The sequence below is a fragment of the Calonectris borealis genome, chromosome 4 (assembly GCF_964195595.1).
Source record: "Calonectris borealis chromosome 4, bCalBor7.hap1.2, whole genome shotgun sequence".
Lineage (NCBI taxonomy): Eukaryota > Metazoa > Chordata > Aves > Procellariiformes > Procellariidae > Calonectris > Calonectris borealis.
The window spans coordinates 2,186,255-2,328,742 of NC_134315.1; the positions used below are offsets into that span (position 1 = coordinate 2,186,255).

Genomic DNA, 142,488 nt, shown 5'->3' on the forward strand with positions numbered 1-142,488 from the left:
AACAATGTTCTGTCTGTGAAACACGGATCGTGAAGCTGCAGTCAATGACCCTGGAGACTCCTCTCACTCCTCCGTACCTCTCGAGCCGTGGGGGAAGGACTGTCAGTACCGTGCCAGATCAATGATCTGCATCTTCTGCTGCTCCGGCTTCAACTGTCACCTGCTCTTGGTGTTTTAGAGGAAGGGTAAGTAAATAAAATACAGCTGGACAATTGTGCTTTTAAAGGGAAATTCCTTCCTTGCCCTTGCTGACAAGCAGCTGAAACATAAAATGTCATTATAGTCAGTACTTGTCCTGAATGCCTCAGAGAGAGCTTTATGACTATGCTTCTCTTTCCTTTGTGGCACCCAAAAGGAAGGAATGAACAATGGGGGGGAGCCTGCTGACACCCAGGCCTAAAGGGGCCCTTGCACGGGGGCCTTCCCCAAACTCGATGCCTGTTGTTTCTTCAACCTGACCGGGAAGATGGTCCCTGACAGACCGCCACAGACCACCTCTCCTCGTGGAGAGCTTTGAGTAAGCTGAATGGACTTCCCACCCAGGAAATCGCATCTCATTCCCTGGTAACACCTACACCATCTCAAAATGTCCGCCACCGGGTTTTAATGTACACTTATCACCAAGTCCCAAAGCTCACAGTGATCATGTATTGTCTCCGTACAAGTGGACTGGCACAGAAGACCAGGGGAAACGGTTCCCTGTCACAGGAAAAGCGTGCAGCCACCACGCTCATTCGAAAAACCTCTCACTCACAGAAACTGCCCCTCAGTGTGCTCCTACTTCCAGCTCACTCTGACCCAGCTGGCGGCTCTCACAGCCGGCAGGCAGCGCTGGGGCCGGAGGTTTCTGTGCGGAGACCCGCCCCGCAGCGCTCCCATCCGGGCACTCAACGCCGCTCTGCGCGCCAAACCGCCGGCGCGCGCTCCCTCAGCCGCCGCTCGGCGGCGCCCGCCCCGCCCTCTAACGGTCACTCGCGGCGCGCGAAGGAGGCGGTGCCCGCGCATGCGCGGGGGGAGGAGGGGCGAACGAGTCCCTAACAACGGGGCGGGTTGGCAGGGCGGCGGCGCGTGCGCAGCAGGGTGGGGCGGGCTCGCGCCGGCCCGCGGCCCCGGGGCGGCCGCTGCGAGGAGAAGGGGGCCGCCCGCTCTCCCGCCCGTCCGCTGCCATGGAGCCGGGAGAGGAGGAGGAGGAGGACGAGCGGGTTCCTGTGAGTACGGGCTCTGCGGAGGGGTTCGGGCAGGCGGCCTTTGGGGGCAACGCGGAAGGGAGGTGGTAGCTTCTCTGAGCAGCCCCTCTCCGGCCTTGGGGACGGAGGGGGGGTGTGCGTGGTGGGTTCACTCGTGTTTCTCCTTCCTTGTGGGTGGAAACTGGCCTGATGTCGCCTTCTGCCCCGGGAAGGGGCTATCACTGGCTGATTCTTCTGCCCCAGAAAAAGGGGGATGCAACTGATCTCAGAGGCCCCCCTTTTTCCTGCCCTGGAGAAAAGGGGGGCTGTGACCGGCCTGATCCCTCTCCATCCCCTTTATTCTCCCCTGGGAGAAGGGTGGCTGTAACTGCCCTGATTCCCCCTCCCCTCCTGAGAGGACGGTGTGTGTGTAATTGTCCTGTTTCCGTTGTGCCTTATTCTGCCCTGCAAAGGGGTGGCTGCTTGGTCACTAACCCTCCTGTGAAGTCAGAGCCAGTCGGGCTGGAGTGACCCCGTGGAGCCATTCACGCCCTAGAAGGGCTCATACATGGCTCTGTGCACTTTGCTGTGTTCATATCAATGCTGGAGATGGGGAAGAGGAGATTTCTGGAGATCATGGTGTCCCATCATGCCCTGCCATCCCCATGTTGAACATCTGCTTGAACTTGCACCTTGTAAAAGCATTGGGAAACTTCTTTCCTGTGGTGTTGCACTGTTCTGGCACCTGGTCTTAACTGTCCCACTGTTCTCATGGTGGTTTCCAGAAGTGTAAAGGGCTTGTAGAACCTGCACAAGTTTTGACTCTTGCAAACTGTTGGGAGGCATCTTTGTGCAGGGTACTTGAACAGCTGATGTCAGACACTTGAGTCTGGAGGTGTTTATGGATGTCATGTCCACAGTTTTGTTTTAGGAAAGGTACAAGAGGACAACCCAAAATGAAAAGTTGCGAGGATCAGACAGTGATTGCTCCAGAGCTTCACCCCAGAGCTCTGAAGGAACTCGGAGGTGCAACAGCCAAATGGCAACCAGTGGTAGATGGCATATCCATTTTCACAAACGTTTCCTGGGAAGAACCACGGATTGGCATGGGTTTTAATCTTATCAGGAAAAATAATAGAAACTAAAACAAAGAATGGAAACAGCCATGTGAATAAATATGACATATTAAAGGCAAGTCCAGCCTCAACAAACGTGAATATGGGGACTCGGATAGCCTAGTCTTAATTCGGTTTCCAAAAGCCTTCTGCTGAAGGACCTTCACCATATATTTTCAGGAAGGCCAATTTGCCACAGAATAGAAGGGATGGTTCTTGGAATACTATGTATTCTTGTATATATTTAAGTAGAAATGAAGTTCATTTAAATGCTGATTTACAGACAAATTCACAGTTAACTTTACGATTCTAAGTTGTATGTGATGTTATGGACCAGTGAACTTGCCTCCTGCTTCTTGTTTTACCTTCAAAGTATTCATTATAGGTCAGTTTATTTTGATCCTTTCCAGGTGTCAAGTTTTATTGTTTTACGGTGGCCACTGCTTCCTTCTCTGCGTTTGTTTTGCACTGTGGTTTAATTGCTGCTCTGACAACCGGAGCTCAGCTCTGGGAATACCAGATGGAGCTGAGCCAAGCTTGTTGCTAGTGTGCTGCTGCTCTTCTGGGTCAAGGGGATGCAGGTGCAGATAGACAGTAGGCCAGGCGGATCTTCTGTCTGTCGTAGTATGGCTGCTCTTACACCTTTATTGTATATTTCTGTTGCAAGATACTATTTTAGCTATAATTTCAATTGACAAAGAGAGAATAACACTGAAAACTTATGTTTGTAACTTGCAACATGCAAGGCTGTAGTTTCATGAGTGCCATATAAATCAGCAAGCCCCAGCTCGCCTATCAGACGAAGTCACCTGTGCTGCTGTGCCCTGGTTACTTGCTGTTGCCTCTGTGTTGTTTTGTCACGTATTCCAACAGGCAACAAACCAGCGCAGCTAGGCAGTGGACTGTTAACTGTGGTTTAGGTTGGCTTAAGAAACATCTACATCTTACCTCAAGTTTTTGCTTACTGAAGAGAGACTGGGACTGTATCCCAAAAGTGCCAGTTTATCGTCATTTCAAGACATTATGGAATTTCTGGCATCAGGCTGTAAGAGTGAAAAGAAATTCTATAACCAACATAGTGATACTTTTTACTGTTTATGCTATTTTTTGTTTTATCAGTGAAAAGACTTTGTCTGTTTCCTCCTTTAGTTTATTTTTGATTATGAGGATGATTTAAGCACTGTCCTGCAAAGTTTTTGATTCTACATTTAGCTAAGCAGAGATGTTACAAATAAGATCCGTTAGGATCAAGTTTTTAGTTCTCATTCTTAAATGCTGCAAATTGATGGCTACATTCCAGAAAGTGCATCATTAATAGAAAGTTTTCTTTCTCCTTTTTTTTTTTTTTTTTTTAAGCTAAGTAGAAACTTCAAACTAAGGTACTTCTGACACAGGTACCTTTTATTTCAATGGTAATTTAGTGTGGAAAATATAAAGGAATGAGCATTTCCTTAAAACTCAGAGGATAGTACAATACAAATTACAGCTCTTGTAAGTATGATCTAAACGAAAAAGAAATTAAAAATCAGGGGATACTCATTACTTTTTCAGTGGTCCAAAGCTCAGAACGTAAAGAAGTAGTTGACCTTCTCATTACATAAAAGCATTCAGGAACGTGGTAAAATGCTCATGTTGGATTTGGACAGCAAGCAGTTAAAGGATTTTTGCACAGGAATGAAAATAAGATGGCTAAGCTACCTTGTGTGAAACTAAATTTTGTCTTTATTTGCAATAAGTAGAGAAGGGGTTGATGCTTGGAGGAAAGTTAATAGTTTTGATTATTAGCTGTTAGATTGCTGAGGTGGCTGTAGCAGTGTTAACATATTAGGAATTTAGTATGTTCTTATAACTGGAAATTAGGCTCTCATCTAGGCTCCCTTTCTCATGAGAGGCTGGACCAGGTGATCTTTTGAGATTCCTTCCAACTGAGCTATTCTATGATTCTATGAAACCCAAAATAATTAGTTCCAAATTAATAGAAAGAGGAATCCAGCTTCAGTTCCAAAGAAATGGGATAAACCATGGTTTCATTTAAATCTTCCTTCCTTAGTCTGTGTGCCTAGTAGAAGAACTTATGGGTGAGAGGTAGGGCCTGGGGTGGTAGAGGCTCAAGAAAGTGACTGCTTAGGTAAACTGGACATACACAAGTCCATAGGGCTGGATAGGGTGTATCTGAGGGTGGTGGTGGAGCTGGCTGGTGTCATGAAAGACCCCTCTCTATCTTTGAAAGGTTGTGATGACTGGGGGATATTTGTATAACTGCAAACAGGTTGACGTTATGTTCTTTTTCAAGAAGGGCAGGCAAGAGGACCTGAAGAACTACTACCCAGTTAGCCTAGTCAGCTGTTCAAAATCTAACTGGTGGCGTTCCCCCGGAGTCAGTCCTTGGGCTAATGCTGTGTAATGTCACCACTGGTGACCCAGATGGATGGATGCACTCACATTGAGTTTGTGGATAACAGCAAGTTGGAGGTAGTGGATGATGTGCTGGAGGACAGGGCTGCCATTTAGAGGGACCTTGGCAAGCTGGATTAATGGCCCAAGAGGAATTTCATGAGCTGCAGCTATGAAAAATGCAGAGTCTTTCTCACTGAGAAAGAAAATCCCTGTACATCTGTACCAACAGGTGGCCCTTCAGAGAAGAGCCTGAGGACCTGCTGGACAGCAAGTTGAATATGAGTTTACAGCTTACTCTTTGCAGCAATGAAGACCTGCCATGCATTGGGCTGCATTAATAAGAGCAAAACTGGCAACTGGAAGGAACTGAATATTCCCTCTTCCTGGCCGCAGCTGGATCCTCTCTCTTGTTCTCGCCTGCCGGGACAAGAAAGAGGTCAACAAAGAGGCTTGAGTATGGAGGAGGCCACCAAGACAGTCCGGAGGCTGGAGTACATTGTGCATGAGGAGAAGCTGCGGAGGTTGGGTTTGTTTGGCCTGGGGAGGAGGAGGCTGAAGGTGAGGATCTGGCAGTGGTGCTTCCCTGCCAGAAGAGGGATTTGGAGAAGGCAGAGGAAGACTTTTCTTGGAGGTGCTCGGTGACAGGACAAGCAGCAGTGGTGATGTGTTACAGTAAGGAGAAATTCTAGCTGGAGACAAGGAAGTCAGTTTTTCACGAGAGGGTGGTGAAGTGCTGGGCCAGGGCCCACAGAGGTGGTAGAATCTGCATCCTTGGAAGTAGTCCCAAGTTGACAGGATGAGGCCTGAGCAACCCGATCTAGCCCTGAAGTTAGCCCTGCTTGGAGCAGGAGGTTGGACTAGGTGACCTCCAGAGGTCCCTTCCAACCTAAGTTACACTGCGATTACATGAATAGAACTTCTACTTCAGGCATTAAGGTGTATTACAGTAATCGGCTTTCAGATTGCCCTACGGTGTCCACGGCTGAGGTGTGACTTGAACAGAGTGCTGTCAGCCTTGGAAGCCTTACTGGCCTAGGAAACTGAGCAAAAAAAAAAATAAACAGACTTGTTGCAGATGAGAAATGACTAATTTTCCACTTGTCCTTTTAGGACATCCCGTAAAGCTATTGATGTTATAAACTTGGCAGTGGAAACGACTATTTTTAAAAGGTTCAAAATGATGCACTAGCGATTTTTGCAGTGTCAGCATATGTTGTGTACACATATACAGGTTACCCTTCTGGAATGCTTTCAGCACACCCCCGACAGTTTACTGTCTCCTGAATCTTCCCTTGTTGTATTTGAGATCTGCTGCGCTGGTTCTGATCTCTCGTGGCTGTTCGAGAGCCCAGTGTTTGTTGCATGAAAGTGGTAAAGCAGTTCAGAATTTACATGGCCCCTGACATACTGGTTGGTCGTGCCAGACGGGAATGGAGTGGGTCTGCAAAGTACTGCTAGCATGCCAGTCCTTATTGAAAAAACAAGGTACAGCTTAAATAATTTGTTTCTCATACCTGACAGCACCAAATCATTGTTACATTTTTTTGAATAATTTTTTTGACATCTATGTTATTTACTGGTATGTTCATAGGCGAACTTCTAATGCTGAATGGTTTGCAGACAATGGGAATTTTGTTTCTGATTTCAGTAGCTGGACTTAAATGCTAACAGTTTTCATACAACTTGTGGTAGTGGGCTTCTGGCCAAAAAATCCTCTGATGTAAAGACTTATTCTGCATTTGAATGAGACTTTTTTTACTTTGTGTTCTGACACACAAAGTAGGGTTGATACGGACTATAAAGCCACGATAAATTAAATTGTTGGGTTATTGTGAAATGCATTTGCATTTATGTAGCATTAAGGAAATTGTGAGTTTGCATGTAGCCTTTGAAATGCTTTTGTCAACAGTTGCTTTGCTTTTCCTTGACCCTTTGTTACAAGCTGATAGTTGCTCCGTGAAAGGAGCAGGTAGGTATAAGACAGTGAGACCTACACTCGTTGTGTTCTGGCAAAATTGTTTCTTTAATCTCCTGGGACACAATGGTCAATTCCGTGTTTTAACAGGTAAATGTGTGCCTGTTTCTCCATGTTCGTTTGTTCCTTCCCCACAGCCGGGGAGGTCCTTGCCCTGCAGCAGTGGGGTGCTGACTCCACGTAGCATGAGGCTTGCACTGCACTGTCCTTACAGGTGACGGGAGGGAGCTCACACCTCAGCTTTCTTCTGCTTCCTAAGGCTTCCCAGACCGGGGAGAAAGCCATGCTACAGGCTGGAAAGCTTGATTTAGGTATATTTTGTGACAACTTCTTACAGCTTTTTAAAAGTTATTATATTCAAATTGTATGTGGTAAACTAATGGACAAATAAGAACAAGAACCTTTTAGTATGTCGTACAAGTTGTGCAGCTGTGAAGAAACCTCCAGGGAAAGGGTTGCCGTCATATGTGCTTTGTTATTCAGTTATTCAGCAGATGTGCTTGGGGTTTGTAGGATGGGGACTTTTCTGCATCTGTATTCAAAACTAATTGTGTATACAGTCAGTCAAATTCATGCTTGTCTGAAATATAAAATGTTGTTTATTTAATTATTCATTAATTGTGGGTTTTATATTGTATGCTTGTTTATCCACTAGGAGTAGGCGATAAAAGCACAGAAAAGCAAGAATTTAGAACAAACTATTTGAAATGATTTGAAATAAATTGTTAAGACAATACCCAGTGTGACTGTTAAGGACAATTGATTTCAAACCCGTTTAATTATCATCTTTGAGAGTGTAAGTGATCTAGTAGCTATAAGGGGTGGCGGAGTATGATTGTATCATGACCTCAGAAGAGTTTTTGATCTTGAGATGCACTGAGAAAATATGCAGCAAATTTGGAAGGCATTTCAGGTACAGTTTTTGATGTTTTTTCCTGGCTCATTCTTGTTAAGTATTTTCATTGATGAATCGCGTGATTAGTAGATGGTGAGACCTAGATAGCCTAGTAGATAAGGCTGTGCTGGGAAAAGCGATAGATGCTTTGGAAAATGGTATCAGAATTGGGAATGTTCTTGACAAAACGGGGAAAAATAAGTCCTGAAGTTAGCAAGATGAAATCCAGCAAAGGCAAGTTCAGAGTGGGATCTACCTCTAGCACAGTTACATGATTACCTTAATTTGGTGTAAATGCTTGCTGATGTTGAAAGAGTTGGTCCTGAACTCCACTGCCTGTTTTTGCAGGGTTGATGATTTTGCAGCTGCATGTTCAGATGGCTAAGGAAACTGAAACACAGATTTATACTGAATTAACCTGGCCATGTACCTCTGATTTTTAGGGGGGAGAAATGAGATGAGATGAAGTGAAGTGCTTGGGAGAAATTATAGTGTGTTTCTGATGTTTTGGGAAGATAGATTGTTAGAATTACTTGTCTAGATAGTTCTGTTTCCCATATCTCTCTAGATCTTTTTCTTTGTTGTGCTGTGTTCTACTGTATGATATTTTTAATGGGATATTTTCAGTGGTCTATGGGTCAGAATAAAGTAAGGAGAGCTAAGCCTGGATATTCAAACTTTCAGTGGTTCAAAACTGAGAAACGTTCGTTTTTCTTTCTATGAAATGTAGCATCAGTTAAGAATGCCAAACAGGATCTGCTGTTCCTACCATTTAAGTTAATGGCACTGTGTTGTCTGGGGGTGGTTGTAGTTGTTCAGCCTTATTTTTGTCTTTTCCTCTCATTATGTATTTAGCAGAAAAAGCTAACTTTTGTTGTATTGGATTTCAGGAAGAAAAACCTTGTTAAATTTTCTTCATTTGAGTTTAATTATATGGAAGCCCTCAGAGATGATTATACTCATTTACTAAATCCTAATTTATTTCTTGCTTGCACCTGCTTTGTTATGAACCCTGTGACTTGGTATGCACAGTGCTAATATGTGGCAGATCTCTTCCATTGTGCTGTTTCTTTAATATTGCTCTTCGGTATGAGGATTAAAAATGAAATAATGAAACAGAATGTGCTGTTGCCCATTTCCTTTGCTTCCTTCCAGCTGCTAACCCATGAGGTCCCAGTGACTTGGCTTTCTTTGAAAAGGAAAGATTATTTCCTTTATGGTGTTTTGTTAATGCTGTGTCAGGTTCCTTTAAAGAGCAATGCTAAATGCATAGCACAGCCTGATGAGTGCAAGCACGAGAAACTACAGCTGATGAGTGTGTGGGCCTTAAGCCCTGCCACTTTAAGCTGGGCTATTTGTTATGTGAAAACACAAATCAAGCTCAGGTGCTAGCAGGAGAATCCTACTTGTGTGGGAAGTATTTGACTTCAGGAAGTGATCATCTTTCCTTAAGGTCCTCCTATTACTTCAGTATCTGAAGCATGATTGGCTTTTGATTCTCTTTGATTTCAGAGCATAGAACTTGGATATATGCAGTTGTGGATCTATGCAGTTGTATAAAACTTGCATTTTTTTGTTTTCTTTAAAGGAAATTTTGAAAGAGCAAAGTCCAAAGAAATCTTTGGTTTTTCTGGGAAGATTTTATGAAATGTCTTGGTATAACTAATACAGTTTGTGAGAACCATGGACGTGGTTCTTGTGATGATGTGCAAGAGTTGAATGATTTAAATAGCGGTATTGGCATGGGTAAATGTATTGGTTTCACTGAGCATTTGCTAGGTGGGCTGCTCAGAAGCTGGCACGGTAGGATTGCTTCTTGATTTGTAGAGCTTTTGGCTTATTGGTGGCTGGTTTTTCAGGATGGTTGCCTTCCTGTGAGAATCAGTCATTGACAGTAATTTTTTCTTTCACATGAGATTTCTTGGGTTGAATGTTACTGATGTTTTCTGAGGAGCATGTTTCAGTGGAGAATTCCTGACTAATTATATTTCTTTCTCGGGGCTCCTGCTTCATCTCCCTCCCACCACCCCCAATTCAAATCCTCTTCCCCTCCCACCTCCCAATAGATTTGCAGACAGATCAATAGTTTATGGGCATTTTGATAAGAAACACTGACAGTGAAGTCAGAACTGGTAAACCTGGATGGAGCTGGGAGACTAACAAGGAGTGTTTCTTGCTTTTCTGTCATGATATTTTTTTCTGCTTGCTTAAACAAAAAAGAAGTGTGTTTCTTGTTTAGATCAGGGAGGTGCATGCTACAAAATCATTTGAATTATGTTTTAACAGGAATTGACTCTGTAAATATCTTTTCTCTACAGTTCTGCCACTTCTACAGCCTGCCACTGTGCAGACCACTTTTCACGTTCATGATGCTATAGCATCACTGTGACAATGACAACAGCTACTCACATGAAATATTAAAATAGGTAAAGGGTATCACATTATCTAATTGTGACACAAACATTTATTTCATATCTTATTTCACGTTCTCAGTCATGCTTTAATCTCCTTGGCTTGTGATGCTGTAGGTGTTCCTCTTTTTGACTTTCTCTCATAACCTACAGGCAAAGACAGATGAAATTTTAGAGCATCACATAAGAGATGTTTGCAGCATTATGGTCAGATCAGACTGCTCAGGGAATCAGCTCTGCCACTGATTTGCCATATTGTTGTACACTAAGTTCTCTGTGCCTAGTAAAGGGAGGATAAATATTTATCATGTACATCCTAAAGTAGTGCTGTGAGTCAGTGTTTATGAAACATTTTTGGGTCTTTGCATGGAAGGCACTATGTAAGTACTCTTAGCAACAGTAATACTACTTTGATTCCTTCCTGCTCTTCTGGGTGACTGAATATTTGAGCCTTTGGTAGCTCTGGATATAATTGTACTCTGAATCTTCTAGAATATTGCTATTTGTAGTAATCGCATCATAACTCATTAGCATTTCTCTACCAATTTCTTCTTGAGAAATCTGCATATGATACATCTCTGGCTCTGTTTTCCCAGAATAAGACTGGTCGAACCTATTCCAAATTCTAATGTGACATGAATGGGTTTTGAAAACTGTAAGTGCTAAGGGAGCATTTGGGAGGAGGAAGTACTTCTGTGAAAGAAATGTCCACAAAGTGGAAGCTCAGTTATACTTTATCCTTCTATACTGTCATTTTATCCCCATTTGCCCAAGACTTGTTCAAGTTAAATTCTTTCTCCAAGGAAGATTCTTGCTGACTTCAGTTGATAGTGAATTGTGCTTTTCTTCATTCTGTAATACAATATTTTGGTAAAAGATTAAGATATGAAGCTACAGGTAGAAGAAACTGTTCAGATGATGTTTTTCATGTTATTTTTCTTGAGTGTTGTGACAAAGAATATGTCACTTGAAACTGTACAGGAAAAGGCTCAAATTCAAAGTTCGGCTGTAAGGTTTAATGAAATTATCTTGGTCATATTTTCTTTAGGTTGCCAGTCAACTTTTTTTTTTTTTCCTGAAAGCAAGTTAATCAGTAGGCTTTGGGAACTGGAGAATTCTCTTCATGCGAAGTGGTTCCTCTGGCATGCTTGTGGGTTGAATGAGGGAAGTCGGCAATGCAACTACTGCAGCATGGAAAAAGGATTTTAATTTAAGTGCCTGACAGGTATACGAGTAATTAAATGATTTTGAGAGGAATTGCTCACCATAGGCTAAGGAAGGTCATTTTAAAGGGGAGAATGAAGAATAACATGCACAGTTTGGTTGTTAAGTCTTTTGTTCATTGTGTGCATCTTGAATGCTGTCATTACTCATCTGTTCTAATATCCTCTAGAACACCCACTTAATTAGCCATGCTCAGCATATCTAAATAAAATCAGTACCTTTTTTTTTTTTTTGGAATTAGTTTTCTAGTCACAGTATGGGTCCCTTACCTAATGCTATTAATTTCCAGTTGGATTAATAAAATTGCCCTTTTCTGAAGATGCACGTTGTAAAACCAGATTTTCAATAATAGGCCTTAATTGAATTACCGCATAGCTACTGGAATGCTTTGCCTTCAGAGCTATTGTCACGTACACTTCAGTGCTGCTTCTTTTAATGACTTGATTAGTATGAACAATAGGAACTAGGAGAATGCAACAGAGATTGAAAATATGCATACAGGCTACAATTATTGTCTTTAGTCCTGACACAAAGCCCAGACAAACTTATTTTGTGCTGGGAATTAATTTGGAAGAGTACTTTCTGCGTGGTTGAGTCCTAGTTTCATAGGTGTGATTTACACATGGTCAGTAATAAACATCTTCTTTTTGAGTGCTATAGCTTTTTTAAACTTGGACAAAACTATTCTTGCCATTCCAAGTAATTTACTTTACAGTACTGACCTGTATAGAAAGCTACATCATGTTTTTATTTCAGTAATGCTATTTTTTGGAAGGATTTAAGATGGCATATGGTACTGAAATTCTGGAAATTTTTGTCCTTCCAAAAGCTAAAATTTGTGTGATTGCTATGTAGAGTTGAGGTTTTTGTAACTGTGCCTGAAAAATGCAGGTGTTGCCCCAATGATGTTCTTTAGTTTGCAATTGGGCGATTGAGCAAGTGGTTTATTTTAAAGGAAAAGCCGGGCGTTTAAGGGGTAAAAGGAAAAATCTTGAATTGGAACCCGATCTTACAAGTGAAGTGGGCTGCAGTTTCCGGGGAGGAAGAGTTTAAGGGTTACCTGTTGTTCACGGGCAGATTTGGGGCTGAAGCTAGCGGGAGTCCGTGCGGTGCTTTGCCAGTGGGTCTTGGCAGTCCCCTGACCAAATGCTCTTTAAATGCAAGAGAAGTTCAACCTGGCTTCAGCTCTGCGTGTTCTCAGGCTTAGTAAGGGTGAAAATAAGCTATTCACTGGAAGCTTGGGTGCCTGGTAATTGGGAGTTGGAGGGAAGGTCCAAACTCTCTCTCTGTAGTGACAACCCAGCTCCTGGATAGTCATTATTTCAGGTGTCTCTTCAACAGGTGAGTCAGACTTGAAGGGGTTTTCCTCAGCTTATCTCTGAAATTTGTAAATCTACTCTCTCCGTGGCGGCAGAATTAATGGCTTCTTAGGAACATAAGAGATGGATAAGGATTCATTTGTGATGGCTGTAATTTTTTTTTTGTAGATGGATTGAAGATGTTGTTATGCTTTGTGTAAGAATCACATTCAGCTGAGTTGCCATAAACAGTCAAGAGTGAACTCACCTTAAGTTCCAAGATGGACTAGCAGTCTTGTAATAAAATAAAAAAAAAAATCGTAAGCTTTTATTTGCATCCTTTCCAGCTTTTTAGTGCATAAGAAGAATGAAACAGAATTCAGGTGTCAACTTAGCTAATCTAGTAGGTAATATTCACATTTAAAGAAAACAATCTCAAATGCTGAATTTAACATGTTTCTTTTACATTGAAACAAGTCTGTGTTCTGGACTTTTCTCTAGGTTTGTGTCTGATCTCTTCTCTTAAAATGTAATTAATGTCTTCATGAAAACTCTCTTGGCTTGCTTTTTTTGTGATAAAGGTATGCTCAGTCCATCAAGGTAGATCTGTGCTACTGAATGGAAATTTCCAAATGAATATTAGACCAATTTATCAGAAAATCTATTTAAAAAAAAAAAAAGACAATTGTCACTGGAGGACTTCATAACTGAAGGCACATGTCCAACAGTATTATAATTATTCATGTAGAAGGCAGGCTTCTGGGAAATCATTTGCTTCTTTCTCACTGACCCTCTCCTTTTCCCAGTCTGTGACCTTTTACTCCTGCCTTCACACGTCGCTTGCCCACATTATGGCTCGTCGTAATTCTCACAGCAGCCAGATACCACCAGACAGCAGATACATAATTCACGGTACAGGACTAGGCGGTGGGGAGCTTCCTTCTGCCCCTGCTTGCGCTCACTGCAGTGTTCCTCAGATCCTGCCACTTGCTGCCACTTGCTGGCTTGGTCACTAAAAAATACCTCCAAGGGAGCTTCGCTTCTTAAAAAAATATTATTAGTGAGTTAAATTGGAACTAGAGTTGACATGAGGAAAAGGATGAGGGCAGGGAGGGGTGTTAAAGAGGTGGGGGAGCTACAAGTCCTTCTTCTGGTTGAGGCTTCATATTAAATTGCTGCATTAATGATATTACACGATATTCTCCAATGCTAGTCTCCAGGTCTTTTTTTTTTTAAGCCGATAACTACTTTCCTGGAACATTTTTGTTTGGGAGGAATCTTGGTGTCCCAGAAATGTCTGTTTTCACAATTACATACCATTGTGTTTGAACCTGGCTGTCTGTCTCGTCTGGGGAAAGCTGTTACAGTTGCTGTGACCTCAGGCCTGGGATATCATAGAAGAGAAATTTCATTCTGACTGCAGAACAGCTTTCTCTGTTACCTCGTGGGAAAAAAATGTTACAGCTGCTTTTCTAGGCAGAAGTCCAATTTAACTTCAATTCATGCCCTCAAAGTATGTCAGGTATTGCTAAATTATAATATAGAAATCAACCTAGACTTGCTTTAAGATATTTACATAACATGGCTTTTAAAATTTAGTTTACAACATTGATATAAGTCAAAACCTTCTGTTTTTTATAAAATAACAAATAAATATTAAAAAAAAAAAAATTATAAAACCCAACAACCACTATTAATAAACCAGACAGGACAAATGCCAGAACCTGACTTTGATCAAGGTGATGAGTCTTTTTGGTATTTTGTGATTTACTCAGAGCTGCATGTACATGGGTTGGAAATGAGAAATAAATTTCTGGCCCTCAGAAATGATTGGCTAATGTGCAGAAAATCACGCTCACTGTTTTTGGGGATCTAAAGTGGCAAATGAACCTGCCCCTTTTAGATAAGTTTTGGGACTCTGGATGGAATTTAGGTCACTGCCTAAGTACGTTGAGGTAGTCGTCTAACTTCTGGCGTGGGGAAGGCTTGAGTATTTTATATATTTCATTGTCCATTACTTAAATATATACCTATATTGAAATACCAAGAAATTATTTTCTGTTTTAAAAACACATATTGTTTCTTTTAGCCTATTGCAACAACTCCACCACGTCGTGGCTGGAAGGAGGAGTCCTTAAGCCGCAGCAGTAGCGAAACCCAGGCATCAGTTACCAGTGGGATCTCCCTAGGAGAAGCAATACGTCAGCAAACTGCCGTTAATTGGGTATTTGTATTGTGCTTTGTTTAGGTTGTGGTTGAAGGTTCGTTATGTGATTGAAAATAATATGAAGTGCTTTATCTGTATAATTTAGACCTCCACTGTCCTCGCCCTGTAAAGGTCTGTGTTTCTGTATCTTGGAACTGCAGAAAAATAGGACTATTGTGAACTTTGACAAGTCATCTAGTCTAGTCTTGATCCAAGTGCTACAAACCTTTTTGACATATAATTCAAACAGAATCCCCAGTAGTTTGGGGATATTTTTGGGTTTTTTAATTTTTTTTTTTTCCCCCTTCCCTCTTTCCCCCTTCTGTTTTCTGGTTATAAACCTAGTATATTTTCCAATATAATGTTTTTGTCTTTGCAACAGTATCTTTGATCTCTATTCAGTTTGTAATTTGCTATAATCCTGGTCCTGCTACTGCCTCTTAAATTGTCAGATCTGTCTACCTCAAAATAGCTGATTAAAAAATACATGTTAGTACAGAGCCGTGCTTCAGTTCATGTGGAATCTGATTGCTTTTAGACCTTAGTTTTAATGACTTAGTTCCATATGTGATTAAAGAAAACTTTACTCACATTGTGATACAGTCATAGTAGTTCTATCTGATGGATATGCTGCCAAATATTTAATTACTCTGAGAATTGCATAAGATCACAGGTGTTTTGAAAAAAACTGAGTTGATCAGAAATTTTATTTCCAAATTATTGTAAGAATCTTGTGCATAGTCATGTAGCAAATTCTGATGTGAAAAGTAGCTTTTAGTACCTTAGTAGTGTTTCAGAAGGTAGAAGAGCTTGCAGCTATTAAGTAGGGATAGTACTGTACTTCTACCAATTCACTGGGACACTTTCTTGCTTATATTAACATATATGTAATTATTAGTTATATACGCTGATGATAATGATTTGACTTATAAATGATTGATATTCTTAATTCTCTGCGCTCAAGACTGGTCTGTGCCTTTTCTATAATTAAAATTTATCTGTTTAATTACTTCCCCAGTAATCCCAATGCAAATTCTTTAATGAATTACTTGAAGTAAAGATACTCCTTTCCATTTGAACATGAACTGAAAGTCTTTTTCTTAGAATATACCAAAGAGTTGGCTAGGATATGCAGGCATTATCTATATGATCTCAGAATTTCTGTAACTAGAAACTTTCTTTAAAGACAAATCAGAAACTGTTCTGCTTGTTACTCCGCAGTTGTACAATGCAAACCATCTTTACTACGCAGTGTCAGGAACTGCATTGGCCCTGCATGCTACTGAAGCATTTGTCCTTATTGAGATTTTTCTTTCTAAGTGAGAGATTTCATTCTGGTTTAGAAAAAGTCCTCTGCAGTGGCAGGATTTGGAGATAGAGCTCAGTTTCAGACGAGTGATGGAAAGCTGGTGATCAGATAGTGAGCGATGACAACTTAGGCAGTAGTGAGAACTGACTGTGGACTTCAGCAGTTCATAGTGCATCATAATTCTTTTACGTTAAAAACTGAGTATTTGTATAGGAAATACAATTTAGAAGCAACAATTCCATTGTTTCACAACTTAGTCTTTATTTCCTTTGGAAATATGTCTTTCCTGATGCTTGGGCACTTTTTTCTCCCCACCTGTTCTTAGGGAATTGAGTCATGGTATCAGCTTCCAGCAGAAGTGGATGCCAGCCATTTAACTGCTGCCTCAGAGACAAAGCTTGGCCTGACTTGTGATAGAAATGACCTGTCGGAGTTCCCTACGCTGGAGGAGGGAGCGTTGCCTTCAGCAGAAGCATCTAGAAGGCAGTCTCCTGGAGATACAGCACATGGCTTACTGCTGGGTATGTTCAAAGTTGCCTTTTGTTTAACTGCTGAACAATTAGGATTTTACTTTTCATTTTTAAATCAATCCCTAACCTGGATTTGACTTCTTTTAGTGAGAACTGGTGTTTACAAAATACATTCTGTGTAACTTTATTGTCAAAGCCCATCTTCAAAATGAGGTAGAGGGCTTGTGTACCTTCCCTGGATCTTTTAACAGGTGAATGGGTTATCTTTGATCTCAGGTAAAACTGTAGTCTGTTTTCCTTTAGAATTAATAGAATTGCTTACCTGAGTAAAGTTAGAAATTATTGGGGTTCTCGCTAGGTGAGGTGATAGTTCTCCGTGTCCTTAAAATCTGTATTAATTTGTTAGTCAAAAATCTTTGTTAATTTCAAAATAGTAGATATAATAGTAAAGTAGATATAATTGTATTGATAACATGAAAAACTGTTTGATAAGAGTGTGTGCATACTTGCACCCCTTTCTCATACATTCAAACTACCGTGTACTGCTTCTCTGTTTCACTGCTTCTTACAGGATTTCTTTATAGACAAAGTAATCTCCAAATACAGTTTTAAAAGGTTTTCAATAGCCCTTTAAAAAGGTATCTTATAAGTGTTACTGCTCTTTAATTAATCAGTATATGTATTCCTTTTCAGATAAGAGGAAAAACTGAGGAATTATAGCTAGAAGTACTGTACTACTGCAAGATTTAACCCAAACTTATGTAGGAAGTTAGCATAACAAAGACTACATGGAAGGGGAAGGTGGTAATTATTTACAAAATGTCTAAGTAAGTTGATGTTTACCCGCTTTCACTGTTGCACTCACAAGCACCAACTCTTTTTTGTTTTTTTTTTCTCCCAAGTGGTCTAGCTTGCCTGTAACATGGCGGCCTATGTATACTAGCTATCGCGTCCTGGGATGGTGCTTTGCTGTAGTCTGCTGTCCTGTTGGGCTAACAGAAAAAGGAGCTGTGTATATGAAATGCAGCAACCTTGTTGTCACCCTCCTGTTGTCAGAACACAGGACCTTCTGCTAATGAGTCCTCTGTTCTGGCGCTTAAACGCAAGTTTATACACGCATTCTTCATTCATATCAACATTCATATCTTTGTTACAAATCCTTACATTTCTCTCTGGGTTTGGACAATACCCATATTGGAATGTACCACATTAATGTCGATGTTGATTCTTTCCAATATATTGGTCATCTGGACTTCAGAATGCTTTTTCAATTGGTGTGCTATCGTCAGTACTGTTAATCGTAGTGCTAAGATGTGAAAACCTGTGTGCAGTGTATTGGTGTATTACAGGTGTTATTAACAATGCAATTTGAAATACAAAAAAACCTGTGGGGAGTTAAAAACCCAATTGTAATACAGCTGTGAGCGTCCTTTAAGAATAATACACCAGTGGTGAATAGTTAGGGTTTCTGCATCACTTAATCATAACAGCTGTTGGTTTTCTGACATAATACAGAGTTTTCTGACTTCTTGTTCCTCCTTCTTTAGGTTCTTGTTCTATTTATTGTGGTTCACCAGTAAGTTTGTTCCAGCCATACTAATCCCAGTGCAGCACTCTTCCACATTATGTAATTCTGATTAGCTAATGCATGATATGGGTGGACACCGTATATGTTTCATCCTTGATATATACAGGAAGGACGTTACTGTTTTTTCCACATGGGGTTCAGTTTTCTGATGTGATCCCACCAGGCTGGATACAGGGAAAGAACATGCATGCAACTGTTTCCAGTGTCATAGGTGAGAGAAACATTAACTGCTAATTGGTACTTGCATGCAAGTAGTTGTTGCTGCATTCAAGTACAGCATTCTTCAGGCTGTGTTCATGGAGGACAGATGAATTTGTTATAACTCCATTTTTCATAACACATTTTTAGCTCTATTAATACACCATTAGTGATGCATCAAGCTCTCACTTTAGGTATCCAAAGTGACTGATGGATTATTTTCGGTAATGCTAATGTGGTTTGTGTATCTATTATTTGGCGGTTATCTTTATTTTTGACATAAAATTTCCTGGGTTTTATTTCTCCCAATGACATGGTTGTATTCTGTTCCATGCCTGGAATTTACACCTATCTAGACACTGGGTTTTTTGTTTTTCTCTCTCCCCTGCCCGCCCCGACTGTTCAGATTATTTATATTTTTGTGGCAATAAACCACTACTTACAGTTTTTAATATTCTATTACTAGTCCTTATTGCTACCACTTGCATTTGGGTGCAATTTATATTACTGCCAATAATATTTTCCCATTCTAACACCTCTACTTTAGAAAAGCTAAGTGTTTCTGTTGCTTCCTTTCACATCTAATCATCACAGTTTAGTTAAAGATTGGTTTGAGAAGTTCCAAGATTTAATATTTCACCTTTATCCGTTCTTGGTTACATTAATTTTTATCCATGTGGAGTCAAGAGTGTTCTGGTCAATTCTGGTGGTATAATTTTCAGTCCACTGGTAGTAGTACATCTTTGAAAAAGAAAACTTCTCTTTATAACATATAATTATTCTCTGCGTCTTAAGACACAAACCATTGCTGATTCTTTGTAATAGTTTCTATACTATTTCTATACTACAAAGTAGTTTCTAATAATCCTCAAAATGGTGGAAACAGAGACACTCACTTTTTTTACTCATTGCTATTAATCATAGCAAACACATTTTGTTTATATACAAAAAAGATACAAGTTGGCTTTATTTCCAAGAGAAACAAGTTTATCAGATCCATTTTTCTTTCTTACCTTTATCTGCTCATATTTCCTGTTGCTTCAGCTGTGGCAATTAATCTGTAAGGAATTATAACTTTCCCTTTTTGTATGTGCGCATTTAATAAAACCAAAACCAGCAAAAGCAGACCTAAGCAATGTATAGTTAACAATACTCATATGGCTGAAGTCGTTTAGTTTTTCTTCTCTGCTTTCTATGGAAGACAAAATTAGCTGAGACTGTTATCGATAGCTCTTATAGTTACCCAAGCTAGAACATTTTCCTTGCTTGCCTTACTTTAGTTGCATTATTTCCATTTATTGCATTTCTGCTTCCTTACGCGTCCAAGTTACTATGCTAAACAACTGTTCACCAGACCCCCAGACATGATCGTTATCCATTGGTTCCACTCTTAAATTAGCAGTTGTTGCATTTAGGCATAGATTTCTATTTTTTTTTCCAACTTTTAAGTGCTAGTTCTAACATCACATTCAATCATGCACTGTATGTTAACTTTTGACTTTCAAAGTTAGCTCTGTCTCAATCCCAACTGAATTGTTAATTTTTCCTGCGCAAACCTTTGTGTATGTGTGGTGTAACTTACTGTTATGTCATCTGTTAACTATTTCTTACCTGCTGATAATGCTTTTTTTCTTTCTTCTTTACTTTTATGATACCCCACCTAGACTCCTTTTATGCATATACTTGCATACACTTCCTTGGAAACGCATAACTTAGCAATGCTGTTACTAAGCCCAAAGTGTTTCTTTTTGTATTGATATCCCTTAGAGGATCTCTCTGCAAAATCAAGTGTTACTCCGCCCATTGGGTTATTATATTTGTGACTCACTTTTCCAAGATGTAACTGAAATTGCTGAATAAAGGTGCTTCTAAAGCTGCTTTCACTAAACCATTGGGCTACGTTTTTTCACAAACAAACAAAATTATTATAGGCAAATAACATGATTGCGTGTGATATTTTAAAATAAACCTGTGCTGCTTCCAGTTAACTGCAAGTTCAACTTGCAATTTGCCATTCCTGTACTGCTTGTGTAATATTACTTGTATGTAGGTTGCTTTTTTGGTTTTTGTTTGTTCTGAATTTAAAAAATCGCTTAAGGGGATGGAGTTGAAATTGCCTTGGGAATAGCCTGGTAAGATGTTCATGGCATGTTCGTGTTCCTGAAGGTTTTATGAGTTCGGCTGTTACTACAATGTGCAGCTCTTGCTCTTTTTCATCAGTTTTTGTGGTTATTTTGATAATGCTTTGATCCATCCTTTGTGAAGGAGCCTGTAAGGGGGGAGAGAACATCTGTCTGGTGGATCTGGATCCAGAGGTTCTGGTTCATACCGAACACCTCTGAGGCCCAAGGCTCAATGTCTTCCACTGTAGGTCTCGCACTGATGGCTGCAACTATCCCATGTGTCTCCTGTTATGCTTTTTTCAAAGATTGAATTCAGTTTTGGTAACTTGGATTATCTGGTTCAAAAAATTGCTGTTTCTCTGCCTGAACCTCTTGTTTTACTTGTTCAGGGATTCTCTTGTATATGATTCTCTGTTAACTTTATGGTGGTGAATATACATGGATTTCCATGAAGAAAAACACGACAGAAGATGACTTCTATCTGTAAAGGCAGAATCTGGGATGAGGTTAGCTTTGGTAGAAGTAATACATCTGCTGAAGGAACTTTTAAAATCCTGTGTATGATACAAAAGCATTAAAGGAAAGACCAGCACTTTTTTTGGTTTCTTAGCAACTTCAGGTGATTTACTGGAAATCCCAAACATTTGCCAATACAGAGTTAATATGTTGCTTTCAGTCTACACTGAACAGTAAGCCCTGTCCCTTGCTGCCCTAAGCCTTTTTTTATTAAGACAACATGTTAAGAAGATGAAGTGAGGTTCTATTTTAGCATAACAATACAGGAAGACAAGCCTGGTGTGGCTGAATTAATTGCTGGCTGCTGTGCATTTGGAACTACTTCTGAGATGTTTTTGAAGAGGTTTTCTCCTTTATGGAATAAAAAGCACTCTTGGCTATCTCATGTTTGGGCCTACAGACAGCTTTGTAATTAAAAGCCATGTGGGCATCACAGTGAGTTGCTGTCTGGCTAGAGTTGGTTAGTATTGACTAAAACCCCATTTTTTTTTGTTTTGCCATGTAGGAAATTCAGGTTTAAGACAAATATTAAAAAGTGGAAGGACATGGTGGGTTAAGCATGCTTTGTCTTTGCCTACATCCTCTGTATAGGATTGTTGCGTTTGGTATATTTTATAGCATTTTGTCCACATTATTGTGATTTGCAGAACTGGAATCCATTTCATCAGGAAAAATTTCTTGATACTTGTCAAAGTTTGCTTTTTAAATGCAACTGGAATTAAAGAGAAAGCATGAGCCTTTTTAACATGATACAAAGATGTAAGCATTCTGTATAGTGCTAGTATTTTATTTGTTGCCCTCTAGTGAGTGTGCCAGTAGCTACAGCCTTTTTGTATATGCACTTAAATTTCCAGATATGGAAGGAAAGGTGAGAAGGAAAGGAGAAACACATAATACTAATTTATTCCTTCTTCTCTTCAAAAAGTGTTTTGAACTTCATTTGTTGGGGGGGAGACTCTCACAGTGACAGTTGTATTGAAAATGCTCCTGCTACATTGTGGAACAGATTGACAAAGCCAGGAAGGTTTTGTTTTTGTTTTGCCTTCCTTTTTTATCTTCCACAAATGGCAATTTGACTCTGGCATTCAGAATTGTCAGCAGGCTGTAAGATAAAGTACCATGCCCAGCTTTGCTTGTTCAGTGAATTCAACTGTGAGGAAGCTTTTGACCTTCAGAGCGACAGCGGGAAGAATTACTGTTTTGACACAAGATGCTCAAAGAGTGTTGTACTGACGTCACTTGCTGCTTTAAGCATCGAGCACCTGCTTCTCCGCCTGCAAAACCTAGGTTATGTCTGAACGTAATGAGCCCCTAAATCATCGTAAGCATCCGAAATATGATAGCGATGATCTTTCTACTTCCCGAAGAAAATAAGTTACTGAAAGCATTAGAGTTCATGTGCTGTAAGATTTGAAAACGTTCAAAAAAGCCAGAGGAGGTAGAACATGCGAGATGGCTGGAGTTATATTTTATGTATACAAAAAAATTAGTTTTGTAGCCCCAGTTAAATGTCATCTATTGAACTCCATAAGGATGCTTTTACAGGTCACCTCTGCAGGTTGCTGCAGGGGGCAAGCTGGAAGAGAGGGTTTCCACCGAGGAGGTGAATGCAGTGAATCTTGAATCTCGACTATGCGCTTTTCTCCTTTTTTTTTTTATCTTTTTTTTTTTTTTTTCTTCCTTTCCTTCCCCTGTTCCCTTTTTTCCTCAGTCTTCTTTCCTGGCCTTGTCAGTCATCTGCTGCTTCAAGTCAGTGTTCACCACCACAGTTCCTCTGACTGGAAACCTCTGGGGAAGGTGGGGTACTGTCAGCCTAGGGCAGATTTCTGCTACACGGCAAAACCAGAATGCTCTCTGGAGAAGTCAGGGGAGCAAGACTGCCTGAAAAGGAGGCTAGCCTGAGGGTACGGTTTTGCAGTATATTTAGTCAGCTAAAGTCTGCTACTGAAAAGGAAGAGTCTGGCTTTTCCTTGTCCTGCATACTTGTTCCTGCGGCATCCCTTCTGCTAAACCCACCATGTGGATTGGTGCAATCAGATCAGCTTGTGTTCAGGCTGAAATGTAATGGTCGGGTTGGAAATGGAGATGGTTACGTTTCAGCTGGATCAGGGTTCTCTTGCCTGGGCAAAAAAAAGGAGGGAGAAACACAGCTCTGGGCTGGGATGGAGAGATTGGGTCTGTCCCTTCTTGCTGAGGTGTAGTCTTACTGCTTCAAGTGGAGATGGAGAACTCGGGGGCTCTTGTTCAGGACTACATGTAAGAGGCTAAGGGGGAAGGAAGAGAGAGAATTGAAGCAAAACTTACTCGTGCTGTTCAAATAACTGTTGAAGCCATTAACAATCTAGCTAAATAGCCTTGCACATTTTGTAGAAAGCCAGCTGTGTTGTTGTATCATGTCGATGCACTCAGAAGTGTCTTATTTGTCACCTAGGTTTGCATAGCTTCAGTGTTTTACGTTGGATTCTTGTTAGATATTATCTGAACTGAAATGCTCTTAATGACCAAATTTCTGTTCTTGCATATGTACATACAAATGTAATCAAGTCACCTTTAATCTTCTCTTTGATTATACCATACAGGTTTAGTTCCAGGAGGCTCTTGTGATGAGGCATGTTTCTTCAATCTTTTAGCTGTTTTCTCTGATCCTCCTGTGATATTTACAGATACGGAGTTATGATCATCAGAACCTGCAAATACCATTTCAATAGTAGGTTCAGTATAAGGTTGGAAAGAATAGTCCTTGTTACTACTTATTCACTATTCTTCCTTTTATATACATGAAAAATTTGCCTGCCATTTTGGATACAGTATTGCACTGGCCTCCTGTCGGTGGTTTGTTCATCATGACCCCAAGTCCTCATCCGAGTTGTTGCTTTCTAATGTAGCCCTTGACTCTGTTAGATGTGCTGGGGTGCTTTGTTCCTACCAACGTATGGCTGGACTTCAGTTATACCAAAACTTGGATCCTTTGCCATGCTATGATGCCAGGTGACCCAGACTGCCCTGTATCGATGGACTGTGCAGTGAGATATTTATTGCTTGGCAAATATCTGCCTCATCTGTGTGCCTTCTCTGTAAGAACTTAGGGATTTCTGAAGTTTCAAATAGAGGAGGGACAAGAACGGCTCTTGAGGGGCCTGACTAGATACATACCCATGCAGTGAGGATTTCCTGTTTATAATTCTGGTTGGAGAATTTTTCATCTGTTTGAGTGCTGGGTTGACTTTCTTAATACAAATGTTGAGTGGTACTTAAATTTTTGTAGATATAATATAACTTTAAAGCATTGATTTATCAGCCAAATGTTGTGACTTATATTGTGTGTGTGTATATGTGTATATGCACATTTATTTTATCAATACATGTATAGATGCATTAAAATTGCTTGGCAAGATCTATTTTTGACAGCATTTGGCAGCTTTTTTTTTTCAATCATTTTTGATTCCCTCCCTCAGTCTTTTTTGTTTCTTCATTTACAAAGGCAGCACACCCAGTCTTTATTGTGTGGAAAAGCTTTTTCTTTAATCACTCCTGATTTTCAGTTTAGCTTGAAAACGCATTTTCATTCGAAGTGAAGAAGTTAAACTGTAAATCAGGAAAGCTTATTTTCCTCTTCTATTGTGTGAATAAAAATGAGATGCCAGTTCTGAAAACATGAAGTGTATCATGATGTGAGATGACAAGTCTAATTCAATAACTGCAATTACTATTGCCTTTGTTCACTAATATAATTTTAAATGTAAAACACGATTTGGGAGGAAAAAAAGTACATCTAACACAGCTAAGAGAGTTTAGATTCCAACTTGCTTAATATTTCTTAAAGTATGTGGTTTTGCATCTTTAATGCAATTCCAAGCTAGCTATGGTTAATCTGCTCAGTATTTTCAAGTATAACGACAAAAAATTGAGTAAATGTACACTAAACAGAATCAATGTTTGAGTAAATGCATTGTAAATACTGTCTACTCCCAGTTAGTGGTTGGGAATAAGGAATCTAATGTGCAAGCTGTATTTGATTCTAAGTCAGTATCAGCCACTGAAAACAAACCTCTTTGTTTTCTGTAAAGTACACTTTAAATAAATGCTAAGGAGATTACAGTAAATTAGATCAGTCTCCTGTTCCATGATTTTAAATCATGATTCAAATCGTGATTAAAAACACATAAGTACCAATCAGTCTGGTACATTAGACCACAATCTTGGTTGTGCCCTATAATATAACAGAGCCCTGAGGTGCTGTTATATTATAAATGAGACATCCCTGACCTTGTTCCTTATTTTCTTGGCTCCTGCTCCCTCTGTGCTGATGCTGCCATTTTCTCCTCTACTTTTTTTACACTTCCATATGTGTTATAATTATTTTTTCATCCAGCTTTGCACAGGTGCTTACTAGTCTACATTTGAGTCTCTTCTGAATGCCTCCTCTTGTCAAGTTGCTCAAGAGTAGCTATTCATACCTATTTTTTGAAGATACATATTATTTCCTTTCCTATAGACTTCCAAAAAAGCAGGTGTCTTTTTTTACTTTTCATTCACGTTTGGTGTTGCAAATAGTTAAGATGAAAGTGAAATGGAGTGGTGACTAGTGCAATGCATTTATCTAATAAAGTAACGGGGAGAGTTTAGCTTTAAAGAGGTACTGGGTGCTAGAAAAACAAAGACTCCCCACTTAAGTTGCTGTAGCATGTTTGTGCCATCTGTACTACAGATGCTAAAGTATAAATTTGGCTTCCTTAAGGAGACATTAGGCTGGCCATGTGGTGGAGGCAGCTGCTGAGATAGAAAGGAATCTTTGAAACTGTACAGCAATCATATTATTATTTTTCTAGCTGCTGATGGGGTGGGACTAGGGGGCATCCAAATTTTGAGCCAGCTTTGCTGTGTGATGTAGAATTATTTCTATCCATATAATTATCCTCTCACTACATAGAGTTCTAAAGTAATTAAAAAAATGTTAATTGGAAGTATTAAATTAAAAATGAATCAGAAAGGTCGTCTTGTGGTTGGATAGCACTCATCGGGTGATGTAATACAGGCTGTAGAAAGCCTCAGGATAAAGCTGACGTAATGTAAACTTGATTCTTTGTATGTAATGGTCATCTTATCTGATGTGATTATGCTTCTGTAAGTGATACAGAATATAGCTTGTCTGAGATGACTGAAAACTAATGAACCTAAATTAAATGAATGTGAATTCTGGTTCTGAAAGTCATACTCTTGACGACAAATAGCTTTTTTGCTTTAAAAAAAGCGTACTTATCAAAATATTTGAAGTAATTTTTTTTGCATCCATCAAAATGTGTATGTAGTCATTTACACTTATTAGATATCAGCTTACAGTTTTTTTTGTATTCTGGTGGTATAAAACATCTCTGTTTTTATAAGCAGTCAACTGAAAAAAGAAGGGCCAACTACCTCGAAGAACAAAGAAATATATGACAGAAACTAAAATTTATTGCTACAGTAGTGACACTAGTAGTAAACTAGTGGTACTAGTATAATTGTGATGACTAAGTTTTATTATTACTTGCATCCTGAAACCCTAAAGAAAAAAAACCTGTGCAGCCTTTGCTATAATCAAAATTTATGGAAAAATGGGGACTGGGAAAGGCATCAGTGGGGATTCTTGGTTTTTAAAGAAGTAAATGGTGATCTGGGTAGAAGCCTTGTGGACGTTCTTCGACGTGTACAGACTGCATGGAGATCACGAGGGGAGGTGCTGACAAGTGAGTGGAAAAGGATAGGGATGTGCGCAAAAAGAAGTTTAAGGATAAGAGGGTAAGTTAGAGATGTCAGTGTCATGTAGCATTTCGAGATTGACGAGAAGAAACCTGAATTTGATATGTGATAAGAAAGCTGAATTTAATACATGAGGGAACATGCTTCAGCAGAGGATTTAAATGATGGGATTACATCATTTTCACTGCAGTTGGCATGTTTTTGAATTTTGAAGGCTGTATTAGTTGGCAGAGCAGTTTAAAGAGGGATTGCCTGGCAAGCTTTTATTACTGTGTTATTGTTATTTTTAACAGATATTCAGGACAGTCAATTCTCTCCCTGTCTTCCACTGCTGATGTATTCAACACAAGGCCAAAGATTTTCAGATGAGACACTTCTCCAGCAATCAGAAATGAATTTTATTCCCTTAAGGTAGGACAAAGTTACCTGGTGTCGTGACGGAATGCAAACCTTTTTTCCTGAGTGGCCATGAATTGTCCTACATTTGATATTAAATAATTACAGTTTTATGGTCACAGAAATAAGACAAAGGTGTGGTTTACTCTTTGTTTTGTATAGAGGGAAGGCATTGTCAGAGTTCTAGTCATCTTTTTATTTTGTCTTCAAAAGAGTTTGAACAAGGGAAATCCAGAACATGCCTCTTCTGAACTTGTCATCCTTAATGTACCTGAAGAAAGTGGGAAAATAAGGAACTCTACCCTCTGAGACATCTTTTTAGCTTTCTTAGACTCTGAAATAAACTTCATGAAATTTTGGGGACAAAAATCAGATACAACTTGTATGCATGTATTTACTACTATAAATACATGCATACATATACATGTAATAATATTGTGGTTTGTATATACTGGAGTAATATATGTTACGTGTAATTTAAAATACATATTTTTATATGAAGTTTACATACATAAAGAAATAGCTATTTCATTAAAAGTCTTTGTCCGAGCCTTCATTTCAAGGTGTGACAAATGATTCCTTTTGTGCAAAGAAAGCAAGAAATCCTCTGCCCTTTATTAAGAAGAGGAAAAAACCCAAAGTGTGCGTATAAACACACATATTTACAGTGTAATTGATGTTTAGGCTTCCTTGCACTTTTTTTGGTGTGTGAGGAGACAGATGTGTTTCCTAATGTGATACACTGTGACTTCGCTTTGTGGATCAGAACTTAGTTCCACCAAAGCCGGTGATCTACTTGCATGGAGTAATATTAATTGGGGTTTGATGATCATTTTAATATAAAATGACTATTAATTCAAAATCCACAATAAAAATATTAGAAGTTTATAGGAATCTGTTGCTTCTGTTCATCTGAGAGCTGGCTTATTTTATATCCTTTAAAGAAATAATTGATATAATTAAATTGAAGTGGGTGATTTATATTAAAAAAAAAACAAAACCACATGCAATTTATATATGTGTGTAAGCAACTCCTATATTTTATTTATCTAATAAACATCCTAAAAATACTTCAGTCCTAAACTGATTGAAAAATATTGACATACTAAGTAGACTAATATTATTTTCAAACCTTTATAGGGTAGTAAGGCTTTTTTTGATATTGTTTGGACTTTCTTTACATTTCTTCACATTTTGGCCTGTTTAGGGGATGTATTTATGTGTACGTTGCTAAACCCCAGTTATTTGTTTGAAAGAAGTTCTACTTTTGCCTCGTATATTAAAGCAGAGAATATGGATGTTGAAATAAAAAATATGATCAGAAATTCACTTACTTTTCTTGCCTCTTATAGGGGAGTCCCTGATGTTTCTGGTGTGTCTCAGGAGCATTCAAAGCCTTCGCACATCCATGAAGCTGTGTCACTGACAGATGCAGAATATCCCTCTGAGGCACCCAGTGACTGCTTTACTTTGTCCCAGCATCCTCTTCCGTTCAGCCGTGTGGAACCTTGTGATGCCAGTTGTAGTGGTTGTTTGTCTCAGCAAACCTCTTTTTCTGGACAACTACTTGTGAACAAGGAGGCAAACGAAGACTGTAAAAATGATACTAATGAGAAGGCATTGATTCCCCCAACAAGTGACAATTTAGCAAACTCCACTGCAAAGGTGATGCTAACCAAGGCAAATAGACTGAACCAAATGGAAGCTGCTCTTGCAAAGCAGACCTGCAGTACGTCTGTAAAAGACGAACGTTCCTCCCGCGACAGCAACGTACCAGCTACTGTTTTTGAGCTTTCAGAGAAAGAAAAACGATTGCTGAGGCATGATGAGTTCTCATCTTCAGAAAACTCCTCTTGTAAAACAGCACTGACTAAGAATTCAGAAAAAAGAGAGAGAGAGATGCAAAAGGAAAAGGTAAAAATGGCTGAGAGTGAGTCAGAAGGGTGCATGAGGCAGCTGGAGAAGCTGGAAAAAGAAAAAAAGGTTCCTGATTTGTCTAATAATTTATCTGATGATTTGAGGAAAGACAACTATAAAAATTCAGATGCACAGGATGTGTTTTCTGCAAAGACTTCTGAAACAGGTGAAGGAATGTCAAAGGAATGTGGAGTTCATTTAAATGGCTCTGAAAGCTTGAAGTTCATGGCTGTTGCTGAGGAACTCCAGGGAGCTTTCCTAGATCATCAGCAGAAGCAATTATGTTCTGCAGTGAGATTTGAGAAAGAGGAGTTTATCCCTACTGTGACAAGCACCAGTGATTGTGCACCTAAACAACTAGTTGTGACTGACATGGAAGCTCCTTCTTCATGCAGTGAGGATGCCCCAGTGGAAATAGAACCTGGAGTAAGGAGGAGTGAATTAACTATTTCAGATTTTTCCATAGAAAGGGGACATAAAGTTACAGGCATTTCCCCTTCCTTTAATCTTGTGGGTGATGGCTCATTCTCTGTACACTTTGCTCATCCAAGCTATCAGTCTACTCCGGGGATACTTCTAAAGAAAAATGTTAAGGCAGAAGAATTTGGTGTCCTTGTGATCAAATCAGATATTCAGGCCTCTCCTTCATGCTTAAATGAAGAAACTTCAGGGAACTCCTCTACCAGTACACCTGTATCTGTTCAGAAGCAACATTCACTCCAATGTGCTCAGAAAAAAAACAATGAACGTTTTGAGTCCTTACAATTGAAATATCCCCACACTGGAAGAATTCAGTCTCTCCCATCACTTAGTTTCATGGAAAAGGTAGGGGCTTGGAACGTGAGCCAGCCAGAGGAGGTATCTGATGCAGTGACTTCATGTGACCCAGGTGGAGTTTCTCCTAGAAGAAAAGCCTACAGTGCAATTGCCAGTTCTTCAAACAATATTTTGTCAATACAAAAAAATGGTAGAGACCCCAAAGATTACGTTGCTGCTTCCTCTAGAGAGACGAGTTCCCTGGGAAGTTTGCGTTTTCATAATAAAAACTTACTGCTTGCCCACCCTCTTACTAGATCTCAGTCTGACAACGCAGTAAATGTTTCCAGTAGGAACACGTCCTTGGTTGAAGTTATTCTGCCAGCAAACTCAACAGAGGCAGTGCAGCCTCTAGATGAAAAAAGTAAGGTTTTAGGACTGTCTGAAAATAGCTTAGGAAGCTCCATGATACAAAAGTTTACAGCTGAGATTGTTTCTGGATCTAGTGGTGACGATGCAGAGAGTAATAATACAGGACAAAGTTCAGGCCCAAATGTTTTTGTTTCTGGTGAAGGGGTTGCTCAGCTCCTTAGAGAGGATGGAAACTCTACAACTGATGACCAGAAGAATTGTGATGCTCTTGAAAATCATATGCAGTCTCACAACCTAGATATTCCTACTGGCCGTGTCAGTGTGGACAATTGCGGTGATATTTCCCCAGATAGTTTGAATCCTCTTGTTAGTTCTGGGGAAAGTAGCCAGGGGAGTTTGGGCTCTGCAGGGTGCTCTTCAGTGGTTTCCAGGCACTTCTTCACCAGTGCAAAAGATGATAACTTCATCCCCGTTGGAGCAACTTCTTTGGAAACTCCAGTGAAAGAAGAGCTTAATATTGAAGAAAGGATCCCAGTAAGTTAGTTTCTAACAAAAGTTTGTAACTACTCTTGACCTTTTGATTATGAAGAGATCAGAGTACTGATGAGAACACTTGGCTGTCATAGTGAGTAGGACAGAAGTGCAGAAGGTATCACAGGCACAAGACACTAGCATGCTTATAGTTAGTTTCCGATATCCAGTCATGTTGGGAACCTGTCATGTGATAGTTATTCTTCTAGAAAATAGCAAATATGCATTTTATGTAAGCCTAAAAAAATCTTGAAGGACCCTTTATAACTGATTCTAATTTTAAACTCTGGTTTCAGAGTTATCTCATTTTTTTTTCCACTGTTCTTTTAGGAGACTCTGGTAGGGTCTACATCACTACAGACTAAATGAAATGGTTTTACACTGGTCTGTGCTACTGGTGAATTTCATCCATGATATTATTTCAGCTCATCTTAAACACAGAGGTGGAAGAAATAACTTTTAGGTAATATTTAACTTGGGCAAAGAAAGGGTTGGATATGGGAAAGATTTTTTTTTGTTGTTTTTTCCAGGTATAGATGACAGTATCATGGTAACAGAATGCAAGAGAAATGTAAAGATTGGTGGCTGATGGTGGTGGAACATAAAGGACATAAGAACAGGATATAGTGTTAGTGATAAAAAGTGAAATCTGTTTGATAAAAGACTTGTAAATAAATTGATTATAGCTCTTTTAGCAGAGCATTGATAAGCCATTTCTGATCTTCCAGATTCTTTCAGAAGATCAGGTTATAATTATCCAAACATGAGGTTAAGACTCAACTGCTGACTAAGGAAATGCTAGGCTGCAGAAGGGAGAGATGAACTTCACACACCCACGGATCTGCAATAATAGCAAAACCAACACAGAACTCCTTGGCAAATCAAATTGCTTTTTTTTCTATAAATACTCTTTTTTGCTTGTTCACTTTGTTCCAGTATCTAAGGCATAAATTCTTGATTCTTTGTATATTGCTCATAAAGGATGTTCAAAGCCTCTGCATATCTTTCCTCCTTTATATCTTCTTTGGCTAATACAGATTTATTTCCTCGCTTTCCTGTTCTAGGATGGTTGGTGAGAGTGGAGGGCAGATTGTGGCAGCCATGTTAACTATACTAATAGCTGTTGAGTGTTAGAGAAAATTAAATGCAGATTTATGTTAATGATAAACATGTAATTATCTTCTGAGTAAGTGGCTGTTCCTCTCACAAGATGACTCCTATAATCATTAGGTCTTTGGAACTGTGTTTTAGAAGCACTCTTCTCTGAGTTGTCTCTGCAAATTCGTGTTGAAACAAATATAAATATTGTAGGGAGGATATTTTAAATGAAATTCATGAGATGTAAAGGTTGTCTGTTACCTCCTTTTTTTTATGACTATAATTAGGCATGTTCTCCAGCCCTAGTTCTGAGGAATTCTGTTCTCATAAATCTATGACAAGGTAAAGGAGATTAGGTCACATATATGGCTATTAATATGTAGGTTTAATCTAGGAAAAAAGGAAAAATGAAATCTAGGAAATGGAGTTGGCCAAGATGTATAAGGTGGTTTATTTCATTTTGTTTGCTAGTTTAGGACATAGTATAGATGAGTTGAAATTAACTTGCCCCTACAGGTGATTAAGTCAAGGCAAATTTTGTTTGTTTGTTTGTTTGTTTTCCCCTATATATAATATCTGTATGTAAACTTAGGTGCTCTCTTAAAAGGGAAGAAATTACTTTCTCAGGAGATCCTAGACAGTCTTTGGTAGGCTCTTACCTCCATGAGACTCCTCCAGCTTTCAAAATACACTAATACAGGGAATGATGCTGTGTGTGTCTGAACTGACAATATCCGGGGGTTGCACAGAGAGAGTCGGTCTCATCCTCATTACGTTTTTCTCTAGTATATCGCAGAGTTTTAGGTTTTGAGTATGATTTTTGTTTGGCTTCTGTAAACTAACTGCTTTGTTTAATGTTAATGAAGTTATACTTGGATAGCAATTTATATATGTATGTGTGTGGTATACAAATACAAATAGTGCTTGTATGTATTTGTTCTGTACTTATGGAAAAGAGAAAGATGCATTTTATGACATCTTTACTAAGAAGGGGTTATTACTTTAGCTGCGCTAGTAAAACTAAGTCTTGGTTGTACATAGAATTTGTACACTTGAGTATCCTATGTTTTATAGACTTAAACTAGTACAGTAGTTGTATCCAGAAATAGTTTCATAGCCAGGGAGTTTTTGAGGTACTGCCGAAATCTGTTCATTGCACGCTAGGCCACTGAGTAGATGGGCAATTATATATTAGACTACCTGTGTTTCTTCATAAAACTATCAACAGCAGAAAGTGATTCTACCCCTTGGCCAGCACAAGTTTATTCCCTACAGCAACGTCACAAAAGCTGTTTTGTGATGTTTTTTAACCAGCTTTGACAAAAGGGTTCCCCACCATTTGCCTTGAAAACTAGCCTGTATTGAACTTGTCCTTAAGAGTGAGGAACTTTCCTGCTGCCTAGCTTTAATTTCAATGATAATGTTTTCTGTGCAGCAATCATTTGGGAAGAAAAAGGTTTTTAAACCAAACCTTTGTGTTCTTCCAGCTGGCAAATGTCATTTTAAACAGGTGAGGCTGAAGCTTACCAATCTCCTCTGAAGTATCAGACTTCTTGCTCATGCAGTGTACAGAGCGTGCATTTGAGTAAAATGACTATAAGCAGTTGGCTGTTGTCACAAGAACAAGATATGTGGCCTCTTCTCTGCTGACCTTTTCCATTGTTTCTGGGTCCTGTGGAAAGGGCTGGACACTAGTTCGGTGGTAGCAGGCTACTGCCAGTTGCCATCTTTGGCATATGGTGAAGGAAAAGTCAGGAAAGCACCAGGAAAAAACTGTTGGTGAGCGCAAGCACAAGCTATCACCACCAGAACAGTTCTTGCAACTTATTTCTGAATTGCTGCCAAACATAAATTAATGAGGAATAGATTGCAGCATGTGTCAGTTGTTCTTCTGGGCTGCACGTGGCTTGTGAGGTGCCCATTATGTAGGCCTAGTCATACTAGCTAGAAAAAAGGCTTGTCACTCATGGTCCAAAGAATAGAATAAGCTGGAGATGTTGTCTCACATGTGACTGCTTTAGCGTTTTGGGTGAACTGTTAGTGTGAGTTGAACAGGACTGAGGCTTAAGATGTTTTAAAACAAGTTGTTTGCATTTAACAGCAAACATGCAACTTCAGAATCCATTGACATTCTGTAAGAGTGCCATATGTGTTACTTATTTCTTCTTTTGCCAGATATATCTTCGCAACCTTGGCATTGATCAGTCACCTGGAACTATACTCACACCGTTTGTACCCCGAGGACCAATCAGGGAAGTTGAATTTTCCCCTTCAGAGCTTAGAACCCTGAAGGACTCCACTGACACGCTGACGAGGACCGTTCCGCGGCCGCAAGGTATGGGGAAGGAAGATCTTGTGTTGTGCAAGCCTTAGAGAACACAGAACTTCAGACTCACCTGTGAGATTGCTCTTGGCCTGGTAGTGTCAAGTGTGTTTCTTCTCATGTGGTGCTCTGTTTCATTCATATGAGTTGATCTTCTCCCATCTCAAATGTGAGATGTTTGGCATTGGAAAAGTAAGCATGAAAACCTTTGAAAATATGCCTTTTCCCTAAGGAGTCATGGCTATGTGGCATCTTCTAGCCAGTGCAGTGGCATTTTATCTTTTTTTTTCTTTATTTCTCTTTTTCCAAGAGTTTTTAAGAAGAAAATGTTTTGTATCCGAATATTAAAGAAATGTTACCAGACTTTTTCTTCCTGTGAGAGAAATTAGTCTTGGTTTCTCTTTCTTTCTGAGACTTCTTGGTGTGTTCAGTGTGACAAAAAGTCATATGCATTTTATAACTGATCAGATCAGTTCATAAATCCATCCATCTCAACATAAAAAAAAATCGGTATGACCTTAACAAGTGTTGAGTCATTTCTATATGAAGAACAGTGTGTGCTCAGTTAGGGTTAAGATGTTTCTCAGTGGCATGCCCATGCAACATGTCATTAAAATGTGAAAATGTGCATTGCAACTACTTCAAATGTGTATTTTCCTTAGCATATTCTGTTTTGGCATTTGCATCTTGTACCCAGTGGGGAAGAGCAGATCTGAAGGCTTTTCACAAGAAGTACCTGTCTAACCCGTTGAGTATCTGTGACGTCAAGAATCCTGCACTGACCTGTCTTTCTAACCAGAAGTGATTAAATGCATCTCTTCTTATGCCTGCTGGGCTTGCTTATTTTCTTTTATTATTTTTTCCGTCTTTAAGCATTGTGGGAGACTTGGCAACTGAAACAACTTGGCAATCGGTACGGGGGCAGAGTTGTCCTCAATAGAGATACTATTCAGCTGGGCTCTGGACTACTTAATGTACTTGAAAATATCAGCGGTTGGGCCATGAAACAAAATTGCATTTGAAACAAATGAAATAGCTGTTGGCAGGCGTACGTGGGGCCTGGCTCTTCACTGTTGTGTGTACCTGCCAGCATGGATTTAAGAACAGCATTTGCACTTAAGTTTGGCTTTTTTTTTTTTAAAGCAATTAAGTGTTATATATCCAAATGCTAAAAGTGCATCTTGTCTGCTTTTGGACCTTTCTAACCAGTAGTGGGAAACAAGCTTATCCATAGTGTGTCCTTTGCCTTTTTCCAAAAGGATATTTCTGGAAATACTGCCCCACAGCCCTCCTGTTTCTTGCAGGGATACTTTTATAATCCAAGTGTTCATTTGGACATTTAAGCACCACTGTGTCATTTATCTAAGAACATCTATTTAAAATGTAGTTTAAGCATTTATTTAAAAGCAAGTTATTTAAGTCAAGTTCTGTAGTTTCTTTGATATTCTATATTTATCCAAAATGGTCTAAGATTTCTTTCGGTAGACAATTCTCATGGAAGTCTTAGTTAAGTCTCATTCTAAAAACAGTTTCCTAAATATTTTCCAATATTTGCATTCTTCCCTCCCTTTACAAGCCCTCTAGTACAAGAAAAAGTAGTCTTCACTGATGCAGCTATTTTCTGGAGCCCTAAACTTGATGAATCTTCTGTTTCTTTGTAGGTGAATTGCTGTCAGCGGTTGCAATTGCGCAAACAAGTTTTAACTCCGGCACTTCCACTCTCAGTATGTCTATACCAACGAATTCAGAAGTTGGCTCTGATATTCTGTCACCCTGTGAACTCTCTCCCCGCTTCTCAAGATCTTTTGGAGACAAACCAGTGAATCAGTGCAGTGTGTCATGCCACCAACTGGAGAGAACTGCTCCGCTTTCCACACAACGGGAGGCAGAGTGTTCAGCTGTCTCCAAACTAGCTGAACCAAACCAGCAGCTGCAGACTGTTTCACCTGACTGCCATTCTGACAGAGAAGGTCCCATGCTTCTTGCAAAAAGTGTTCAGGATCTGCTAGCTAAAAATGAGTCAAAAGATGTGAATAGCAGCCCGCAGAAATGGACTGCCAGCGCTTTGGCTGGAGTTAAAAATGAAATGGGAGCTGACAGAGGATCACAAACTTCAAGTGTAGGTAGTAAGAGAAATAAGGGTCAAGAAAGTGATTCTTTGATTGGATCTGGTGCATTGGAAGAAACACATAAGTTTTTGGCAGAGGCAAAGGATGTAGCTGGCAGGTGGTATGATCCTATGTTTCCCACTGCCTCTTCAGGAGAAACTGGTGAGTCTTCCCCAGTGCTGATTAGAAAGGAGGATGGCCCCGAAGGTTCCAGGTTAGTGAAAGACAGTGTCCCTCAGTTTCAGAAGATACTGTCATGGGATGATACTACGACCCGAAGAAGTATGCAAGAAGAGGGGTCGGTAATAAAGCCTCTGAATTATAACACATGCAATTTAAGATGGGAAAATTCTTTTCATGTCAATTTGCACAACAGTGAAGAGATGATGAAGGAAATGACCAAAGAGTTTAGGACAGGAAAATCTGTAGGAAGGTCTGAGCCAGAAGGCTGTAGTAGTGTAACTACAGATAGAAATCAACCTGGTTTTGTGGGTCTTGCACAAAGCAAGAGAAGTAGTGAAGTCAGCACTAGAAGAACTTCAGAGTTGGGGAACCCTTCTTCCTCAGAGCCTCTAGGCAGTGTCACCAATGTCGCAGGAGGCTTCCAGAGCATGTGGTCTAAAGCCAGTGTAGCCAGAAGCAAGGCAGGAGGCATGCGAGAAAGCGATGACAGTAGCAGTGGAGATTCGCTAGCTGCCCGTGTCAAAAATCTTCTGGGGAACCCTTCTTCCTCAGAGCCTCTAGGCAGTGTCACCGATGTCACAGGAGGCTTCCAGAGCACGTTGTCTAAACCTAGTGCAGCCAGAAGCAAGGCAGGAGGCATGCGAGAGAGCGATGACAGTAGCAGTGGAGATTCACTAGCTGCCCGTGTCAAAAACCTTCTGGGGGATCCTTCTTCCTCAGAGCCTCTAGGCAGTGTCACCGATGTCGCAGGAGGCTTCCAGAGCGCGTTGTCCAAACCTAGTGCAGCCAGAAGCAAGGCAGCAGGCATGCGAGAGAGCGATGACAGTAGCAGTGGAGATTCGCTAGCTGCCCGTGTCAAAACCCTTCTGAGAAACGGATCGCCTGTGATACATGCAACACAAATTCTGAAGAGTGCAGATGAAGAGGAGGGGAAAGCACGAGGTAATAAATGTCTCAGTCGTGTTTTTATCAAGTTTTATGTTAGAATGGCAAATCTTTATTTAGGTATATGTTTAAGGGATTGCTTTGAAATTACTTCGAAATAAAGGGGTATGGATGTAAGAGGACTTCTGAGGTCATCTGAGCCCGTTTCCCTGGTTTTAAAGGTGTTTATATTATATTATTAATAATAAGCTTTAATGGGATAGGGCTTAAATGATCAATGTTTTTTAGTCATCCTATGTAGTATGATAGAATGGAACAGAATTGGACTTTTCCGGTTTGAATACCTTCTTTTGCCTAACATTGACACGAGAAAGTATTTTGTCCATGTAGCTGCTAGGCACGTGCTAGATTAAGAATTTGGGAGAGGATTGTGTGAAACAGTGTCGACTTGAGTCTGAGACTGTAAAGATGACAGAACCAGGCAATAGGCCTTGGATCCATCTTTCCAAAGGAATGTTCAAAAGACCCGTCTTAAATTGTATGCCTGGTCACTCCATGAGCTCTGGTATTTGATAGTGGTCTTTGTTCACTCGGTCATGGTAGCTGGAAATGCATAGCAAAGTTTTGATTTTAAGTTATAAAACTGTTATCATATGTGATGTGAGAAAATGGAAAGGGAACTGCTTTCTGTTTTATGTTCTTTATGTAGCATGGGTGAAGCTAAAACTGGCCAGTCGATCTCAGGAGTCTGTGTCAGACTTGAATGAAGAGGGCCAACGAAGAATAGAGGAAATAAAGGCAGAGCTGCTTCTGAGTGCCAAGAAATCTGCACTAGCCAAGGTACAAAACAGACAATCCAGAAGCTCTGGAGAAAATTTTTGAAGTGGCGGATAAATGTTACTGTCTTGTTTGTGATCTTAAAATGATGAATTATATTCCTGCAATATTTTTGAAGATTGGCGGCTAGAGAGGGAGAGGGGGATGCAAACTAATGAGAGCTCCGTTCAGTGGAGATGCTTGTTTCGGCTTAGTCAGTTCCTACATATATTTTAGGACCAGCCATTGCACGTGCTGTTGTGGGTTTTTTGTGTTTTTTTTGTTTTTCCCCAGACAGTATTTAGATAACTTGGGCGAGGGGGGGTGGTTTGGGGTGTTGGGGGGGTGGCACACAACTAAAGATGTTCTGAAGGAAGGTATGAAGGACAGAGATGTGGTCAGTGATGATGTCATGGGAGAACTGGTGTTACTGTGGTGAGAAAGCGCACACAGCTCATCGTTCTTAATTGGCTTAATGAGTTCTGCTTTTCACAAAATATGCATGTGCTGATTGTGCCTTGTAAACTCTTCCTTCTGTGGAAGGAGTTTACTGTACAATGCAATATTGTCTAGGTGACAGCAGTATTTGTTGTGTTACTTCCCATGTGTTCTGAAATGTTTACAAAGGAGTGTGATATTTATTTTTGAAAGAATGCTTCAGGGAAGAAGGGAGTAAATTGTTCCTCCTTTATGTTGACTGTATCAAAGGTAATGGGCTTCAAGTGTGAGGAAGAGTCTTATTAGAAAAGAAACTCCTTAATGGTAAGGATGATGAGAGGAAGATTATGGAGTGTTAATCATAGTCTGTTTTTAAGAAGACCTTGGGTATATATCAGTAAAGAATAATCCAAGTGTAGTTAATGCTGGTTTGGGGCAGGGATATAGACTAGATGAGCTTTCAGTCTCTTACAGCTCTATTTTTCTGTGAAAACTTGATGTTGAATTGCTGTCATGTTTTGCATATCTGCTTTGGAACATCACTAGTTCATGTATTAACATACAGTATATCCGAATTGGAATTTGTTTAAGCAGGAGTATATTACATTAAGTTGGATTTTAAATATCCATTTTCAGCATTCACCTGATGTCCAGTCTAATTATGTCATGGTTTCTAGGGGCTGTCCGTGTGTGCAAGATAAGGCACTATTCATAGGGAGTATTTTGAGCAAAATAAGACTGGGAAAATGTGGAGATGTTTGTATAATATGAGTGGTGGATGGACGATGTATTCACGTGTGCAGGATAGCGAACCCAGAATTGGTGGAAGAGATTAGGCAGAGTTAAAGGTTGGAGCAGTTTCTGAGGAGAGTGTAGAAAATTTGCATTTGAAAATACAGTCATAATTTGTCCTAAATTTGGCGTTTCGGATAAATGCCCTTAGCTTTAGTAATATATCTTCCTTTTTTTTTCTTTTTTTTTTTCCTTTTCTCTTTGTAGACTACATGCCTTCCAGGAAAAGCAGTAAGGTTTTGTTTGTTTGTTTTAATTAAAAGCCTTGCATCAGCAAGAATGAAAAATAGTGTTTTAAGAGTAGTCTGTGTTTGTGTTTATGGTTTATTGGGCATGAACAGTGTTGGTAATTTAGACATCAGCTTCCAAAAACCATCAGACTAAGCTTCTCAGTTATTCGCATATTGATGTAATGTTTGACTGGGGAGCCTGAGGAAAAAAATGTATATTTTAACAATTTTATTTATTTTTAGAAATTCAGACAATTCTTAAAAGAGAAAAAAAAACCCCACATGAATACATTTTTGCTTCAATCTACTCATTAAAAACTAGAGGCCCCTAAGCTATTTTTTTTCCAACATTTAGATTTTTGTAGATCACAGCTTTGTCCCTAACATTAACTTGTTGCAGATTGGAACGAAGGATTTTACCTTTATGCGATTCAGTGTCAGCTATGAATTGTTTTATCCCAATTTAGAGTAAGAAAAAATTAACCAGTTTTGCAAACCATGACTCCAAGAAATTGCTTTAGGTCAACCACAGCACTTTCTGCTTTGATCTTGAAAAAATTTTTGCTTTACAGTGGCTTTAATTCGAGATAAAAAATAGTTTTGAATTTGCAGAATGAAGGTGGCTGGGTTTTTTGTTATACTTAAGATAAATGTGTTTTTTCCCTCCAAGAAAAACAATATGTCACTGAAAAATACAGATTGTTGAAAACTACTTAACTGAAAAAAATGCAGCCAGTTTTATTGCTGACAAAATAATCTCATATAAATTTAATGGAAACTGTTCTGTAAAATACCTGTTGAATTTATAGAGCAAAGCTGGCAATGAGCGGACTTAAAAAGAACAGAACAAAGATTGTGAGAAGATGTTTTCCTTCTAAACGTTAAAGACTGAGAAAGACAAACTGTTCCTAGCGCTCAGGCAAACAATTCTTTCGTCAGACCGTCATCTTTGTTTAGTGCTTCTGATAAGTGTTCTTTTTAGAAACTTTAGACTCTGCCTTTCGTTTTTATAGGTGATAACTCAAGAAATATAATGTGCCACTGTGATATTTTATTGTTTCCTGCAGAAAGCATGTGAAGCTTGTCTATAAAAAGAAAAGAAAATGCAACGAAGGAGCAGGACAGCTTGGGAGAGTTCTTCTCAGTGATCTTTTACTTCTAAAGATTGTTCCATCTTTTCAGATAGTCGAGTATCTGTTTGATAGCTGTTTGTCACTGGTGATGTGTTAACAGACGCTCCAAAAAAGAAGCATCATAATGATTTCTCAAGTTCTAGCTGAGCAGAGTGTTTAAGGAGGTGATTGGGACATATGCACATAAATTGGCTCCAAACATGTACTCAAGTGCTCAGCTGAATAGTGGCCCAAAAAAGGGAATATTGAATATGAAAGTTTAATTTTGAAGAGGTATCTCTAATAGCAAGCAGTGCTCATGAGTGTAACTCAATTTTATTTTCTTTGTTTTCTCTTCTATAAAATTGACAAACCTTGCATAGTGAATCCATTTTCTGTACCCTCAATTCGTGGCACTTGCTGGTGATTTTATAACTCTTCCATTACACAAGGAGAGAAATAGCCTACTCGTGCTGTTAGGTTTTATAAACACTAAGACTTGGCAGAAATGCTTAGGAATAGATGGCAAACATGGAACTTTTGACACAGAGGGTATTTTCTAAATTTCATACTGACTCCATTTGATACTGACTCTTCCTGAAGGTCTTAATTGGCCATTCACGGAAAGAGAAAGTACAGTGCATTGGGCTTCTTTAGGAGGAAAAGGAGACAAAGGCTGCGGATTTATTAACTGCAAATGTTTTATAAATCTGCATAAGAAAAATTACATTTCAGATTGTCCAGCAATGGGTCTTGTGAACCTTATGATAAACTTACGGCACTCTCCTATAAACTTGTTTGGGATGAAGGGAGGCAGAGTTGCCAAGACATTCCTATAGATAGGTTACTGTTTGACGAATAATTCCTGCATCTGTGGCCTTGCTGATGTGGCTGTAGAGATCGGGTTTTTGCCTGAGCAGGTAAGTTGGCAGTAGAGTACTTACTCTTTTGATAGGCTTGAGGAGTTTAACCCTAGGATGGGTGATGCTCTTCCGTCACAAAGAGTCATGAACAACATGACATTTGTTGAGATTTTTAGGAAAAACATATGAAAAGTCAATCCTAGGCTCCAGAAATCAGCCCTGTTACTCTTCTTCCACTGAAATCATTAGGGTCTTTCCAGATAAGAAGAATTTCAAGAATAACGGGAAAAAAATAAAGACTTGTAGGTGGTCTTCTGTTCCAGGAGCATGGTCTTTCAAATTTAACCTTCTTGTGCCGTTTGTACATTTGTTTTGGTCCTGTAGTTGAGATTGAGGGTTTTTAAGTTGCTGTTAGATTTAAGTAAAGTTTCAGCATATTAAACCTAAGAATTTTCCTTCGAAATTGAGGACCTTATTACCTCACCTGTATTTTTATGGGTGCCAAATAGCTATCTCCTGATTTACCTAAGAGTGTTCTCCCTTTGTACCCTGTATTCTTCCACTATATGCTGTATTTTTCCACTCCTTGTACTTTCTCACTTTTTCAGGAAGTTCACTGAGTTGTAGCTATAAATTTGCACTGCAATCTCTTGTGGATCATATGCCATACAGATCTTTTTTGGAAAGATGACACATAACAAGCACAATAAAACATGTGAAAGGCTTGGGAAGATGAGTTTATAGCAACTTCTGTGCTTGCTTTCAGTAGTAGGAGTTGCTCTATATTACTTCAGGCCATTGAACTGGTATGTGGTTTAGGGAGGAGATTGTCTCGGGAGCGCCTCTACCTTGGCACAGGACTGCTTTGTGTCCTTGCATTCTTCTACAGTCCCCTGTTGACCCTCTCGGCTATAGGAAATACAGGAAGCCAAATAAACTAGTTTATTTGCTTAGAATAGATAAGGCCACAGAAAAGTACTGCTTTGGAATAATAATCCAGACCTTGCTGAAATAGTTTACTGCTAATGACATCTGGGATGTAGAAAGGAAAAATCTGGAAAATCTGTTGTGGAATATTTGTTTATACTTTGTGTATACTTACACCGAAAATGTTTTTGACTGATTTTTATTTCTGAATTCCAACTAGCTGCTGAGGATGTAATCGGCCAGGGACCTTTGTTGTACTTTATTAATGAAATATACTCTGCTGTTTCCACAGTTGTTCCAATCAGTAGGAAAAAAAAATATAGTCTAGTTTTTGGTGTGGTTTTTTTTTTTTTTTAAATAAGCTTATCTGGCCCATCTCATGGCAGTACATTTGTCTTGGATTTGCTCTCTGCACCTCAATGAAAGTATTGTAATTTTTAATAACACTTAAATTAAGGAAGTGCAGATACTGATACATTAGTAAAATGATGTCCACACTTAAGAAATTCTCTCTAAAGAGGGCTGGTGGCCCATAGTTTCACATACACTAATATGAGCTCTAATGATTTTGATGTAAGGTTTGGATGCTGATGAAATTATTTGTCTTTTGTTTTGTCCATCTCCAGTCTTCACTAACCATGATACTGCCTCTGACGCTAAACTGACCCGTCGAAAAGAATCGGGGTGAAATAATGTAAGAGGGAGCTGCTTTCTGGCATGTTGTGTGACGTGTGGCGTGGTCTTCTGTGTTAGGAATGGGGCTAACTGTATGATACCTGTTTTAGTTAGTGCGTCTCTAAGTGAGGGGAATCTCAGTGTGTAGATGAATGTTCATTTCCCTAGAAGCAATACAGCTACTTCCAAAGGTTAGTGTTTCAGTTGTTTTGTTATTGCCCCTCATTGGAGGTGCAGTGTTAACAGATCAGGTGAGTAGTTGCCTTAATTTGCTTCAGGGCAAAATCTGTTGCAGTTTTTTGATCAACGCTGACAGTAATAAATTACCGTGAGTGGTAACTTAAGGTTTTCCCAGTTGTACTTGCAACGCTTTCTCTTTGTGCTCTTAGAGTAACAGGCTTTCTGCATGCATCTGGGGGTGTGATGTTTTATTCACTTGTTTGTAGTGTGATCTTTAATCTAGACGTATTTGCATTTCTTTTCTTCCAAACGACCTTCTCCTTACACCGGTCAGGTAAGTTGCTGCAAAGATCAGCTGTCAGCATTTGGGAGCTTCTGCTATGATGAGAAAAGTCTTGGAAGCAAAGATTCTATCCATCCCTACCTCCTGATCCCTCCCCATGCACGGGGAGTTGCAGAAAGTAGGGAAATGAGGGTGGTGAGCCAGTCGGAGAGAGAGGATCACATTTTGTTTGTCTGTCTTCTTGATCTCAGTAAATCTCTGCAGACAATGAATGTGCCTTTTTAGTGTCTGCTGTTTGGAATGAGTTTAAAGAATATCCAAACTTCATCAAGTGTTTAGACCCATTTATTTCTACTTTATTTGGCAAGTAACTAGAGCCATTTGCTGAACCCTTCATACCTTTTATCTCTGTATAGTATATTTAGTGCTTTGTCTGCAAAAGGTGTGTCGAGAAATCAGGTTACGTTTTGAGATGCCAGAAGAAGATGTAGGTTTCTTAGAGAGCAGGGGCTGTAACCCTGGGAATTTTCCAGTTAATTGCAGTGTCAGTAATTCGCCTCATTAATAGGCAGCTGAAAAGCAACACCATCTGATGAGTATGTTCAGAGAGTAGGGTGTAGATTTTTTTTTTTGTTTGATTCTGCTGAGGGGCTATAGCATATGTTGCTTTAATTTTATTTACCTGGTACGATAAACTGCTGTTGATTTGTTGCTGTTGGGACTTCTTTTTGATGGTGGAATGGGGCTTGAGGGACAGGAGAAGATGAAGCAATGAGGACTGGAGAGCATGCTGAGAATGGGAAGGGTTAGTAAAATCAGACAATGAAACCAGGACAGAAGTTAGTACTAAAGCAAATTATTAGTTTCAGGCAGGTAATTTAAGACACAGCGTTTTATACTGTTGTGTAAAATACATGCCAGAGATGCTTGAATACGTGTAGTCAAATAGCAGAGTCCTAAATATAGTGGCTCTGATACTGGGGGGTGATACAGATGTGGGACAATTTGCCGGTCAAAGGTGTAAGTGTAACTTATTTTTAAAAAGATTTTATGAGCAAAGACAACGGACAATGAACTTCCTTGGTTTTGGTGGGGTTAGTGTCTTGTCTGTTGCTAGGAATACCTTCTCCTTTTCGCAGCATTGTCACCAGCTTTCCAAAAAAAAAAATAGTATTTCTGGCAAACATATCTGTTTTGATGGGAGAATGAAAATGATCTGCACCTGAGAACTGGAAAGTTTTTACAAGTTAACATTTACCTTAAAGAGCAAAACAAAGCTCTGATTATTTTCAGTCATTTTTTAATTATTGTCAGCAGTGGGTGGTGACCGTAAAAATAAAAAGATTTATTACAGCTCTTGTCTGAGAGGGAAATTGGCATACTTGTTTTAGGGGAAAAGAGGAATATCAATTACAGAAAATGAAAGCTTTTCTAATTAAACATTTTCTCATGCTTTGTAAAGAACAGCTTTCTTTTCTTCCCACTTGTTCCCATGTAACTGAGTTCCTTTCATTTTAGTTCTGCTTCATAAACGCTCCAGTCAAACAACTCAAGTGCAAGGGAAAACCTTTTATATCAAGTTCTGTTTCATATAGTGATAGTTATGATAGCAAAACGCCAGATGCTGAAGTATCCCTGTAACCCTAAAATGTCATGTCATGTGGTGCTTTGATAGCATGGAGTTTGTTTGGACGCTGGTCCAAACCAGAAGAGTTTTAGTGTGTGTCTGCTACCTGATTTCTTGGAGGTCACCAGAACTTAACATGGCATACTTGATTGAGGTTTGAGTACTTATAACTGGAAGTAAATGTGGGTTTCTGCGTTCTTTTGTTTTTCCATGGAGCTATGAAGCATGGAGCCTTTCATCAGTAACTTACAGATCACAAGTAGTTAAGGTGTATACAAGATCTCCATTCTTGGAGATTTTCGAAACTTGATGGGACAAGGCCCTGGAGCAACCTTTTCCAATGTTGAAGTGAGCCCTACTTTGAGCGAGAGGTCAGACTAGAGACTTCCAGAGGTCTCTTCCAACCTAAGTGTTTCTGTGATTTTTGTGTGGTTAATTGGCTATCTTTTTAACTAATAAAATTATCATTGCAATCAAAAAGATTTAGCGATGTGTATCTCGCTAAATCCCTTTGAACTTAGTGAATTTAGATAGTGAATATTCATTCAAAAGGTAGTCGTTACTCCTAGTATGTTATGGAATGGATTTATGACAAAAGTCCAGCTGTGTATGAAGCCAACTGATAGAAAGGAAGGAAGTTTTATTCTTGTTTTCCAGTGAGTGGAGTGATGTTGAAGAGGTATTTACAACTTAGCCTATTTAACAGAGTTACAACTTTATAGTTCACAAAACTAAAGGGTTCTATTATAGATGTCACTGCTGCTGTTTGTTATAGGATCAAAACCATGTTAGCTAATTTGCTGGCACTTAAAACAAGACAAATTTTTAATTAGTTCCATTAACAGATGAGTTCCAGAGAAAGCATGTGCTCATTCATGATGATAGACTCTTGATTATTGACAGCACTAGTCTTTGAAATCTGCAATCCAGATTTCGGCAAGGGCAGGAAGTTATCCACATGACCTATGTGAATTCTTCTGTATTTTTCAGGATTCATGGGGATGCAGTTTGGAAGCTGCTTCTGAATATAGCCATAATCAGGAACAGGACATAGAGCATTTCAAAGCTTCAAGTGACAAAAGATTTCAAACTGATAGACAAGCGCAAGCAGTCAAGACTAAGGAGTTTTTAGAGTCAAGCTTACGACAAGCTGTGCCATTACATAGAGCTGATCCTTCCGATTGTTGCCTGCTGAAGGATACGCAGTTTAAATCTTTGAGTACTGTTCAAACACCTATCTGCAACCAACATCAAACAGTTGCAACTAGTCATTCTGATGCCGTTGTTGAACTTCATCCCCCATTGCAGAAGGAATGGGATGCAATGAGGTCTGCAGCTGCTTCTGATATACAAACAGAAGTCCATTTACCAGCTCAGAAGAAGCTGTCTATGGAAAAGTGTTCTGAAGATATGGCTAAGCAAATTACTTCTATCACCTTTTCATCCCGAAAACGTTTGCAGTCACCATTGACTTCTGTGGCAGTCAGCAGCAGTCTTACTAGAGATGATCTTGATGGGATAATGCCTTTGGAGGTTGACTCTGCTGGCACTGAGGAGCAGAGCCACGACAAACGACACTGGGAGAGATCTAAGACCTGTCCTCCAAGTCCAGTGCTTGCTGGCTCGGTATCTAATGAGATTGCTTTTACTGCTGAGAAAGACAGGTTTCATCATGTCTGCGCTGACAGTAACAGAGTTGGAGCTTATCAAGAAACAGACTGTTTGTCAGATCAGGATTCTGTAAGCATCCATGCTGATAGAAGACAGACCCTTAGCGCAAAAAAATCTGATGTTCTGCCTCAAGATGTGACTGAGTTGGGCAGGCATAGTGCCAGACTCGTGGGGCTTGACTGCGATATAAGATTCAGTCAAGAAACAAATAGCTTTAATGAACTCCATTCTATAAGCTCTTACCAGCAGGAGAAAAGCAGTCCCCCAGGCCACATCCAATCATATGAGAGCTTAGAAGGTTCAGGTCCAGCTGTGCAAACGGATTTGCTGAAGGGCCATATGAAGTTGTTGCCAGAAGAGAAGAAAAGTCCTTCTGATGAAGTACTTCTCATTCAGAAAGAGGTTGCGAGAGAGCAAATTGGTACGTCTCACCGTTCATCTACAGATGAGATTTTATCCACCACGTTTGTATCTCCTTCATCACCAACTAAGAAAGTACTGTCTTGTGTCCACATAACTCTTTCCTCAAAGTGTAGTAACTCAGAGCTGCGTGGTGGCTTGAATACTGAAAATGAGATGAGATCATGGGATAAACCTGAAGTTAATACTCAACCAGTGTCTTTAAAAACTCCAGAAACTTTAATAGAAGCTGTTTCTAAATTGTCAGCTGCTGGCCTTATTACAGAATATCAAAGATCTTCATCTTTCCCAATGCCAGTGTCTTCAGCAAATCCCTGCCTAGTGCTTTCCTCGGTTACAAGCACAGCAGGGCAAGAGCTGCCTCTGCAAAGCAGTGAGAGACCACAAGTCACTGTTCTGGGTTCAGGGGGGTGTAGTCTGAAGAATATCTTCAACTCTGTAGTTCCTGCAAAAACTGGGAAAAGTACTTCTGATGCTACCACTCAGATAACAACAGAAAGTCCTGAAAAAACAACCTTTTCAGCAGAAATTTATGTTAATTCACAAGACAGTGAAAATGCTGTCCACCAATCTTCTCTCCAGAAAGCACATGAACTTCCCAACAATACAACTTCATCTCTTAACAAGATTTCCTCTTTCCCAAGGCAGGGTGGTGAGCAAATTAGTGTCTTATATGTATATATAGACTTTAATCTATTCAAGTCCAAGGTATTTATAGGTGTTAAAACCCCAAAACAAACCCAGCTTTTTGGTGGAAGTAACATTCTTGAGATAATTTCGATATTTAAAATTGCTCATATGGGGAAAAAACCCAACCCTTAAACTTGGGCTTTGCAGTCTTGTGGGTAGGGAGATGTATCAATACAGTTGTGATTCAGTTCAGATTTATCTGGAACTGAATTTGTTGTGTAAAGTCTGGTTCAAGAAAATTTTCTGGCATTTGTTTCTAGATAATTTGATTTAGTTCAATGCTTAGAGTTTATCAAGAGATATATCTGATTACTGATTTACTCTCTAGTCCAAGGTAGTACAAAAAATAAGAGGAGAATACGCACATCACTATTTTCAATAGAATAAAATAGGAAATGTGGAGGGCTTTTAAATCTGTTGACAGAGGAATGTGAATGTTGTGCAGTGGTTTCCCACAGTAGTGTTTTATACTACTGATGTGTGTAAACTTCTGTAGTTTTCATGATTTTTCCTGGGCTCCAGGCTTTGTATCTCTATTCTCAAGGTGTTTAAAATAGTATGAGTTGAGAGAGCAGATTCTTTCATTATATCAGAGTGCAAAAAATGTTTCAGCTATCTGATCACCTCTTCTCTTTGCTATTAGAAGTCAGCTAATGTTCTGGTCCAGCCATCTGCTGGAATTCTGTTATGACAGCATACTGTTTTTATTGACTTGAGAGACAGATACCCATGCTCGTTTAAAATTATTTCATTAAACATGGATCAACTGGGAGCTATGTGGAGTTATTTTTTTAAGTCAGTGTTTGTCACCCTAATCACAAACTTAATATTGAATAGGTAAGTAAGCCATTTTTTCTAGCTAAGCGACAGTCAACCTTCTAACCATTGGGTGGATATTAAATAAAATTAATTAAATAATTAATAATTGCGATTTATTTTCCTAAGAAATACCCTATCTCCAGATTTACCACCGTGAACATCTTCAGCAGTCTCCTTGGGTCCTGATTTGTTGCTTTTATCTTCAGTTGCATTAAAGGATTAAAGCCTGACTTCTGTGAATTGCTTTGCCTTCCATCCCCACAGATCAGCCCTTATTGCTGCCGTATAAACCTTCTGGAAGTACTGGGATGTATTATGTTCCTTATCTAAAGGCAGGATCCAAAATTTCTCCAGTTGGGTCAGAAACCAGTGTTGAGAGCTCTCACTCAGGTACTTATTTATCTTAGGTCTTCCAAATGCAAAATGATGGTTGTAGTTCATGGATCAAAATATATCTATTTCATATGCAGAATTGTCTCAGTTGAGCTCGGAACTCTTCTGTCCTACCAGTTCAGAGTAAGTGCCTTGATTGTAATAGGAAAATGTCTTTGTTCATGTTCACACCACTTTGTAACGCAGATGTATAAGTCCTGACTGAAGGCTATGGTTTCAATTTCTTTGATGAAAAGGATGTTAGTACTCCATTCTGGCAGTGAAAAGAAACAAGGCTCAATGTTTTACAGCTTGGTAATTCTTCACTTTCCTCTGGGAATTACTATTGAGTTTGGACTCTTTCATATCTCTGCCAATTCTCCTTCTTTTTAGTTGCCTTATTTATGTACATTCTCCCCCTTTTTTTATTAATTTGGTGTGTGTGTGCGTTCTGAAATATCTGTGTAATACAACACGCATTTCAGATAATAGCTTTCTCAGTACTGAATTTCTTTCCTCCATGTTAGGGGATTCCAGTGTAGAAAGCCTTTCTATAAACAATGTAATTCATAACTGTGATTTAAAAATATATATTCACCTCTTCCCCACATCCTCCCATCTCCCAGTAAAAAACACTTCTCATTTACCAGGGGAAGGAATGCTCTGTGATTCATCAACTTCTTTTGCTTTGCCTGCTGTTATTTTTCAGTTCTCTCCTATACGTAAAGTACACATCACTTAAACTTTGTAGGTCTTATTTGCAGGTTATTTTCAGTCAGAGCTTTTGGACATCCAAAGTTATTTCTAGACAAAACTAACATTGCGGAGATGTCCAGTTCCTGACAGATGTGCCCCAGGGAAGTAGGTTGATACAACAGTGACAGTAAGTGCATAGGTTAGTCATCATAGCCACAAATTGTGCTTGTAATTGTTTATGCGTGCCTCTGATCATTACCTTTTTCCAGTCTGTCTGTTGTAATATGGTCAAAATCAGAGAAGCAAATGTGATGCGAGTCTGTTGTTTTGCAGAAACTGTGATGCCAGATATAAAAATTCAATATGCATATGAGGCAGTGCAAGGTTCTAGAAAATGTACAGCAGAATTAAAAACTAAATTTTGTTTTTTTTAAACTCCCTGCTGCAGCTAGGATTCTTAGCTCACGAGTAGTAGCTGAAGGAAATTGAGTTGAGTAAGTCCACTGAATGTAACCAGGTGGTGTTGACAAGGATGATAAATCAGTTAGGGGCCATTTTAGGTTTCTAACATCAGCGATATGATAGAGGGCTGCTTTGTCTTGAATTCTTGTTTAGAGGTTATACAGGCCCACTCTAGCCTTCCTTAGTTTTCCTCCATTGCTATTCTGAGCTCAGAAAATAGATATTTACATCAGTCAGTGAAAATGTCTGGAATTTTAATGTGAGCAGGAGGGAGTCTGGACATTCTAAGTCCTGTGTCTGGCTTCCTAGCAGACTTGTCTAATGCTCATTTTCTTGTTTTCTTCTCTGCTTATTAGTAGAATAGGTAAAATTTATCTACCTCTCAGGGAAGCACCTTGTCACCAAAGATCATGGAAAACAATGTGGTGCAATACTGCTGTATTAGTTGCTAGAACTGCTCACTAGGGATCATGATTGTTGGTTGGTGAATATACTGGTACTAATGCTTGGATAATAGGCTTTCTTTCAGACATTGTCTTTGTTATGAAATTTCTGTATCTATTTTTTCTGCTTCCTCTTTTTACTCATAGTTACTGCTCTCTTTCTCTGCAGGGTCAAACGATGCTCTTCCTCCAAGGTTTCCGGCAAATGTGCTTGGTTTAAGGGATGATAATCCTCCAGCTATCAAGCATAAAGAAGGAATCTACAGTAAGAGGGCCAAGCCCAAGCTAGCCTGGGCTGAGGAGCAAATGATACCACTGGAAGCTTCCCCAGGTAGTTAAAGTGTGTGTTTAATTTTACATGTGTTTTCATACACATGAAAGAAAATAGAGCAAAAGAGTTGTGTTTCAGGATCCATGATTTCTGGTCTCATGATATTGCTGCTAGTCTGCCTGAAGATGCTGAATTTGACTTATTTTTCTCTTCCCTATCTTTCTGCTTCTCCCTGGCTGCCCAAATACTTGGACATAGGTATTTGCTAGCATTCCAGTGGCCCCAGTGCTTATTAGAGCCTTTGTAAAATTTTTTGGGTTTGGTGGGTTTTGGGATGGGTTTTTTGTTTTTGTCTTGGTTTTTTTTTAAGGCACTCTTAAGTTTGTGAAGTACAAAGTTTTCTTTTAAGTGTAGAGAGGATGCCCATGAAGAAAATGTCAGAAATTCCCTGGTAAATAAAAGCAGGTGGGATGGCTCTGTATATTGGGCTGGGGTTGTGTTCCTGTCCACAAATACACTGATGTCTTGTGATGTCGTGTAAAGTAGCTCTGTAATGTTGGTATTTAACTGAATTTTAATTTGATTTGACTGATGTCTCTTTCTTCCTCCCCTCCATTTACCTTGCTGGATGGTACTCCTGAGGGATGAAGGTCAGGGTTTACTACTACAGTAGCCTACTTTAAGGCTTTATTTGTGGAGAATGCTGACAAAATGAAATTACGCTGTGCTAACTGATGATTTTGACACTGTATCTCATGACAGTAGTTAAAATTAGTCCTGATGGACACTCCTTTTGTACAAAACCTCATTCTGTGATTTTTAATGGCTGATAAACTTCCTCGAGTCTGAGTAGGGATGAGGATTTTTGTTGTGTTTGAGAATTGCATCTTGTTCCTGGATAGAAGTAACTGTAAACAGAAAATTGCTGAGTGGTTGCTGTCGTTCCTAAATGCAGCTATTAATTCCTCAGGGAAGCTGTTTATTGCACAGCACAGTATTTTGCAACATGTGCTATATTAAACAAAGAGTGAGCAAATTGCAAGGAGGTAATATAATTGTGGCTGTTAATGAGGGATGGGACCAGAAACATATGAACAGCGTAATGGATTCTGAACTACAGAGTTCCTGCTCTCTTCTATGCAGTCCCATATATAGGGTTTTTGGGAGGCCATTTATTTTTCTTAATATCACATAAACTTGTTATATGAAGTCATTTAATGAAACAGATTTTTATGGAGTACCTCAGTGTGATTATTGTTGTCCTTTTTAAGCAAGCAGCTCAATGTGCCGGGGGTAAGGTCACCCCACAGAGCTGTGCTGATGTATTGATAGGGATTCCTTCTGATTATTTTAATTCGTCACTTTAGAAGGGGTTTTCTTTGAAGGTTTTCTCTTCAGAATGGAGAGATTTTGGTATTTCCAGAAGATAATTTAAAATGATTGCATAAGACACACTCATTATTTTATGTTCATTTTACTTTTTTGGTAATTGTACATAGGACCAATAGTTGAATTAGTGCAACGATAAAGACAGTATTGTCTTAACCTAGTTTTTCTAACAAAGAAATAATTCTCTGTGAGCATTTATAAAGTGCAAGGATACGGAAACAAGCGGAGTGAGATAGAAAAATGCTTTTCTTCATTCACTGCATGTAACTCAGAAGAAGAATGCTGGGTCATGGAGGTAAAGCTGAAGAAAGAGTGCGTGTATGGAAGTGAGCACTCCAAACAAGAATCTGCAGTAACACACAAAATATAAGGTTGGAGCAGAGCTCAATGGATACCTGTCTCTCTGGATAGCCTGGATAAAAATGAAAGGGGAACACAAGTGTTAACGTAAAATTATCTAATAGTATTTTTCTGTAGCTGTGGTTGTCTAAAGACACAGGCAAGAAAAGAACTGTAGGTAGAAATAATCTTTTGTTAAACCAGCCAGTACAGTTGGAAATTTAAACAAGCTTTCTGAAGAGACTTGGATGTCTAAAATCTTCTTGGACTTCTTCAACTATATTTTTAGATGGTCTAATAAAAGATTACCTCTACCCACACAGCTTGTCTAGAGCTTAAAATTATGCAAGTTATGTTTTTTTTTAAAAAAAAGTTTCTCTGTATAAACTCATTTTTATTTTTTGCCTGTTTGCATTCCTTCCATTTTGTTGGTAACTTTTTAAAAATACAGAAATAGCAAAAATTCTGCATAGTATTCCCAAGCCTGATTTCATTTGTCAGGAGGATGTGGAGGAATCCTCTTACATGAGTATATAAACATTGACCTTGTATGGAAAGGCAAATTCCTCCAATTTCAGAGTTAATGAGACTGGATCTGGTTATGCTGTTCATGATCTTGACGTTACACCGAAGTGTCTCTGTGTGGGGAAGGCAAGAGATGTATAAAATGTAAGGAAAACAAGTGACTAAATAAAAGTAAGGTTCATGAGGCAGTGTTAACAGTGTGAGCTACTATAACCCTTCCTGAGCTTATCTTGCATCACTTTCTCCCGTGTGGAATTGAGGTTTTATAAAAACATAGCTTGTGATTCTTGATGAGGTAGGTAGGTGTTTTCCTCCTGGGGCAGGGACTTGCCGCCCTTTTGCTGAGTCAGTGGCAAAGCTTCCTCAAATGAGGAAAGGAAGACCTGGTTTCCAGTTCTGTTTTCGTCAGTAGATCACAATCACAGAAACAAGACTATTTAAAAAAAAAAACCAACAAAAACACAAACAAAAAAACTTTAGTAAATGGACTGGGTTTTTTTTGTATTGACTTTCTTATTTATATTAAAGCTATTACTACTCTCTAAGGCATCTTTAAATGACATACTTGGCTAAAATGGCATGGAATATCTTGCAGTAAGCATAGGGGCTTGGGAAATCCTTCTGGCACTAGCATCTGTAATTCCTACTTTGTGCCTTCATGGATCATTATATAATTCAGTCCATTATACAAAGAACATAACGTGAAACACATTTTTAAAATTTGATTTTTTTTTTTTGTTTACAGGATATTACAAACGGCTTTAAAATTATTTTGGAGTATATTCCTGCTAGCATGTGCTGCATACATACTTAATGTATGTCTATTACAAATGAGTTTATAATTGGATTTCTGGATGTAGTCCTTTAATTTAAAGTGTTTTCTTCTCTTCTAGAACGCACAGATCATTCGAAGTCTGTAAAAACCACTCACTCAGTCTTCAAATCTGCACGGTTCTACCTTCATCATCCAATGCCCGCGTGTGAGAGTTACTTCCTGTCTAACAGCGAGCTGTCAGAAGACAGTGCTGGTACTGGGCATGCTAGACCTTCCTCAAGGGCTGTCTTGCAGAATCGGAAAAAAGCACATCGTCATCAACGTGTTTTCTCTGTTCGTCGTAAAAAAGATGGTGAAAAGGAATTCTTTCCACTCACTGCAGAAGCAGATTACAGCAAGAATGAGGGTCTAAATGTTAGCACACCTTTGGGGAATGAAACGTCAGGGAAGGAGCTACTTCAAGATGGCGGAAGAGAAGCAGAACAAAAGGCAGCTAGAAATTATCCTGTGCCGTGTGGCCAAACAACTCGCCTTAGAGATACTGTGGAGAAAGAACTGCCACCGAGACAGAGAACCCACTCCAGTGTTAGCTTAGATGAACTCTGGATTAAGTTTTTGGAGTGCCAGAAGAGACACCAGCACCATGATTGTAGGAGTAACAGTGAGCTGTCCCTTGTTGAACGCCTCGATCGATTGGCCAGGGTCCTTCAGAATCCCATTAAGCATACACTAATACCAACAACATCTGAAAAGAATGTTTCTGAAAATAAAATTAAGGGAAGAGAGCAGAAGAAAATAAAACCGCCAGAAAAAAGCATGTCTGAAAGTACCTTAGAGCCTAATGCAACACATGTTGAAGAAAGACCACGTATCACCCGTGATAAAAATAGCTTTGTTGAGCTCAGGAAAAATAGGTCAGAAGAAAAAATTATCTGCCCCATGAATAAAATTTTGGAGCACCAGCAATACTTGGATACTCCTAGTGACGCTTCCTCGGAGACAAGGCTCAGTAGAGATCATGGCACCACGATCAGTTCCATCACCTCTGAATCAGATGTGGTGACCCAAACAGAGATGGAAACTGCTACTCAGACTGAGGTGAGCAGTTCCATTTCCACCATTGATACTGCCAGGCTGATCAGGGCTTTTGGGCATGAAAGAGTGCGGGTGTCACCAAGACTCTCCCAGCTTTATTATACCATCAACCACCAGAAAAGTCGCTCTGAAAAGTGGGACAAGGGAAGTGGCAAAGCAGTGGGTGTAGAATATCCAAAGGTTGCTTCTGGGAGACACAGGAAAAAGAGAGAGATCCAGGTATGTGGTCAGTTAGACCAAAAGACAATTTTAACTAATCTTTACAGGAACTCTTAAACTGCTGTACAGTATAGAGTTTGTTATTCAGAGAATCATTTAAAATTTCCCAGAGAGTTGTTTAGACGGTAGGCTTCTGTCTTTGATCTAAGTAGCTCAAAAAAGTCTCTCTGCCTTTCCAGGAATAAGGACGAGATCAAAATATCTGAAAACATCAATTGTGCTTTCTTTCCCTTTGTTCTTATTTGTCTTTTTTCTCTTCCTTTATTTGTCTTGGGAAGCAAGATCCTGCTGTATCTGATTTCTAGTTACCTGCAGGTTCTGTGCTTTAGCAATCCTGAAGACAGTAGTGGTAGGTTGAGGTTGTAGATTTTGACTGCATATTGCTACCTGAATATCTCTGGGCAACAATAAATACCATTTCATAAAAATTGGAATTATTATTTGAATTTTCTTACTGTTTGTCTATTTTAAATGTTGGAATTATTTTGTCTTGCTGAGTATTGGTTGTAAGCTTCTTCAATTTCTGTATTTGGCAGTTAGGCATGTTAAAGATCAAGTTTGAGGCCTAAGGATTCTAGGTAAAAAGTCTGGAGTGAAGCTGTTTTAAAGTGGAGAAAATCTTTTTGATTACTTTGGTTGAATTTGGCCATTGCCCTTTGGAGGAGAAATGAAAATTAATTTCCTGAAAGGGGACCTTGGCATGGATTTGGTGATTATAGTAAGAAATTACAGAGTTTTGGTGTTCTGTAATATACATTAATGCTGAAAAGTACAGGAACAAGTGAGAAATATTTGTTTCTCTTTTTCATATTACCAGAAGAAAGTGGTAGTGTCATAATCGCTAATAGATTTCATTGAAATGAGTTGGTTTTTTTTAATAGAAACAACTCAAACTCAGTCTGAGTGTAAAGTAAGCTAATGAATGCATATCTGGGGGAGAAACAGTCTTTTTGAAGACTAAGAATGGTTAAAAAAATATTTTTATTAATATTTTTATTTATAATATTTATTTAAAGGTAAAATAAAATTGTCATAAACTTTGCAATATTAGGACTATTAATCAGAACACTGACCATCTAACAAAGAAATTAGGATCCAATATTTCTTGCATGGTTGTAGTATTTAGGAGATGATTTTGTTCCGTATTCCATTCGTAAGACTAATCTTTCAATGTCTGTTTGGACCTTAAAAACAACATCTAGTCTTTTGCCTGTTAAAATCACCCGTGAGATAACTGATTGCAGTAATACTTGTATGAGAATAAAGACTCGCTGTTCCTGGTGCTTGATGTTGCATTGAACCCATATGGCTTTAGAAAGTAGTATCTCTTATTTGCTGATGTGGTGTTCTTTTTAAAAATACAGATAGACACATGACCCACCTCAAATAAGGAGTGAGAGAAAATTGATGGCAAAATGGCAAATTTAACTTAAAATCCAAATTTTGGTAATCTCTGTGATGCTTGGCTGAACAGAAATCAAGATTTTTTTTTTTTTTTTTTTAAGTTGCAAATATCTGTGTTTCAGAGACAGATATTTATTTATAGCAGGAGCCCTACTCCTAGAGAGACTACTGTATGAATCTTTCAGGCAAGTGCTGCATTTCGTAGCTCTGTTTTTTATGAGAGCCTATTGTCAGCTCTGCTTCCAGAAAACTTGGTTACAGCTTTTTTTATTTATAGATGCTGAACCCATCCCAGAAGGTTTTTATCTATTCCAATTTCTGTTATTTCTAAAGCACTCTTCAAGCTGCCATCTGGTAGCAGGTACAAAGCTAAAGGTTGCGCTATTCAGCTGCTGAAGGGCTTTGAAAGCACTGTACTGAATATTCTAGTCCAAATAGGAATATGCATGTCAATATTCAGTATTGAATGGCTGCTTGTATTTATTTCTGCAGGCTGATACGCATGTGCATGTAAATGGGTTATCTTGTTTTTTTTCCTTACTTTATACTGTCTTCCCTTTTGCTGAGCACATATTCAAATTTGCTTCTGTTCTCTGAAAGAAGATACATATCTACTACATCTGTCTAGTGCACTCTACTAGAGCTGAAATAGCTTTATGAAACTAAAAAGCAGTTCTTGACAGTATGCATGAGAGTAAAAATTGCCTCCTTTTAATGTTGAAATGAAATTATGTTTTGCATTGAAGTGGTGATAGCAGAGGTTCAATAAAAAGGTGATAAAAAAGCCTCTGTTCATTTCCATAGTGGCTAGCGTTATGAGTTACTAATAGGATACTAATTGCTATGATCAAGGACAAAAAAAATTCTGTTTCATAATTAAAAATTAAATTCAGCGGAGTTGCAGAGATTGGTGCCGCACTGTTGGATTTGAAGCCTGGGGAAGCACTGTCAGTTAATTGCTGTTAATAAAGCACTAACCTTCTCTGTATTTTATATAACCAAAAAGCTTGTGGACTCAATGCATTACACTTAGAGTAGATTCTTTTTTAAATGGCTGTAAAGTTATAACATCATAAAATTTAAATTAATTTATTATAACAAAATTGTGCTGCTTAAATCCCTGCAGCTGGAACTTCTGTTTGTGTGCATGGTGAAGAAGTGAAACTAGTGTTTTGCCTAAGCCATGATCTTACCAAGCGTCTCCTTTTTCTTGTTTTTATTGAGTTTAGTTTTCTCCACCTGGAGGACTTTGTGTAATGAGGATCACAGGGTGAGAGAACTTCCCATGTTTTGAAAGGACTTTGCTCTTCCATGCCAGTGGTACAGAAGTGGAGTTCAATGTGAATTTACAAAGCAACATATTAATCTTTCAAGACAATTTGTCCATGCAGCAAACCCAGCAACCTTTAAAAGCTTTTGGTTTGAGAGGGTAGGAATATAGGATTCAGTTTAGGTGTTTATTCTCCCTCTTTCCAAAGCAAAAATATTTCACACTTTGTGGTCTTTCATGAAAGTACAGCCGACAAATGATCTTGCCACAGCAAAGGGTTTTTATAAGGTACAACAAGTAAAGACTGATGACTATAATTTTTTTGCTGTTTAAAACCTGCTTTCTGTTCATTTCGGTTGGTATTTCAGGAATTTCTGTTCTCTTGCTTGTTTTTTTTCTAGAAGGCGATCTCCCTTTCATCAGATTCAACTTCTGCAAGCAGCAGTTCTTGGGGGCCAAGCTCCGCTCTTAGTAACAAGCGGCGGACACGGATGCTAAACAAAGGTATCCAAGCGGGTGAGTTGTTGAATTCCAGACTTGTTTTTTCTGTATTTGCTTCTGCCTTTCATCTCTTTGGAAATAGTTCTCCAAAGTCTGTTGCATGTTTCTGGTGATGGGTATGTACATGCAGCATTCTTCAAATTCACTTCAAATGCTTTTAGAGAAAGATGTTATGTTCTAATTAAAATGAGCCATTTCATTTCCTTTCTTGGTCTGCTTGAGTAGTAGCCAGTTTTCTCACTTACTTGTAAGTTTTATTAACCTAAGCTTCTGATCCATTTCAATAGTAAAAGTGGACTAACTGTATTTTTTTTATACATTGTTTTCTCTGCAAGACATCTGTTACTCACAGAATGTATTTTGTAGGCATATGCTATTTCATATGCAGTGTTTCGTATTCTTCTTGGTAATATTTTGGATGTTATATTCTATTTAAAACATAAACTGATCCTGGGCTGGTGCAGTTCTGCATTTAGGTTTTTCTGGTGGCAATTATCAGTTTCTCCATTGCTTTCATTTACACGCCAAGTTTCCATCATAGGATTGAGTAATGGCTTTGTTTTATTCATCAGACATATCAATTATTTATTACTGCTTTCTTTCGTGTGCAAGTGGATTGAATCAGAAAAGTATTTTCATGGCTTGTTTTCAAGATCACGTTTGATGACTTTTTGAATATTAGTTGACACCTTCACTTCATATGTTCCTGTTAAACGTTTGTGGTGGTGTGGGCAAACCAATCTTCTATTGCTTTGGATGAGACGCACTGGGTAAACTATCAGGTCCAGAAAAACCTGCAGTTCCATTGTCCAAAATGTAAAGTTGTACGTTGACCATTGTGTCTTTCAGCAGCAGATGTGAAGTTGACTCTTCAGAGCGTCAACTCGGGTCCCCAGCAAGGGGCGTAGTTGGTTCAAGTTTAATTCCCACCCCCCATATATATATATATATTTGCTTGTTTTGCTTGGGGTACTTGGTTTACACCACTTTAATGTTACTCAGATTATCATATAGTAACAATCCTGAGTCACTGTAAACTCTCCTTGAATTGGAAGTGGGAATATAAAAGATTTTGCCTTTTGAAGGTGGGATAAAGAAAGTGATCCTTCAGCTTCAAAGTAAAAATTGAGTGTCCCCCCCCTGAACTATGCATGTGACACGTGCTGATGTTAAAGTACTTCCAGCTGCTCTGCTTCATTTTCAACTACAGGAGACTTGGAGATTGTGAACAGTGCAACAAAGAAAAACACTCGAGATGTTGGTGTGACTTTTCCTACCCCAAGATCTAGCCAGCCAAATCAACGGCCACAGGAACCCTGGCATTGTGTTGATGGTATTTTTGGAGAGTCAGATGGTATGGTCACAGATCATCAGGCAGCAGGAAGCAAGAGTAAGCAGAAGGGACAGCCAGGCAATTTTTTCGTGGAGAAAAGGACGAAAAGGAGCAGGCTGCACTTACCACAAGGTCAGTCCAAAATATGCTTTTTCTGTAGACCAGAAAAGCTGTACATCTCAACAGCAACCAGCAAAGTATGTGAGGAGGATTAGCTAGGACACAGAGTAGTCTGTCACTAGTACAGTCAGTTCTTATCCTGTTTTTAATCAATAAATTTTAAACAAAACCACTATGTCAAGTGAGCTCTCTAATGCTCTATTATGATGGCATTTTCAATCAAGCTGTTAGATGCAACCTAGCTGCTAAGGTAGTAAATAGGAAGCAATGAATAAGGCAAGGAAAGATGAATGAGATGGGAGTCATGTAGATACTTAATTTTGATTTTCGAGGTATAAAAGGTTCTGTTAAGCTCTGAGTAACTGGTCACGGTAAGTTGTACTTACTGTTTCATGTACTGAGGCTTCAAAGAACCGAGTGTTTTTTTCAGGAGTACTTGAGGGAAGATTGTGGTACCAGAAGAACTAGACTCGTCTCCCTCTTTTAGCTAGAGTTGCATTTATGGACTGATGGTGTAGCCTCCTGACTCTTTTTTTTTTTTTTTTTTTTAATAAATTTCCTGTCAGTCTTCACAATGTCATGATTAAATGTTTAAAAATGTTTTCCTTAGTCATCGTTGTTGTCGTAGGGACAAATCATTCCCTCTCATACAGGTTTAATTTAGAAGATTTAGAATATCTGCTCAGAGTACTAGCTGATGTATTTAAATCCCATTATGTATGTAAACTGTGAGTAATCTAATTCTTGTATACATATTTAAAATTTGGAAGATGTAAAGCATTTGATCTTCAAAAATATCTATAAAAAGCCATAGGGCTTAGGATAGCACAGAGGCTTCTTAAAAATGTGTAATTGCTGATAAATAACTATTCTTTCTATACACAGAGAAACTTGCAAACTAAGCCATTTTGTGCTTTTTCAAAAGTGTTGTTTGATAAAGACTTGGTGTTTTTCTGACACTTGGCAAAGGAATTCTTTTGAAACTGCCAAAGGTGTCTGATCCGGAGTCCCACTGTTATTAAACTGAAGTGAGTGTTTATTACAGTGTTAGGCCACTGATTGGATTTAGCGAAGACCTTGGGCATTGTCGTGGTTTAACCACAGCCAGCAACTAAGCACTACACAGCTATTCACTCGCTCCCCCCGGTGGGATGGGGGAGAGAACTGGAAGAGTAAAAGTAAGAAAACTCATGAGTTGAGAAAAAAATGGTTTAATAGGTAAAGCAAAAGCCGCACATGCAAGCAAAGCAAAATAAGGAATTAATTCACAACTTCCCGTCGGCAGGCAGGTGTTCAGCCATCTCCAGGAAGGCAGGGCTCCATCATGCGTAACGGTGACTTGGGAAGACAAACGCCATCACTCTGAACGTCCCCCCTCCTTCCTTCTTCCCCCTAGTTTTATTACTGAGCATGGCGTCATATGGTATGGAATATCCCTTTGGTCACGGCTGGGTCCCCTCCCAACTCCTTGTGCCCCCCCAGCCTACTCGCTGGTGGGGTGGGGTGAGGAGCAGAAAAGGCCTTGACTGTGTGTAAGCACTGCTCAGCAGTAACGAAACATCCCTGTGTTATCAACACTGTTTCCAGCACAAATCCAAAACACGGCCCCATACTAGCTACTGTGAAGAAAATTAAATGTATCCCAGTCAAAACCAGCACAGGCATAAAGGGCCATAAATGGGGATGGAAAATAGGCACATGTATTGTCTACAAATCTTTATTCTCTTCTGTTGTCTTTTAACAGGGATTTCATGGTTCGTCCAAGCAGAAGACTTGAAATCTGAATCTAGGAAAGAAAACCATTCCAATTCCTTTTCTGGTCCTGGTCCCTCTTGGTTTGAACCGTTGACCAGCACAAAGCCTTGGAGGGAGCCTCTCCGAGAGAAGAACTGGCAAGAGCAGCAGCCCAGTAACATGATTCAGCCAGCAGTTCCAGAAAGAGATGCTGAGAACAGGTCCTCGCGGCCGTTTGTGAAGCTTACGCTACAGGTAAAGGCACGCTGCGCTATAAGGCCGCTGAGATCTTGGTAGGATTTCAGGAGTTACGCTGAATCTTGTGGAAACACTTTTTGTCCTTTTTTTTATTATTTCACCTTGATGATCACTGGAAGTCAACATGTTACAGACTGCTCCTGCTTAAAACAAACAAACAAACAAAAAAACCCAAAACAACAACCCAAAACCCAAAAAAAACCAAAAACCAAAAAAACCCAAACAAAAAAAAACAAACCCCAAAACCAAGAAACCCAACAAATTCATCAGTCCTTTTTGCTTATGGTAATCTGGCTTTCCACAATATACTAATCTATTTGAATTGATCTAATATTTTAGGGCTTAAATCATTTGGCTTTAGGAACTAGAGGGAATGTAGCTGACATAATATCAAGTCATACTTGCTTCCATGCAGAAATAATACTGCATGATGTACATAGTATGTGATTAAAATGGGCTTTAATTTATACAGTGCAAACTATGTGTGCGTACATACATACACATGCATATACGGTGTACACTGCAGATCAGATGTGATCACTCTAAATATCTGTGGGAAAAATACAGATGTAGTGTGCGGAAATATTTTTGAAAGAGATCATCCACAGCAAGTGAAATGTAAATTAGGAAGTGCTAACTAAAGTGCACTTCTGAAGTTTCTTTAAGTTCAGTTGCATCTGCTCATGTGCTCAGAGACTGCTCTGTGGTGGAAATTGAAGTGTGGCAAACAGAGGTATTAGGAGATCACTTTTAAAATTCCACTTCTGATCCAAAATGAATTGCTAATGTTGATGTGCCCACTGATTTATAGCAAGGGAGACTAATAAGTTACAGAATCTTCTACAGGTTCAACTTTGTGAACTTTGCTATGCTCTTTTAAGAAGTGATTTGTGTCCCTTTTGCTAATTATTTTAGTGTTGTTTTTTTTTTTTTCTTTCTGGTTGTTGACAAATAGCTTGTTAAACAAGGTCTCTGAGGATCTACCCAGCATTAAGGATACAACATTTTGTATGTTATACCAAATACTACTTTGATGGAATTTTTTTTCCATGCTTTGGTAGTGGTGTTAGATATTTTGATTATTCCCTTCCAGCTGTAGGGAGACAGTCTGGCCACTTCAGACTTTGTTTTGTGTCATCCCATCTTAGGAGGCTCTTGCAGTGCATCGCCCTGATTTCATCTCCCGCTCTGGAGAGCGTGTGAAGCATCTGAAGCTTGTAATGGAGGAAAGGAGGATACAGAGCGTACTGCAGTCCGAACGAGAAGAGCTATTTAATCCTCCGGAGAAGAGAAAGGGCTACAGAAATGCAAGTCACATGCTGTCCAACACAGGTACCTTCATTGTTCTGCTCTTTATGTTCTATAGGAATTAATAAATTTCCACATTACATTTAAGGGTGTGTGTATTTTCAATAAAAGTACTACAATTATTTAACATTATTATCTGTTAGAATCTGTAACTTATAAAGGAGTCATATTGTTGCAGTAGTATTCTTTGTGAGAAGTAGTCTTGTTCACCATTCCCTTATCTCAAAATTTTCCGTTTAGGTTTTCTGATTAGAGGAAAGAGAAGAACAATTCCAAAGAGTGAAATGGTTCAAAGATCTAAACGGTAAGGTTAAGAAAATTTTGTTTCAGGTAGGTAAGTGACCTGAGTAGGAAAGATGGATGAATTGTAACTGCAGTCAAAGAATTGGGTGTTGGGGATAACTCGGCTTTTTCAGTGCAAGATGAAGGCACCTTATCAGAGGGAGAAAGCACCTATTTAGAAAATCCGAGAAAAAAAATCATTTTGGCAAAATGATTTCTGTAACTAAACCCGGGTATTCTGCTGCAGTATCTACCACCCAAGCACTACAGCGAACTGTGCAAGTACTAGATCCCAAAAGGAGAGGAAATGTAGTGTGTGGGCCACTAGAGCGTCTGCATAGTTTTAAACATTAACAAACTAGGTAATTGGTGCAGGAAGTGAGGCATCATTTCACCAAATGAGAGTAGCTTTATGTAAGAAATAATTACCCACAAAGGAATACAGAGGCTTTTTACCCTTGAAGAAAACCGCATTATGATAGATTTTGCCTTATTTTTGACTGAAGTAATTCATATATACAATGCACAGCACACTAATGATGTATTAAACATTTGGAATACCTATGCTACAGAGAGTGCATTTGAAGGTATAATAAAATAAAAAATGGAGTTTATTGCAGCTAGATTCTGAAATGGTAGCAGAGTCAAGAGGAGGTGGTTTGGAAGAGGACCAGTTGAGAAATAAATACATAAAAGTAAATTAGAGACTCATGAAGTCATCTCTGATAACTTCTAAAGTTACATAAAAATACAATGATACTGTAAGTTATTTAGAGTCAAAACAAAACAAAGGTCAAGAGTGTACCTTGAGGCAAGGGATATTTTAAGTAGTTGGGATTTCAGCATATATGCAGGTGCTTTGTTGCATTGAAGTCTTGGAATGTACACGCTACATGAAGGGAAGGGTTTGTCCTGTGTGAAAGGGACAATGCTGTGGGCCAGGACTGTGTCACAGCATTTTCATCGGCAGTAGCAATGAGATGGAGCACACCTCAACAGGTTGTGACACTGAATTGGGAGGACCAGTCAGTATGCTGGAGAGAAGGTCTGCAGCTTCTAGAGATCTCTGCAGGCTGGAGGAAAGGGCTAAGAGGAATCTCATGAAGTTCAACAATGACAAATACCAAGTTTCTCCTTGGGAGAGAACCCCCCCCAAGGACACCTCCCTTGGCAGTGTCCGAGGACAGACTACCTGTGGAGTGGCCCTTCTGGGAAGGGCCTTGGGGGCCTGACAGCTGGTGGACAGCAAATTGAACGTGACTTGGCAGTGCGCTCTTGCAGTGATGAAGGCCAGCTAAAGACCTCATTTCATGCAGGTGGAGGGAAGTGGATATTCGCTCTGCTTGGCACTCATGGGACCACAGCTGGATCCTCTCTCTTGTTCTCGCCTGCCGGGACAAGAGAGAGGTCAACAAAGAGGCTTGAGTATGGAGGAGGCCACCAAGACAGTCTAGGGGCTGGAGTACATGGTGCATGAGGAGAAGCTGCGGAGGTTGGGTTTGTTTGGCCTGGGGAGGAGGAGGCTGAAGGTGAGGATCTGGCAGTGGTGCTTCCCTGCCAGAAGAGGGATTTGGAGAAGGCAGAGGAAGACTTTTCCTGGAGGTGCACGGTGACAGGACAAGCAGCAGTGGTGATGTGTTACAGTAAGGAGAAATTCTAGCTGGAGACAAGGAAGTCAGTTTTTCACGAGAGGGTGGTGAAGTGCTGGGCCAGGGCCCACAGAGGTGGTAGAATCTGCATCCTTGGAAGTAGTCCCAAGTTGACAGGATGAGGCCTGAGCAACCCGATCTAGCCCTGAAGTTAGCCCTGCTTGGAGCAGGAGGTTGGACTAGGTGACCTCCAGAGGTCCCTTCCAACCTAAGTTACACTGCGATTCTACAAAACATCTACTGGAATATTCAATATATAAAATAAACCCCTTGATATATATGATGGGAAAGTCCAAAAAGAATGTTTTATTTCAATAGCCTTTGGCATTTAAAAATATTTTTAGGGCATTAATAGAGAGGTGGCAGAATCTATGATTCTATGATTCAAGTGGTAAATATGGCAGTTCCCCAAGGAATGCATCCCTGCATGTTTTAACTGAAGTAGAAGGGTTCGGGTTTGGGTCACTTGGACTCTGAGATGGATGTATCTGAACTCATGTATTTTCAGAAACTCTGATTTCATAATAACCGAAGTCAGCAGGACTTCTATGGAGACTGATTCAGGCAGTCACACTTGGTGACTTTTTTTTGTTCTTCCTGCTGTCGTACTCCAACTCTCGGCTGGAGCTGAGAAGTAATTTATTCTGTACCATTCTTCTGAAATCCACACCTATAATGAGTGCAAAAGCTTTTTCTTTTTCTCCGTGAGGGAATAAATGGAATTTCTCATGGCAAATTAGCCAGAGGTAATGAAAACAATTTTCAGTGATTTTAACTACAATTCTGCATTGCCCAGTTCTTGCTCTAAACATCTTTCTGGTGGGATGATTTGTGAGGGGTAAATCTTGATCTTTCTTTGAGGGGAGCTCTAGGATGGCAAAAGCCTTTAGAGAATGATGAGATGGTAGTAAAGCAAAACCCCAAATCTTGGAGGTATCCCTACCCCCATCCACTAACACATGCATAGACCTAGCACCCTGTGCTGCCTTCGAGCAAAGCATAAGAGGAGTGAAGTAAGCATCTAAATGTGATTTATTTCCTCTTTTCTGTAGCAGTAATGTGGGTAGTGACATTTTTAGAAAAGATGACCTCCTAAGAGCAGCTGCAGAGAGAATAGGAAAATAGGGATACGCAGGAAGGTAGGTCACTAGAAGGAGTGCAGTTGCTTTTTTTTTTTTTCCCCTTTTTTTGGTGTTGGATGTGCATTTGCTTGCGCATCAATTCCACTGTGAAGTTTGATGGATTGGTAAACACACTTGTGTGGGGGATTGTAGAAGCTACAAATGTGTATGGCTTTCCTTAGCTGGTGCTGGTGAATTAGACAGGAGATAAAATTCAGTACTAATTGAGATTTGGATTTGATCTTTGCTTTCTTGATTCTGCCTACTTAGTTATGCCTTATCATACAGCTTCCTATTGCTTTGTTTTCCAGCTGACTTCTTGTCCTTCTCTCCTTTGAAACATAGAAGTGACACCTAACTTGTATTGACTAAATAGCAGATGGGTGCAAACTGATACACATTTGCCTCCCTCACTTCTCTTGCCGGTCTGAAGTATTACTTATTTTCCTGCTGGAATTAGTACCAAGACAACCATCAAAGATGCCCCTCCTGGCTGGTGGGCTCTATTGATTTGCAATGTTCAAAATGGAGTGTGTTGAAGTACTTTCAGATAATATGAGTTGAAGGCATAGATGTGTTTAAAAATATTTGAAGTGCCAACAGTAATTATGCAAAGATGTTATACTGACGTAAGAATGAAGCAGTCTCTAGAAGAGTATAATGCACTATTGTATCTGTAACAGGTCTTTTTTTTCTATTTGCCGATTATCAGATCGGCATGTTAGGAAAGGAGTGATAGTAGGATCTGCCTCGCTTTAAATATTACAGGACTGAAATTTTTGAATGTCGTTCATTTCCACTTCCTGTAAACAGCAATGTTTTTGAAGCTGCATATTTCTTTGCAACCACTGTCATGAAATTAGTAAACGTTTACGATCTTAAGGGAAGATTTGGGGAAGGCAGTGTGAGCAATACGCTGCTATCCTAGCTCTCGGGTCCCTCCTTTAGATGGTAGCATGTAAACCAGACTAGAATAGTGCACTGCCTCTATACTGAGCACCAGTCACCTTCTATTCAGCTCAAAGCATCCCTTGCTGTTCCGGCTCTGGTATGGGAGAAGTTCAGCACTGGAGAAGGCGAAGCATTCACCTCGACGGGGCAACATGGTTGAACGTTGAAAATACAGAAATTTTGAAAAGATGCCTAAATAGCTTAAATCAGGTTATTCTTGTGATAAAGATACTGCTATTGATGGATAAATATGTTACTCGGAATCAGTATAACCAGTACAGAAAAGGAATGGGGTACTGAAGATATTGAAGCTTTACCTTTTGCAGCTGGGTAATCATATCAGCTGGATGGTCATTTTAATGTTATAAATATTGCTTTTAAGAGGTGTTGCTTGTAAGAGAAAGGCATTTGGGATGTGGGAATTTCCGGTATCACAACTGCTGTGTATTCCACATTTTCCCTGTGTGACACTAGTAAATCCCCAAATAAATTTTTCTATGATGTGGTTGGCCAGCAGCCTTTAACAGAATGTGAAGTTAAAACAGAGGATGGTTTCTTTAATATCAATAAGTTCCTTCCTTCCAAGTCACTGTTTCTGTATTTACACTTAAGGATCTACGAGCAGCTGCCAGAGGTGCAGAAGAAGCGAGAGGAAGAGAAGAGAAAAATGGAATACAACTCATACCGCCTGAAAGCACAGCTTTACAAAACAGTAGGTGTACTGGTCAAGTATTTATACTGGAACATTTTAGAATTTTTTCTCTTGAGGTTACAAGCATTGTAGTAATATTCACTAAATGTTGATTCTGTGGTATTGTTTTGCAACTTCTAGGTGGTTAGGATATATTAGCATTTAATCGGGGTCAAAACAGTCAAGCTTAGCAAAACTTGGAAGAAAAAATCCCCCTACCTAACCTGAAATCCTTCCAGTACCTACACATAGTGTATGGAAAAAAGACAAGGAAGCATGGTCCTGATTAAAGTATACAAAAAAGGTCTTGTGCAGAGACTTGAGGGCAGAACAGAGGGATCATGGAGCATATTTAAAGAAGAACCATGTGTCCTTGAACTGAAGGCTGCTGGTTTTGCTCTTGTGTAGCCTTGCTGTAGATGGATTTAGCTTACACAATTCACAGCTAACTTCGCAACCATGGTTAACAAAGCCAGGAGTCATCATTCTTAATTTTGCTCCAGTGGAGAATTGGCAGTCCTGGTGGCAATTTCTTAACTTTGGGGGCTGTGGATTTCACTATTAAGTCTGTTCAGCTGATAGTGTGGTCTTACTGCCCTGGCGCTGATCAGCCAAGGATCTGTCTGGCAAGCTGTAGGATAAACCAGTATCCCTAAGCATGGGTGTGACTAACTTTGAACCACAAACACTTACCCAGCAGTTCAAGAACAGTTTCTGATCTGGGGCCTCACCACACAACCAGCAGCAGAGCAAAGCTGGGGTGAGGACTCCAGGATTTTGGTGAGCAGGAGAAGGAAACAATGGGGCCCGTTTTGCTGGGTTGCTCTAGGACTCTGCTGAATCCTGCCTCATTCTGCCATGAAGCAGTGAGATCCCTGCGGGGAGCTGCTTCTGTCCCAGCTGACAACTTCTGCTAATGCTCTTCCTCCCTGGCTGTCCAAGTTGTGTAACGTGTGCTTTGTGTCTCTCTGTTAAACACAGCTTTAATGAGAGAAAGATTGAAGAGCCCTGTGCTAGAGACTCACCTCAAGCACGATAAGTAACAAGGAAGAGTCTTCTGTCCCTATGCCCTCCCATGTGCACACATCTGATTATCTACGATTTCTGTGTAACAAGCAGTATCAATTTATACACAATGATGTGATAAATGTCCTGATAAAACAGAGGAGGCCCATTTGTCCCCTCCGAGAAGTGCATCTTCAGAACTGACCACTGTATCACTTTTTGAGCTGTTCTAGGCATCCATATGCTTAAGCTTTCTCTTAAGACTTAATAAGAACTAAAAGATGAAAAACAACAGTCTGCAATATAAACACTAAGGTTCTAACCTGACTTACCTTCTCGCTCTTTAACTAACCCATATACCATAAAACGTAGCCTTCTGAAGAACTCTGGCAATAGGCAATAAAATGCATTATAAGCCTCAGTGGTTTAAGGACATGCATTAAAAATTAAAACTGATTTTTTTTCCTCTGGATCTTAAGCTTGCACTTCAGTTTTAGCATTGGAACTCCTTCCTGGCTGAGTTGTCCTGCCAGAGCTGGAATAATAGGGTTAGTTATTTGTTGGGATCAGCAGTAATTGGATTTTAAAAGTCAAGGCTTGTAATGCAATGTATTATCCAGAATACCTTCCTAATCTGATTGTGGGTACTTATCACTAGAATTACTGGAATTTGATGCTATACTTTTGCAGGGTATATTCAGGACATATTTTTTTCACTAGTCTGAGAATCTCAGATGCCAGTACAGTAAGCTCTTAAGAGTTAATGAATGCTGGCAGTCGTTGACTTGAAGTAGCGTAGTCAGCTGGAAGCAGAGCGGGAATCGGATCAGGAGTTTTGTATATAAGTGTGGTTTTGATTGGAAGAGGGATGATGATTCATTGCAGTAAATATTGTAATCTTTTTATCTTCCTTGATGATGCAGAATAGCTGTAGTGAGTAGCTGTAAATACAGTGAATGGTTTGTTTAGAATTTGGTTAATATGTTGCTGAGGGCATCAGTTTCTAAGCAGATCTGATTGTGCATGAAAAAAAGAACCACAGATTCTGTGGAATGACTCCAAAGATGACACAGAGTATTAGGAGAAGAAAACGGCTGGTACAAAAGCTAGACTAAAAACATATGTAATCTAGGGTTGTATCATTTAAATGATCTGTAGCACTGTACGGATGCAGCCTGAGCATCTCTCACAGTGACAAGTTTGTGAACTGCCGATGTAGAACAGCAGATCAGTACTGTGGAATAGATCTGACTCTTATTTTAATTGCAATCACCTAGAGGAGTCCTATTGTGCCTTATACAAACCTAGTAGGGGACAGTTCCTTCCAAAATTGTTTGGCAGATATCCAGACAAAGCTTGGGGAAGGAGAAGGAGGCAGAGAGAGTCAAGTGCCCTGCTCAAGTTTGTGTGTGGGTCAATGGTGGAGCCGGGCGTAGTACTCGTATCTCTGACTCCCAGGTCAGTGCTTAGTGGCATGACCTGTTCCTAATGGAACTTCTTTGTCCTTCTTTGTCCTCCTTTCCCCAGGGCTCAGTACTGGGGCAGGTCCTGTTCAATATCTTTATCAACGATCTGGACGAGGGGATCGAGTGCTCCCTCAGTCAGTTTGCAGATGACACCAAGCTGGGCGGGAGTGTTGATCTGCTGGAGGGTAGGAAGGCTCTGCAGAGGGACCTGGACAGGCTGGATCGATGGGCCCAGGCCAATGTATGAGGTTCAACAAGGCCAAGTGCCGGGTCCTGCACTTCGGCCACAACAACCCCAGGCAACGCTACAGGCTTGGGGAAGAGTGGCTGGAAAGTGCCCGGAGGAAAAGGACCTGAGGGTGCTGGTTGACAGCCGGCTGAACATGAGCCGGCAGTGTGCTCAGGTGGCCAAGAAGGCCAATGGCATCCTGGCCTGTATCAGAACTGGTGTGGCCAGCAGGAGCAGGGAGGTGATCGTGCCCCTGTGCTCGGCACTGGTGAGGCCGCACCTCGAATCCTGTGTTGAGTTCTGGGCCCCTCACGACAAGAAGGACATGGAGGTGCTGGAGCGTGTCCAGAGGAGGGCAACGAAGCTGGTGAAGGGCCTGGAGCACAACTCTGAAATGGGGAGCAGCTGAGGGAACTGGGGGTGTTTAGTCTGGAGAAGAGGAGGCTGAGGGGAGACCTCATCGCCCTCTACAACTACCTGAAAGGAGGTTGTAGCGAGGTGGGGGTTGGTCTCGTCTCCCAAGTAACAAGCAATAGGACAAGAGGAAATGGCCTCAAGTTGCGCCAAGGGAGGTTTAGGCTGGACATTAGGAGAAATTTCTTTACTGAAAGAGTGGTCAGGCCTTGGCACAGGCTGCCCAGGGAAGTGGTGGAGTCACCATCCCTGGAGGTATTTAAAAGACGTGTAGATGAGGCGCTTAGGGACATGGTGTAGTGGGCATGGGGGTGTTGGGTTGACGGTTGGACTCGATGATCTTAGAGGACTTTTCCAACCTTAATGATTCTATGATTCTATGATTCTCTTCTGGATTTTGACAGGCTAGCACTGGTCATCTTGATGGGGAGAATGATGTACTCATGCCCCAGCTACTCCAGTTCAAAGTGCAGCTCAGCAGGTTAAACTGCTGGTGAAACTGTTTGTGCTGAGGCATCCTGTTTTGGAGTGTCTGAGGCTTACACTCGTATTTTCTTGGCTGAATTTCTGCTTCTATTCCTGTCACTGATACCAAAGGAGTAAACATGTAAAAGTGTAACTAGGCGTACACCTCACTAATAGCAGTACAGCTGGCTCTGAGGGTGGGATTAGCTAGCAGTACAGTGTGGATGCCTTTTCTATAGGGTGTTGAGGGCTCACAGGTTAGGGATGATTCATATTTGGGAAAGGAAGCTATGAATTAAACATGTACACGTGCTCACACCTGTATGCACATCAACATGGACAAGTGTTGTTTGCTGAAATATCACTTACAAGTGAAATCCTCACACCAGAATTTAGAGGTATGTTAGGTATAACTGCATATTGATATAATTTATGGGTCAATACTTCAGAAAAAAGAATGAACACCAGCTTCTTAGAAATGTATCCTGAGGAGAAACCAACCAAACAAAATTGTATGTTTCCAGTGTGAGCAACGACTGCTACTAGGTGGGACATACTGCTCTCTGGAGGCAGCGTGTCACTCTTCGTTAGCTGTAGGGAACCAAGGATAATGATCTTAAATTAGTGTCCAGGTTGAGGGATGAGATGGAACTGAGTTTATTTGGCTCAAAATAGGGCCCCAAATTAGTGAATATATGAGAACAAAATTCTCCTACCTTTTGTAAAATACAACTGAAAATACTCATACAGGACACCTGAGAAGTAAGGGCTGTCAGTGCTTGTTTTAAGGCATTCATGTGCCATGGTGGCAATGTGGGGCAATGCAGTGGGAAGTGAAGACAGAATGAAATAACAGTTTGTTAGCGCTGAGTGAGGATGGGATCCTCAGGAGGAAACAGTATGGGCTCATATATAACTGGAAACTTATCAAAATTCCTGTGCTAGAAGGCGACTGAGGGTTGCACAGGCATTCTTAATTTTTTGAATCGTTAAATACTTTATTAAGAGAGCAAAGTTATTTTTATCACAGGATGCTGATTGTCTGTCCCAGTATCCCCTTGCTTTTGACTTTTAATTTCAAATAGAGCATAAAATTATACTAGTCAGATAAGGGAGTGGTGCATGCCCTTTAATTTTGAAAACTGTATAGTGGAGACAGATTTCTGATCTGATGGCAGCATAAATCAGAACTTTCAACCCCAGTGAAGTGAAAATGAATTTTATGAGTTTATCAGATACAAATTCATCCTGTTACCGATACTTTTCTGTTAAATGTAGTGAATTTGCCATTTTTGTAAATAGGGACCATTGGAAAAACGTCCATAAAGAGAACAGCAAAGTTATTAATGTATGTACTTCCTTCTACCACTTAAAAAAAAGGAAAGATATTAGCATTCAGGAACACTAAACACTTTATTTTATTTATGGATGGGACGTATCCTTTAGAGCCTATGCAAGATAGAGGCCACAAGGTGTCACTACCCCAAAGGAAAAAGCACATGCTTGTAGAGGTGTAAAACTGAATTGCATTTTGTTTGCTGCTTTACAGTATTTTTTTTTTAATGTTTGTTTTTCATCCCCTTGGCTACATTTTCCCTCCTGTCAGCAATATGTTAGGGTTTTTGTTTTCACTTCCTGGAAGTGGAGCGAAGAAGGGAGATAGCATCTAATTGCTAGCAGGGTTTGGTTATTAGATTGCAAAAGGGCCTGTGAGCTGTAAGGACTGTTCAGAGGCTTTGTGGTGTGAGGCGTTCTGAGCCCTTCTGAGGCTTCATGAAGTATTGGGGACAGATTTCCCTCTGAGATTCATGTCAGCAGCTTTGCTTTTTTTTTATATGTATGTATGTAAGCAGAGTGTATTCTGTATTGGTATATACACTATATATTGGTATATACACTATATACGCATGTATTGCATACTTCGTGTGTGTGTGTATAAAGAGCTGAGCTGCGTGTTGCATTGATCGGTGTGATGCAAAAGGTCTCTTCGGGTAATGGCTGTATCATTCCCACTGCTGTTAGTAATATATGAGTTACCCAAGCTCTTACTTTATCGTACACTTCTAAAAGCCACAGGATATGTATTCCGTGCTTCAAAACATCAGTGATCTGCCAGCTGAGCTGGCAGAATGATGTGGTGTTTCATTATCTGAATTGCCTATCACCATAAGAATGGGTCACACTAGCAGGTGCCTGGGGAAGAATACCATAACAAAGCCAGCATTAGCAGTACTTCTCAAAGATGCTCTAACAGTCTGGTGTGATTTATGTCCAAGGGGCTTTGAATCCATCTTTGGATTGGTGTGGGGGGTGTTTTTTTTTCTTTCATGAATTTGTCCACTTGCTTTGTGAAGTGTAAACGTCTGGTCTTCGCAGCACCACAGGGCAGAGTTCCACAGTTTAACTGCACAAGGCTGAGACTCTTCACACAAAGCGTTCTATGTCTTCTTGTTTTGTTTTGTTTCTTTAAAATCTATTTCCAGTTATTTTATATGATGCCTCCCTAGATTATTTCTGGAAGAGCCTACAAATAACATTGCCTTTTCACCTGCTTCAGGCTGCTTGGGGTTGTATAGACTTTCATCTCTTCCCCTTCAGTCATGGCTCATCCCTCCCACTGTAATGAAGAGTCTTTAATTTATTCAGTTTTTTGTTGTAGAAAACACTTTCTGTATCTTCCACTATGCTTGTTACTCTTCTCTGTAACTCTTCTAGTTTTCCTGTGTACTTTCATAAATGTATCGCAAATTGGGGAACAAACACGTGACGCCCAGAAGTTTGTATTCAGAAGATGAAGAGCGAGACATGCATCATGGTTACTTGGGGAAACAGTCTGTCAGCTGATGTCAAGATGTATTCTGACTCCCTAGACTTGTTTCTGACCGTTTCCACAGCAGCCAGCACAGGGATATCCTGGTGTTTTTCATACCAATGAGTGAGAAACAACTAGGCTGCTCTAGCTGTCCTAAAAGGTGTAAATAGCCATTTCTCAGAGGTGTATTACTCCTTGATTTCTGTTCAGAAAACTTATTAACAATATCTTCATGCTTAGCGTTTTTAATTTTTAGAGGAATAATACTCATCTCTCTCGCTTTGTTTTCATCTTTCAGAAAATCACCAACCGTGTCTTAGGGAGGAAGGTGCCTTGGAACTGACAAAGATCTCCTGTTCAAACGAAGGCGTATTGTGCTTAGTAAACTTGCAGCATAAAGGAGATTGTGATGTGAAAAAGAATGCAGTAAATACTTGTGCAGTGTATGTTTTGTGGTATTCACTGGTGTAATTTTTGTACTAAAATAATCTTGCTGTACTTAAGAATCAGTGATTTGATACGAATGACAGGTTTTCAAATAAATGGCTGTTGTTTGTAGTGGTGGTATGCATTTCCAAAGTAAACATAGTTTGGAAGTACTTGGTTCATAATATATTTGTAACTTCCTGATTGGAATAGCAGTTCTATATATTTATTTTAAATTGTTTTTAACAATGATTTTTACATTTTTTTATTTCCTATCTCAATGTAGAAAACTTACTTGTAATGTTTTGTACTGCAAAAACCCCTCAAATAAATAACATCAGGTCAGTTTGTAGTGACTATTGCAGGAATCGTGAAATGTATCTTCCCTGTCCGTATGGACAACATCTGAAGAAACCGGGCCGTAATCGCCTCTTACTCTATCCAACACAGAACTTAAGAACTTACAAGGTAACTGTAATGGCTGTTTAAACTGGGCATTATTAGCACTGAAAGAGTGGAGGAGTCATGACTTTGCTGAACTTTCGCTTGGTTTGCTGTCTTTCTGTATGAACCAGGAGAGTCTAACCAGAGAAATTTTTTGTGATGTTGGGAATTTTTAAGTCTTGCCTAGGAGAGTCCCCTTCACTTCATTAGGTGCTTGCATTCTGGCAGGATACTTGGTTGTGCATTTAACTAGCATCACAGTGGAAGGAGATGAAATATAAAGATTGTAGTTCTTGGTGATAGAAGCCTGAAGTCTCAGTTTCATTTGCTTATCGCAATAGAATTTCATATGATGTATAAACAGGAAAAGACATCTGAGGAAAACTGAGTGGGTGTGAACAGTGGTTTCCTATTTTCTGTACTTAAGATGTTCATAGCAACTTAGTTCAAGGAACAGCCGTAACGGTACACCCAATTCTGTGAGGGTGAGGCACAACACAGAGATTTTGACCTCTTGTGTTCACTGAGAATTTCATAGAACTTCATGTTTCACCCCTTGGCTAAGCCATCCAGCGATGGCTACAGTCGAGCTCTGCCAGCTACCCCTGGAGTTCACATTGGGATGTAATGAATTAAATCTTCAAATGAAGGGGAATAATGTGATTCCCTTGAAGGTCAGTAGAACTACACTAAATTACACTAGACAAAGATTTGGCATAGTATTTTTCAAACTGTGTCCTGTGCTAGTGGTACCACATGCTGTTAAAGCAGCTGTTATATCCTACCCCAGAGTCAGAAGGAAATACAGTGTGAGAATATATCCGGGTGTAAGATTTATAATTTATCTGCATGTACTCTTCGTATCAGAATAGGATGCAAAAAAAACTAGCCACCACAAAACCATGATCTAATATGTTGGAAGGCCATATCTGGTTTGGTCTCAGATATCGGAAGCTAAAAATGCAGATTAAAAATAATACAGTATCACATGGCTGTGATAAATCAGCTCAGAGAATGGCTTATCTTTTTAGACCCTTCCACTTTTCAAAATCTGTTTTTACCTATTTGCGCCTTCCACTATCTTGTCCTTGGGATCAGTTTGGATGCAAGTTGCTGCTTTGCCTTTTGAAGGGCTCTTCTGGGGCTAGAAAGCAGCTTTGTATGTTGCTGAAGCAGAAGGTGCTAAAACTTGCCTGTACTGAGATTCCTCATGCGATTCTCTGATATACATATGAATAACCTTTTCCTTGCGACGAGAAATTCAGTTGTGTTGGAGTCATGACAAGATCTTGCCTCACTGAGTGCTCATTTAAAGCCAGTTAGCTTCTTAAATATGCTTTTAAGCTTTCAATTGATGAAAAAACAGAGAGCTTAAGGGCCCTGCTGATACCTCAGGGGATGCTTGGAAGTCTTCTTACAGTCAGGTAGCACAGCTGATGATTGTTTTTATTTAAATGCCTGTAGTGTGCCTGTGTGTTGCTCCCTAAGAAAAGCATAGAGGGCAATAATCAAGTGCTTTGCAAATCGAAGAAAGGTAGAGGCAGTCCATTTCAACTGGTTGGAGTACCCATCCTCATCTAAGTAGAGAACTATACATTGTAAAACCTTTCAAAACAAAGAGCTGCTGCAACTTTTTTAGTGTTTTACCTTCCTTAAAAACATTCACTAACTATCAAAGTCGCTGTCATTCTGTGAGTCAGAGTTGCAGCTTGAGAGCTTTAGTGACAAGTAGCTATAATTCCTCATTTGGTAGTAATATCGTAGTGTTTTTCCTTTTGCTAGGGGAGAAGTGTTTGCTGCTGTTTAAAAAATTTTCTATTCAGTTTAGTATATCAGAGTGTGTGATCTGAAGACTGTGCTTGGACTGTGCATGGTTTATTGGGCATGGTGGTGTTGGGTTGACGGTTGGACTCGATGGTCTTAGGTCTTTTCCAACCTTAATGATTTTATGATTCTGTTTTTTGCTGGTCTCTGGGCACACAAAGAATTTACGCTCTGCTTTCTGAAGTATTGTAAAGCAAACATTCTCTTTGCACACAGGGGAAAAAAGAAAGTTTTGTAGAGGAACAGTATGAGATTATTTGACTTTTTCCCCAGAGGAGTGAGCACCTGCAATTCCGGATGAAATCGGGAGGAGCTGCAACTTCTCAGAACTTCTGAAAATCAGGTCCCGCATGGCCAGGTTTAAAGGATGCAGGTTTCCTCCTCAGCCCTGTACTCCAACAGCGTTATCATCCGTCCTTCTCTTGATTTCTTCATGAGGGATGCTAGTGAAGCTGACTCACACCCATTCCACTACCATTCCTTGTTGTCATCAGGTCAGATAAAGCTTGTGCTGGGTGCAAAGCATCCAGTGTTTATAGTTCTATGGAAGGAGGCTGTTGACATTTGGAGTCATTGGTTCCAACACGCAAAGCTTCTTTCCAAAAACTCAGGAAATTATGCTCGTCTTGTGTTGATTCCAGAATGGAGTCATCTCTTCTTAATCCACTGCTCCACAAAGACTTTTAGGGTAAATTCTGCAAATCTTTGGAAGTTTAAAGAGGGCAGAACTAATTTTTTTTGAACCCTACAGGAGCAGGCTTTTGTGATTAGTTAATCAGAAATGTTCTTTGATCAGCATTTGCCATGCCCACCCCCACAATGATTATTGTGTAGGTGCCAAATGCATGTTTGAGTCTCACCAAAAGGCCGGCTATCGTAGCTGCTATCTCAAAAACTGGGAAAGGGCAGCACGGTTGTCTGTTGAGTTGTCTCTAGAAACTGAAAGCAGCTTTGGTCATTGTTCATTTGTACCTTGTTCGTCATCAAATAAATACAATGACTGGTCTTTGGCTTTGGCTTGCCTGTAGATGTACTGTCTCCAAACTGAACTTGAAGTGGGAAGTGTGATGGATGGATGTGCAGGTGAGGTGGACAAGGCAATGAAACAGCAGAGAAAAGGGGTGTAAAAAAGCCACCTTATGCTTTGAAAGGTTCCTTGTTTTAAAGTAAGAGGCTTGTTTGCCCTTCAGAAACACCTTCCATTTCCTCTTTAATGATCATTTCCACTAGTTCTACCTTTTGTATTCCACCCTGATGGACCTTTTATAATAACATGGTAAGTCCTTTGGTTCTTGGTGGATGTTTGTGGAGTCCTTTCTATGGAGAACCAGTCTGAAGTTAGAGGTCTGCCGCATCAGGCAGTGATGGGGGAATGCTAGAGGAGCTCGAGCAGATGTTGTTTGGGACATGTTCTCTCATCGCTGGTAACTGGAAAGATCGCCATGGAAACCAGTTGTAAGGATGATGTAAAAGAGAAGTTGAAGCGCGCGATTTCCTTGGAAAAGGAAGTTCCCCACAGAATATAGTCGCGTATACTGTACATCTGTCTAGATACAGCCTGGTCCAGAGTGGTTGACTCCTGGAGGACTGCTTCCCTAGAAGACTTCTTCTGTCTGCCTCCCTCGGTGGTAAATTTGCTAGTGGTTGTGCCTGTAGGAGGACACAACTGAATGACTGTGAAGAGGAGGAGACTGAAGAAGGAGATTTGCCCCGTGCAAAAGCAGGTAAGCTAATCGCTTCTGCTTATCCATGAGAGCATCCTGGTTTATAATTCATTTTTCCTGAAACAATACCCTAATGAAGAAATTACTTCCTGGCTGGCTGTTCATTACCCCAGATCAAACTTTAATCCAGTAAAGAAGATCTTAATATATTGCTTCCTTTATGCTGCATCTATTAGTTGGCCAGCTGGGCGGCTGTACTTCTGTAAAGCTTAAAAGTGTAACATGAAGTCATTGGACATGCTCGTCGTAGGCTTGGGGAAGGAATTCAGCTGAACTGCTGTAAATGGAAAAGACACGATTCTTTCACACAAGCAAGGTTTGAAAGTCAAACTTTTATTAATATTTTTCTCTCTACATCAGCAGATAAACTGAATTCTCCAGGCCAAATTAGACCCTGCGGGAGGGTGAATGACCTCTGCATGACAAATGAAAGCCATGTTGATTAATACACTTCTGGAAGGCGCTCAAATTCCACGGTGATGAGGACAGTTGTAAGAGGTTTTGATAGGGGAGAAGGGTTGGTTTTTTTTTTTAATACAATTTAATTTTATTCATGTATCCATGTGCTGCAGCCCTGTCGTTTTCTAGCTTTATCAGAAGCTACTTCAAACTTGGCTTCACAATGCAAAAGAAAGGAGAGACCTCAGCTCATTTTCCCAAAGTTGTGTTGGCTGCTCTACCCGAGTTCGATTCGGTACGTCCCATGAATCACTCTGCCGTAGGGGGCTTGCTGCTGGCCTCTGCCGAGTCTCGTTGAGTCATCTGCTGAGTAGCCAGCCCTGGCCTTCCCCTGGAGAAGAGTAAGTCTCTCAGACTCTGAGGCTTGCCGGTTGGATCTGGAGGACGTAGTCTACCAGCTACGCACTGTGGCCTCCTGAATGCCTGTGCACGAGGAGTTGAGTTCCTGTGGCATTGTGTGCGGATTGAATGGTCATTTTAACGGGAGGTTATATGAAATTGCATCTAAGGAGACTTTTTTTTTTGGTCTATCAAGGCACAGGTTTTTATGAATGGCATAGAGCTGTTTTACTACGTTACAACTGCCCTCGTCCTTTGCAGAAGGATCCAGGCTAAGACCATTTGTGCTGATGAAGCAGTGGTGGAAGACCCGAAGTGTGGGTGCCCGGGATCTTCCTGAGCACACCTCCTACGCTTGTGTGACTCGATGTGCTGGTGGCCTCCTTCGTGACTATGAAGGATGAGTGCCTGGGAGGACAGGAGCACGCTGAAAATAGATACCAAGGGGCTCTCCCTGTCTTTAATTCTATGGTTGTGAGTGATCCCCCGCCCCTGCTTCACACGTGCTGCTCTTGGCTTTCGCCGGGACGCAGAAATCCCCGATCTCAGGCTCAGCTGCCAGGCTGCGTGACCCAGCTGCAGACCATGGTCGGGTGCCACAGCTTCTGTAGGCTTTTGTCAGCAGAGATATCAAGTGATCGAGGCTGTAGGCAGGGGGAAGAACGCCTGTTCCTTTGCACAAAAAGGCCTTTTATAAGCTGCTCTGGATAACCACCAGCCGTTGCGATCCCCAGCCCCGCGTAGGGCCACGTACTTCTCCACGGCCAACAGCTACGCTCAGGTTCCCTGTGCCGGTGGGAAGCAGAGAGACTTCTGCCTTCACCTAGCCCTGAGGCTGCGCTACTTTCAGTAATTTGTACCGCTTGAGAAAGCGGAGGAATGAGGAAAAATGTCATGTAACATGTAGTAATGGTGAAGCTATACTGGGATTGATGGGCTGCTGGGGGAAGACTGGAGCCTGTCGGCTGTCCAGGGTTTCCTCTGGCTTATGGTCCCTACTCCATCCCAGTCCCTGGCTCACCCCTCCGTGGCAGTCCTGGCCACCGACTGCCCTTTCGTGGAAAGACGTTCGCAGCGCTCTGCAGCTCTGCACAGCCTCGCCCCTCTGGACCTTGCTGGTGATGGTTTCCTGACGGCTGAGAGCCCTGTCATGCATTTGAATCTCTCCTAGTTGTGTGCCAGGCTGCTGATTTACGGCTGTTCTGCTGAACTTCCACCGAGCTGCCTGGATCCAAGAAGGGGACGGCCGTGCCCTCTGTTTCTCACCACACTTCCGCAGGTTTATTCTTTGGAGTGACTTTAATTTTTGCAACGTTTGTCCTCTCGTGGAAGTGGTGGGACCAGCACAACCCCTCCGTGGTGAGCTTTAGCAGGAGACTGCCTTCAAGCTTCAGGGGTTCCTTTCTCGTGCTCTGCAGAGCTTGACCCAGAAAGGGCGGAAGATGCTTGGGAGAGCTTGTGGTGAGAGTGAGGTGTTGCTAAATGGCATTAACCCACCTGAAAAATGCTGTATCTGAGGCTAATGGGGCCTTGAAGGTGCTGCTGAGCTGGGGAAGACTCGCTAACACTGTCCAGATGTTTGCATCTGCTGGTTGCACCCGAGGGCCCTGTTAACAGGACCTCAGTGGATGTTTGAGTGCCAGGAGGGCTCTGACTGTGCTGCTGCCGGGGCTGGGCAATTTAGATTCACCCTTTGTGCTGGGAAACCCCAGAAAAGTCCCCTGTCCCTTCCTCTCCCAAAATGTCACCTTGGGCAGGCGTGCCCAGAGGTCCCTAGGGCACTCCGGGTAGGGGTGTCTTGCAGCTGTCCCTATTTTTAGAGTAAAATCATTCGTGAAGCTTTAATTACTAGCGTTAATCGATATTATTATTATTAGGGCTTCAATAACTATTGATGAATCCTTGCGCTGAACTTAGGAGGAGAGTTGGGTGACCCTAGGAAAGTGAACAGCACCTCATCCCCGCGCTCGCTCTGTGGGGCGGTGAGCTGTGCCCCCCACAGGTTTGGTGGGGCCAGGTGCTGGCACCTATCTCCTGCTAGAAAAAATATTAATAATAATAACTGTGGAATTGTGCAGAAGCGTCTCTGCTCCGTCTCGCCCTGGTGGGATGGATGGGGTTATTTAATTGCCTTTCCCCCCCCTCCCATCGTTGCACAGGCTCTCGGTCCCCCCTCGCTTCTCCTCCCGGAGGAAGGGGGTGCAGCGGCGGCGGGGAGCCCGGGGGGGGGTCGGCGGCTGCCGGCCCGGCTGCGGCGGGATGCCCCGGCGGGGGGAGCCTGGGAGCAGCCTTCTCCTCCGGTCTGGTTTTCATTAAGCGGCTCGGCTGGGCCAAGAAACACAGCAATAAATAAAGGCGAACAATGCCGTCCCCCTCCCTCCAGCCGCCCCCTCCCGCCGCCCAGCCCAGCATCCCGCCGGCTGCCTGGGAAAGGGGGCTCCGGCCGCCGGCGAGCGGGGCCGGCCGGGGCGAGTGAATGGGGCTGGTGGGGGGAAGCCGGGCGGAGGGGAGGGGACCCGAGAGCATAAGAGGGGAAGGCAGGGCCGGCGGCGACGAGCAGAGGCGGTGACAGCCCCGGGGAGCGCCGGCATGGCCGGGCGGGCCCCCCGCAAGCCCTGCGACCGCGGGGGCTTGGCTGCTTTTTGGGGGAGCCGCAACTTCTTTCTGGGGCTTTTGCTGCTGTTTCCCGGGCGGGGAGATGCTTCTGGAGCGCCAGGTAAGGGGAGGGGGCTGAGGGGGAGGCGCACCCCAGGTTCAGCCCTCGGGGAGGGGGGTGCGGGTGGGGGGACCCCGCGGTTTGCAGGGGAGGAATGGGTGTGGGTCTGGGGGGCGGGGGTCGCGTCCCTGGGCTCGGAGTGGGGGGAAGCTGTGGGCAGTGCTCCCTCCCTTCGGTCCCATCGCCCTGCTGGGGATGTGCCCCCCAAATCCCCCCCTCTCGGTGGGTCCCCCAAGCCCCGTCCCAGCGCTGCCCGGGCCAGGGTGGCCGGACTCTGCGCTATGACTCTATATGGTCTGGTTGGGATGGGAGGGCTGGGACCAGCCAGCCCCCCCCCGAGAGAGGGGATGGATTCGGCTCCTCACCCCCCCCGCTTCCCCAGCACCCCCGAACAGCAGAGACACCTCTCGTCTCCCCATCCCACGCCTCCCTGGGGTCCCCACAACTGTCCCAGCTCCGGGCGGTGGCACCTTGAAAGGGACCTGGCAGTGCCTTGTGCTGCCGATGCATGTTTTGGGGTGAAACTTGACTTTTTCTGTTGTTGAGGAAATACGTTATTTTCTCTAAAGGTTCCTATTGCTTTTCAAATGTGGGGGTTTGCCAGGTTGGGTTCAGCCTCCTGTAGTCTCTCTTCTCCATCCCTAATTCCTTCCACAACCCCACCAAGAAGCTGGGGCTGCTGCTTCTCCATGCAAAACACAATTTTTTAAATTTTTTTTTTTTTTTACTTTCGAGCTTTGCTGCCTTCTCTGCTCCTGCTGCAAAATAAGTTTTCCAGCAACTCCGAGAGAGACCCGTGCGAGCCGCGCAGCTGGGAGAGGAACGGGGAGGGTGGTGGGAGCCAGAAACCTCTGTTTGGATTAAAGAGGAGAGGAAGAGCAGATGGGAAAGCTGCCCGCTTCGGCTGGAGCCTGGGCGCTGCGGGGCTCATCTTTGGGCTTGGGCATCCCCCAAACGCAGGGCTGCCCGGCCGCAATGGTGCAAACATCCCAAACGCCAAAGCAACGCTGCTCCCGACGCAGCGTTCCCAGCACGGGCTGGGAATGAGTGTGTTTTCCAGGAAAAAGAAGAGAAGGGGTGGGTGGTGAAACCCCCTCTGCGCTACATTGGGGTTTATTTGACTTAGGTTTTTAAGGCCCTATCTCATCCTTTGAGTATCTCTGATTCCCAGCAAAAGCTATAGTCAAAACAACGAGAAACTTAATATAATAACCCAGAGGTTTTTACGACGTGGCCCGAAGCCCAGCCCAGTAATCCCTGCAGAACGGCTGCCCCTCATGTCCCATCCTCTCCCCAGACAGCGTGGGAGAAAGACGGGCTTTGCAGCAAGCCGGGAGAGGCAGCGTCTTCCTGCCCTTCTCCCTCTGCGGCAGCCAGCGAAAAAAAAATAGGGTTTTTTCCCCCCCCCCCCCTTTCTCTGTAATGGGAAGGCAGCAAACCCCGCCGGAGCTGCTCGCCCTGCGTGGCTGGATACAAGTCGCATGGCGGCTGTGCCTCAGTTTCCCCACCAGAAAATGAGGCTTATGTATGGCTGGGGGGTTGGAGGGCCTCGCTAACGCTTTCGGAGGAGGTGAGGAGAAGGAAACTGGGATCATGCCACCACCTTATCTGCAGTTATTCCTGGAATCTGATTACATGCTATATATAATGAAAGCTGATTAAATGCCACTGTGCGATAGCGCCGGGCGCGTCCCGGGCCCTGGTGGGACAGACGTGGCTGGGCTGGGTGTCTCAATCACATTAAATCTGCAGTTCCCAACCAATAACTCTATCTTTTTTTTTTTTTTTTTTTTCCTTTTCAATAACTTCATCTTTCCTCAAGCCAAATCCCCCCAGATCATTGCACAGGGAACCAAAACAAGCATATAAAATTATAAAGCCATAAGCCCTGTTATTCCACTCCCTTAGTAAATAACTTTGCCCTTTGCTGGGGAAGGTTATTGGATCCAAGCTTTCACTGACAACGTTTGGCTTGGCAAGGTGGTCCAGCCCTTGACATTTTTGGTAGACCTCATCCCCTCTCCGCAGCATCTTCCGATTTTTTTTTTTTTTTTTTTTTTTTTCCTGTTGTTTTCCTGGCTTAAGTCATCGGTAGCTGCTTGCTCTGCTGCAATCAAATACAGCCACATTGTTTAGGAAAAAAAAAAAAAAAAAAAAATCTTAGAAAGTCTGCCTGTCTCTAATCGAGCCAAGGAATTGCTTGTGCTGCTCTGCCCGGGGGAGTTGGGATGGCTCAGAGAAACCCGTAATGTGCTGCAGCTATTTTAGCTCCTCGGCTCCCTGCTCGAGCCCAGCTCTGGCTGGAAAGATGATGGCTCGATTTCTGGGTGATCGAACCACGCTTCCCCAGGCCGTCAACGATGACGATCAAGGGTGTAAAAGCATAAGGCCAAAAAAAAAGCAAAAAAAAAGCAAAAAAAAAAAGCTGTTTGTGTGATTTGGGAGAGATGGAACGGGCGGGAGGATGCGGTGCTGCCATGCTGGGGTGCTCTGAGGGTGCTCGGTGGGGTTTGCCTGGGCTGGTTGGGGATGGTAGGGATGTGAGTGGGGCCAGGGTGGTGCCACCCATATGCCGGCTGCTTCTCCAGGGTGGGTTTCAGGGGATTTAAGCCACCGGTTTGGGACCTGGGTGGGCAGCAATGCTCCTGAGAGGCTTCCAAGAGCAAGGCTGGGTCAGCGATGAGGGTGCTGGCCTGGGGAGGGGGCGATGTTTTGGCTTCATGCTGGTGTCCATCCCCCAGAAACACCTAAGAGGTGGCCCTGGATGTTGGCCAGAGTCCTCAGCTCTGTCCCTTCGCCCCATTTCTCTCTTGATGTGGCGGTGGAGGAGCTCCCCCTCTCAGAGGCTTGCAAGGTCTGTTCACGCGCTCACCAGGTCTTCTCTTTCCCAGGGCCGTCGTCCCATGGAGAGCGGGTCACCCCACACTGGCTCCTCAGGGGCCGTACCAGACGAGCCATCAGCCTGGATGAAAAGGTAAGGGCAGAAATGGTTCCTCTCCTCTGCACCGCGCGGCCGGGTCCTGCACCCAAAGGTCTTCATGGTGGGACTCGCATGGAGATGGCGAGTTTGCAGGTCCCATGAGCAGGATGTCAAGTTTATAGGACCCATCACCCTGTTCAGGTGATGAACAGGGAAAGCAGAGGGTGAAACAGCGAGTTAATTAAATGCGGTCTTAACTATTGGGCAGTAGGAAGGATGGGTGAGCGGAAAGGAGCCGGGCAGTTTGGAGACAGGAGATGGAGGTAATTCATCAGGCTGGTGGCTTGGCCAGGATAGACAGACCAGCAGTATTAGCTAAAGGGAAAGTACTGTAGGATTTAAGAGCCATGTCCTTGGGAAGACTGAGGAGAAGCCGAGCATGAGCTGCCCGGAGAGGAGGACATCTCTTCCCAGGGCTGCTCTGCTGGCTGTCACACCCTCCCCGCCACCCCCACCCTCTCCAAATCCACTTTATGAGATGTTTGTGGTGACCCTCGCCTGGATTTGGCACCTCGCCTGGCTCTGGGGTCAAGCGGCTCCGCAGCTGCCCATCGGCCGCAGCAGCTGGTCCTCGTACCCAGCAGCTGGGAGGATCTCGGGGGCTGTGGTCTCCTTTGGGGCAGATCAAATCGCTTCCCAGCACAACGACCACCGATGCAGATGGTTGCAGGAAACCGTTGTGTTTCGGGGCTGAGCAGATTCGCTGCTGAGAAGACTCAGTGCTGGGAAGTGACCTTCTCTGGTGGCATCTCCCTTGAGCAGGGGCTGAGGATGCAGCTTTGAAGCCACCTGAGATGCCTCCAAGTGAGACCTCCTTGCTCCAGGCAGGAGATACCGAGGGAGGGGGTCAGCCCTGCTTTCCGGCAGCAAAAGCGGAGAGGGGCTTTGTGCTGCCCTGCCTCCTCCGAGGGGCTGGACGATGCCTTTTTCCCGGGGGAATCGGGAGCATCGCTCCCATTGGCGCTGGCTGCTGGGAATTGTGCTTCTCCGGTAGCTGAAATAGCCCATCGCGCTGGGGCTGCTGTGGTCAGCCTGCAGAAATGTCCCCTCCCTTCCTAGCAGCCCCGGGTGGGTCTATATTTAGGTTGGAGGGCACTCGAGACGGGAGGTTTATTTATACTCTCGCTAACACCCCGCTGCCCGAAATTGTGCTGGGTGGGTGCAAATTGCAGGCGCGTGGTGGGGGTTTGGGGGTCGCTGGGGGACCCCAGGGCCGGTGGGGCTGGGGTGGCCATCGGCCGGGGCCGGGGTGGCTGGGCAGGTCCTGGCGTGTTTCCTGGCATCTGCTTTGCCTCCGCTGGCTCCAGCCAGCCCGAAACAAGGAGGCTCCTGTTCCTCGGAGGGGGGGAAGGAGGGGAGAGGGAGGGTGGTCGCAGCCGGGAGCAGGGAGGCTTCTTAGGGGAAGGATGGTGGCAACCAGACAAAGGATGGGGTAGGGGCGAGGGGGCTCCCCGCTTGTGGACAGAGCCCCAAACTGGCCCTTTTTGCCCTGGTGCTGCTGACATGCGTATTTTTAGGATCAGTTTAGTCCGTCCCATCCCCACCCTGTCTCCTCCTGGCCTCCAGCAAAGATCCTGGAAATAAATACGGCTGCGTGATTGCCGCCAGCCCGCTCGGTTTGTCTGGGCATGGCTGGCTTTCGGGGCGGGAGCCTGTGAGGAGACAACATCCGAGCGTGTGAAATGACGGGTTCAAGCGTGGTGACCGCCCCGAGGCTCCCTCATCCCTTCTCCGGGGGCTGCTCCTCGCGCAGCGGGTGGGATGCTGCGGGGTGGCCCGTGCCACGGTCCCGGGGGACATCACCGCGTCTCCTTTCCCTCTTCCCGGAGGAGCGAGGTCGAGCCGGAGGGAAGAGGAAGAGGATGGTGGTGGTGGTGGCCCTGCGGTCCCGTCGTGTGCGGGCTGGCATGGTGCTGAGTGGGCCAGACCCTGCCTCCCCCCTTTACACCCTCCTCTCTCCTATTGTTCGGGGCTGAACTCCCCGCGGGCTCGACGGCTCCCGGCACACATGGAAGCGATTTCGGAGAGGCCGGGGAGGAGGTCGTGGGGACCCTGATTGCAAACAGCTCCCTCGTCACCACCGGCTTGGGATGGGATCCTGTCCCGCTGCTGCCGGCATCCTCCTCCTCCCACTCCTTCCCCCCGGCTCGGGGCACGGAGCGAAGGCTGCCGGAGCTGACCGTGGGCTTTTCCAGCCCTTTGCAGCTGGAAATGGAGGTTGTGCCCAGCATCCTGGCCCGGGTGTCCCGCCAGTATCCAGCCCCGAGGCGCTGGAGTCCCCTGTCCCCACCCTGGGGACCCCCCCAGCCCGTCGTGCTGCCTGTGGTCTTCACTGCCTTATTTCTTCCCCTTTGTAATTGCTTTTTCCCAAGCATGGTTTCTCGCTGTGATGGTTTTAAACTGAAAGGGGGTAGGTTTAGATTGGACATGAGGAAGAAATGTTTTGCGCTGAGGGTGGTGAGACACTGGCCCAGGTTGCCCAGAGAGGTGGTAGATGCCCCATCCCTGGAAACATTCCAGGTCAGGTTGGACGGGGCTCTGAGCAACCTGATCTGGTTGGAGATGTCCCTGCCCACGGCAGGGGGGTTGGATTAGGTGATCTTCAAAGGTCCCTTCCAGCCCAAACCATTCTGTGATTCTATAAATCACGAGGACTGAGGAGCACCCAGGCAGAAGAGCCCCTCAACCTCCCTCCGGGTCTCTCCTGGCACCCCGGCCCTGTATGGGAACGCACTGTGGCACCCATGGAGCACCCTTCCACCCACCGCTTCCCCTCACACTGTGGGCCGGTCTGCTGGGTCCCTGGAGCAGCCAGTGTCTCCCTGTCCTGGAGCTGGGACGTGCCCATCCCCTTCATCCTTGCCAACGAACGCTTGGAGCATCCCCTCCAGTCGCGGTGCGATACCCCTTCCCTCCCCCATCCCTGCGGCGTGGGCCCCTCCCCTGGGAGCATCACACCCATGTGGGGTCCCAGCCCTGCTCTGGGAGGAGGAAGGGAGGAGAGGACCGCCCGTGGTTTGGGGCGAGCTGCAGGTGCCGAGGACATGCACTCCTGCAATCTGTTTCCTGCAAGGCAGCCCTTTTCCCTTGGCAACGAGTGGCAGGACTGCGCAAACCCTGACGTGGTCCCTGAGCCAAGTTTGCTTCCAAACAACCAAAATTCTGCCTCTGCCTCAGGACCTTTATTGCCCTGGTCCCCCCAACTCCCCTGGAGCTGCCTGCCCCCAGGATGCTTTTTCCGTGAGCAGCTGGAGCGAGAGGCTTGTCCTTGAGCTCTCGGATCCCGATCCCGATGTGCATTTAGGACAAGGCGATGCAGTCCCCAAGCTGTGCTCTCCAAACCCTAATTCTGCTGCTGGGATCCAGCTGCCTGGGGAGGACCTGGCTCAGCCATGATGCTCCAGCTGCAAAACCCATCATCAAATCCTCTACGGAGCATCTCCTGGTAACTCCGATCCCCGTCTTCCTCGTTACATCTAGGCTTGCATGCGCTTACTTAGGAAATCGGGGCTTGTGGGACCTGCCCGAGCAGATGGCCGGGCTGTGATTTGAACATGGCTTTTGGATTTTGGCTTCACTAGTGATTTCCCAAGGAGCTCGGCGCTCTCTGAGCCTGCTCGTGGATGAGCCGCTCTCCTGCAGGGCAGCGGGAGCTTTCCAGCAAGGGCGGAGGAGGGAGCCTGGGTGAGGAGGATGGCCAGGAGCTGTGGGGAAACAAAGATCATCTTTCCCCTCGAAGAGCAATGCAAACCCCTTGGCCTCAGCTCCTCTGCAAACATCGCAGCGGTTTTTCTGATCAGCGGATTGAAAAAGAAAAATAGATTTGAACTCGGCCCAGTGGGTCTTCTGGACTGCTCATGGGTTGGGTCCTGGCCAGGGCAGACTCATCCCAGCTGCTCTTCGCCTCTCCCAGCCCAGCCCCTGGTGGGACTGGCTTTGCTGGGATGTTCTGGAGAGGGGCCACCACCTCCACATCCAGCCAGGGCTGAGGGAAGGTGGTTCCTGCAGCCTGTGGTGGGGACCGGAGCATCCTTTTCGTGGCTGCTGGAGAAAGGAGGTGGTGGGATTTGGATGAGGGAGGAAGATGCTGGAGCCCGGGGCGGTGCTGGAGCCCGGGACGATGCTGGAGCCCAGGAAGGTGCTGGAGCCCAGGAAGATGCTGATCTCTGCTCATTCCTGGTGCACAACATCTTGGCAGGCAGCTTTCGGGGACCCAACTGCCTGCCAGTAGGCTCAAGGCAAAATTATCAGTGTTTAATTAATGCAATAATCTTTCCTGGCCTTAGAATTGGGTTATTTGACTCCTGCCTGGCACGAGTGGTGCTCGCACCCTCCTTCTCCCTCCTCTTACTCATTGCTATTTATTTCTCCGGAGGCTGAGCTGGTTTCAGCCCATCCCAGCTGAAACCAGCATCAGTCACCTGCTCCCCACGTGCTCTCAGGGGAAACTGAGGCACGGGGAAGGGGAGACCTTGCAATGTACCACCTCGCGGGGGTCAGACACAGATCCCATTAGCAGTGGTTTGTTTTCCAGCCTTTGGCAGCCTGGGTGCGTGCACGGGGAGCTGCGAACGCCGGGATAACCCTGCACACACACGTGTCCCTTTAAGACAGCAGCTGGGAAAGAGCATTTTGCCAGTAAAGGCCCTTAAGTCAAGGCAGGGAGTAATTGCTGGGGAATTCAGAACTGGGAAGGAGCTGGCAGGGACTTGGGGGGGGAGGAGGAGGAGGAGGAGGAAGAGGAGATGGGCTGTGGGGAGAGGGTGTTAGGGAGATCAGAGAGGGGGAGAAAGAGGCTTGAAAAAAGGGAGGACGAGGCAAGGGAAAGAAGGGAAATGGCAAGAAAAATGTACAGACCATGTTTGGCCAAGGAGTCATGTTTGGATAAGATCATGTTCTAAAAATACAGCCTGTTCCCACCATCGCCGAAGGAGGGGAGCCCTCTGCCCCGGCTTCCTCCTCCCTGCATCACACAGCCCCTCGCTGGGAGCGGGGACCGTGGCCGTGCCGTGGCCGTGCCGTGGCCGTGCCGAAGGGGCTTGCTGGGAAGTGGCAGAGCTTTGGACTTGGCTTGCTTTGCTGTTAGGGGTTGTGGTTTTTTTTTTTTTTTTTAAAGTGCTGTGTCTGGTCTCCTTTTTTGGAGCTGGGAAGACAATGTTGGAGGCAGAGGGGGGGACTCGGTCGGCCCCACTCCGTCACTGTGTCCCCGTGCTGCCACAGGCTGGGGTGACCGGCACCTCCCCGCCCTTGGGAAATGGGGCCATAAGGGCTCAGACCCGTGGGTCTCCTTGCAGCCAGCAGGCATCCCTGTGGCCAATTTGAGCAGCTTAATGGGATCCCTCCATCCCTGGAGCTCAATTTGGGGTGGACCTGCAGGAACACCCATCCTGGGAGCACAAACCCCATGTCCTGGGGTGCAGCAGCGGTGGTACCCAGCTGCCCTGCACCCTAAAATGCTTTGTCCCATGATGCTGCCCCTTAAAAACACGATGGCCCCAGGAGAGTGGCCCTGGGACTGCCAGGCTGGAGGTCCCTCAGCGTCCCCGGTGCCCAGGACGCGGATTGGGGACCAGGGTGCATGAGGAGCAAAGCCTTGCCGTCCATCTCCACAGGGATGAGAGGGGACAGCAGGATTTGGCCTCTGTTTTAGCCCAAGCTGTGAATCACCCAACTTTACCCCCGCCCCGCTGCATTCCTAGTGACGGGCTGCAAAACCCTGCGATGCTAAGAGCAGCCGAAGCCAGAGCCTCGCGGGGACAGCTCCTTCCCTCCGGAGCTGGGAAAGCCTCACCAGCTCGCGGCCAGGGTGCCGGGGCCCCGCGGCAGATCCCGAGCACGGGGCCGAGGGCTGGCAGCCGCCGGGCTCCCTGCATCCGTCATGGATGGGGAGGAACCGAGCGAGGGAGACAGAGCCAGCCACGCCGGCCGGGCCATAAACAGACAGGGCGAATGCTTTTAGTGTCCCCAGCGCCGGAGCTGGGAAGGGATGTGGGGACATCGGAGGAGGGCGGCACTTCTGGGCTCCAGCCCATCCCATCACGTGCAAACGAGCCATGCTGGTGTGGATCCCTGAGCAGGGTTCCCATTTAACGCCCTCCGAAGTGAGGGAGTGAGTAAAACCACCGGCATCCTGGGGAAGCTGAGTCAATCGTTTCCTCTTGCTGCCCCGCGGTATTTTTAATGGTGCGGTTATCCGGTGCCCGGGCGGTTGCTATTTATTTCCGTACCCCGCAGGGGTGCACGCAGGTGCTGACCCACCCTGGGACCAGCCTCCGCAGGATCCGGCTCAGGGTCTAGACCTGTTGGAGCGGGTCCAGAGGAGGCCACCAAAATGGTCAGGGGGATGGAACAGCTCTGCTGTGAGGAAAGGTTGAGAGGGTTGGGGTTGTTCAGCCTGGAGAAGAGAAGGCTCCGGGGAGACCTTATTGTGGCCTTTCAGTACTTAAAGGGGCTTGTAAGAAAGATGGGGAGAGACTTTTTAGCAGGGCCTGTTGGGACAGGACAAGGGGGAATGGTTTTAAACTGAAAGAGGGGAGATTTAGACTAGATATAAGGAAGAAATGTTTTACGCTGAGGGTGGCGAGACACTGGCCCAGGTTGCCCAGAGAGGTGGTGGATGCCTCATCCCTGGGAACATTCCAGGTCAGGTTGGACGGGGCTCTGAGCAACCTGATCTAGTTGGAGATGTCCCTGCCCACGGCAGGGGGGTTGGACTAGGTGACCTTTACAGGTCCCTTGCAACCCAAACTATTCTATGATTCTATGATCTCCAGTGGGATGGAGCCGTGGTGGGACAGAGCACACAGAGACTCCGTTCGGGATGCTCAGGGCAGTGCTCCTGGTCCTGTATCCCATACTGGTTCTCTCTTGCTGCATTTTTCTGGGGGAACTGCCAGCAGAGTTGGGATTTGCTTTCTCACCCCCACTCTTGCGGGGTGAATCCCAGCGCGAATCCTCTTTTATCTGCTGCTATTCATGGGAGATCAAGCAGGAGGGTTTATTTCTCGCCTTCCACGGGCTTGTGGCAGGGCATGGAGTAGGTGGAGCAGATCCACGGAGGAGAGGTTGGGATGCGCCCTGAGCTGGGGAGCAGAGGAAGGTGCTGGGGACAGGGATGGGCAGAGGAGATGGTGTCCGGTGGGAACAGCACGGGGTGCCCCATGGTCCATTGCTATGAAGCTTGAATGCTTGACTCGAGGGACTGAGCTTTTGGAAGGTGAGAGGTGATGTGGGTCGGTGTGGGATGTCCCCTGCAGAGTGGCTGGGGATGCTCAGGGACCTCCTGGCCCCCGTGTCCCCGCTCACGCTTGCCCCTGCCCTGGGGCACACATGCTCTCACTGCTCCTGCTTTTCCAAACAGGGATGGTGCTCAAAATCCATTCACCTGCTGCTCTTTGTGTTGCTAATGGAACAGTAGGTCCTACAATAATACAGGCTGGCAGTGTCCTGGGCTCTGTCTTTTCTAACCCCGTCCCTCCTTTGCTTTCTTCGTAGGTGCCGGCACCTGCCCGGGCAAAGGTGGCCGTGATGGCTGAGGGCCGAGAGCTCATCCTGGTGCTGGAGAGGAACCAGTAAGTGTCAGGGCTGGGGCTGGGGAAGGGGCATTGGATGTCCCTGGCATGGTCCCACCCGGAGCGGTTGTATCCTGGCCGCCCTGTCCTGGCTCTCCTGCCCGCAGGGGAAGGGACGGTTCGGTGTGGCTTCCTGCCGGCTGCGGCCGATGTGGCAGTTTGGGCTGAAATGCTCCTTTTTCCACTGCCCACACCCGTGTTGTGGAAGAAACAGCCTTGGCTCGATGCCATGGTGCAGGACCCAGCACGGGTGAAGGCGGTGTGGGGTGCTTGGGGGATGGAGATGTGCCAGGCAGAGGGTCAGCGGGACAGGGGACTCCTGGACTGCCATCCCACTGGTGGGGCTGATCCTGTGAGGTCTTCGGAGGTATCTCATGGTGGGCAGTGCTGACTGCTGGCAGTGATTTGGAAACCTCTGCTGCTCTTCTGTTGGACTGGTCTTGGGTTTGGCAGCCTGACACCGTTCCTGGGTGACCTTGCCATGTAGCTTCACTCAACCCTTTCTGGGCTCCGTCTTTGGTTGGGCTTGGATGCAGGTGCCAGCAGCATCTGTCCCCCGTGACACTCACCCAGCCTGGCATCCCCTCGTGCCAGGGCTGGAGCAAGGAAAGCAATCATCTCCATCTCCTGCCCTGCTCTCCCTGCTCCTCTCCCCGAGATCTTGTGGTATTTGTCCCTTTTTGGGTTCAGGTCCCTCCTGGTGCCAGGCAGCCCCGTGGTGGAGCAGGGCAGAAAGCTGATCTCTGCAGGATGGGCTTCTGCTTCCACTTCTGCTTCTCACCAGCAGCTGTGGGAGGCTCGTGCCTGGCAGAGCTCTCTTCTTGCTACTCTTTGGGTACAAAAGCAGCCACCACGGTGTCCTCTGAACAGCCCTGTTGGGCAGCAGGTCCCAGTGACCTGCAGAGGGGCTTTTGGTGTGCGGGAAGGAGAATTGGGAGGTTCCCATGCACGTTGTGTTTTAGGACTGTGGGCAATGGAGGGGTTGGCAGCGAGGGTGGAAAGCTCACGTGCAAAGCTTAGCCTTGTTTCTAGCTGGGGCACCAGGTCTGGAGATGTTTGTATGTCTTCTCATGACCCTAATTCTGGCTTGGTGCCACTTTGCCATGCTAAAGGGATGAGTGTGGCCAGGAGGGGTGAAGAGCATCCCTGGAGGCTGAGGTGCCTCTGGCAGGACTGGAGGAGCATGGGGCCTTGCAGGATGCTGAGGTCTGGAGGAGGGCACAGTGAAACAGGTGAGGGGGTTGGTGGCAGCAAAAGGGAGCTGAGCACCCAGGGCAGTCCATGGCACCCAGGACCATCCATGGTACCCAGCATCATCCATGGCACTCAAAAGCATTTGTGGCACCCAGGGCTATCCTTGACACTCAGGACTGTCTGTGGCACCCAGGACTTCCCATGGCATCAAAGAACATCCATAGCACACAGGGACCATCCATGGTACCCAAGACGGTTCATGGCACTCATGATAGTCCATGGCACTCGAGATCATCCATGGCACCCCGGATAGCATATGGCATCCAAGAGCATCTGTGGCACCCAGGACAGTCCATGACACCCAGGACCACCCATGGCACCCAAGACAGTCCATGACACCAAAGACATGGCACCCAAGAACTTCCATGACACCCAGGACCATCTGTAGCACCCAAGGCAGTCCATAGCACCCAAGAGCATCTATGGCAATGAGGACCATCCATAGAGCCCAAGGCAGTCCATAGTACCCAAGATCATCTATGGCACCAGAGGCAGTCCATATGGCACCCAGGATAGTCCACAGCACCCAAGACTGGCTGTGCCTAGTGGTTGTGTCTACTGGGGAGGCCAATCAGCCCTGGCTATCTACACTGCCGTCTTGTGCCAGCTAACAGGGCTACCTTAGCCCTGCCAGCTCATGGGCCAGTGAGGCCATGCTAGACCTCAAATCTTGTTTCTTCTGGTACTGAGAGACGTGGTCAGTCTCCAAACCCATCCTTTGTGGTGTTTTCCAAGGCCTTCCCTTGTGCTGGAGGAGAATACACATCTCCTTGCCCTTCCTTCCCTGGGGCTCCTGGTCCTTGGCCTGTCCTGGAGAGGACATCCCAGTGGTCTGAGCCGTGCTGGGACTCGCTGTGCCCCTGGATGGGAATCGCTGTTCCCCCGGTTGGGGGATCGGCTCAACCCTCCCAGTTCCCCCTATTCCCCAGGCATGGCATGGAGGCTTTTGCCTCTCTGCTGTCCTCAGCCGACCCGTCCCCATCCCTGTCCCCATCCCTGTCCCCATCCTGCACCGGCAGCTGCCCATCTGCCCCCGCGCTGGCCGGGCACTTGTCTTGCCGGGCTGCCCACGGGTCCATTTCCAGGACCCAGGCTGAGCTCCTGTCTCCTTTCTCCGCTATAACTGGAGTTACTGGTGCCAGGCACCCACTCACAGGCGGGCTGGGAAGGCGGGAATGTGCCCACAGTGACATTTTTGGGGCTAAACTGGTTGCAAAATAGAAACCAAGAGGCGGGAAGGCTATTCTGGGGCCGGCTGCTTGGTTTATTTTCTTCTGCTGCAGAATAAAACCCCTGGGATGGGGCCAAACCTCACGAATCGAGGGCCAAACTGTCAGCAGAGGTAAACCCAGCCTTGCTTTGTCCTTCTTCGGGTGGCTGAGACCCTTGCATGCACGCTGTCCCTCGGGGGACCTGCTGTCCCCATGGTGGCTGCAAGCTCGTGGTGGGGTGCCCATCACCCTGGCATTTGGGCAGGGTCACGCAGCCTTCGGTGGCGTGAGAAACCCCCATCCCTTTCTCTTCTCTCCCACCACCCGTGGGGTCATTTCAGTCTAAATCCCCCCCGTCTGCTCCCCGGCACCCCCAGCCCCACGCGCTTGCCGGTTGCAAGCTCAGCTCTGGCTCTTCCCTGCGACAGGAAGCAATTTGTCAGCGTGGGACGGGGCTGTGGCACGGGCGGCCCCGGGACCGGCCTCGGTGGGAGATGGCCGGCAGCTGGGGGGATGCAGGCTTTGCTAAAAGCAACCTGAGCTTTCTCACGATCGGTTCTGTTTTTTTGGGGACCCACCCACCCTGTTGCTGGGGTGTTGCATCAGGAGCATCACCCTCGCTGTGCTGTGAGTGAGGCGAAGTGACATGCCCAGGGCTGGAGGGGGTTGGCTGTGTCGGAGACCCCAAACCTCCCCTTGTCCTCAGCTGGACCCCGAGTATGGGGTTGATCCCTTCTTTTCCCAACAGGATGCTTCTCCCTGGGGACTTTGGTAGGGTTTGGTCCCTATGGAGAAGCTGTCACCCTGCCTGGCTGCTCGTCCTCGGTGGTGACGAGGTGGCCCCTGAGCCGGGGGGTGGGTGGGCAGCCGGGCTCCTCCTGTGCAGGTCCCCTGTCCCAGACCAGCTGGACCTTGAAGCAGTATGGGCAGCCCCTTCCTTGCCGAGATGCAAAGGGGGACGTTGGACTGCGATTCATGTCCCCACTGGCCGTGGGCAACTGCTGGTCAGGGGCCAGCCCTGATGCAGCGGTGATGGTCGCACTGCCAGCTCCGCTGCCCAAAGCTTTGCAAATTGGGGCTGTGAAGGGGGACCATGCAGATGGCTCAGCCCTGCATGGCTGCCCAGGGCTGGGCACAGAGGCTCGGCGTGTCCCTGTGCCGGGACAGCCAGAGCAGCTCGAGGGTCTTCACCCCTCTCCCCTCTCCTCTCTCCGCAGGCTGCTGGCGCCGGGCTACACCGAGACGCACTACGCCGCGGACGGGCAGCCCGTGACGGTGGCCCCCAACCACACGGTGGGTGCCAGGGGACGGGCGTAGCTCATCTCTATTTTTCGGGGTGCCTTGGCACTTGGGATGAAGCCAAAGCCCCACCGGGAGGAGGCGCGGCGTTTTCGCTGGCAGCATCCCCGGCGCCTGTCGCGGGAGGAATGCGGCAACACGCGGCTCCTGTATCTCTTGGCCGCGATACAGCACCTCGGGAAATAAACACAGGCAGCGCCGGGCTCGCGCAGCCCTCGCTCTCCCCGACGTCACCCCACCGGCCATTTGTCACCCTTCCAGCGCGCCGAGCCGGGTGCGGGGCTGTCTGTGTCCCTGGCTGAACCGCCGGAGCTGGCAGCCTCCTGGCTCCATCCCTCCCGTTCCCCGGTGCAGAGGGACACCCCTCGCTCGGCCAGGAAATGCAAAACGGGTGTTTTTTTGGGCCGAGCACGTGGGGTTTGTTGCTGCCCAGCCCTGCGTGGTGGTTTCTAACGGAGGTCTCCATTGCCCCTCTCCCAGGACCACTGCTACTACCACGGGCACGTCCGGGGCTACGGCGGCTCCTGGGTCGTCCTCAGCACCTGCTCGGGAATACGGTACGGAAACATGCAGGGCAGGGGGGGCTTATGGGGCTGATGAAGAGGGGGATAGATCCGGCTGCCCCCTTCCTCCCTGTAGGGACCCTCTCTGGGGCCCCCCCGGCGCAGCACCGATGGTCCTGCAAGCCCAGCTCTAGATCCTTCATGGGACTGATTTTCCATCGCTCCCCTTCTTCCATCCTTCACCCGACCCCGGGAGTGGGCAGGGCGGGGAGAGGCCGTTTTTCTGGCAGCATGAGCTGCCTTCAAGGAAATTCATCTCTAGAGGAAGCAGGATCCCGCACCCCGCAGCGGGTACCCCAGAACTGAGCTTTGCCCTGTTGCAACCACCAGCTGCCGTCCCGCGTTCACGTGGTCTGACCGGCACGGAGGGTTTAATGCTAAGGATATATTAGCTCGTAGGGCTGTATTGACAGAGACACCCATCTCTTGTCTCTGCCCCTACCCCGGGTATGGACCAAGCTGAGGTGCAGTGAGTTTGTGGGGCCTCAGTAGGGGCTGGGGGTGCTGGAGTGAGAGCACCACAGGAGCCATCGGGGGCTGCTCTCCATTGCCAGGGGCCTGATAGTGCTGAGCAGCAACGCCAGCTACTACCTGAAACCCCTGGGGACCCCCGAGCCGGGCCACCACGTCATCCACCGAGCAGAGCACTTGCCCATCCGAGGTGGGACCTGCGGCCACGGCGACGATTTCGGGAGCACCATTGCTGACATCGCTCAGCTCTTCCAGCCAGTGCACCACCGGGTAAATCCACCCTGGCGTCCTTCGCTTGTGGAGGGGCAGAGGGCTGAGAGTGGGGCGGTCTGTGGCCCCGTTAAATGCCTGCAGCTTGTGGCAAGGTGCCCGTCGCCCTGGTATCTGGGCAGGGTTGCGCAGGCAGATGGGATGTGAGGGGTGTTCGTGGGCAGCTCACCTGGTTTGAGTTCGGGCAGGAGACCTCAAAGGGAGGACATGTGGGTTGGGGATCGGTGCTGTGTCGTACAATGTGGGATGTGATGCGAGGTAACATCGGGAATTGCACTTAAGCTGCCCAAATTTTCCTAGTCTTCTCATGCCTCAGTTTCCCCTCTCAGCCATCATTCCTGGGCAGCTCTGCAGTGTTTGGGGAACCCATGATCATAGAATTATAGAATCATAGAATCATTAAGGTTAGAAAAGACCTCTAAGATCATCGAGTCCAACCGTCAACCCAACACACCATGCCCACTACACCATGTCCAAATGATGCCCAGAGCCGGGGACTGCCCACTCTTTCGCTCCTCCAAGCCTTGCTGTCTGTCTTGCAGGCGAAGAGAGATGCTTGGAGGACCATGAAATACATGGAGCTCTTCATTGTTGCTGATCACACACTGGTGAGCGCCGTGGGGGCAGAAACCTGGTCCCCTGCTGAAAAGCCAGGACCCCTCTTTGTCTCCCTCCCTGCTCTTTCTCCAGTGACCCTTCCCCATCCCATCTCTCTGCAGTACAGGAACCAGAACCTCAACCTGGGCCACACCAAGCAGCGCATCGTGGAGATCGCAAACTACGTGGACAAGGTAACGGCCGGCAAGGGGAACCTACCACCACCTCCATCATTCCTGGTGCATGTGAAAGCGCCTGAGCTCGGGGCCAGTCTGGTGATGGCTCTCAGGGACTGTCCCCGTGTCACTGGGGCTAGGAGTTTAGGTGGCAGATGTGAGCACGCGATGGAAAATGCTTTGCCACCCATCGGCTGAGCTGCAGCAGTGAAGAGGGTGCTGGTTCTTCGCTCTGCTGTGGCGATGGGGATCAATGACACAAGCAGGGACACGCCTAGGCGTTGTCAGCTGATGGATGGCATCGTGCCACCCTGACTGGGTCCTGTGTCCATGCCTGAGCCTGTAGAGCTCATGCTTGCAGGTGGATTTAGGACAAGTGTGTCCCTGAGTCACCCAGCTGGAGGTAAAGCATGGAGACCCACCAGATGAAACGCCATGGCCATGATGGAGGATGTACAGCGAATGCCAGTCCCCGTCCCCTCCATCCCTGTCCCCTCCCTGCAGTTTTACAGGTCACTGAATATCAAGGTGGCCCTGATTGGCCTGGAGGTGTGGACGGAGCGAGACCAGTGTGCCGTCACCAGCGATGCCAATGCCACGCTCTGGTCCTTCCTGCAGTGGAAAAAGGCGCTGAGGTCACGCAAGAAGCATGACAACGCCCAGCTGCTGACGTGAGCATCCCTGTGGACCCGGGGACATTGGGGCAGGGGGCTCCCAGCTCGGACCGGGATCTCCAAACCACTCCTGAGGTGCTAACTGCCCCTCCGTTCTCCTTTCTGGACAGAGGGAAGACTTTCAGGGGCACAACCATCGGCATGGCCCCACTGGAGGGCATGTGCAGCGCGGATAACTCGGGAGGTGTCAGCGTGGTAAGAGGGGCACCGGGGTCCCCGCTGCTCCTTCCAGGCTGGGGGACCCCATCTCCACTCCATCTTGCTGGGATTCTTCATGGGCTTGGAGGACCAGCCATCTGGGGTGGGTCCTGGGATGCAGCCTGAGAGCAAACGATGAGGCTGGTAGCCCCTTACCCCTCTCAGATGTTGGCCAAGTACTAAGGAGGGTGAGAAAGGGCTGGTTTAAAGGTCTTCTGCCCCATGTACACCCCCAGCTTGCTTCTGCCCTTCATATAGAATAACCCCTGCTTGTTCCCTGCTTGTCCTCTCTGGTTTTGTAGGGTCATCTCTGCCCCAGAAAACTCTTACCCTCCTCCTGATGGGGTGGCCCTGGTGTCCTGTGGTCCCTAGGGAGGGTGGTGGTGTGGGGCACCGAGGTTTCTGGTTTTTGGGATGTGCCTTACAAGGCCCCAGGTTTTCAGCAGTTGGCTTCAGCAAAAGAGCTTCCCAACAGTCCCATGTGGGACTTTTAGGAGACCAAACCCCACTTCTGCCATGAATCCTCCTCCATCCCTCTCTCTGTCCCTCCCACGGGATCCAGTTACAATCCCAGGGATGTGTGGTCCCTCCATCACCCCAACCCCATTCCCTGCTGCGGGATCATTCCTCTCCATCGCTCCTGGCTGCTGTGTTGATGCATCCCCCATCCATGCAGGACCACTCGGAGCAGCCCATCGGAGCAGCCGCCACTATGGCCCACGAAATCGGCCACAATTTCGGCATGAGCCACGATAGCACGGGCTGCTGCGTGGAGGCCACCCCGGAGCAAGGCGGCTGTGTCATGGCAGCGGCCACCGGGTAAGTGGCAGTGGGGACGGGATACGGCCCCTAAGCCCCCCAGCGTGTTGTGGATGCTGTTTGCAGCTGGGTGGGCTGGGGAGTGGGGAGGGGGTCCTGTCCTGCAAGGCACCGTTGCGGGTGCAGTGTCCCGTTGCAAAGGGGGACCCGGCTGGTTGCCCTCCTCCCCGTTTGCCCTGCACACCCCAATTCCCTGGAGCGAGCACATCCCGGGACCCAGGAGCAGGCAGGGCCGGTGGTCTCCGAGGGGCAGCAGAGGGGTAGAAGCCCCATCCCAAAAGAGCTAGGGCTGGAAGGAAATGGATGGTATCTGGTAGGTGTATGACAGGAATCCAAGGCGTTTTCCTGTGCTAACCCATACCTCAGCACGATGAAATTATTCTTTATTGCAAGACCGGAGGGCCAAGGGGTGCCCAGTCCCCGGTCATGCTGGTGGAGACTCACGGCATCACAGGGCTGCGATGGGGTGAGCTCACGTCCCTCACCCCAACCTCACTAAATCTGGATGTGGGATGCTCCGGAGTGGCAGTCATTAGCTTCCTGACATCCCTTTAGGGTTTGTTTTCCTTTGCTTTTACCCTTTAATTTGGCCCAAAGCTGTGTGAAATTCAGCTGGTTGGTGCCACGTTCCCTTCCAAGGTCCTTCTCCTGTTGGGTTTTCTGGCTCCCGATAACACAGTCGTCCCAGATTTCCCCGTACTGCAGAAAACCAGCTGTTTATTCCCCATTATTTGAACTCGCCCACTCTTCCAATTAATAAATAACGGTCAAAAACCACGATGCGGTTTCAGGATGTCCCCAGGCTGTTTTCCTGTGGCTCTCAGACCGCGGCGCTGACCCCATGGGGTTTAGTCTCTGCCTAGGTGGATCGTGGTGGGGAAAAGCACCGGCTTTCCAGGACAGTTGTGCACTTTGTTTAGTTAGCCTACTAATTAATTATCCTGCCCCACCCACTGGAGCTGGATGCGCTGGTGCAAAGCAGTAGCAGATGCTGAAGCTCAGCTGTGCCCCTGCTCACCCCTGCAGGCAAAGCTCTCCGAGCTGACATCTCGCCGTGACATTTCTTCCTTCTTATTTTTGCTGAAATATTTTTTACCCCACATGGGCAGGAAACACATTTTTGACTGTCTTCAACCTGTCCCTATTTGCATGTTCGTGGACCAGCTTATTGGGTATATTTACTTGCTAACCCTCCCATAACTTGCATGGACTTACAGCTTTCCCTGCATCTCAAAAGATTTCCCCCAGACTTCAAAAATATTTTTAGAAAAAGCTCTCTGTGTCATCTCGGAAATGAGATGTCCTAATATGAAATAAAACTTTTTTTCAGCGATAGGAGGAAACGAAACCAGCACTGAAGCGGAGAGCGGTGCACAGCTCTTACTCTCTGCTTCCTCCTTCTTAGTACATCACACAAAAAAACCCACAAGCTTGTGCAAAATTACGGAAGAACCATGCTCAGAGCTTCTCTAGAAAATCACCATTTCTCTCCAGCTCCTTGTAGGAAAAGCCGGTTGGGCTGTTAGAGAAATGACCTCACATGTAGTAGGCCCTGATTTCTTTTTTTTTGCTGCTCAGGCTTTGTGAATTATTTAATATGGGGTATTTTTTGTGTCTTTTCAATTTTTCTTTAATTTTTTAGGGCAGCCTCGGAAGTATTTAAATAGCCCCAAACGGGTATTTCCCATCAGCGGTTCGGTGAGAGCAGGCACATGTTTAGCAGACATCCTGAGCAGATAGTCACTGCACATGTGGAGACCTGCCTCGCGGTTAGGACGGGGGGGTCTGTGGTGTCCCAGGTGCAAAGGACCGAGGCACGGAGGTGACACCTACACCAGCATCGAGCTGGCAGAGCCTGCAGGCATGGGTGCTCCCTGGGCTTTGAGGTTCAGACCATGGGGGTCTCCAATCTCCAAGAGGTTTCTTCCTGGAGGGTTGGTGCTCTAGGGGTGGTGCACAGCAGCTCTGCTTGTCCACCCCATCCCATTCTGGAAAATATTTGGGTTCAGTGTGGTGTCCCCTGGTCGTTAATCTGATGCTCAGCCCTGCGAGTTGGGGTGGGGGATGTTCGTGGTCTTGATGCATCTGGCTGATGGTGGATTCTGCTCTTGGAAGGGTTTGTGCCAGTTTGCCCGTGTCCTTATTTCCCAGCTCTGACTGTGGTTTTCCACCTTCTCCTGGTCCCGATCGCCCCGGTTCCCATCCCTCCCCATCTGTCCCCTGCGCAGCCACCCCTTCCCTCGCGTGTTCAGCTCCTGCAGCAAGAGGCAGCTGGAGAACTACTTCCAGAAGGGAGGTGGCATGTGTCTCTTCAACCTGCCCGACACCAAGGACCTGGTGGTGGGACGGAAATGTGGCAACGGCTTTCTGGAGGAAGGAGAAGACTGTGACTGCGGGGAGGTGGAGGTACGGCGCTGGGTGCTGCATTGCTTTACAGCAGAGGCTTTTGCAGCTCAGCTCAGCTGCTGGGTGGCAGGAGGCAGCCCACGTGGAGAGGGGCATTTGCAAGGGAAAGGGATTTGCTGATCACCACAGGGACTCCATCCCAAGGGTTCTTCCCAGTCCCACCTTCCTAAATCCATTTAACCTGGTCCTGGCTTTCTTCTTGACTTTGCCCCAGAGTGCTCAGGTTTTCCTCATCTCCCCTGTGCCTCAGTTTCCCCATCATCAAAGTCAGAAGAGCAATGCTGTGACAGGTGGAGAAGGGACTGGGGTCAGCAATGGGAAAGGGATGGACTCACTGACTGTGGTGGTGTCTTCTTCTCCCCACGCAGGAGTGCACCAACCCGTGCTGCAATGCACACAACTGCACATTGAAGGCGGGGGCCCAGTGTGCCCACGGCGACTGCTGCCAGAACTGCAAGGTAAGCCCCCCGCTGTGCCCCCCACTGTGCCCACCCCCCCACCACGGGCTGAGCAGGGAGATACGGCCCCCACCACCCCCCCGGGACTCACACACTGTATGTCCCTGAGGTCAACCCCCCCCGCCAGTGCCAAATGAGGAGGGTTATACGTAAACTCACATCTGCAGTGGAGTCTCTGCTGGCTGCTTTGTGGCCGGGGTCCAGCCCAGGAATTTGGCTTTATACCTTGACAGCCCCATATAGTCCCACAGAGGACATTATAGATGGTTTATGGCCCCAAGCTGCACCAGGAGGCAGCAGCAATCCCAGCTTCTCCCCTTTGCTGCCGCTCAGTGCTGATGTTTCTCTCTCCCCCTGCGGCAGCTGAAGGTGGCTGGGACAATCTGCAGGGAAGCAGCGGGATCCTGCGACCTCCCCGAATACTGCACAGGTGCCTCACCCTACTGCCCAGCCAACGTATACCTGCTGGATGGCTCATCCTGCGCCTATGGCGAGGCTTACTGCAACAACGGCATGTGCATGACCCACCACCAGCAGTGCGTCCAGCTCTGGGGACCAGGTGAGTCCCACCAGCCCCAGCCCTGCCTCCTCGCCACCCTTCTCTGGAGCAGAAGCCACGTTGGGTCTCAGCGCTGTGTCTGCACGTGGGGTCTCCATGTCCCCTGCCCTTGGGGCTGGAGGGTGGTGGATGGAAGGGTTGTGCTGTCCCCATCCAGGGTTGGGGTCAACATCCATGGGGCTGGCATGGAGGGCTGGGGGTGCTGTGCACGCACGCTCAGAGGTGCCCGGTCCTCTGCTGTGCACAGCCCGTCTACCCTCTGCCTATGGTCACCACGCTGCATACAGCCCATACATTACATACAGCCCCCGTGCTGCATATGATCCCCATGCTGCTCATGACTCCATATGCTGCAGGTGACCTCCACGCCGTAGTGCAGTCCATACACTACATATGGCTTCAGCACTGCATATGGCTTAGGTACTGCATAGACTGTATATGGCCTCCTTGCTTTAGTTAGCCCATATTCTGCATATGGCCTCACACTGCCTACAGACCCTATACCGCATATGGCCCATAGGTGATGTTGCTTATAAGGTGTACATGGCAAGATGCTTATATGGTTGTTACACACTACATATATATATATGCTTTATATGGCTACAGATTGCGTACAGCCCCCGCTCTGCATACGGCCCATAGCTCATATGCTCCATGTGGCCATCTGCTGTGTATGGCCCCCAGCTGCGTACGACCGCACGCTGCACAGGGCCCCCGCGCTACATATGGCCACACGCAGCCACGTGCTGCACCCTGCCCCCCATACCCACACTCCCAACACCCCACTCGCACCCACGTACACCCGCCTGCTGCTCCCACCCCATACAGGGCACATAGGTCCCCATTTGCATAGCGGTGCTGCCACCCCCAGGGCCAGCACCTCTGGGTGCCCCCAGGAGAGCTGCAGCAGGCAGAGGGGGGAATCCTCCCCCAGGGCCAAAATTCTCTGCTAGACCCCCGAGAAAAGGGAATTTCACCCCTCTTGTGCTGTTCTTCGCCCAGCACCCACAGCAGCTGCTCTCCGGGAGACTTTTCCATGGTGTGTTCTCCACGAGCATCCAACCACCGCTCCTGGTTTTGGTATTTCTCCCTGCTGGCTGCTTTCCCCATCCCACGCGGGACCTTTCCTCCCTCCCTGCAGGCGCCTGGCCGGCCCCGGACGCCTGTTTCCAGGACGTGAACATGGCCGGCAACACCTATGGCAACTGCGGTAAAGACAGCCAAGGGCGCTACGTCAAATGTGACAAGAGGTGGGTGCAGCGCTGGCACCCATGGGTGCCCCATCTCCTCCTCCTGCACCCACAGCCCCCTGCTGCCCACCCCTGCGAAGGGGTTGGTGGGGCCCTACCCTGACCTCCTGGCATCACCCCTTGGGCCAGCTCTGTTTTGGACCTGAGGAAGCCAGCAGGTCCTTCCTGGGCTCAGTCCCCATCAGTGTTGGGAGGTTGTCCCACCACGCATCACCTCCCAGCCCAGCCTGAAGGGAAAATCAAAGACGGCATCAGCAGGAGATGCTATTTAGGGGGCACGTGCTCTCCAATATTCCCAGTTAGACCAGGGATGTTAGAGGGACCCTCCCGGCCTGTTCCCTCCAGCATTTCTCTGTGCTGTCCATGATTTATCTAAGTCTTTTTTGAACCTGCTGAGCCTCTCCCATCACAACTTCCCATGGCCATAAATTCAAGGGGAGGTGAGCCAGCGAGGCAGGGGGTGATGGGGCAGGGAGGGTGAAGCGGCAGATACCCACATCTCCTGCCCTCACCTTGGCTGTGTCCTGCTCCTAGGGATGCTATGTGTGGCAAGATCCAGTGCCAGAGCTCAGCTAAGAAGCCCCAGGGGACCAACACTGTCTCCATCGACACCACCATCCGCTTCAATGGGCGGGAGGTGAAGTGCCGAGGCACCTACATGTACACCGCAAAGGATGATGAGGAAGACCTCTCCGACCCAGGGCTGGTGATGACGGGAACGAAATGTGGAGATGGGATGGTGAGTACCTCTTCCTAGGGCTGGGGTCTCCTCCAGGAGATCAGCTCCTTGGCTCTTGTTGCAGCTCCAATGTAGACATTGGCTCTTCTCTGCATTACAGCTGGGCCATGGGACGTGGTTCCCACCACGCTTGCAGACCTTGCCTTGATGACATCTCAACCGGGGCATTTCTAGACATCACCAGATGCTTGTGTGTAGGCCAACAAATTCTTCTCTCTGGCCTCCATGTTTCTTTACTGATTTAATGCATAGTGGAGCAACCCCAACAAGAATTGCATGCCCCAGGACTTGATGGATGAGGCTTCCTCCTATGAATAAACCGTTTCCCAGGGGAAAGCTGTGTTAGGAATCAAGACGACAGATCCAAACAGATGCTGCTAACTGAGCATTAGTCCCTTTTACACCCCTGCATCTCCAAGTTCTTTACAGAGGGTCAGTTCAGCTGAGAAAGAGCAGAAGCCTGGTTGACAACACGGTAGCAGGGATGCACGCCAGACAGAGCTGGCTGGGGAGATATGGCCTTTGCTATTTGGCATTTTAATTGAAATGTGAAATTTTCATCCCAGTTTGGGATGGAAGGCCAAAAAGTCGACATTTTCATGAGAAAGGATGGCTAGTTTTGAAATCCAGTGTTGGTTTTTTTGGCTGGTGCCTGCGTTTTAGGGCCAGATGGGACATGGCTTCTCCAGGAGCTGCCAGGTGGGTTGTCAGGGGAGGGGTGTGGGAGTGGTGGTGGCTGGTCTCTGCTGAGCCGACCTGGATGGGGGACTGGCAGAGGTTTCCTGGACTGTGCTGAAAATTGGAGTGAAATGCATTGACCTGGAACAATACGATTTAACCAACCTTGGTTTTCCAGCGGACAGCATCCTTCCAGAGGACTCCTATCTGTGAGCCAGAAGATCACTGTCCTCCCTCTCTCGGGTCTTTCTCTAATCTCAGCTTCTTGGCTTTCTCTCAGGTTTGCAAAGATCGCCGATGCCAGAATGCCTCCCTTTTTGAGCTGGAAAAGTGTGTTTCCCGGTGCAACGGCCATGGGGTGAGTTATTATATAGGGTGACCTGCAGCAGGCTCCTGAGGTGAGCACAGATTCTTAAGCAAAACCGAGTGTCCCCCACAGGGATGGGCCTTGCGACACAGTGGGCACCTGCTTTTCATAACTGTCTAATGCATCAGCTACGGGTGAGACTGAGCTGAGATCTTTGCTTACCCAAGTTAGAGGAAGAAGATAATTTGTGATGTAAGGACCATCTGCAAAATTTGGATCAGGGTCCAATTTGAACTCGAGAGTATTTAGAGCTCAGAGCAGGTGCCTGTTCCCTCTGAGAGCAAAGCAAGATTGATTGGATGGTCGCATCCAGAGCGTAGTGGTCAACGGCTCAATGTCCAGATGGAGATCGGTAACGAGTGGTGTCCCGCAGGGGTCCGTATCGGGACTGTTACTGTTTAATATCTTCATCAATGACATAGACAGTGGGATTGAGTGCACCCTCAGCAAGTTTGCAGATGACATCAAGCTGAGTGTTGGGTCGACCCACCTGAGGGATGGGATGCTATCCAGAGGGACCTGGACACGCTGGAGAAGTGGGCCCATATGAACCTCATGAGGTTTAACAAGGCCAAGTGCAAGGTCCTGCACCTGGGTCGGGGCAACCCCCTGTACCAACACAGGCTGGGGGATGAAGGGATGGAGAGCAGCCCTGCCGAGAAGGACTTGGGGTACTGGTGGATGAAAAGCTGGACGTGACCCGGCAATGTGCGCTCGCAGCCCAGAAGGCCAACCGTGTCCTGGGCTGCATCACCAGCAGTGTGGCCAGCAGGTCGAGGGAGGGGATTCTGCCCCTCTGCTCTGCTCTGGTGAGACCCCCCCTGCAGTGCTGCGTCCAGCTCGGGGGTCCTCAGCACAGGACAGACATGGACCTGTTGGAGCGGGTCCAGAGGAGGCCACCAAAATGATCAGGGGATGGAACAGCTCTGCTGTGAGGAAAGGCTGAGAGAGTTGGGGTTGTTCAGCCTGGAGAAGAGAAGGCTCCGGGGAGACCTTATTGTGGCCTTTCAGTTCTTAAAGGGGCTTGTAAGAAAGATGGGGAGAGACTTTTTAGCAGGGCCTGTTGGGACAGGACAAGGGGGAATGGTTTTAAACTAAAAGAGGGGAGATTTAGACTACATAGAAGGAAGAAATTTTTTACAAAGAGGGTGGTGAGACACTGGCCCAGGTTGCCCAGAGAGGTGGTAGATGCCCCATCCCTGGGAACATTCCAGGTCAGGTTGGATGGGGCTCTGAGCAACCTGATCTAGTGGGAGATGTCCCTGCCCACGGCAGGGGGGTTGGACTAGATGACCTTTAAAGGTCCCTCCCAACCCAAACCATTCTGTGATTCTAACACAACTGGGACTGCAAAAAGGTAGGGAAATGGTTCAGCGAATAGAAAGAGTCACTATTGTCCAAAGCTTAAAGGCTACAAAGATCTGACCTCTGCAGAACGCTTTGTCAGATAAGCAACAACAAACTGCTGTAGAAAATCGCTGCTGGATTATGTAGAGAAATGTGATAGTTAAAACACCCAAATTTACCTTTCCATTCTGCTCAGCATCGTAAAGGCTCTTGGTTTGGATTCTCTGCTTCAGAAATGCTATGGTTTAATGGGAAAGACCCTGAGGGGAAGATGTTTAACAAACTTCTGGCCTAACACAAAGTATTAAGGGCCTCAGGCTTGATTAGTCAAGCGGTGCGAAAACTGAGGGTATAAGATACCTGTCTTCAAGGTTTCTGCAAAGAGCAGGGAAATAAAAGTATCAGCAAGAAAATATCGCAAAACATTGCAATCACAGATTTGAGGGAAACACAGACACGATCCAAGTGATGTTCAAGGGGTGAATATCGGCAGGGGTTAAGCTCCTTCAGCCCGGACTCAGCCGTTGGCCATCTGCTCTCATCCCCCCCGTACAGACCATTGTTTCCATACATCCGTTGTGGTCTCCAACCCTCCTTCTCTCTCTGCAGGTCTGCAACAGCAACAAGAACTGCCACTGCGATGCTGGCTGGGCTCCCCCCTACTGCGAGAAGCCGGGCTTGGGTGGCAGCGTGGACAGTGGCCCTGTGCAGCGCGACAGTGAGTCACGACTTCTCCTCCGGTGCCTTGTGACGCTGGTGGGGCTGGAGCGATGCGACGAGGGGGGGAAATGGGGCGATAAAGCTGCTGACTGCTCTGCTCTCAAATGTGTTGGGTTGGGTCCATTCAGGCAGACTCACAGCCTGTGCCCAGCTCTGGTTGCTTGGTGGCCACCCATTTTTATCAGGGACCACCGGATGGTACTGCTCTCTTTTTGGAGGTGTGATCAGCAATGATGTCTCTAGCCTGGGTGGCTGGGAACGGGCAGGCGGGACCAACGTTTCCATCGAATGAAGCCGGAGGCTGCTGGCTCTCCCAGCCTTGCACTCACCTGTGTGCTTTCCCTGCCAGATCACGAAGCCATCTTATTAACCCTTCTGCTCATCTTCCTGCTCTTCCTCCCGGCCCTGATGATGAGCATCTACTTTTGGTACCGGCGGGAGAACTCGCTCCTGAACAAATGGATAAAGGAGATGAGAAGGAGGAGCCAGGAGACATATAGGTGGGTGACGCATCCTAAATCCCATCTCTCTTGAGGACCCAGTGAGACTCTGAAACCTTGTTTTCTTGCCACTGGCAGCATCCAGCCTGGTAGGAACGGTTGTGGGGGAGCTAGTGGTGCACAGGGTCTGTTTCAAACTGGTATGAGACCTGGTTTGAGATATGAAGAGCTCTCTCCTGGGAAAATCTGAGGCTTTCAGCTCTCCCCTGAGCAGAGGACAGGAATGGTCCTCTGGACTGGACAACCCCAGAGAGTGATGATGGAGGTGGCCTGGTACCGAGGAGCTTTCTCGCCATCTGCTCCTAGCAGGCTGCAAGAACTGGGAGGGCTCTAAAGAAGCACAGAATTTAGATATTGTCATTATTTCCCCTCCCAGTACAGGTACAGACACACACATACCTCAGAGCCCTGCAATAATTTGAGAAAAAAACCCAATCAATCTCCTTCATTATCTCAAGACAGACTTGTCATCCCTGCTCACCCAGCAGTGCAAGACTGTCTGTTAACAATCTGTTAATGGAGACAGGATCTCGCTGATGTGCAGCATTTCAGGAGGCAGCTGTTGCAAAAATGGTTGCTTTATTTTGCCATCTGTGATTTACGTTTGTGATCCCGGGCAGGAACAAAACCATCAGTCGGAAGTCAACCAGTGGCCATCCCAAAGCTGCTTTCACCTTGAGGAATATTTCCACCTCCAGCCACACTAATAAAGTAAGTAATAACTCACCTTCCAGGTTTGCTTTTCCTCCCTGGAACTTGATACTTGTGGGTGATCACATCTACCTCTAGCAACTGGGCAAGCAACTGGTGCTCCGTGCTGGTTTTGCGTTGTGTCTACGCTGTGAGCCCTTGGTCAGTAGTACATACCCCTCCTAAAAGTGAGTCTGTTGAACTCTGCCTGCTCAAAAAGGCCCTGGTGATTGCCAGGAGCCCCCGCCGGAAAATTGCCCATCACCACGGCAAAGCTTAGCAGGGGCTGTGCAGTCCTGCTGATGACTTTGTGCTGGGTCTCCAGGGAGGCAGATGCTTCTGCTGCTGGTTGTGTCAGTTCTGGTGACCTTGGGATGGGTATGCCCGGGGCTGAATTTAGGAAGAATTTAGGTTTTTTGAGCACGGCCACAGTGGCTGAGAGCGGGGCAGGACAGATGATGTCTCCCATCTGGCGGAAATCTGGTATGGATTCACCAGAGCTGGCTCTGCTCCAGATCTCCTGAGAACAGCACCTTTCTCATCTCTGTGTGCTCTCATTTGGTTAGCGAGAAGCAAACATGTTCAGGTTTTGGGTGGGATGCTAAAAGTGGTGGTCCCAGAAAGTGGAATAAATACCCAATGCTTCTCCTGCAACTCCCTAGCATCCAGACCTTCAGGGGACATCTGCTTTTCAGCACCCAGGAAAACGCACCTAAGGATTTTCTCCATACTTCTGCTTTTCTCATCCCTGCAGGCAACACGGGCTGCGTTCCCCCCCAAACCCAGTGCTCACCAGCCCGGCTCTCAGCCTGTCAACGTTGTCCACCCTCTTCGCCCACCTCCCCACTCCATCCCTCCGCGCCCAAGAGACCCCAAGCCTGCCAGGCCACCTCCACCAGTCAGCAAATCGCCCATGGTCCCCACCAAAACGGTCATCTCCCAGGCTAAGCTGCCACCACCGAAGAAACCTCTTCCCTGCAGCCCTGTGAGGACCCCACTGGTGAGCTTTGCTGGTTGGCTGTACTTTCCTTCCGACTCATAGAAATTCCCTGGTTTTTGGCTGCCTGTGGCTCTTTTGGGTTGGGCACTATTAAGGAGCTGTCACGCCACCCTAAGAGATGAATCTGTTGCAATGGTGAAGAAAGCACATTAGATAATGAGAATATTTTAACATAGTTTGGGTGGTGGTGTTACACGCTTTGAAGCATCTCAGCTGTGCAGCAGGGGAGAGAGGTTTGTAGGAGGTCATTGGATGCTCCTCTAAGGATGTTGTCTCTCCCCATACACTTTGTGATCCCAGGTCGTCCCAAAGCACCAGCCCCCCCGTCGACCGCTGCCTGGAAGTCCTCTTCTGGCCAAAGAGCTGCCTCCTGCACATGGAGGTCCCTCCTACCTGCTGGTCATGGTCCCTCCTACCAACTTCAAGGTGTCGGGTGCAAGTGCCATGAGCCAACCCACAAGGCCATTAAAGTAAGTTGAGAGAGAAGTTGAGCTATCTGCCACCACTGCTGGGGTCCTGCAGGTGGACACAGTGGGGGGTCTTGTGGGTCACATCTGGGTGGGACATCCCAAATGTCATTGTGGTGTGCTCCAGTCTGCCCCTCGTGGTGTCTTCGCTGTGACCTCGGTTTCTCCTGCTCCTCCCTGATATGGCTGGTGTGTACAGGCCAGGCTACTGAGGAGCAGGAGAAATGCTCTGTGCTCTGGGTTGTGTGGGTCTGTGCATGCTGCTGGAGATACAGAGGAGTTCAAAGCCCACCAACTTTGGGGTAACTGGTCTGTAGGGCATTGTGGATCTTTGTTATAGGGCATTTGGGGGCAGCAGCAAAAGGTAGGAAGGAAATCAGAAGACATCCCAAATTCTGCTACTTGGGGAGCAACTGCAACCAAAGTGTTTATCCAGATGGGGATGCTATGTGCATAAATAATCCTGTGCCCATGTTCCTTCCTGCATGGTGCAGGAGAAAAGCCTGCCCACCCGAGCAAGGTACCTACAGGTGCCTGGGCTCTGCAGCCATGCCTCCTGGCAGGACCCCACAGGGTTTGGCCAAGATTGGCCAACGCTGACCAAAGTTGGGTCCTGTAAGGTCCTGATGGATTAAGGGAGATGCCATCCTTTGGGGGTGCACGTGGCCTCCCATCCCAGAGCATGGAGGGAGCTGTTGGTGTTCTGCTGGGGGACAGTGGAGTGAAGGGATGGACATTGATGCTCTCTTTCATCTTTCCTCCCTGCAGGCTGATGCCACCTCAAAGGTGAGTCACAGACACCATGCAGGACCATGGGGACTGCTTGTGGGGGGATGGCCTTTGGTTAAGAACTGGGCTGGGAACCGGGAGACTGGGGATTAAACGTCCGCCTTCCCAGAGGCTCTGAGATGAGCAGGGCATAGCTCCTCCGGGTACCCGAGCAACAGCAGGGCTTGGGCACCTGTGTCCAAGGGAAGGGAGGATGCGGGTTTTCCAGTTCAGAGCTGGGAGTTTAAGTCCAAGTCCGTTACAATATCACTACTACTTTCAGCTCTTGCTATACTGCTAAATCTTCTCAGTGGAGCCTCAAGGGATTGTGCTTGCATCTGCTCCTGCTAGCCAGGCTTATGGGCCATATCCAGCCATGGAGAGAAGGCATCGTGCTGGGCTGAAGTTGGCCCTCATCCCCAGACAGTCTGCTTTGCTAATTACTGCTTTGACCCTCTTACACTATTTTAGGTCCTTATGCCTTTGTAGTTGCCACCAGAAAGAGACTGAATATGCCCCAAAATTTCCCAGTGTGACTCAATCCCTATAGCTCAACAATTCTAGTAGATAAAACAGGCTTGTTCCGTGGTCCCAAAAGAGAAAGACTTGGCACATCCTGGCAGCCAAACTCAGCTCCCTTCTCCAAACGGTGTAGGTTTGTCCTTGCTGCCCACGGAGAGCAGTCCCTGGCCATCCTCTCTTGAAACAGTGCCCATGTGAGAAAGTGTAGACTGGCAGGCCCAGACTTGTGCCAGGGAGCAGGACGTGCCTGTGTCCTGGTCCGTATTCATTACTTGACACCACCAACATGCTAGGAGAGGGCCAGGGAACTGTTGTCTTTCCTGGACGGATGAGATGAGAGATTTCCTGAATTCCCAGGATGGACTATAGGGTTCATATTGGGTTGGTTGATTTGATGATGTCTCTTGGTAGCGCACGAATCACCTTGGCTGTTCTTGGGAAGCCAAGAGCAGTATACCCTTGGGCAATATCACTCCTGCAGTTGGTGGGATCCCAGTTCTCACTGCTGGTTACTGCCAGGTGTCACCACATGCTTTGGTGGACTCTGCATCCTATCTGGGTTTTGAGGGTACGCCAAAGGAAAACACCTCAAAGTGATACAATTTGGGGTTGTATCTTTGAGAGAGGACACAGGGGACCGTGACAGTCCCAGGTCCCCTCTGGTCTCAGGGACAGCAGCTGTTTGTGGTGGAGGTGATGGATGCTTGGTCTCTGCACTCAAATGAGTTGTCTCCTTTCTCTTTCTTCTCACTCTAGGCCAGTCCCAGCCATCAAAGTCCAATCAACCTCCTTCCCCTTGAAAAAGTGACAAACCAAGGACACCTTAAGCCCACCCTTCCTGAGCTGGCTCTCCTGATTTGCACTGCTGCTGGCGACAGGGGTCTTTTGTTCCTCTCTTGATTTTTTTTGTCTTTTGATACCAGAGGACTATTTTTATAAGACAGAATATGTATTCAGCACAAAAACTGTAGTGGTGGGGGGGAGGAGAGGGGAAATTGGTACCATGACATTACTAAGGGTTGGGGTGAGTTGATGGTGGGGTTACCATGATGGGGACTCTACCACAGCTCCTGGCATCGCTTCCTGGCCAATTTACCCCCAGCTTTAGTTTCTTCTTGATATTGCACATGGGCTGGGATGAGGTGACTTGGGGTCAAGTGAACATCCAACACTGACGAAAGATGCTGACAACAGTGGCAGCAAAAGCCGTGTAATATCCTTCTAGCTACCTCCTCCTTCTCCTCCAGGCCTGGTGAGACCTCCCCACCACCCACTGCCACCAGAGTTCAATGCTGGGCATTGTCTCCGGGGAGACATTTGCCATGAGAGAAAAATGGTTTCCAGTTTGGACTGTGCCATGCAGTGCTGGGACATTTCCATGAAGGATCCAAGTTCTCAGGCTCCTCCTGGCCTCCTGCCTGATTGCACAAGAAAAAACAGTGACAATCCTGGGGTCGTACCTGGAAGGAGAAGCTGTCTGGGAAACGGTTTAATGTCTGAAGTGCTGGTGGCAGCTGGTTACCAAGGTGCTTTCAAGGGGCTCAGGAGCCCTCCATAAACATTGCATGTTCCCTGCTCATGGGGCAAGCCCAGCAGTGGCTCTGTGAGCTGCTACCACTCTGCTGTCCAAAGGGGGAAGGAGCCACAAGCCGGGAACAAGAGCAGGAAGACCTCCTGCCTGTGTCATTGGCTTGCCCAAAGGCCTTGGCCAAGCCGTTGCATTTCTCTGTGCCTCAGTTCCCCTCGTCTGTAAAATGGGGGGTAATACCTACCTCACAGGGGTGTTGTGAGGTTTAACAAACTGATATCTTGAAAGGGCTTTACAATCCTCAGATGAAAGGTGCTGTTGACCTGCACAGTATTATACCGTGCCACTTTCCTATGACTTGACATGCGGCTCTGTCAGGGTCTGAAATGAGAACAAAGGCTTTGTACAGTCCCCTGGCTCCTCTGGCTCTTTTCTCGCTCAGAAGTTCCCTGAGCCTTTGGACACCAAGGTCTCTGGGTTTCCTGCCACATCGGTGCAAACAGATCCCTAGAGCCCCTTCTGTAGCCCTTAAACCTGGGATTATTCGGTCCAACTGTGTGTGACATGTCAAACACCCTGGGGTAGATCCCATCTGACCTAGGACATATCTTTTTGAGATATGTCCAACCAATGTGAAGGTTGTTCATGATGTAGGCTCAGGGACAACCCTCAGGAAACTGTTCTGGTGTTTCATTATCCCCAATGTTACAAAATGGGCTGCTAATTACAGGTTGTGGTTAAGGTCGTCTTCACCTAAGATGGCCTTACTCTCTTATGATCAGGCTTTGTTTCGAAGTCTTTGGTCATGCACATGGGTCTTCCCTGAAGCATCTCTGGTACCTCCTTATGTTTCTTTGTTGGTGGATATCCAGGTGGGGTCTAGGATCCAGGATCTCCTCTTACTCTGATAACAAGTCACAAAATCACAGAGTCATTTAGGTTGAAAGGGACCTCTTGAGATCATCCTCAGATGACCTCCAGAGGACAGGGTAAATGAACTGGTCCCTAAACCTTCCCAAGGTCTCATTGTTTTTAGTGATCTCCCAAGGACTTCTGATATGGTCAGACTTGAGGAAGAGCCTATGGATCTCCTGGACAGGAGCCTGCTCCCTGCCTGTGAATGCCCTCCCTTCTACTGTCCAGTATAGGTGTTAGCAGAGGGTGAAACAGTTGGAGAGGGTTTGAAGAAGTTACTGCGATGATGAAGTGGTTGGAAAAAAACTTTTCTCAGTGAGTCGGACCATTTAGCTTAATGACAAAGTGAAGGATGACTATGCTGCAGCCAAAAAACCACCTTACTATGAGACCAGCGATTGAATGACCACATCAAGCTGATACAATGTCCTGTGCTTGGATTCTTGCCCATTAACATCACGTACCTGGCCATCACACTCCCTTTCGACTCCTCCTGTTACTGGTGGGGAGAGATGGGGAGTTCACCCTCTACACCTATCTAAACTTCACGAACAGTGCAGAGCTAGGACACGCACATTCGGGGGCTAAACTTGAGCTATTCAGGCTAGAAAGGGATTGGTAGAAACCCCCATTTCTGATCTCAGGGATCCTGCAAAGATGTACTGGTCTAGGGCTCTGCTCAGCAGCGCAATAAGTACTCAAAGATATTTTCTCAAAGACCCTTTCTCTGCCTGGGAGATGTCCTTGCATGCACCAGCGGATTTTTCTTGAGGCACATTGGCTGTGCCGTGGTGCAGAATGACCCATCGCATCCCTTTTCCCCAGGCAGAGCAGCAGTGCTGAGAACAGCCCTCCCAGTCCACATGCCCAGACCAACCCAGCTCCTCTGCCCTTGAGCTGCTAGCTGGCTCCCCACTTGGAGCAGAGGTATGAGAAGATCGTAATTTAGGGGTGATGCGCGATGGTCTGTTTGCTGGCTTTGTCTAACCTGAGATGGTCACAGGGAGTGCAGATGAATGATGTCCATCCTGATGCATCCACAAATGTAAGATGTGGCCTGTGGTCCATGCGATGGGCAGGACTTGAGGCCTGGTTAGAGAAATTCATGAATCCAGAGAGGGCTTTTGGGTGTCCAACTGACACTAGATGGCAGCAGATGACCATGAAATCCTCTGCTCAGCCTTACTTCTGAATTGTTGCTGGGATTTCCAGAGACCAGATCCTCAAGTGCAGCTTTTCTCCTTGCTCTTTCTCCCTTGCCCCATCATTTGCAAATCCATTAAAAGTGTGAGCTGGGCATGAAAGCTGCCGAGTGCCTCGTTGAGCTTGCAGTCCGTCCAAGTGGAGCTTTCTCCTTTATAAAGGGGTCCGCTGCCAGTTTGGGTACCTTTGGAGTACAACAGTAAGAGAGCTGAAAAACCACAGCCCTTCCCCGTACCGTGTCTTCAGCACCAAAGGCACCTTCTTGGCTAACGGAGCCTTGCTCAGACAGCATGTGCTTGGTGGAGGGGAAAGGGGAAAGCTCCCGTGGTGGTGGTCCCGGATCAGTAATTTCACTGAAACCGGGGTCACCGAGACGTGCGTCGTGGTCCCATCTGCTACTTAAATGTCTTTCAGTCTCCCTAAGGCTTGGAGGGGTGGGTGTGGGATAGAGGATCAGACCACTTTTACCTTCATCACCTTGGCATTTCTGGGTGCTTGTCCCAACTTTGCTGCTGTATAGGCCAACTCATATATCACGTCTGTCCCTGTATGCACTTTGAGGTGGAGACCAGCACCAGAGTGAGTACACTGAGTGCTGTAACCTGCTTTAGCCCATCTGCATTTTTTGACATTGGCCTGGATATCTCTTGCAACAAAAGTGTCCACAAAATGCTGCATCTGCTGGGATGCAGGATCCGGTCAGGTAAGGGAGAACATGGAACCGTGATTATGGAGACATGTGCTGAAACTCTCCACCTCCAGTGAGGTCTTGAGCAAGGGGTGAGGCTGAGAGGCTCAGGCTAATGCTTCGCTGGTGGTTTGAGCTGTCCCTTTGCACGCACATTTCTCATTTATCCAGTGGTACTTGTACTTACCATGTGGCAGAGTTTGTGAGATTGAAATGAGGAAGACAAAAGCCTCCTGCCTAGCTCAGGAGAAAGCATCTATATCAAATTCAGTGGCTTTAGATTGTACACACTGGCGGGAGCAACCACTTTCTTAATTCCCAGTAGCACCTTGGAAGACAGGATGGGCCCATGCCCTTGGTCCATCTAGTCTGATATCCAATTTCCAACAGCAGCAAGATCCAGACATTTCAGAAGACAGGTGGAGCAAAGCCCAGCTCCTTTCAGATTTTAACCTGATTCCTGATGGAGCCTGGTGCCAGCCCTTCGCTCTGTCCTGGTATAATTGCCCTTACGTTCTTCAACCCTCCAGTGATGGAGAGCCCACATCGCTCCAGGGAGCATCTTCCTGTGCCTTCCTCCCCATGGTACAAATGTTTTCTCCAGCTTTGGTCTGATTTACCGTCTTTGGTCTCTGTCTTCCTCCTGCACTGAGATGCTCCAGGTCCTGAGCAAATGAAATGGGGGAGAAGTTAAGCCGGGCTACCTTGGGTGAGTCATCTCCAGCGGTGTCTCTTTCTCTGCGCAGCTGCTCTTCTCCTGCTCTGTCTCATCGCTGTCAGCATTCTTGCCAAGACTTCTGAGGTCCCTGCACACCAGGCACTTTGCAAACAGCAAAACTGAGTGCTCGTGATCCAGCCTACTATGAAATTAGTAAGGGCCTCTGGGTTTTCTGGACGCTTTCACTCTTACTGGGGCTGATGAGGGGGTGTAGGAGTGTGCGTGGGGGTGTTTTAACATCTCCTAGGCTTCCTTTTAACACGGTGGCCTCCTTTGAATTAAACATCCAGGTGATGATACAACAGGCACAGCCCCAACCCAGGAGAAAGGTCCTGCTGAGCTGATAAGGCTCATTTGGGCCCATTCGGGCCCATTCCGGTCCTGGAGGTGACCAAGGAGATGTGACACCATAGGGAAAAGCTCGCGTGGCAGTGGAGAGAAGGCTACAGCCGTCTGCATCTCCATGCAGGCAACTCTACCCTGAGACTGAGCTATAGGTCGCAGGCAGACCTGGCCAGGACACTGGGCCTGGGTTAGGTCCTGCATTTGAGGCAGGACCGATGTAGCTTGTTGGGAGGAGGACACCATGGCTCTGTGGATGTCCGGCCCCAGAATAACTGCCCTAGCACGTTAATGGGCTCATTGGGACTGGCTGCTTTTCCCTATGGAGCAGAAGCAAGCTGGGCTTGCAAAGGGACTCAGGACTGTACCTCCTTGGCCATTTCAGGGGGTCACTGTCACCCACCACACTTGTGATGAAGCTGGCAAGATCTCCTTGCCCTTGGGCAAGTCATTGCCTCTGTCTCCATGCCTCGGTTCCCCTCAGTTTGTGAAATGGAGCCACCAGTCCTTCATCTGTCCTGCCCAGTCACCCTGGGGTGCAAGAGCCACAGCAAGAGGCCAGATCCTCACCCACAGCAGCTCCATGGGATTCTGCAGGGGTTTCCAAGGGATGAAGGGGGACGTGGAGGAAGGGCCAAGCAATGGAGGGGATAGGGGAGAGTCCCCGGCGATCGAGTGGCTTCCAGTGAGCTTCAGAAATCGGGGGGCTTTTCTGGAGCACACTGGGGAAGTCACCTTGGGACAAGAAGTGTCCTCCTTGGCTCCCTGGAGCCTGAATTTGGAGGTGCACCAAGTTTGCACCGAGTTTGCTGTGGGTGTCCTGGCACCAGGCAGCCTCTGTCCCCTGGGATGCAGCACGAGGTGACATTGCTAACGTAAAATGTAAAACCATCTTCTTTTTATTTTTCTCATTTAATGCTGCATCCTGGGGTGGGAGAGATGAGGTGGGGGGTGGACACCTGAGCTGGGACCACGCAGCAGCGGGCAGGCAACCGGCTCACGGGCATACAGAGCTGCAGGCAGACAGATGCATGCACAGAGCCAAAGAAAAAAAAAAAACAAACAGAGAAAAAAGGAAAAAAAAAGGCTGTGAAGCGGTTAATGAAGAGGCTCCTGCAGCTGAGGAAGTTGAACCATTCATCATCTTCCAGTGCCTTTTCTTTCCTTTTACTTTATTTGTCTTTGGCAGAAGACGATTGCTCTCTCCACCCGTTCCTGCCGTTCAGGGGCTGATAGCTCTCTCCTTGGAGCCAAAAATGGTCCCATTAAAAATGAAAGTACAGAGCACAGCTTGATTTTAATTCACTGTGTCAACATTTCTATATATACGGAGAGGAGAGAAATAAATTTATGACATTATACACACACATGCTAAAGACTGAAGTCCTGTTGAGTGCTGTCACTGAAGTGTTGCCTAAAGCTGATGTCTTATCTCTTTAATTTCCAAGTATTTCTTAAAGAACTGAGTGTCTTTCAAGTCCCAGCGCTATGAAGTACAAAGCAAGCTTGGAGATGGAGCACTTTTATGTCAGCAGTGTCAAAGCAGGGTGCAGCTCTCCCTCTCCAACTTTCCTTTCTGTTTTAAATCCTTGCTCGGAGAAACAAATGAAGAAATCAGTGCAAGCTTGGACAACATTTGGAGCTGAGGAGAAGCCCTGCCCTTTGGCTTCATGATGATGTGGCATCTTGATGCAAAGACTTCTGCCATCCACCGTGGCTTGAAGAACATCGGTGAGTGGAGGCAGGGCTGTACCTGGCTATCAAAGAGCACATGCAACGTGCCTGTTTCGGTCCCAGATGCTCAGCTGAGATAATCAAATCAAACCATTCCAAAGAAGTAAAATTAGGAAGTTGGAGAATGTAGAAATGGGGGTGGAAACACCACAGTGTGGCTTCAAATGCACTGCATGAGACCCCGGTGTCCAGCTCTTGTCAGCAGATGAGATATATAAATGAAGGAGGAGCTGTTCTGGCCTAATTAGCAAAGGCAAACCACATTACTGCCTTGAGAAACACATCTCAAAGCTCTTTCCTGGCCTCCTTTCCACAGTGGCCACTAATGTTATGCTATGAGATGTTTGCAGAGGACAATCATGCCAGGGACCGAATGGGGCTGGCAGTGCCCAGGAGAATATCTGAGTTTGCTATCATCCTCCCAGCCCACACCTCCACTATGCTTGCCTGCAGCAAAGTGCTGAAGGTCAGGATGTTGCTCACCAGCCTTCCTGCTTGGACAGGGAAAGCTGGTGGGACGCTCACCCAGGGCGAGAGGGCTGTTTATTGCTATTACTGCCACTTCTTTCGTACCCAAAGGTGCTTAAAGAAATAGGTATAAGACGAAATTTTTGTCATAAAGAGATCGTTTTATCTTTATTGGGTTTGCATAAAAATAAATAAAGAAGCTGTTTCAGTCCAAAGCAGCCTCCTGTGACTGAGGGCCTTCATGCACTTTGTGATCGCTAGGCTTGCAGAGCAAGGAGCTTTGGTCATGTCTGTGCTCATAGATTAAAATGTGCTTGGAAATGTTTTGGGGGTCCTGAGGCCAATGGCACAGAGCATTAAAGTCGTCTTTAATAACAGTGTTATTAAATTCTCCTACCTTCAAAACAAAGTGGCCATCAGCAAACTGCCTGCTGGGATGATTCATGGGCCACATAAGTGGCTGACCCATGCAAGAATCACATAGTGCTTTGTGCTAAGGAAGGACTAACAGTTCAGCAGCTTGAGTTCAGTCCACTGTTCAGTTCACGAGTACAGACACAGCTTTTGGGACTAGGCTGAGAAGGAATATATTTCATCTCTGTGGCTTTCCTCAAGCAAAGATGGTCCATTTTTGGCCCTCCTGCTTCTGGCTGTGGTTGGTAGAGAATGGGTGAAGACAAAAGAAGAGAGTCCTTAAGTCATCTTAGACAACATTAGTTGTCTAAGCAAAATGACTGATATAAGAGGTACCTCTAAATGTCTAGATGAGAAGTCCCTGGTGACAACATCTACTTTCATTGTGAAAAGCCATTTATTTCTGTGGCCAGCGGTGTACATCAGGAACAAGAAAATGTTAGCACTCTTGCAAAGCTCCTTTCATTTATGAACAGTCACCTTACCATTCCCAGCTGGATCAACTCAATACAGCTTTTGGACTAATTTTCTAGCAAGGTGTGAACTTACCCTTTGGGATTCACAGCAAGATTCTGCTAACATGAAGAAGGGCAGAGAGCACAAGAAGGGCAAGGCAGAGCTTACAGCTGCAGGACAGGACCTACCATGGTAGGACTGAAATAGAAGGTCTCCAGAGCCTGAGACCTGCTCTCACATGGTGGCCCCATCAAGACTCCATCTGTGCAAAGATCTCCAGCCATAGATACATGTGTTGGGGCAGGACCTGAGCTGAGTATATACATCAGGTCAAACACGCAGGACAGAGGTACAGGTGTCATCCAGGGAACATGTGACAGGAGATACCTGGTCTCCACCGGACCTGAGGTGACCAAAGGCCAGAGTCCAACCTGCCAAGCCATTCTGCCGGCTTTGCTTAGTAAATCCAAAATGAGCCACAGTTTGGATAAACAGCCTCATTTTCTCCTGGGCATAAAAATAACAGGTGGCTTTTTCAATTATTTTTTCTTCTGCTTCATTTTGTTGGATTTTCTTCCCCTGCTTGCCCTTTCCAGAAAGAAAAGCCATGACTGCAAGACAAAGTTTAGTCATTGTTTGAGTTTCAAATCATTCCTGGCATGATTTTTTCACCGCACAGTCTCCTCAACAGTATCTCTCCCAGGAGGGTTTTACACGTGTGAAGCTTTTGTATTGCAAGCAGCTCAGGACTGAGTCAAGGTATTATCGTCCGTTCCTGTGCCTTGTCTCTACAGGGCTCTGTTCTGGGGCACTTTGTTAGCGTCAGTCGTGCAGTTTGGTCTTTGCATGTTTTTCGTTTTTATACCAGCAGTGAAAATAGCTCAGTTCCCTTTGATGTTCTCTTAGATGGAGCGCTTTTTTTTTTTTTTTCCTTCTCCTTTTAGAGCAGAAGCAGAAGAAAATCAATTTAAACAAGATGCAGAAAGGTTTCAAAACACAGTCTTAATCAAGTCAGCTTTGCCTCCGATCTTCCTCCGGCTCAGCTCTGAACCACCCCCCAAACCAGGCAGTTAATGACAAAAGAAAATCAATGATGACACACTTTGAAATCCTTGGCACTGAGTGACACGCACAATACTTTAAAAAAACCCACCAGACAATTGACTGGAGAACTTTCTTCATTAAACTTCAAAACCCACATTGTTTTCTGGAATGGGAAATGGTTGCTCTTATTTTCTGCTCTGTCTTGTTAGAGAACAGGCCCTTGAGTATAGCTAAATTGAGCTCTGCTGTATTTTCAGCAGGAGGTAAGGATCTTCTCCAGGGCTTGCAGAGCTGAGACTGAACCGTCCCAAACATCCAGATGATGCTGTCCCGTTCAGTTGTCCTGCAGCACACTGGGAATGTCTTGTGGCAGGGCTTGGGGATGAAGGAGCACAGGTAAGAGTGTCTGCCCTTTTGGATGCCCATGTGCTGGATCTTCAACACTATTCAGACAAAAGCGTGGTATAAGAACAGCTTTGAGACCTGCTGGTCCTTCCTTCTGTGAAATGGTCTTGGTAGCTTCACACCTGGTCTGAACTCTCCCACCTGGACCTTGCTTACTCTGCAGAGAGCAGAGGTCCTTGGACGTTGCTCAAGTAGAGCTTATCTCTCCTTGAGAGCCATGGAATTACCATGGGGTTGCTGGCAACCACTCCAGGACAAGCTGCCTCTCACGGAGATCCCCTGGTGCTGCAAAGCTCTGTGACCCTCTGGATGGGACAAGGTCCTCTCTTGGTTTGCAGAACGTGAATTTCATCCATTCCCATGAATTGCAGAGATGCTGGTTGGAAAGGACCTCCATCAGCTGCCTAGAATGCCCGCTAAGAGCCTTTCCTCTTCTTCTTTCCAGGAAAAGGCCGGTGGTGATTGCACTTGGTGTCTGGTCAATTCTAACATCCTTGCCAGCTTCAAAAGGGAGTCTTATAAAACCTGATCTATGCTGGAGGGGTAAGTTCCATGCTGAGTAAGAGCCAGTCCCCCCTTATAAGACTCCTCAGAGCCCCTTTTAGCCCCTGTCCCCTGAGTGACAGCTATATGTGCACGTGTGTGGGTTACTCCACTTGCTAGGGTTGGGTTGTTTCAGCTCTGATGGTGGTGATTCACTTTTTTACCATCACAGTTCTGCAAATGACACAAAGACTCTGCTGAACACTCACCCAGCCCCAAGGCCTTGAAGATCCAGCACATTGCTAGTTTTGCCACCATCCACCTCCAGAACAACATCACACTTGAAGTCTTCATGACCCCAGGGTTGATGAAGCCTCTCTCCCAGTTGTTTTCCCTCCTTACAAGCACACAAGGGGAGTTATTACATTTAGAACCCTGCTTACTTACTCTGCTGATAAGGAGGGCCGAGCAGACTTTGTGCAAGAACTGATGCGAGGTGGACTTCGTACTTTCTCCTTGATCCCTAATGACCAGCAAAACCCAGCCTGGAGTGAAAGCAGGCGATGGATGATTTGCAGCAGAATACCAATTTTGATGATTATATGCTGCACCGACACACCATCAGAATAACGGGGGCAGCTGATGGATTTGGTAGCGCCGGGCGCTTAACGTTCTGCCTTGTTTTGCCTCCTGTCATTTTGTGGTGCTAATGGCTTCTCCGTGTTTTGTTAGATTACATGACCTCAAGGACACCCAGCTCCCTCCTTCTTTTCTCTTCCCTCCTCCTCTTCCCGCGCGTACGGAGGTGCACCTTTGTTTTAATAGAATCTAAATGACATGTCTCTGCTTTGGACAGAGTTCAGGAAAGCCATCGCAAGGACGGCGAAACCACAAGCATCCTATGAATGATTTCAGCTCTCCCTCGATAAGCGGGTGACCTGTTCCGGCAGTGAGGCTGGGGGGCTATTGATTCAGCTCAGGGCAATTGTGCAGGTTTTCGCTGAATTGGCTTGGTGCGTTGGCTGGAGATTACACCTATTTTCATGACAAGAATGAATAGCTGCTGAGCTGTTCTGTCTGCCTGCTATCCAGCGGGACTGGGAACGGAGGAACTGCGCTGGGAAGAGTCAACATGTCAGATAAATACTTGATGTATTTCCAGTCATAGGCCTTACTTCCCCATCACCAGCTCATGGGACCAGAGGTGGTGCCTGCGTTGGGGAAGTCAAGATCTCCCTAGTTCCCAGGACCAGGAAATATGTCCTGGCTAAATTCTATTGTCCATGTAGGAACAAGACCTGGGCATGCATTGTGCCATCTCACAGACCTACCTTGCTTTCCAAGCACGGAAAAGCCTCATGCATGGTTGAGGGGGGAAGCCTGCATGAGTACAGCCTGCAGGAATGGCAGAGGTAGGTCCCAGTTAGGGACAGGGTCAGCCAGACACCTTGACTGTGTAGGTCCAGCAGAATGGACTCTCCAGACACACAGCACCCCTCGTGCTTGTGCGTGCCTCCAAGCCATCTCCTGCAAAAGTCTTTTAAAGGGATGGGAAATAGAGACAGGGTCTGTGATACCCTGGACATAGTTCTGGAGGCCACTCTGAAATTGCTGGTCTTTGGGTCTCACCTGGCTGCTCCACTGAAATCACTGGACCAAGTTCTCTGCTGGGATGACACCATGGCAGCAAATGATTTTGCTCCAGGACTGGTCTGAATGGGTGGATTTATAAACCAGTGCAGAGTCACCTCCACGTGAGGATCAAGGGCTTTTGCACAAACCACAGAGCTGGACCATGGTACGGGCAGCTGTTCAGGGGAATTTGGCTCTTGTCCCATCCCTGCTGATCCATCTGGCCTGGCCTCACCATGCTCTTACCCTCCTGCCCCCAAGGCTGGGAGGAATCAGGTAAACAGCTGTGCCTCTTCATTGCATTTGGGTTGACCATGAGCAAGGGTGGCTCCTTTTCTCCAGCTGTTCTGGCCAAATTTTGCCTCTCCTTCTTAAACCAAGTTGGGTCTGTCTTTTTTGGAGGAAGCTGGGTAAGTCACAGTGCACATATCTTGTTGGCAAGGCGAAGAGTCACTGTTTAGCACACATTAAAAAGACTAACGGGGACAGCCATTACCTGTTGAGAAGCTGGTGTCTCCTGAAACCAGTCATCTACTTCCTACATGAATGCCCTGCATGTAACTCATGTCCTCTATGTCCTGCTCCAAAAGGCTGCAGGTATCTTGCATAGCTTTGGGCATCTCAGATAGCACAAGATGCCTAACTTCAGGCAACTGAACTGAGCCTTTGGTCTCACTGGCTGTGACAGGAGTGTAGACACCTACACTCAGACACTGAAATTTATGTGTTCCCATCTATCAGCTAATCCCGTCTAGGGATTCAGTGTGGTTGTTAATAATAAGTGTCTAACAGGGCAGGAGGGAAGCATCTCAATTATTAGGCTTATTCAGCCTTGAAAAAATCATTGCTGCACTATTGGGCACCTGCGGTGATGGAGCTGTTTGCAGGATGTCTCAGGAGATGGTGGACCCTGCAGCTTAGCTGGGTGGGGGGCATTGGCTTGAGCACCTTGGCTGGGATGAAGCACAGATGAGACCCTACAGGTGGCATGGAGGCAGCAAGGGGAGGAGATGGAAAGCCCAAGGGCTTCGTCTTGTCCAAGGGGGGCAATGCCCATACTTGAGGGGCTGGCTGGGAAATTGCAGGGTCCCGCACTGCAGACCTGCCCCCTGCCTAGTGGGGAAGGCGAAGGGGTTTATGCAGAAAGCTGTGGACTAGACCAGCCCCTGGGTTCCCCTCTTCCCTACAAGGTATAATCCTGTTGCCTTTGTAGCAGGACTCCGTTTGCTCCCGCGTCCCATTTTGCTCCTCGCTTTGCACCCTTGCAAGAGGAATTTCTCGGTGACGAATGGTTGCAGGTTGCTCTTCTCCAGGCAGACTTTGGCAGCTGAGTCAGTAACAACAGCCCCCTGTGTTGTTCCTCCTACCACGTGGGGCTTTTTCCTTTCTCTTTTGTCTTCAACTTCCAGATTCCTCTTAAGCTTCAAAACTGAAAAATTCCATCTCTCTGTCCTTATCTGCAAGGTGAAAGGAGGGAGAAATTGTCTTCTGCCTTTGGGAAGATAAGTCACGTTGAAGTCTTCCTCTTTAGAAAACTCTCTAATGCCATTTATCAATTAATTACTGGGTTGCATTTATGTCCATTAATTCCCCCTGCTGTCTTTCATTTTTGGAAAGGTCTGTGTTGCTCAGGATCTAATTGTCCTGGTCGTACACTGCTTTCTTTCTCATTTTCAAGTTAAGTGGATGCCAGAGCCTTCTACAGCTGCTCTTGTATTTCCCCTGCAGATTTCTCTGCCCCCCTTCTCCTCCACTCCGGTGGTGTTCAAAGAGGATTTGACTGGGCTTGGAGGCGGAGTGGATTAAACTGTGTGGCCCAAGCTTTAAATCCTAATTCTGCTCATGAATCGGTCGTTGCTGGAGCCAGGAAAACATTTTCACCTGGATCTTTTTATGCTGAAAGATACGCTTTCAGGTCACCTGCAACATGCTGTGGTTTTATATCAATGTTAGTTCGTTGTTTGGGTTGAAATAACCAAAACAGACAATTTTGAAAAAGAAAAGCTTCAATTTGCTTCTTTTTTTCCCCAAAACAGTTTTGATGTCTCTGTTTGAAACAATATTTCACTTGCTTCACTTCAACTTAAAACACAGAAGTATTTATTTTAAATGGAAAGAAGTTCCCGAGTAAACAAAATGGGCTTATTTTGTTCAAATGATTTGCCAGTGAAAAATTGAAAAGTATACCTTTCAGGTAGGTCCAAAAGAATGTTTTTCTTAAGTTCAATCACTCAATCATAGAGCTTTTCTCACCACCCCCCCGCCCCACAATCATCATCCCTGATGTCACTGAGAAGTGCAGAAATGCTGCTATTTAAGCCCTGTTTTGGCAGGGAAGGATTTTCTAACCTGTTTGGTGTTAACTAAGCCAGTTTTTTAGAGACCTGGGTGGGGTCAGTCCACTCGCAAAGGTACTCGATACTCAAATTCAGCAAGAGTTCAGCATTTCAGGATCCTTTCCCCAGGGTACCCCATGGATTTTGGAGGACGTCGTATTGAAAGCCAATTAGAAGAATTTTTTTTGTAAAATCCCCAGCTTTGATCAGAAAGAAAAGGGATGCAATTTTTCTAATGTGCCTAAATCCCATTGGTTCCTACTGAGATACAGATGTGCCTGGTGGGCACAGATGTGGTTGTGCCACAAGCTGGAGGGGTTAAAGCCGTATGAGTTCTCCTATTGTCATGTCTCTCTGGAGACCAGGAGGAGATGAGCTGTAATGCAAGGAGAGGGCTTTCTTCCAGGGTGTCTTCACCCAAGACCATGGGTGGGATGTTGCTTTTGCTGTCTCCAGCAGGTCATGAACCCATTTATCTCAAGTGGGGAGAAGCAGGCATGTCTGTGGTTACTTCACTTCATTTTAGCCCACCAAAGCATGAGCTAAACCCTGCTGAGTGCTCTCCAGTAATGACTCCAGGGGCCCAGACAGCTCAGGGGAGGTATCGATGCACCAGACACCTGAAGCAGAGCAGGTTGTCCTGACTGTCAAGTAGCTGCAGAAGTGACTGTGTGAAACCAGTAGCCTCAAATATAGGACATTGCAAGGCTGTAACCCCCCCGGCAGGTGGGTGGTTGGGCAGACATCCATGCTGCGTCTCGTAGGAGCTGTCACACCAGCCAAGGTTACTGGTTTGGAGGTGGCTGGGGTCTGGTCATGCTGGATTGCTGTGACCACGGTGAAGATGTCCTTGGTATCCTTGTTGTTGTTGCTACTGATAAGAAATGCTTCAAAAAGGAGAGTGTCCAAACTCGCAAGGTGTGAATTCAAATACATCTCTCAAACCAAGTTTGAGAGATGATCTGGAGTTGGGAAATCATCGTGAGCCCTCCTTTTAGAGGTAGATAAGCATGTCTGATCCAATCCTAGCTTTGGACTTGCTGCTGGGATCGCTCCCCATTGCTCATGGGGAATGCGTGGGGCTCCTCTCCAGGAGGCTCAGAGCAGGGAAATCATAAACAGAGGTGCTGAAAACCCGGTGAAATCTGAAAACTAAGTATTAGTAGGATTAAGATGTACAAGCACAAAACTCCCACTTCAGAGAAGGGGAACTTTATGCCTGGGTTTTGCACATTGAAAAACATTCGTGAGTGGCAGTATGTGGCTGTCCCTCGGGTCAAATGGGACAGATACTTAAAAAATCACTGTTGGATGGGGTGCAATGGTTGGGCAGAGGCAAGAGGTCCAGCTGAGGTGGAAAGGGGTTGGTAAACTGGGAGGTAAGAGAAGGAAATCCACGCCTGCGCGGGTCTGGTGCGCTCGTTATGTTTTCAAATTCAGGTTGAAATTGTGCACAGACCTGGTGCAGGCTCTTACACCGGGGGTGAGCTTCACCTGAGGAGAGCAACAAAAGCGTCCTGGCAAAGCAGGATTGTGGAGAGGCTTTAAGTTAACTATCTGTCTAATTAGTGAGTTTCATTCCCCATTTTCCACAGAGCTTCGGTGGCACTTGAAAGCAGCTGCTGCCGATGATGGCTTTGTGCCTGCTGCCTGCGTGCGCAGCCTTCAAGCAGTGGCAACCCGGGGAGAGAAGCAACTAACCTTTCTTTCTCGGTGGCTAATGACAAAAATGGGCTGTTTGAAAGCCTTCCCAAATCCTGGGAGGAGGTGGTGGTGGTGGTGGCGGGAGCAGAAAATGCAGCGCTTGTTGCTTAGGGCTGATCTCCCATCTAGAGAAGACAGAGGTCATTCTTCAGGGACTGAACGGGGGGGAAAAACTTCCAGGTACCATTAACCCCAGAGATGCTGCACCCCATGGCCAAAGCCAGCACCCCAGGGCCATCTCTGCAGCGATTCCCATTTGCTCCCTGCTCAAAAAAATTGGATTTCTCACCACCCATCTGTTATTCAAATCCTTCCATCCTGCAGGGTGAGTTATTACAGGGCAGTGCATCCTTCTCCTAGATTTGCCCCTCTGCCATGGGAGGGTTTATCTGCACTCATCCCAACTGGACTGTATCAATTGATCACCACTGCACTTCCAGGTTCCTCACCAGCTTCATGTTTGGTGCTGGGTTCCTCCCCTACATGGGAACATGTTGCTTGATGAATGGAGACCCTTGGAGGACTCAAAGCCAAAGTCATCCCATAAACATCACCCTAGTGTTATTGTTTTTATTTTGAAGAAGCTGATACAATGGGGAACTAAAGCTGGTCCTTGCCTCCGTGCCTGCTTACTTAGCGGCGGTCAGCTTCTTGTTGCACTTTCAGACATCTTTCTGTTGCATTTGTGGAAAATTAGAGCGATTTGCTAAGCTGTGGATGTGGCTGCAATTGGGAGAGTTTAGCAGACTCTTCATTTGAACAGGAGAAACAGAACCAACAATATCTGTTCCTGCTCTTACTGAAATTGGGGGGGAAGTGTGAGAAAAGGAGTGTTAAGTGGTGACAGCTCAGTTCCTCCAGAGTGGAGAGTGAAAAATGAAGTAACCCTGGCAGCATGTGGCCACACTGCCCAGAGAGCCATTAACTACTCTTAATTGTCTTTGGCTTCTCATGTCAGGGTGGAGCAAAGAGTGGACACAGCAGATAAAGCCAGCTCTCATCCTGAGAAAATGGAGTTTCTTGTTGTTTTGCAGGATGTTTGAGAAATGGTGGGATGCAACTTGGACAGGACCAAGTTCTGGAGGAAGTATCATGGGGGATATACATGGATCTCCTTTTATTTCCTACCTCCCTGGGGTACCACGGTGGCAGAAGAAAGGAGAGAGGTCAAGCTGATACTTGAGGGATGAGGACAAGGTGAACCTGTCTGTGGACGAACGGGTGCAACTGGACCCTGTGATGGGTTTAGGAAGCTTCACTGAAGATCTGGCCTTTTTGAGGTATGTGAAAGAAGACAAGAAGGAATCATCTACAGCTGCAGTTTTCAACCCTTTTCTTTGTGAATCCCCAATATGCTACAATAAAAAGGCAAACCCATAAGGCCCTCCCGATTGAACCTACTTTTCGTGGGCATCTTGATCAGATTCTTAGAAAACCACAGGTCTCTGGGGAATCTGTAGGTTTGAAACCTCTGAGGGACACAGAGAGAGGGATGGAGAGAAACTTATGGGGCAAATTGTGGAAGGAGAAGACTAAATGTGGAAAAAGGAGCAGCTGTTGCCATGCATTAAGCCTTAGCAAAGCCCCTTTCCTAGTGGGGTGACAGGAGCTTAAATAAATCACCTGGAAGGCCGGAAAGAAGTGGGACCGTGCTCTGCCTTGCTCAGAGCAAGAGAGATTCATGATGCGCGGGCGGGCGAATGCTATTTACAGAGCGGGTCGAGTGATCTCCATCCACCAAGGCTGGGGAGCTGCAGCTGGCGGAGGGGAAGCTTGCGGGGACTGTGGGAAAGGTCCTTTGGGGAGGACGTCAGCAGAGAGATGGAGGAGCAGGTTAGCAAGGGAGGTCCTCTGCATTGGCAGACCTCTGCCCCTGCAAAGGTGGGATGAGGAGTCATCATCCCAGCTTGCACCATCCCTTGGTGTTTTCCGTGTGCATGTGAGGGTTGTGCTCTTAAGCAGCGCTAGCTGGGGGCATGACCTGCTTGTGCACAAATGCCCAACCTGGAGGGTTAGCGAACGGTGGAGAGGTACCATGCAGGGTGGGAAATCAGTTTCCTCAGCCCAGGATGGTCCTACTAAGTCCATCCATCCCACCCTATTGCAACCCCAGCTTTAGGCTGCGTGTAGTTCCCAACTTCACTGCCCAGCACCCCCAAAACTAGATTTAAGGATGGCAAAGGATGGTTAGTTTTCTTAGGAAGCTGGGGAAGACCAGGTGCCGCCTTTGCCCGGTTAATGCGGGCTGCCTTCAGTCAGCCTCGCCACCTGGACTTTAATTTTCTCTTCCAGACGCTCAACCAATGGTTCCTTCTTCCCTCCAGGTGGGAAGGCCAGAGAGCAAAATCCATCCTTCGTGCTGGCTCCTTGCCATTCGTATTTTGCAGCAGCAGCTGTTGCCCACTTTACTGCACAAACCTTTGCTCGACTTCCTCTTCGCCCCCTTCACCCTCCCCCTCTCTGCTCCCCCTGCTCTTCCTCCTTCCCCTCCTGCTCTGGCTGCTTGCCGATGCCGAGCCAGAAGCCTGACAGCCAAAGTAACATCGTAATTTTCTCCCTGGCAGGGGAACTGCAGAGGTCTGGGTTGTCTGAGGACACGCACAGCAAAAAAAGTGGGGGAAGGAAGGACGGGACCTGCTTTGTGAAGCTCACGGCAATTTTGGATGGAGGGGTTTGGTTTGCCTGGGGAGTGTGCTGGATTGTGGTTCCCTCTAGACTGGAAGGTAAGAGATGTGATGATGGACGCTCATCCTCTTTGACTGGGTGATCAGTACTACCCCTGTTTTTGCCCTGTCCTTCTCGGAGGTGCTGCAGATGCAGCCACGCTGCAGGCCCACGTGTGATCTCCTTGGGGACGTGGTTCATGGAGCCCTGCAATGACCTTAGAATCATAGAATCATTTAGGTTGGAAAAGACCTTTAAGATCATCGAGTCCAACCGCAAACCTACCACTGCCACGTCCACCACTAAACCATGTCCCTAAGCGACACATCTACACGTCTTTTAAATACCTCCAGGGATGGTGACTCCACCACTTCCCTGAGCAGCCTCTTCCAATGCTTGACAACCCTTTTGGTGAAGAAATATTTCCTAATATCCAATCTAAACCTTCCCTGGTGCAACGTGAGGCCATTTCCTCTTGTCCTGTCATGGTGCTGCTTGGATGCTCCTGCAGCGCTGGGGACAAGGGGCTGTCTTTTCTTCTCAAAGAGCGCAAAAGGGGGTGCAATGAGGCACGCAAGCCCCCTCTGTAACCAGTCTGCCCGCAGGCTGGGTGTGCTAACGCTGGCACACTGAACTTGTTTGGGGATGGGACCGGGACTGTGGGGCCTCCTGGGATGGTGTGAACCTCCTGTGCACCACCACTCTCAACCCATCTAGACAAAATCATTATAATCCTCCTTGGCGGGTGACATTCCCCTCCATTGCCGGCAGATGATACTTGCTCTCCGTTATTGCCCACCTTAAATAACTCGCAGGGAGGTTCTGCAATTTCGGCAAAGGCGGAATCTGTATGTGTGAATGGGGGGAGATGGAGCGAATGTGTAATTGGGCTTAATCTTTCCACACTCGAGGAAGGAACGAAACATCTCTCTTCGTCTGTTTAGACAAAACACGGCAACATCATTGCTCGACTGCTCAGGAACAATAAAGATGCAAATAATGTCAACATCTCCCAGGCTTTTGCCAGGACGGTTACTGGGGAGAATATTATTGCGTTCTGATTACTTTGTATGAAATCCAGTATCAATGCCTGTGCGTGGCTTTTCTTCTTGAGGATGCTGAACTGCACTGGAATAAAAATGAGAACCACCATCTCTGCTGCTTGGCCTCCACGCTCTGACCTGGGTTTTAGCTCCGGAGGCAGAGCTGGGGTCTTTAGCAGCGCTGGGGGCAGAGAGCAGGAGTGGATGTGTGTTTTGTGTTGCGTGGCTTGTGCATGCGTGTCTGGGGGTGGAAGGGTGTCTGGTGCACGTGATGGTGTATGGCTGTATGGAGCAGACTGAAGGGAATGCAGTTAATAAATTTCCAGTCTCCTTCCAGTCTCCTCGGCTGCACTGTGACTAAGTTTAACATGGACTGTTTGTAGGGTGACCTGCAATTGTCACTTCATCCCCTTCCCCTCAATTTCCTGGGGATGGGGAGTCTCATATGCTTCGAGATCAAAAGTAGGACTCCTTACCATGACGTGGGGACTACCAAAGGCAGGTCTATGCTGCGAACAGGAGTAGGATGTGGGTAAGGATAAGGTCTATCCCTTCCTGAGTGCTGGAGGAGCATAGCTGCAGCAGGAGGGAGAGAGGATGGGGTCTTAGTCTGAGAAACACTGACAGAGCAAGTTATCAGCATTTCTGAGCTGCATCCAGGTTTTCCTTTCACTGGCAGGGTGGGAATTTTTGGGGCCTAATTTTCCTCTTGGTAATCGCTGGGGCATGGTGTTTTGGAAATTTGTAGGAAAACAGTGGGCTGAGCTGTGATGAAACGGCTGGGTGTCACAGCCACCTTCTCTTCTGCATGAATATGTAAGGCAATTAAGCTTAGATATAGAGATACATGTATGGACAGATATATATCTACCTGTGTCCGATATAGAGCCAGTGTGATGGGATAAGCAACCTGGGCAGGGGGAGGTGGGTTGGGTTGGATGGGGATGCATAAGGTAGCCATGTGGGAGGTCAGTGAGATGGAGCTGGAAGGTCAGAGGACCTTTGAACAGGAAAAAACAGAGCTTTTCTGAACTCAGTGCTGAGTGAAAGAGGTTGGGGCCAGGGAAAGACCATCCTGAGGGCAAGGGTGACCTTAGGAAGCCAGGTTGTGTTGCTGGCTCCAGCATCAATGTCTCCTGCTGAAGCGAATGAGTTGCTGCATCCCAGGAACAGCGTGATGGTGGGTCCCAGTGGCCTCTGTGCTGGGAGGATCCAGGATCTCGCGGTGGTTTATGTCAGTACAGTGACTGTCAGCTCCTTCCCCAAAAGAATTTGTTACCCATCAACAACAGCCATGAACCGCTCATCACCTGTGACGCTGAAGGCTGCATCATATGACTTTAATTACTGCTGATGGGAGGCAGTGACAGATATTTATCCAAAAAAAGAATCCATTGCTCCTGAATGAAATGTTTAGCTGAAAAGTGAATGGCACCTCTGATAGAGGAGTTGAAAAAAATTCCAGAAAAGAGGTAAAAGGATGCATGGTAACCAGCTATCTGGTACATGCGTGAGGTTCATATTCTAATATCTAATGTAGGAGGTTTTCTCAGTGTCAGCGTGCTGCTTTAGCTGCGCAGAAGGAATAATTTCCCAGTAGCACGTGCTGGTTGACAAAACTCTGGTTTCCAAACACTCTCTCCCCAGAATAGTACTGATACAAAAGTAGAATTAAACTTAAGTGGAAAGACTTGATTTTTTGCCAGGAAATTTAGAAACAAAATAAGATGTGCTTTTCAGTTTGGCTTGTATTGAATTCTTCTCATTTTTAATTGTTGAAAAGTTACTTTTTTGGAAAGTGAAAGGCATAAGACTCATATTTGAAATGCAACAGTTTTCCTGGATATTTCATTAATTCCCAGCACGAGAATAAGAAAAGATGAAATAAGAGCGCTCTCCCTAGAAAACAAAATTACAATGAGATGTTAATTTGCAAACACCAATGGATTTGGATCTGAAATCCTGTTTGGCTTTACCAAACAGATCCTGTGTCTGCTCCTTTCCCCCTTGCTTCAGTTCATGTTTCTCTCTTCCCCTTTTGGGGGAGGAATTGTATGATAAACGTTTTACTCAGTTATATCCCAAACCAATGACTTTCAAAGGGACTGTTCAATTTGTTTGGTTTGTTTTCCTTCAGCACTGCAGGAGCTAAAGGTTGTGCTGTGGCTTGTGCCTGCACTGTTGAAGGCTGGGGAAAAAGGTCTTTAAAGTCTGAAGGAAAAAACAACGTAGGTGCCTACATCTACTTTGAAAAGAGATTTAGGCTCCTTAGGTCATTTCCATGCCTTGGTCATGTTTTGCTAAAAACCCTGCTAAAAGTCCTGCTAAAAACCCGCAGTCTTTTGCTGCATACCTGTTATAAATCACAGCTGCCCTGATGGCCCCGTTGGTGCAGCCTGTCCTATGGTGTGTTTCCAAGCTCAGATGGTTTCTACCTCTGGCATTGCTTTCTTGCCTGTTTTCTAACTGTTTTTTGCTCCAGACTCTGTTTTTCCTTCTTTTCTCTCGCTCCCCAGCCCTTTGCTTCAACCATTTATCTCACAGATGAAACCTTCTGAGATGCTCTTTGAAAAAAATCACAAGCTGAGAGATTCATTTTCTTCCAATACCGCAGTAGTGATGTCTTCAAAGACTTTTTACAATCACCTAAGTGAAACCTCTCGTCCCTGCGCTCACACTGCTCTCTTTAGTCAGGGCAGGGTTTTATCTGGCTTTTCCAGGGTCCACATGGCTTTCAGTGGTGTTTAACTCGCTGAACGCAACTGAGAGGTGTGAACCGAAAAGTGAGGGAAGCGGGTTATTTATTTCACTCTAAGACTGATGTCCACCCCAGAGAGGGCGGCAGCTCTGGGAGAAGCACAGAAAGGGTTTGACCTTTCCTACTGGCTCCAGGGTTATCAAACTCTCCAAGGCTGAGGGACCTGTCTACCCTTTCCCCCATCCCTTAACTCCCTGTCACCCCCTGAGCCCCACGACATCTCTTCAGCCATCAATGCCTGCCGCTTCCTTCACTGTCCTCAGGTGCAACCCACGTACTGCCAACCCCACTTGTTCTTTTATTGCATCTCCTCTTGCTGGTCCATGCCTCCCACCACCCTATCCCTGTCATCCACATTTCCCAAGATGTGGGTGCTTCCCATCATTCAGACTCTGTAAGATTTCCAAAGCATCTGCTCAAGGGTGGCAGATATGATGTGGGATGAGGGGTGACTCATTTCAGAGGAGATGCTGGAGGTCAGATAGGACACCCAAGACCATCTCCAATGGCACTGGATGCCCTGGATGGGGAGTGAACTCAATGCTTGGTTCAGTTACCTAAACATTTCTACTGCCATTGAATACCCTAGGGCATCCTGCCTGGCCTCCAGCTGCCCGAGGTAGGTCTCCAACTGTGCAACAAGTATTTAAGCTCCTATGCAACTACTGGAGATCTATGGATCCACTCAACTCCCCCAAAATTAGACCTCTCTGGTCAATGGAATGGGTCTCCAGGATCCCTTGACTGTGTTGACTGGGTCTCCAGTCAACTCAATCCCATGAAGGAATCGAGTGCACCCTCAGTAAGTTTGCAGATGACACCAAGTTGGGCAGGACTGTTGATCTGCTGGAGGGTAGGAAGGCTCTGCAGAGGGACCTGGACAGGCTGGATTGATGGGCCCAGGCCAATTGTATGAGGTTCAACAAGGCCAAGTGCCGGGACCTGCACTTCGGCCACAACAACCCCAGGCAACGCTACAGGCTTGGGGAAGAGTGGCTGGAAAGCTGCCCGGAGGAAAAGGACCTGGGGGTGCTGGTTGACAGCCGGCTGAACGTGAGCCGGCAGTGTGCCCAGGTGGCCAAGAAGGCCAATGGCATCCTGGCCTGTATCAGAACTAGTGTGGCCAGCAGGAGCAGGGAGGTGATCGTGCCCCTGTACTCGGCACTGGTGAGGCCGCACCTCGAATCCTGTGTTCAGTTCTGGGCCCCTCACGACAAGAAGGACATGGAGGTGCTGGAGCGTGTCCAGAGGAGGGCAATGAAGCTGGTGAAGGGCCTGGAGCACAAGTCTGATGAGGAGCGGCTGAGGGAACTGGGGTTGTTTAGCCTGGAGAAGAGGAGGCTGAAGGGAGACCTCATCGCGCTCTACAACTACCTGGAAGGAGGTTGTAGTGAGGTGGGGGTCGGTCTCTTTTCCCAAGTAACAAGCGATAGGACGAGAGGAAATGGCCTCGAGTTGTGCCAGGGGAGGTTTAGATTGGATATTAGGAAAAATGTCTTCACCGAAAGGGTTGTCAAGCATTGGAAGAGGCTGCCCAGGGAAGCAGTGGAGTTGCCATCCCTGGAGGTATTTAAAAGACGAGTAGACATGATGCTTAGGGACATGGTTTAGGGGTGGACTTTGGCAGTGTTAGGTTTGCGGTTGGACTCGATGATCTTAAAGGTCTTTTCCAACCTAAATGATTCTATCATTCCAAAGCCTGCACTGGGTACTCAGACCCTTGGATAGCTATATGGAGACATCTATATGTGGGCATTGAGATCAGTGAATTAAATCCCACCTGCAGTGGGTGGGGGATGAGCTGTACTTGACCATCCACACTCAGATCCTGAGCTGTAACTTGGCAATCCCTTTGCTAGGCAGGAAGTGAAGAAACACCCTCCCCATCATCTCCACCTTTCATTGCAGGCCACGATGACTAACGGAGCTGGGAGTCTTCCAGAAAACTTAGGCAGAAGCAAGCTCTTGCAACATGCTCAAAAACAATTGAGCTATTGTGCCTTAAAGAGGTACCACCCAGTGGTAACTGATCTTGCACACGTTAATTTAGGATGCGCTGGTTTCAGCTGCTGGGGAGCGTTGATAGTTTGCTCATGATGAGTCCCAGTACCCCGGGTTGGTTCAAGAGCCATTGGGGTGGAGAATTGGTTCCTTCAGTCTCTGTAGAGCTTTCCAGTACAAAGCATTTAAGTTATTTAAGGAGTCAGGGGTCCAGAGGGAATAGGGGTAGCTATCCCTGCTTCGTCTCACATTGTTCCAGGCAATGCGGGTCATTGCTGTAGGTGTCAAGACAGGTTTAGGGATACCTAGCATCAGCTCCAAGTGCCGTCCCCATTGAGGAAGCAGGTGACTGATGTTACTGGGTCTTAAATACATACTTCAGTTTATTCGGAGTGTTATGGAACAGGAATGTTTTTCTTAAATCCTTTGCCACCCACACTATTCCAACCTCTTTGGGTTCCAACCCCCAGCCAGCTGTTCCCTCTCCTGACAAATCTTTCCTCCCTTTGCACTGGCAGTGCCAGCACAAATGCCAGCACTGGTATGGCTACTTGCCCTCCAGCAATACTTGAGCAAAACATCCTGAAATGGATGTTCTTATCTGGCTCTATTGTGTGCAGAAGGGAATGGATTCCTTGATGCTAATTGCCAATGCTCTCTGCAATTTGTTGCACATTATTTCTTTTTCCTCCTCTAATTAATGATTGCTTTGTGTTCTCTCTGCTTGTTTTGTGGCTCTCACTCTCTTTCCCCAGCTCAGTCTCTTTGCTGTATTTTTTCTCTGATATGCTGCTTCCTCCCCTCTCCTCCCCCTCAACATCATCTGTTTGCTCTCTTGGGAGGTCTCTTTCCAGCTAAACCGCTGCTGTTTCCAGCACAGCAAGTTTTTTTTTTCACATCTACTTCTCTTTTTTTTTTGTTGTTGTCCTCTTGATTGCTTTCTTCCCAACTGTTTCTTAAACACTCCTTGCATTTCTGCTTCCAGAGTGTGCAGAAATTGTCCAATCTACTCCAATTTGGACTTGGGTTTGCATTTCTAAAAATTGGCCCGGGTTTTCTGGTTTGTTTTATTTTTACAGAGACTTCTAGCTGATGGTGTTTCAGATCAGGGATGGGGCTGGCAAGTCCTGAGGGACCTTGGACATGTAACAAGAGAGTGTTCAGAGGGTCAAATGTGCCATCCTTCTCCAAAACTGTTGACAGGACTAGTTGAATATGATTCAAAAAGCACACTGACTATTTGGAAAACATTCAGAAAAGTGCCACTAGAAAGATCCAAGTTGTGGCAAACTTGCTGCCCAGGGAAAGACATGGGTTACGTGTCAGCATGCATTTCACTCTGCTCATCATTGGAGCCAATTGCAAGACAGCTCTAAGGCAGAAATGAAGTAGATTTGGCAAGCACAACGGCTTTCTCAGGTTATTAAAGCTCAGCAGTGCTCAAACTAAGCTATGATTTGGGTCAGACCTTGCTTGGGCAGCTGGGCTGAATATGGACACAGTGAGCTCAGCTATGCCTCGAGAAAAAAGAACCTGCAGGTCTGCCAGTGGTGGCAGAGAGCCCTGGGCAGAGGACTTCCACCTCCTGCCCTAGTTGCCTTCCCAAGGCTGTGGCTCTGCTGGGACCTGCAGATCCCTCCCCAGCTCCTGGGGCTGGGTGTTTTCTTGACAAAGCCTGCTGCTGGGTGAAGGGGATTTCTCACACTTTCTTCCTTGCCTTCCCCCATCTTCCTCAGGGACATTGCCGCTCTGCTACCGCCTGCTTGAGAAATGTGGGCAGATGTGCTTCAACCCAAGGATCAAGAACCCTTCCACCCTCCGCTGTCTAGCCCCACTGCAGTGCCTGTGCGGTGCTGGCAGCTGCAGGTTTGCAATGCACTGGGGGGACTGTGGGCTGCTTTGATGCCCCCATCCAGCACTTGGGAGTATTTTCGGTCCAGCAGCAGCAAGACAACAACTGGTGAGATCTTTGCACAACAGTCTGCTTTTCTTGTGGGAGCAAAGAGGCTTTGAGGAAGTTTGGACCTCTCTTTAATCAGTGCTGGCTCTGCTGCCAGCTGAGGGCAACATTTCATGTTCCTCAACTCGGGACAAACTCCTTTCTTTGCACCTTGGCAGGTTCAGCACAAGAGAAGGCTGTCCATACCAGGTCACCATATATCCTGCCTCTGAGAGTGGTTGGTAGCAGATATTGAAGGTAAAGGACAGCGCAAGCACACAAGCTTTCCCAAAAAGGCTCCAGCAAGCCTCCAGTCACCAGCAGGCTGTAGCTCAGGACCTTTCTGAGCCAAAATATGGCCTTGATGTTTACCTGATGGAGTTTTCTTCCACAAATATGTCCCCAAATATGTCATCAGGGACAAGGGGAGCTGCAGGCTCTCCAGAAACGCTGCAGGACACAGGAGCTATGGTGTACAGCCCTGACATTAGCAGACAACCAGCCTGGACTGACCTACATCTTCCCTCCCTCCTTCCACCCGTGGGGTTTGGGTTGGTTTGCTGACCAGCTGGGGGCTAAAATGTGAGATGTAAATGCCCTATGCATAAAGCTTGATTTGCTGTCTGGGTGTATGGCTTTTGCTGTGACATGTTCATGACTCTACAGGTGGTCACACTACCAACATGTGGCTAAGCCAGGACTGGCATCTCCAGATTCCCAATCTAATGCCTTCTTCGTTCGACAATTTGTCAGTTTGCAGGGGCACAGCTCTTCCTTTGTTGATGGGCTCTAAGTCAGTGAAGGGCAACTCTGATGGCTGCCCGTGCAAAAGTCAATGCTGTGGTTTAACACAAGCAACCAGCTGTTCTGAGCTGAAGATCCCAAATGCTCAGCCAGCCTCCAGGAGGTATCTCCCTTCCATCTAGATGCAGTAGGCATCACTATTTTCTTTCTTAGGAAGTCAGATATCTCCTCCAGATTTTATTTAATCAGTCAGAGATGATAGGACAGAGAAGCCAAGACTCCCAATTTCTCACCTGCCAATCTAAGCACCCCAATACCCAGTCATTCTCTAGGCAAAAGTTTGCTTGCCCCTATACAGCTTCCAAATCCATGTGTCGATCCTGCTGTTTGGAGATGGGGAAGTTAAGGTCCAGAGTGAGGACCTGCCTCTGACATCTGGGACAAGGACACAGGCATGTCTCCCGGCTTGCTTGGCCACATACAGCTTGGGAAGGCAGCAATGCTCATTCCTGGGGACTGTGCTGTCACCCCTGCTTGAACAAAACCTGCAAACACTGTGTGGGTCAGGAGTCCCATTGCTGTAGTCCTCTCCTTGAACTGCACAGGGAGGATTCGCTCGCGAAGGGTTCAGTCAATGGCAAGTGGGAGGTTTCTGAAGATGGCCAAGCTACATCCCTGACACTTTCTGCTGCTGGACCGGCGTGGAAGTGACAGGGAGGAGGGAGAGGTACCCCACGGGTCACGCTTTAACCCCTTATCCTCTTATCTTCACAGCCTCACTATAAACCTGATCTTCTTCCCTAGCATCTCCAGGCCTGCTGGGTTCGGGGAGGAGCAAAGCTATTTCTTGTGAAGGAACACGACCACCCAGGGATAGACTTTTACCTGTGGCTTCTGCTCTGCACTCACTAATAGAGGCCATTAGGTGCCCTGCCGTGCCGTGGCAGTAATGGACTGTGGCAATCTAAGCGTTTCCCTGGGTAAATGTTTAGCATTCCCATCTGCTCATTTAAAATAATGCAATTTAGCCTAATTTTTAGTGTCAAGGCATCCGGTTAGGGAAATTATATTCTGTCACCAAGGTGTCAGGCTTGTCTGGGTTTTAATAAAATTATGACGCCCTGTGCAAGACGGTAAATGAGTAGTTCCCGTGTTTAAGCCCTGCCTCAGACCAGCGGATATTTCCTGTGGTCCCGGAGTAAACACTAGATGACAGACCTGCAGGAGCAAAGCAAATGCGTTGTGACTCAGAATCACCTGCCACATGGCTGGGAACAGTGGGATACAAATATGTTCCGGCATTGGCAGCAGGTCCCACTTGAACGGATTTCTGGGAGTAAGTGGCTGGGCGGCTCGGAGGTGATTTATTCTTAACCCTTGCAAGGGAAGAGGAAAAAAAAATTGTAGGGAATATCTGAGCTAGGAGTGGTAGAAAAACCACAGCGGGAGAGCTGTTTGAGAGGGAAGATGGGGAAGGAGTAAAATAGAGTTGGTTTCCCATCTAAGCAGTGTGAGGCAGGAAAGGAACTGGGGAGACCTGGAAATATCAAAAATCTTGGTTTCTAGCAGTAATAAGGACAGAAAGAAATGCCTTGGGAAGCCTAAGTGGAGCATTTAAGTAAGAACTCTTCTTGGGGCCTTAAAATTCCAGTAAAAATAGAGGGCTGGAAATCAGTCCCTCTCTGTTGTAAGGACGTCCTGAACCTGCGAAGGTGGAAGAACCTGTGGGCTTTCCATCCCTGGCTTTCAGCCATGGGAGAGAGAGCTCCTGCAAAGCCCCTGTTCAAATGGGGGAGAGTTATACTTTTTTTGTGAAAAGGGAAGGAATTTCCTGCACTAAGACCGGCAGTGGAAGTCACACCTGACTCATATTTTGACTGGCAACCCAGTCCCAAACCTGGAGGAGAAAGCAAGCCCTGTCTGCAAAATATGGAGCTATATTCAGCCCAGGGGCTTGACCAGTCTTGTCCCCTCCAGCATGGGCAGCAGACCCGTTGCTGAGCATGCTGTTTACAACCATCTGCTGCTCTCGCCAACGATCCTAATGCAAATTCTTTTTCACATAAAACAAACTGTGTCAATGAGGAACATATGTTCTATAAAATCCTATCGCCCAAATGGAGATTTAATGCATGTTTGGATACAGGGCCAGCTTCCTGCTGGCTGTAAATTGACGTCGTCCCACCGGCTTTCTGCTTCTGGGTGTTGGTGGAGTCACAACGCTTTACACCTGGAAGGGGAAGGACCTGGCCCTCAGTTACACCTCGCCTTGGAGCTGATGGATTTGGTATTGCAGAGTGGATGGACTGTCTTTCCCTGCTGGGAAAGCCCCAGTCATCAGCACTGAAGGACTCCTTGGGATGGGGTTGACTCCGTGGTAGGGTGGCCAAACATTTTGCTGGAGAGAGGTTTTCCAGGTTACCCCATTTCGGGTCTGAGCTC

At 45.7% G+C, this 142,488-nt stretch overlaps 2 protein-coding genes across 12 annotated transcripts; both read left to right on the forward strand.

Moving 5' to 3' along the window:
• The first annotated feature begins 1,073 nt into the window (after positions 1–1,073).
• Positions 1,074–74,952, forward strand: ALMS1 (ALMS1 centrosome and basal body associated protein). Of its 11 annotated transcripts, XM_075148369.1 has the most exons (20): positions 1,074–1,208; positions 14,571–14,705; positions 16,322–16,517; positions 17,160–17,293; positions 26,924–27,041; positions 28,379–30,605; positions 33,876–34,035; positions 35,685–37,256; positions 37,909–38,039; positions 46,133–47,885; positions 49,007–49,132; positions 50,885–51,046; positions 54,133–55,328; positions 58,404–58,518; positions 59,714–59,968; positions 61,701–61,945; positions 63,097–63,280; positions 63,497–63,560; positions 67,872–67,971; positions 74,640–74,952. In XM_075148369.1, exons 5-20 carry the CDS (start codon positions 26,965–26,967, stop codon positions 74,682–74,684), a joined length of 8,412 nt encoding a protein of 2,803 aa, XP_075004470.1. In that variant the 5' UTR covers positions 1,074–1,208; positions 14,571–14,705; positions 16,322–16,517; positions 17,160–17,293; positions 26,924–26,964; the 3' UTR covers positions 74,685–74,952. The 11 variants fall into 11 exon arrangements, with proteins under 11 accessions (XP_075004470.1, XP_075004461.1, XP_075004462.1 ...); XM_075148360.1 differs by lacking the exon at positions 17,160–17,293; XM_075148361.1 differs by lacking the exon at positions 17,160–17,293 and having other exon boundaries at positions 58,407–58,518.
• Positions 74,953–82,125: 7,173 nt separating this feature from the next.
• ADAM33 (ADAM metallopeptidase domain 33) lies at positions 82,126–114,895 on the forward strand. Its single transcript, XM_075148359.1, has 24 exons — positions 82,126–82,273; positions 85,165–85,247; positions 92,748–92,824; positions 96,507–96,582; positions 97,069–97,145; positions 97,706–97,892; positions 98,435–98,500; positions 98,612–98,683; positions 99,170–99,336; positions 99,450–99,534; positions 100,214–100,356; positions 102,585–102,762; positions 103,131–103,220; positions 103,584–103,779; positions 104,921–105,029; positions 105,564–105,768; positions 106,727–106,804; positions 108,770–108,878; positions 109,230–109,380; positions 110,001–110,091; positions 110,825–111,070; positions 111,371–111,540; positions 112,306–112,323; positions 113,584–114,895. Exons 1-24 carry the CDS (start codon positions 82,147–82,149, stop codon positions 113,633–113,635), a joined length of 2,853 nt encoding a protein of 950 aa, XP_075004460.1. The 5' UTR covers positions 82,126–82,146; the 3' UTR covers positions 113,636–114,895.
• Positions 114,896–142,488: the final 27,593 nt, after the last annotated feature.

What these genes read in the sequence shown, in the direction of transcription:
- ALMS1 (XM_075148360.1), top strand. Translation starts at nt 1,167, where the DNA reads ATGGAGCCGGGAGAGGAGGAGGAGGAGGACGAGCGGGTTCCT. An exon ending in GACCGTTCCGCGGCCGCAAG is followed by an intron (nt 34,036 to 35,684) that starts GTATGGGGAAGG and finishes GTTTCTTTGTAG; the next exon opens with GTGAATTGCTGTCAGCGGTT. An exon ending in GGAAAAAGAGAGAGATCCAG is followed by an intron (nt 55,329 to 58,403) that starts GTATGTGGTCAG and finishes TTTTTTTTCTAG; the next exon opens with AAGGCGATCTCCCTTTCATC.
- ADAM33 (XM_075148359.1), top strand. Translation starts at nt 82,147, where the DNA reads ATGGCCGGGCGGGCCCCCCGCAAGCCCTGCGACCGCGGGGGCTTGGCT. An exon ending in GTGACTGCGGGGAGGTGGAG is followed by an intron (nt 102,763 to 103,130) that starts GTACGGCGCTGG and finishes CTCCCCACGCAG; the next exon opens with GAGTGCACCAACCCGTGCTG. An exon ending in TGGCCCTGTGCAGCGCGACA is followed by an intron (nt 108,879 to 109,229) that starts GTGAGTCACGAC and finishes TTTCCCTGCCAG; the next exon opens with ATCACGAAGCCATCTTATTA.